The sequence below is a fragment of the Emys orbicularis genome, chromosome 4 (assembly GCF_028017835.1).
Source record: "Emys orbicularis isolate rEmyOrb1 chromosome 4, rEmyOrb1.hap1, whole genome shotgun sequence".
Classification (NCBI taxonomy): domain Eukaryota; kingdom Metazoa; phylum Chordata; order Testudines; family Emydidae; genus Emys; species Emys orbicularis.
In genome coordinates, this window is record NC_088686.1 from 109,882,125 (window position 1) to 110,026,303 (window position 144,179).

Genomic DNA, 144,179 nt, shown 5'->3' on the forward strand with positions numbered 1-144,179 from the left:
CCATAGAACTTCCTCAAAATAATTCAACGTATCTTTTGGAATACATCTAATCTTGATTTAAAAATGGTCAGTGATGAAGAATCCACCATGAGCCTTGGAAAATTGTTCCAATGGTTAATAATGATCACCGTTAAAAATGTAAAAAACAATCACCTTACTTCCGGTCTGAATTTGTTTAGCTTTAACTTCCAACCATTGGCTTGTGTTATATCTTTCTCTGCTAGATTGAAGAGCCCATTATTAAACATTTGTTCCCCATGTGGATACTTTAATCAAGTCACTCCTTAACCTTCTGTATGTTAAATTAAATACCGTGAGCTCTTTGAGTCTATCAATATAAGGCATGTTTTATAATCCTTTAATCATTCCCTCCAACTCAAATGCCTTGGAGAAATCCTTGTCAACACAGTGCCTTTGTAATCTGAGTAGGGGGCGGGAAGCATAGGCACCGACTTCCTGAGTTCCCAGGGGGTGCTTAACCCCCCTGCTTTGCCCGAGGCCCTGCCCCTTCCCCCAGGCTCCCACCCCCCACCCTGCCTCTTCCTGCCCCCACTCTTCCCCCTCCTCCCCAGTGCCTCCTGCATGCTGCTGAACAGCTGATTGGGGAGGCACTGGGAGGGAGGGGAGGAGCTGATCGGCGAGGCCTGCCAGTGGGTGGGAGGCACTGGGGGGAAGGGGGAGGAGCTGATCCACAGGGCTACCAGTAGGTGCTGAGCACCCACTTTTTTTCCCCATGGGTGCTCCAGGACTGGAGCACCCACAGATTCGACGCCTATGGCGGGAAGCAACCTTCCATGAAACTATGCTGACTGGCCTTAATTAGAGGCTAAAAATATAATTCTTTGTTGATACAGTCCCGAATTAACCATTCCATTATTTTACTCAGGGTTGACATAAGTCTACAGTTCCCGGATCATCTCATTTACCTACTTAAATATTGGAACTATGCTGGCAGTCCTTTGGAATTTCCTCAGTTTTCTTATTAATAAATATACACTATAGATTGTGTTTTATGTTTTTTATTTTACCTGTAACCTTATGTTTCCAAACCCTTATACTTGCTTTTATTTGAATTTCTATCTCAAGTTCTGTTAAATAAACATCAGTTTGATTTTATTATAGACTGAGATGAAACCTGTGAACCGGGGTGCACTGCTTCCTCAGAGTCAGTGGATTGGTGTACATGGTGGGTCTCTAGCATATAAGTACTAAGCACTTGAGTGTAACAAACTGGGGTGTGTAAATTGCTAGCCTGTATTGGGAAAGAGTGGGGCTTGTAGACCCTCGAGCAGAACTTGTGTTGCCAAGTAGCTGGTAGTTGGCAAGGGTTTCCCCTGGCTAGCACAGACAAAATTCCCTCCTGCTGGGAGCAGGTGGTAGCGATTCACCCCAGACAGCTCGGCTAACCCCGAAAAATGTCAAGCCCACGAACTCTCTTTGTACGGATCCCTGGACTACTAGAGAATCCTCCACTGGGTCTGGTGAGATGGGTGAGCTCCCTTTCTGTGCAAAAGGGGGCAGGCTGACATGCAGAAGATCCTTCCTGCAGAATGCTCTGTGTAGCAGGATCGGACTCCAAATGAATATATATTTGTCATTATTACAGCTACAGTAGATTAGTTACCTGGTAAGCAAGCTTTTCCTTGAAAATTTTAATAGTGATATCAAGAGCAAGTTTTAACCATATTTTATATTCCAAAGATGGGCATTCTGAAAACGCATCAAAAGCTTCGTACAAGTCGTCCATAGAAATAAAACACGTCTGAAATAAAACCACAATAAAATTAATTTCTACAACAGCACATCTCTTTTAAATGATTTAACAAATAAATTATATTTTTAATTAATCAAACTAATTATTCAAACAAACTATGCACTTTTTAAGGCAGGTTCCTGGTGATCTGTACCTGTCTTTAGAGCACTAGTATACTAGTAGTGCTATAAAACTAATGAATAATAATAATTTACATAATTATAAGTTAATACAATCATGTATAATATGTTAATGCAATCCATTTGAACAAAAATTATGCTTTTCATTATTATATAGGGCATTACAGCAATGGACGCCTTACAAATGCATAATAATAACAAAGAGAGGAACCTTTTCAGATAAGAACTCTAAGCCAGTTCCTGGTTTACTTTGATGATAATGAGAAAATTCAACAAAAAAGTGACACCACACCATTTTTATTGCTGTTAGCTATAGATGAGGTCATAAATGTTTTCAATCACTGTATCCGATGAAGTGGGCTGTAGACCACAAAAGCTTATGCTCAAATAAATTTGTTAGTCTCTAAGGTGCCACAAGTACTCCTGTTCTTTTTTCAATCACTTAGGTTCCAAAGATCTTTTAATGTTAAGCTTAAACTAAATGTCTTTGCAAAATTTAAAGTATTAGCTACCAGTTTGTGTTTGTATAGTGCCTAGAACAATTGTACTTTAGTGGCTGGAAGGGCTGGCTAAGGAATTCTACAAGATTCATCAGATGAGACCTGGACTCCCTTTTCATGGCTGATAATTTGCCAAGACTATAGCCATCCTGATAGAGGAAGACTTATTGCTAAATGACCAACATAGAGGAAGGCATACGCCTTGCTTTATCAAGAACAATGAGGCTACCTCAGAGGCTTTACAGGCTTCAGCAGCTGTTATCTTTTTCACTTGAGCAATGACAACCAAAATTGCCTCTTTATCTGAAATAACCCTTCCGATCAGAAAATGGTACAGTCTGGGGGCACTGCTAGTATATATCACTATGCTGACTTATTTCACTCATTCAGTAGACAATATAGGAATTGGGAAATCATAACAATGATGCTAGTTTACCCTAGCAGTTATCTCAAAAGTGGACTTCATATCATCAATCCACCTCAAGAAGGCATACTTTGAGTATACCACTAGTATCTGCACATAGGAAATGGGTTCATTTTGCCTACAATGGATACCACTTCCAGTACAAGTCAATACTCTTTGACCTGGTGTCCATTTGGGGGTATTCACAAACTGTGTTAGCTACTGTAGATTACCTCAGACAGGAAGGAACACAAAATCAGCAACTCCAAAAGACCCCAGATAAAGCCTTAGATGTTTGTCAGAGTTCCCTCCCCACTCTGAACTCTGGGGTACAGATGTGGGGACCCGCATGAAAGATCCCCTAAGCTTATTTCTACCAGCTTAGGTTAAAACTTCCCCAAGGCACAAATCCTTTCCTTGTCTTTGGACGGTATTGCTGCCACCACCAAGTGATTTAGACAAAAAATCCAGGAAAAAGGGCCATTTGGAGTCCCTGTTTCCCAAAAATATGCCCCCAAGCTCCTTCACCCCCTTTCCTGCAGTGGCTTGAGAATAATATACTAATCAATTGATTACAAAGTGAGCAAAGACCAAACCCCTGGGCTTTTAGGACACTGAAAATCAATCAGGTTCTTAAAAGAAGAATTTTATTAAAAAAAAAAAAAGTAAAAGAACCACACCTGCAAAATCAGGATGGAAGGTAAATTTACAGGATAAATAAAAAGATTTAAAACACAGAGGATTCCCCTCTAGGCTTAGTTTCAAAGTTCCAAAAAACAGGAAGAAAACTCCCTCTTAGCAGAGGGAAAATTCACAAGTTAAAACAAAAGCTAATCTAATGCATTTCCTTGCCTTTACTTACAATTTCTGTAATGTTAGATGTATCCTTTCAGGTATCTTTTCAAGAGATCGTTTACATGCTTCGTCTCTCTCTCTCTCTATCCAGGGAGGGAACAAACAAAGAGAGCACAAACAAAACCTCTCCTCCTCCCCAATTTGAAAGTATCTTCTTTCCTTATTGGTCCTTTTGGTCACGTGCCAACCAGGTTATTTGAGCTTCTTAACCCCTTACAGGTAAAGGGATTCTATACCTCTGGACAGAAAGGATTTTATGTTACTGCATACATAAAGGTTTTACCCTTCCCTTTATATTTATGACAATGTCCATGATGGAAATTATGGTATCCTCCATAGAAACCATTCTGTGGACACGATTTCACAGGGCCCTTTCTGAAACTTTCCCCTAACTTTGACCTATCCATGCCAGCAATTTTCACTATCACTGCATGTTGTATACTTAATCTGTACAGTGATTTAAGAATGGTTTAATAATTATATACATAACTTAAATGATCATATAAATTACTCTGTCTACCATAGGCAGCTTGGTTCACAGTACTGCAAGATGCTACATTTATGTATCTAAAGTTATAAAAAGTAGTATTATTTGAGAAATAAAGCAGAGTTAAGGTTGTATGTACAAAATGCTGAATGCTTAATTGTTTAATTTTGATCTTCTCTTAATATATTAAATTTAATTTCCTAGGTTGTTTTGTAAGAAAAGAGGTAGAAAAAAAGAAATTCCATTATGTGGAATTACTTGGCTAGACACTATGAGATTGTCTAATTCTACACACCCCACAAGGTCCATCGGAGGAGAGACCACCTCTCCTGTGTACGTTAACAAGTCTGCAAGAGATCTCTTTTCAACACCACTGGCTCAGCGCTTCTGAAAATTGGGCCAGTTTTGTTTAAGAGACTAATTTTAAGTAACCAGGTTAGAACATTTTGGCCTTTAATTCTTAAAGTTAGGGCCAAAATTTTCCAACTTGGAAGTCAATGGGAGCTATGGGCTATTTTGGTCTAAATCGTTTTATTATAAATAGCAATGTAAAAATTTCTGATTTATTAGATAGAAGAACATTCTGATACAGATAAAGCTTAAAGTCCTATTCACTGACCTGAACAGCAGTTTCACAGGTAACTGTATATTCCATTTCTTGCTTAGTTAGGCAGTTCAACTCTCCTATTATTGCTCCACTGACCAGGTAGTCAGTATATGGCACCGGTGTAGGATCTCTCTGTTCATATATATCTTTATCAACTCCATAGTAGGGACTGGAACCATAAAGCTGTTACATAAAAAAAAAAAAAAAAGACAAATAAAAATACATAGCTCAAAATGAAAAAAGTAATACAATGAAACAAAAGGAAGAAAGATCAACCAGAAATTAAATATTAATTATAGCTTTTCACCAATAGTGAAATCCAAACATAAGTGAATATGACCAACACCTACATTGGTCCATAAATCCAGAAAAATATGACCTGGAAGGTCTGCTTAAAGGGATGTCTTGGTTGAGTGCCACCCTCTTGAAAAGTTCCTGGAACTGTTTCAGGTCGTCCACATTCTGTGAAGGCGGAGGCATGAGGGCTCCATCTGGAGCTGATGGAGAGTTGGGGTTCGGCGAATCAGGGTATGGTCCCTGGCCCACGTCTTCAGAGGGAGGTTCAGGCGCTCTAGAAGTAGATGGAGCTGGAGGCGCAGAAGGAGCTTGTGGTCTGGTGGAAGAAGCATGAAGGCAAGTGGCAGTAGGAGCTGACCAAGTGTACCAATAAGGCCAAGGCATTGGATAAGAGAAATTAGGTGCAGCCCACGGGGGGGCAAAGTAGGGAAACTGAGGCTAGTGGTTGTTCGCCGTGGTCTGAGGTGTAAAAGTTTCCGGTGCAGGAGGAGAGGCAGGTGGGGAGAACGCCTGCTGTTGTTGCATATCAGGCTCACTGTCAGTAAAGGTGGTCAGGTCAGGTGGGGAGAGCGGCTGGTCAAAGAGCGAGTACTGTGTGTCCAGGAGCGGAGAGTTAGGCTCAGGTGCCAGTGAAAGGTTGTCTTGACTCAGGAACTGTTGTTGCTGTTCCCTAGGGTTGAGGGCGCTGCGTGTGGTCTGTGCTCAGAGGCACGCACAGATTTTGTTTAGTTTTCCCCGGTGCCGCGGGTCTTTTGTGTGCGCCCTGCGGGAGGTCCGCTGCTGCTGCATGAACGGTGGGGAAACTCGGTGCCAACGTTCTTGTTGGCACCGGGGTAGAGCGCACTGTCGGCACTGGGTCTATTTTTGGTGCTGAAGGGACCGGTGCCGAGGAGATCTTCCCTGCACGGGAAGTTGGGTCCCTGCATCTGCGCTCCGCGAAAGCCGCTGAAGTGCTGGGACGGTCGGAGGCTCCTGCCTTCGGCGCTAACAGCACTGAGGGTAAGGATCTCGCAGGAGACCCTTTACCCTTGTGAAAGTCTCCACTTGAAGACTGTTGGGCTTCTTGCCTCTCTGCCTGAGAGGGTGAAGCTGTGCTCCCAATAGGTTCGGACCTGGCCAGGGAGCATGAGGGAGGGCTGGTCTACACTGGGGGGGGATCGATGTAAGATATGCAAACTTCAGCTATGCAAATAGCGTAGCTGAAGTCGAAGTATCTTATTCGACTTACCCCGCTGTGAGGACGGCGGCAAATCGACCGCCGCGGCTCCCCCGTCGACGCCGCTTACTCCTCCTGATGAGGTGGAGTACGCGCGTCGATTCGGGGATTGATTTATCGCGTCTAGACGAGACACGATAAATCGATCCCCGATAGATCGATTTCTACCCACCGATCCGGGCGGGTAGTGTAGACGTACCCGGAGAGGGTTTAACAGTGCCCTTCTCCGGAGGTGGCTGCAGGGATTTCTGCATAAGAATCATTTTCAGCTGCAGGTCCCTGTCACAATGAGCCCTGGTTTTGAGGCTTGTGCAATGGAGGCACTTAGCAGGGATGTGTGTCTCGCCTAGGCACTTCACGCAGCGTGAATGTCTATTGGACTTTGGCATAGAGTCCTGACAGGAGACACATTTCTTAAATCCTGAAGCCCCTGGCATTATTGAACTTGGAGTCCCGGGGGAGAGTGTCTCCACAGGAGACGAGCTTGAGGGAAATTTTTTTTTTTTAAACTAAGTAACTATTCTAAAGGAAGGGAAACAACTGGGATGTTACTAACTAACTATTTCTATATTTTTGTGATTGTTTCCTTCAGAGACCAGGGAAGAGTGTTAGCACTGCCCTGAGTCCCGTCTTCAGCCGAGGACGGTTGAGAAGGAACTGAGGGTGGCGCGGGATGCGTGTGCTCAGGCAGACTCTAACGAGACCAAGACAGCAGCTGAGCGCGTGTGTCCCGACCAGGCACTGCTACCAAAGATCTCCAATCAACGGCACCGAGACGCACCGTCACCTGGAGTGGAGCACCCACAGGGACAGCACTCGACAAAGAACCATATTTGTGTACTTTAAGAGAGACCTATCACCACTCAAGGCTCTGCTCACTAAATCAGGAGAAAATTAGAACATGGAAAGGGATTTCTTACTTTCACCCCTATAATCTCATGGTGGTGCAGCTGTGTGGTGAATGGAGTTCTTATGTGCCTCTGTTCTGGACACAGACTGCCTGAAGTATTCCTTACTTTCTAATGTGGAGCCAGGATATGGAGTGGGGGGAGGAGCGGAAAGAAACTCTTCCAACTTTCAGATGCTGAGTCTGTTTCAGATGCTGAGTCTGTTTCAGATGCTGGCAAAGTGAGAGGGTCCAGGAACAGAAACCAGACAGGCAGAATTCCCATTACACTGCTGCTGGAGTCTGGCTTCACAGGAATAAGAGACTCCTCTGCACGTCCAGACATACTGCAAGGTGGAGGAAGGGCAGTGAACCTGATACAGAGCACTGTGATATAATCCCTGTATAGGAGAAAAGACCCAGCAAATACTCTCTGAGGATGCAATGGGGAAAAGGTTTAAATGCTGAGATTTACAATGCTTGCTCATTAATTATATAAGTTACTTTCTTCTGAAGGAGAAACTTACTTTTGATTGTTTTTTGTTGTTATTTTTGGATCCTGAGCTTCTGGAGTCTTCAAGACTCTCCCCAGGCGGGCTGCAAGAGGTTCTCATCTCCTTGGAAACATCTATGTTCCGGATTTATCCTTCCCATGGCAGAATTAGGTCATTGGGCGGGGGCAAGGCCCTGCTATGCCAGTCAGACTGAAAGCCCCGTGCCCTGGTTGAGTGAGGGATGATGGCTTGTGGCAGCAGGATTTAGTTGGCCCTTTCAGACTCCGAAAAAAACTACCTATAACATCTCTTGCATTTGGCTTTATGTTTGCAGGACTTCTCTGATGCTGTTGCCGGGGGCAGAAGGAGCCAGCTAGAGCAATGCTGCGTGGGAGGAGCCAGTGGATTAACAAATGTTGTGACAATTGGGCCTATAAATTTACTCTACATGTGAGTTTAACTGTAAAAAGGGAGTCTCACAATAACGTATAACAAAAAATTTGGATGAGAGCAGGTGCAAGAAAACCAGACAGATAAACTGGATTAATCTAAACCAAAAGGCCACATTGATATAATCTAAGGACTGTTGTAATTATGCTTGTTAAAAACAGAAGATGTGGAACCAGAAATTAATGAACCAAAATCGGTGTGTCGGAGATTAGGCCAAGTTGGTGGACAAAATAATGAGAGGATAGGCTACTCCCTTTTTGCGTCCTTTTCTACGACAAGTTTTCAAAAGAATAAAAAGAACAAAGGGGAAGAACAGATGGAGGATACTGAAGCAAGCTTCAACATCATTGCTGCCACCTGTAACATTTCCTGGGACCCCCAGCCTTCATTATTCTGATCCTGAGAAATATCCTGACCCGATTGGGCCAGAGAGAGGGAGCCAGATGACACTGCCAACCCTATCAGCTCCAGCTGAATCCCAAACACCACCTAGAATTAAAGGACTTTAACAACTGCAGCAAGAAAGCAGCTCCAGCTCATCTCAACTAACTTCTTTTCCCAAAATGACAATTATTACCATCTTTAATACCATCTAAGAGACTGTCAAACAAAGGGGTTTTTCCTTCTAAAACCTTCTCCAGCTAAAGGGAAAGGGAACCTAGGATGTTGATAAAATGAAAGCCTTATTTAATACTTTACATTTCAAATGTTTTGACTGCTTTTCCTCCTTTTCTGTACCTTTAATAAAAGGTTAAAAAGATTTTTAATGTTGCATTTGCCATGGTACTAAGCATGCTGTCTCCGTATACAAAATCCTGGACTTTGTTTGACACTGTTTAATGTTGGACAATGACTGGATTATAACAACACCTTTGGCTATATTTTCCATCTAAATTAATAGAACATGCCTCAGTATTCTGGTAATTCCACAGCAAGAGAGGGAGAGTGGAGCTAGAAGTTTAAATGGAGTTACTACTGCACAAAAATGAATAAAAATTAAAGTTATAATACAATAATACCTAGGTCTTACAAAGTGCTCTTCAGCCATAGATCCTTTACAAAGGAGTTAAGTATCATTATCCCCATTTTACAGAAGGGAACACTGAGACACAGAGTGGAAATGACTTACCAATGGTGACCCTCTTGGTCGGTGGCAGAGCCACTTTATAAAATAAAAGTGATTGGGAGAAAATAAACTGCCAACTTGTTCTGTCATCGGAAGCACAATTTCTGGTAACCCGAGGTGAAGGTTTAGTCCTGAAGCCTCCAGCAACACTAGACTGACTGCCTCTGAATTCCACGTGACAATATTACCCATTTGTTATCACTTAGTAGAGAAGCTGTGCAGATGAATGGGTTTCAGTACTTAATTAAAAACATTTTGAACCTACTACTTAAAATGTTAAGGCAAATATATGTCACCACGTATTTTTTTGCACTGAATTAAATTTATAACAGTTAAATAAGACATGAACATAATACACACATATGGCCAGGCTTCTGTGAACAGCTGCATTCCTTGAACTCCCACTGAAGTCAATGGAAATTAAGGGTACTCAACTTCTTATGAGATGAGGCTCATAAAGATAATTGCAAATAAACAAACATTTTTCATAAAAACAATAGCAAAGTATATTCCCGCTTTGGTTCCATAAAACAACCCTTCTGCAAAAAATCAGAGAAAATCCAAATATAATACTGTATTTTATACTGTAGATAGATAGATATTTTATGACTTGGTTCAAAAGAGTACCATGATGCTTAATATGGTGGAATAACATAAAGGAGTTCAACTGAGAAAAAAAATATTTCTGAAACCCAGGCTTTTATATTCTGAACATTCAAAAGTAAAATACTTTCTTGTTTCTGTATATTTTGAAACTATCTAAACATGATCTTTTTTTCAGTTTACAGTGTACTTAAAACTGTATGCATGACCAATCTATAGTTAAAATCATATATTATAATAAAAATTTGAGAGATCAGTTTGTTAACTTAAGGTACAGCTACACTACAATTGGAGATGTGATTGCAGCTTGTGTAGGCATACCCACATTACCTTTAATCTAACGCGGCTAGAAATAGCATTGAAGATGCAGCGGCATGAATCCGGGCACAAGCTGTACAAACCTGCCCAGACCCTTGAGTATATATTCACATAGTAGCCTGTGCAGGGATGCAGCTTGTGTATTCCTTCACAAGCTGCAATCTTATCTTTGCTTGCAGTGTAGACATGTCCTAGTAGCTGGCTGCATTAGAGCCTGTGTGGAAGCTCAAGTACTGACAATGCCAAAGAGTCTGTGCTCTCCATCTCCAAACGTGGGTGAGAAATATTTAAAACAAAGAAAGTATGATTTAGGGCTGTCAATTAATCGCAGTTAACACACGCGATTAGCTTAAAAAAATGAATCGTGATTTATCGAAGTTTTAATCGCACTGTAAAACAATAAATACCAATTGAAATTTATTAAATATTTTCGATGTTTTTCTAGATTTTCATATATATTGTATTCTGTGTTGTAACTGAAATCAAAGTGTATATTATTTTTTATTACAAATATTAGCATTGTAAAAATGATAAACAAAAGAAATAGTATTTTTAAGTTCACCTCATACAAGTACTGTAGTGCAATCTCTTTGTCGTAAAAGTGCAACTTACACATGTAGATTTTTTTTGTTACATAACTGCACTCAAAAACAAAACAATGTAAAACTTCAGAGCCTAAAGGTCCACTCAGTCCTACTTCTTGTTCAGCCAATTGCTACGACAAACAAGTTTGCTTACATTTACAGGAGATAATGCTGCCCTCTTCTAATTTACAGTGTCACCTGAATGTGAGAACAAGTATTTGCATGGTACTTTTGTAGCCAGCACTGCAGAGTAGTTATGTGCCAGATACGCTAAACATTCGTATGCCCCTTCATGCTTCGGCCACCATTCCAGAGGACATGCTTCCATGCTGATGATGCTCATTAAAAAAATAATATGTTAATTAAATTTGTGACTGAACTCCTTGGGGGAGAACTGTAAGTCCCCTGCTCGGTTTTACATGCATTCTGCCATATATTTCATGTTATAGCAGTCTCGGATGTGCAGTGAGGAATGAATTTTGTTATGTGCACCAATATGGAGGTGATATGTGACACATCACCTTCATATTGATGAACATAACAAAATTCATGTGGTAGGGGTGGGGCTGAGGGGTTTGGAGTGTGGGAGGGGCTTCAGGGCTAGGGCAGAGGGCTGGAGTGCAGACTCCAGCTGGGGGTGCGGGCTCTGGGATGGGGCCGAGGAGGTGGGGTTCAGGGCTGGGGCAGAGATTTGGTGTGCGGGGGGCTGCGGGCTCTGGCTGGGGTTGCGGACTCTGGGGTGGGGCTGGGGATGAGGGTTTGAGGTGCAGGCTGCCCTGGGGCTACAGAGGGGAGAGAGGACTCCCCCCAGCTCTCTTTCCCTGCAGCAGCACCTGGGCTGGGGGGGAGAGGCGCCTGTCCCTGCCGTGGCAGCTCCGGGGCAAAAGTGCTGCGGGATAGGCACCTCTCCCCCGTCCATGGCAGGTCTGGGCTGGGACTGGGTTGGGGCCGGGGGAGGGGCGCATCTCCTCTGGCCATGGGCGGTCCGGGGATGGGCTGGGTTAGGGCCATGGGACAGGCGCCTCTCCCAGAGCCGCAGCAGGTCCAGACAGGGGTTGGGTTGGGGGCAGGGCGCCTCTCCTGCGGCCGTGGCAGGTCTGGGCTGGGGCCGCGGGATAGGCGCCTCTCCCCCAGCTGCAGCAGGTCCAGGCAGGGGCTGGGTTAGGGCCAGGGGAGGGGCACTTCTCCTTCGGCTGCAGAAGGTCCAGGCTGGGGCTGGGTTGGGGCCGGGGGTGGGGGGCCTCTCCTCTGGCCACGGCAGGTCCGGGGATGGGCTGAGTTGGGGCTGCGGGATGGGCGCCTCTCCCCCTGGGCGCTGCAGGTCCAGGTAAGGGCTAGGTTGGGGCTGGAGGAGGGGCGCCTCTCTCCTGGACATGGCGGGTCCAGGCCCAGGCCGGGACCTGGGGAGGGACGCCTCTCCCCCCAGCCGTGGCAGGTGCGGGGCTGGGCTGGGGCCAGCGGGGAGAGTCGCCTCTCCCCGCCTCAGCAGGTCCAGGGCTGGGGGAGAGGCATCTCTCTCCGCTGCAGCCCTGAGCGCCTGTGGAGTGTTTAATAGGCTGCTGTGCCACTTGCTACCTAGCAATTCTGTGTTCTTGGGGAACCAGGGCGCAGTGTCCAGCTTGTCTGACTCACGACTTTCCCCTCCAAACATTCGTATGCCCCTTTGGTTTTTGAACCAAAACCGATCAGGAGAAAGATTTACAAAACGCAATGAAAAGGCAGTGGGAGACACACCTAAACCCCTGGGGTAAAGGTGACAGGATTAAGGAAACTGCCCTAGCCCCATTTGCATTGAAGATGAGACAAGGAGGCATCTCCATTAGCATACAGAATGGAGAACAGAGATTTCAAGGCAAGAACTGCATGTAACTCTGGGGCCAGAAAAGCAGGGAAGCACTGCATGATGGGGGATCTCTGCTCCAGATGTTAATGAACCCACGCCTGCACACACCCAGCTCAGCAGTTATCAGACTAATTCTAGTAATCCTTTATTGGTATCCAAAATAGTGAAGCTCCCTAACTGCATTGTGAGCTCCCTCCAAGGAACATCGCCCACAGCCAGAAATGATCAGCTCCCATTGTCTAGCCTGAACAAAACAACTTTGGTATATTCCCTTGAGCCATTGGTTTACACTAAACAAATCTAGTGTTCTCCCTTGAACCATTGTTGTTTCTATACAAAAACCCCTACCCATGCTCAAGTAAGTGTTCTGATGCCTGGATCCAAAATCTGCATCAGTTCCATTGGGACTTCATCTTCTCCTGACTGATCGTGCTGGGGGCTCTGCCTGTTTCCAGCACTCCGGACCCTCAGCTACCACCACCACCTGGTACCCCTGATCGATTCAAGCTTCACGGAGTGGTGAGAATCCATCTCTCTTTCTCAGTATAGCCTTCTGACCCTGACTTGTGTGATCGGTTATCTGACTTTTATAATCAAATTTCCGTTAGCTTTGATATTATAACTATTTTGTTTGTTTGGCTCCCCTATGGTTATTACCTTGCAATAAATAACTTTCATGATTAAGCTGGTTGCTTCCCTCTCTCTCCCCCTCATGGGTGTTTTTGGTTTCCTCGTTCGCTCTGCAGCAATGCTCCTCATACCTAAGCTAAAAGATCCCTGCTGTGCCCAAAAATCCTGTGAGGTTTGCTCATCAAGTGGGTTGCTACCAGAACAATTGTAATGTGAAAGTGGGGGTAGGGACGTGCTGAACCTGGGACATATGAGGGTGACAGCTGGGAGGTGCTGTTCAACCCAGCCTGCTGAGTCCAAGGACATATAAGGGGTCAGGTTGGGAGTGCTGATTAACCCGGTCCTCTCAGATGCACTCTGTTAATGTGTATGTGTGTGTGTTCGTCTGATTCTGGGGCTGGAAGAACCCAGCCCTGGGGAACCTAGGTCCTGCAGGATAGCTCGATTAGGAGGGAACTTGCAGCAGGGAGAAGTAGAGCTCCGTATGAGAACACAAGTGACACAAGCAGTACATTGATAGAAGTACAGAACCCCCCCACCCCCACCCCAGAAGAGTAACCCTAATAAATGAGCATACCGCAAAGTAACGGGCAAAGCTGGTAACCCGCCGCCCGGCCACGCAGCTTAGCGGGAACTTAGATGATGATCCAGCACATGTTGTTCATTTTAAGAACACTTTTACTGCAGATTTCACAAAACGCAAAGAAGGTACCAATGTGAGATTTCTAAAGATAGCTAGAGCACTCGACCCAAGGTTTAAGAATCTGAAGTGCCTTCCAAAATCTGAGAGGGACGAGGAGTGGAGCATGCTTTCAGAAGTCTTAAAAGAACAACACTCCGATGCGGAAACTACGGAAACTGAACCACCAAAAAAGAAAATCAACCTTCTGCTGGTGGCATTTGACTCAGATAATGAAAATGAACATGCATCGGTCTGCACTGCTTTGGATTGTTATCGAGCAGAACCCGTCATCAGCATGGACGCATGTCCCCTGGAATGGTGGTTGAAGCATGAAGAGACATATGAATCTTTAGCGCATCTGGCATGTAAATATCTTGTATTCTGTGTTGTAATTGAAATCAATATATTTGAAAATGTGGAAAACATCCAAAATATTTAAATAAATGGTATTCTATTATTGTATAACAGTGTGATTAATCGCAATTAATTTTTTTAATTGCACGATTAATCGTGATTAATTTTTTAATCGCTTGACAGCCCTAGTATGCAAGGATAATTAATCATTTATTTATCAATCTGATAACCTAGAATGGTGTGTAGGAAAAAGTAAATTCAGTACAATACAACAAAACCTACTTTAGGTCACAATGCCCTTCTGAATTTTTGACTGAGACTAGAGATTTATCATAAAAGCCATTGACTACAATACGAAGGATAATAATCAATGCAAAGTGAAGGATGAAGATGTCTAAGTAAGATTACAGTTTGCTACCAGTCAATTTGGGGAACTATCTATTTTTTACTGGCTTTATGCAATTTAGATATTATCATGATCCAATTTCTGGAGAAAGCTTTGACAAGTGCATTTTTCTTTTTCTAAAGTTGATGCTTTTTTTTTTTTTTTTTTGCATTTGAAAGGAATTTTAAACAATACACATTTATTTTCCCCCCAGTTATCCTGAAGTATGACAGTGATCTTATAATGCACATACAGTCTGACTTTACCTTACTGTTGAGTATTCCCATTTTTTACATCACTGCTATACAAGAGATATTTGGAAGAAAGAGTTATTTGGGACACTTGTTCTCAACAGATCAGATGTTATTCCCATTTGGAACACGATCTTATATAAAGAATGGGGAGACCTGCTCTTCGGTAAGGCCAATAATGTTATTTTCAGTCAAGAAAGTCCAAATTAGTAGCAACAAATAGGGTCCATGCCCTAAAAGAACTATGAAAAGAATTCTATGTGAACAACAATGGCTTGCAATGAGCACAACTTGTAGGATCTGAATCATGTAAACTGTTATAAACTTATCATTTTAAGAATTCTCCATCAAATCTTACCTCTCCTACCCCCCCCCCCCCCGCCTTTTACTTGTTTAGTATTGTCTGTTCCATTTCCTAACCCTACTCTTGGGAAAAAAATTACCTGGGTTTGCTCTATATTATTTTTATTTGTTGTCTCTCCTTTCCCCTTTTATACAGACTATCCTCAAACCACCTCTTTACCTAGCATCATAATAGCTTCTTTTATCAGAACAATATAAAACTATCGCTGCAGCTCCTTCAGATGATGTCCCCCCCACACACATGTGCTGTGCAGAGGATAGGGCTGGGACTCAGATACAATTCCACTGATCAGTTATGGGGCATATCTTTTCATACTACTGCTGTCAAGGGCTGTGAAAATGCTGTCAAGAGTCTACCCAATTACTTAACCCCCTTTTCCACATCACCAATACCTATTAGTTAATTTCCCAATTCCACAAAACAACTCATGTTGCCCATGACATCATTGTGGCTCCTGAGGTTATAGTAGCTAATTACCCTCAACACTGCTGCTGCAGTATCTTTGCTTACTAGAAGCTTAATAAAAATCTATTTAGACAGAAGAGCTTGGTAACTAGCCACTCTCATCTGAAGAGTGGCAGTGGAATAATCCTTTTGGTCATGCAAGTCTAGTCTCTAAAATTCCTTATCCTTTGGGGTGGGTTTAGGATAGGATTGATGAGACTGCTTGTTAGCGGGTGTGACCACCAAGGAATCTGGAACTGGGTAGGATAGCTGAGATCTTGATGAGGGACTTGATATTGTCTGTCCCCCTCACTTGGCTGTAGGAGGTAAAGGCCAGGATCTCCCTGAGGGTTTTCACTGGTTCTCGTAAACCTTCGTTGATAGGAAGGGCAATCCTTCCCGGGGCAGGAGTCTGTAAAATATCAAAGAAGGTGTGCAGGTTTTCTTGCATAATTTCCGCCTGTATTCCTAGGGAAGAAGCTACCCTCCTCATAGGGTCCTGAAAGAGCGTGAAGTCCTCTGAAAGTGGGGGAGGGGGAAGATGCTGATTCTGGAGTGATAGCTACATCTGAAGATGATGATAAAATATGAGATGGGGGAGACATCTATGGGTTCCTCCGTCAATTCTCTGTCCTCCAGAGGATCCAATACAATGGGTGCAGAGATGGCAGCAGGATCCTGGAAAGAGGTTTACTACACTGGGGGAGGAGGAGAATTTCTCCTAGAGTGTGACTATAATGGCGGTCTAGAGTCTCTCAGAACAACCCAATACCAGTAAGGCCATGGAGGATACTACATAGTCTGAACCATCCATGGTGGGGAACACCACACTGGAGCGTCCCTATAGGAAAACCAGTCCTGTTTTTTAGGTCCTGTAACCCTGGTACAAAACTGTAAGGTGGTCTAAAAGATCCTGAAGGTGCTACAGGTTCCTTTATTTCAGAGTCCGAAGAATAAATGTAGGTTTCTTCAGAATAGGGAGGAGCAGTCCCCATTGGGGTTCCAGGTGGTCTGGAAGATACACTGGGCTCCAATCAAACCGAGGGTCACGGTGGTCAGAACATCAATGATGTGATTGGTGCTGGTGGTGCTGACATAATGGATCAGAGAGATTGAGTTGTCTGTGAAGGAACCGATACACTGGAACAGGTACGTGTATTGGTGCCGACAGGGCCAAGGCAGCCTGGATCCAGGTAGGGTGACCAGATGTCCCGATTTTATAGGGACAGTCCCGATTTTTGGGTCTTTTTCTTATATAGGCTCCTATTACCCCCTACCCCCTGTCCTGATTTTTCACACTTGCTGTCTGGTCACCCTAGATCCAGGGCCGCCCAGAGGTGGGGGCAAGTGGGGCAATTTGCCCCAGGCCCCGCAGGGGCCCCCACGAGAATATAGTATTCTATAGTAATGCAACTTTTTTTTATGGAAGGGGCCCCCAAAATTGCTTTGCCCCAGGCCCCCTGAATCCTCTGGGCGGCCCTGCATCAGGTAGAAAATGGAAGGAGGACCTTGTAAGGGTGAAGACATCGGTTTCGACAGCCTCCAAGGAGCCTGAGTTAACTGTACTGCCTCAGATGGAAATGGTGAGTATTTCGATTTGTGATGTCTCAAACAAGTACCGGAGAACTTACTAGAAGACTTTCTAGGAGAAATCCGAGACTTTGTGTGCTTGTCAGCATTGGAATGCCTGGAGAACTTCAAAAAAGTTGATAGTGAAGAGTGACATTTCTCTCCATGTTTATGCCTTGAATCAGAAGCAACTGGAGGAGCTCTCCTCATTGATTCCAAGTCCTCTGCCTTGTGGTTGGGGCTTGAGTCCAATGAGGGACGCATTGCCTCTTTCATAAGGTGAACTTTGAGGCAGAAATCCCTTTGTTTTTTAGTCCTGGTAGGGAAGGAGTTACAAATATGGCATCTGTCCCCCACATGGCCCTTGTGACAGTGTACCCCATAAGGCTTTATGGGGGGGTGCTTATAAATGTATGTATGATATAACTGGAATAGGGTTTTGCTACATATGCCATGTAACATATCTTTGTAAAGGTTACGATCTACTGGTTATGTTCATCCTAGTTGTATGCAGGCACCATTTGTATGTTCAAAGTTATGTATACTTGCTTGATTTCTAAGTAAGCTTTGTGAGGCATTTGGTCAGCTTCTTTAGGAAGGTATTCGCAAAGTTAAGTACCCGATCAGGAAGAATGTGGGGAACAATGCATCTTGGAATGCTCCAATCCACATAAGACGTCTTCTTGGAGACATACAAGATACCATGTGGACAATGGCTTCTGCCTGTAAAGACTGTGAGTCATGCATGGACATGTGACTTGCCCAGGTGACTCCACAACTCCATCTTGGAGCTGGACTTTGCATAGGAGTGAGGAGTGGGGTCTCCACCCACAAGAGAAAGTCTATTTAAACCCGTGGGAGACCCCTCCATTTTGTCTTCAGCTGGCTAAAGAAGGAGCCTCTCCATCCCCTCAGGATACTTGAAGGAAACTGGAACAAAGGACAGTAACTACAGGGGGTGTGAGTGATTGCTGGACCCGGGCTAAAAGGAGATTAGCCTGTAAAAGGGAGAATTCTGGAACTGGTGAGGAACTTATCTGTATTTAGTTTGATTAGACATAGATTTGTGCATTTTATTTTATTTTGCTTGGTGACTTACTTTGTTCTGTCTGTTACTACTTGGAACCACTTAAATCCTACTTTCTGTATTTAATAAAATCACTTTTTACTTATTAATTAACTCAGAGTATGTATTAATACCTGGGGGAGCAAACAACTGTGCATATCTCTCTATCAGTGTTATAGAGGGCGAACAATTTATGAGTTTACCCTGCATAAGCTTTATACAGGGTAAAACGGATTTATTTGGGTTTAGACCCCATTGGGAGTTGGGCATCTGAGTGCTAAAAACAAGCACACTTCTGTGAGCTGTTTTCAGGTAAACCTGCAGCTTTGGGGCAAGTAATTCAGATCCTGGGCCTGTGCTGGAGCAGACGGGAGTGTCTGGCTCAGCAAGACAGGGTGCTGGAGTCCTGAGCTGGCAGGGAAAATAGGAACAGGGGTAGTCTTGGCACATCCATTGGCAGCTCCCAGGGGGGTTTCTGTGATCCAACCCGTCACAGCCCTCACCAAGACAAATCAAGTAGCTCTTGTGGCTATCTGTATCAGCATAACTGCCCTGTATATGGCACACTGCTTAAAACCTGGCTATTTTTTTATAATAAAATCGTCCAGGTAACTACTAAAAGTATAACTAACTAGCTTACTGACTACTACTAAATACAACTATAACTATATATACAATTTTTTTTAAAGATGCTGACTAACTGAAGCAAATGCTACGGGGTGCTCCAACTCAGGGCACAGACGGTGAGAAGGAATTAAAAGGGAGGCAACAAATGCACTCCTTTTATGCCCACACCTGAGAGCAGAAAGAAAGCAGAAGTGCATAAACTGCCTAATGGTACTGCTGGCAAAAGTCTCTGACTCGAGTGCATTGGGCACACATACGCCTACAATGGAATGTATACGTGCACAATCACTTGAAGGAAAATATCTCAATGTACAGTGTTCAAAACCCATTTGTCTGTGGTGACTGAAAAGGGCAGCAGAAAAGGGCTAAGCCAGGGGTTCTCAAACTGGGGGTTGGGACCCCTCAGGGGGTCGCGAGGTTATTACATGGGGGGTCGCGAGCTGTCAGCCTCCACCCCAAACCCCGCTTTGCCTCCAGCATTTAAAATGGTGTTAAATATAGAAAAAAGTGTTTTTAATGTATAAGGGGGGTCACACTCAGGGGCTTGGTATGTGAAAGGGGTCACCAGTACAAAAGTTTGAGAACCCCTGGGCTAAGCAATTCCCCAAAAGGGGGGAATGAGAGTCTGGGGTCAGTTTCAAGCTCTCAAAGGTCCTGTCAAAAGGGATGATTCTAAGGGTATGTCTACACTACGAGAGTAGTTCGATTTCACTTAAATCGAATATGTGGAATCGATATTACAAAGTCGAACGTGTGTGTCCACACTAAGGACAGTAATTCGACTTTGTGAGTCCACACTAACGGGGCAAGCGTCGACATTGGAAGCGGTGCACTGTGGGCAGCTATCCCATTGGAAGTTCCCGCAGTCCCCGCTGCCCATTGGAATTCTGGGTCGAGCCCCCAATGCCTTCTGGGTAAAAAAATGTGTCGAGGGTGCTTTTGGGTAACTGTCGTCATCCGTCCGTTACTACCAACCTCCCTCCCTCCCTGAAAGCGCCGGCGGGAAATCAGTTCGCGCACTTTTCTGATCAGTGACAGCGCGGAGGCCACAGCACTGCGAGCATGGATCCCGCTGCGACCATCGCTGCAGTTGTGGCCGTTCTCAACACCTCGCAGCTTATCATACACCTTTCCCTGAGGCAGATGCAGAGAAATCAGGAGAGGAGGCTACGGCACCGCCATGAGGGCCTGAAGTCGGAGAGTAGCACAGAGCTGTCAGAAACCACGAGACCCAGCGCCCAGGACATCACGGTGGCAATGGGTCTTGTGGATAGTGTGGAACGGCGATTCTGGGCCCTGGAAACAAGCACGGACTGGTGGGACCGCATAGTGCTTCAGGTCTGGGATGAATCCCAGTGGCTGCGAAACTTTCGCATGCGGAAGGGGACTTTCCTCGAACTTTGTGAGTTGCTGTCCCCTGCCCTGAAGCGCAATGACACCCGGATGCGAGCAGCCCTGACTGTCCAGAAGCGAGTGGCCATAGCCCTCTGGAAGCTTGCAACGCCGGACAGCTACCGGTCAGTCGCGAACCACTTTGGTGTGGGCAAATCTACCGTGGGGGTTGTTGTCATGCAAGTAGCCAAGGCAATCGTCAAGGTACTGCTCTCAAAGGTAGTGACCCTGGGAAACGTGGAGGTCATCATAGATGGCTTCGCCGCGATGGGATTCCCAAACTGCGGTGGGGCTATAGATGGGACTCACATCCCTATCCTGGGACCGGACCACCAGGCCAGCCAGTACATTAACAGAAAGGGCTACTTTTCAATGGTGCTGCAAGCACTGGTGGACCACTGGGGACGTTTTACAAACATCAACATCGGATGGCCGGGCAAGGTTCATGACGCTCGCGTGTTCAGGAACTCTGGTCTGTTTAGACGGCTGCAGGAAGGTATTTACTTCCCGGACCACAAAATAACTCTTGGGGATGTGGAGATGCCTACAGTGATCCTCGGGGACCCTGCATACCCGCTAATGCCCTGGCTCATGAAGCCCTATACTGGCGCCCTGGACTCAGAAAAAGAACTGTTCAACTACCGTCTGAGCAAGTGCAGAATGGTGGTGGAGTGTGCTTTTGGCCGTCTCAAGGGGAGATGGAGAAGCTTACTGACTCGCTGTGATCTCAGCGAAACCAATATCCCCATTGTTATAGCAGCTTGCTGTGTGCTCCACAATCTCTATGAGAGCAAGGGGGAGACCTTTATGGCGGGGTGGGAGGTTGAGGCAAATAGCCTGGCTGCTGATTACGCCCAGCCAGACAGCCGGGCGATTAGAAGATCCCAGCGGGACACGCTGTGCATCCGGGAGGCTTTGAAAGCTAGGTTCCAGACTGAGCAGGGTAACCAGTGACTGTTAAGTTTGTGGACACAGAAGCTGAACCTGCCCCCGTTTCTTTACCCAGTTAATGTTGACTATCCTTCCAAGTTACATACCCCCTTCACCACCTTCCCAAAAAATAAAATCTGTTCTGTTTTGTTAATGAACACCGTTGTCTTTATTACTGTTTTCGCGGGAATGTTTTAAACCGGGGACGCAGACTGTGGCGGGGGGCGGGTTTAGCGTACTGATGCAAATGATGCTTCTAAACTCCAGGAATGACAGGCTCCGCAGTGGTGGACTGGTTGTTTCAACGGAGCCTGCCAGCACTCCTGGGCGGGACTGCGTGTATGTGTCGGCTATGTGACTTTCTGGCAGGGGGAGGAGGGTTACAGATCCCCTGCTGCGTGGCTCTGTGATCCAGGATAAGGACCGCGGCATAAGATCTGTAACTGCCCTCCCCCGCCACAAAGTCACAGAGCAACCCCCCCCCCGAACATGAAAACCACCTCCCAGACTGACCAGGGTAACTGGTGACTGCACTGTGTATGTGTCCTGATGCTGGACCTGCCCCCGCCTCTGTACCCTGCTAAAGGTGACTGTCCTGTCCAATTACCAAGCACCTTCCCCCCCTTCAGACAGAGTCTCCTCCAAAAGAAAATCATGGAAACAGTAATTAACAGAAACGAATATTTTATTATGAACCACACATGAAACGGGGGGGGGGGGAGGTGAAACTTGGACGGGGGCTTGTGTGAGGTGGGTAGGAAAGGACTTTTCAAATTTTGGGGAATGAGAGCCTTCTAGTGCTAGAGCAGTCTGCAGGGGTTGACTGAAAGTTTTAACGGCCCTTGCTGCCCCTCCTTCTTTGGACTTTGGGTGAGGGGGGTGTGGGACTTGGTGGCGGGGGAGGGCAGTTAGAGATAGACTGCAGCGGGGCTCTGTCCTCCTGCCTCCGGTCTTGCAGAACATCCACAAGGCGCCGGAGCGTGTCCGTTTGCTCCCTCATTAGTCCAAGCAGCGTTTGAGTCGCCTGCTGGTCTTCCTGACGCCACCTCTCCTCCCATTCCATGATTGCTCGGTGCATTTGGGACAAGTTCTCCCTCCACTGTGTCTGCTGGGCTGCCTGGGCTCTGGAGCAGTCCATTAGTTCTGAGAACATGTCCTCACGCGTCTTCTTCTTCCTCCGCCTAATCTGCGCTAGCCTCTGGGAGTGTGATGCCAGGCTGGGTTGGGAGACAGTCGCAGATGTGTCTGTGGGAATGGGATAAAGGGAGTGAATTCCTGAGACAGATAAATGAAGTTGTGAACAAAGAACATAGTCTTTCTCTGTGAACAAGACCATGCACTGCACCTCTCACATGCGCACTCAGGACAAGGTCGAATTTTCGGCCCTCGCCTTCAGTGCCTGGGGTCTTGCAGTGGCGATCTGAGAAGCGGGGCAGGACACCTGAACTTGTGTAGCAGGCAAACATGGTAAGCCGTAGACTTGTGGCTGCTTAAAACTTTAATAGTAGCACTGGGCTCCTTTCGCATTGAAAGCAATGCCAGTCTCTGCTGGCAGCAATCAGGGAAGCATGAGCTCTGCCCCTGTCCCACCCCCTCGCGGCTGTCCCAGGGAAAGATCCCTGTATGCTGCCCCTCTCCCGCCTCCACCGCGTGGCTGTAAAGCAGTCCCAATACTAACATTCCCCTCCCTAATTCAAAGCAGGGCATCATGAGCGACATCACCCTGATGAGGATCTCGGAGAGCGACAGGGAACGGATGCTTAGGGAAAGCATGCAAAAACCAGGGCCGTATGCCGCCATGCTCTGCCGTGCAATGATCCCAGAGTACTTGATAGAGTCCTGGCGTGGAAACGTGTCGTACCATGGTGGACCTAATAAGATCGCCCTGCCAAGGAACCTGATGCACAGGCTTGAACATTACCTCCAGGAGAGCTACGTTGAGATCTCCCATGAGGATTTCGTGTCAATCCCCGGACATATAGACCGGATTTGGGTGTAGCTGTATTGGCAGGGACTACAGAGTGGAGCGTCTTGGGCAGCAGAATCATGAAAATCCGGACATTGTTAGATTTTTTTTAAATAGTTGGGACTAAATAGTTAAGCGCCTAAGGCAAAGAAATCATGAAAAACCCATTGTTAATATTATAAATATTCCGGTTCTGTTAAAAATAAAAGTTTATATGTTTAAATCACTTAATGAAAAACCCATTGTTAATATTATAAATATTCCAGTTCTGTTAAAAATAAATGTTTAGATGTTTAAAGCACTTACTGCTTGATCCTTCCCCTGATTCTGTGTCCGGGGTAACGGATGGGGAGGGTTGGTAGGGGATCTCGGTAAGGGTGATGAAGAGCTCCTGGCTGTCGGGGAAATCAGCGGTGCAAGCGCTGTCGACTGCCTCGTCCTCCTCATCTCCTTCCTCATCTTCCCCGTCCGCTAGCATTTCCGACGAGGAACCGGCCGCGGACAATATCCCATCCTCAGAGTCCACGGTCAGTGGTGGGGTAGTGGTGGCGGCCGCACCTAGGATGGAATGCAGTGCCTCGTAGAAACGGGATGTGTGGGGCTGGGATCCGGAGCGTCCGTTTGCCTGTTTGGTCTTCTGATAGCCTTGTCTCAGCTCCTTGATTTTCACGCGGCACTGCGTTGCATCCCGGCTGTATCCTCTCTCTGCCATGGCTTTAGAGATCTTCTCGTAGATCTTTGCATTCCTTCTTTTGGAGCGCAGCTCGGAAAGCACGGACTCATCGCCCCACACAGCGATGAGATCCAAGACTTCCCGATCAGTCCATGCTGGGGCCCTCTTTCTATTCTGGGATTGCACGGCCATCTCTGCTGGAGAGCTCTGCATCGTTGCCAGTGCTGCTGAGCTCGCCACGCTGTCCAAACAGGAAATGAGATTCAAACTGCCCATACAGGAAAAAGAATTCAAATTTTCCCGGGGCTTTTCCTGTGTGGCTGGTCAGAGCATCCGAGCTCGGACTGCTGTCCAGAGCGTCAACACAGTGGTGCACTGTGGGATAGCTCCCGGAGCTATTAGCGTCGATTTCCATCCACACCTACCCTAATTCGATATGGCCATGTCGAATTTAGCGCTACTCCCCTCGTTGGGGAGGAGTACAGAAGTCGAATTTAAGAGAGCTCTATGTCGAACTAAATAGCTTCGTGGTGTGGACGGGTGCAGGGTTAATTCGATGTAACGGCGCTAAATTCGACATAAAAGCCTAGTGTAGACCAGGCCTAAGAAGCAAACAGCTACGTGAAGTCAGATGGGGCTGCAGGTTATCTGCCACCTCTGGAACCATTGTCTCTTTCTGGGAGGCTCAAAAGGCCATTGGTGGAAGAAGGACTAATTGTTGTGGTACATATGGCTGTTTCATGTGCTTCCTTTTAGGGATCAGTGTGTAGATCCCAAGAGAATGCAGGGTAGCTCACTAATCTTTCAAAGTATGAAGGGTCTCCTCAGACTTTAAGCAGACCAGCTCTGCCCCTTCAAAAGGGAAGTCTTCCACTGGCACCAATATCTCATGGGGAAAGTCTGACCCCCTGAAACAACGATGAGTGCTTTATTAAGACTACTGTTGCCATCAATCTGGTGGTGGTGTCTGCTGCATTAGAACTGCCTGGAGGCTTGCTTTAGCCACCTTTAGAACAGAGACCCAAGCTCTTCTTTCAAGTCTGTCAGGAGCTTGTCCACAAAAGACTGGATTTTCTTGTAGCTCCTGAAAATCATTTTGGGCTGTCAAGGCTTGGTAAGTGGTGACCCTGAATCGTAGGCTTGCCGATGAGTAAACTTTTCAACCCAATAAAGCTAGTCTCTTTAAATCTTTGTACCATGATGCTTATGTATTCTGGCAGGATTTCTTATTGGCTGCCTGTTAAGGTGCAGGCAATCCCTCCATGCTCCCATGTGGCCCAATGTGGTGCTGCAGATGTGCCCCACCTTAATTTTCCCTGGATGGAGTGGAAATAGGTTAATTTAAACAGCCTGAGGAAGAAGGGGGAGAAGCCCACACATGCTAACAAAACAGCATGTCCTCTTTTAGTAAGACTTCAGGGGAGGAGTAATTCAAATGAGCAGTTCATAAAGTCCTCACCTCAGAACCCTGGTTCAGCTCCCAAACTTAAAGTTCACAAACAAAGCCTCTGGTTAGGCTGTTCTCTTTTAGCCTGAGGGAAAACAACAATCACCCACAGCAGCCTGCATGGCTTCTACTTCCTTCTCTCTTGCTCAGCTTCCTCTTCCTGTTTATATTGCCCAGCCCTAAAGTGAGACATGGTCTTCTTGTTTCAGAGTAGCAGCCGTGTTAGTCTGTATCAGCAAAAAGAACAGGAGTACTTGTGGCACCTTAGAGACTATATATATACCAATATATACCAATGTGATATATGCCATCATGTGCCAGCAATGCCCCTCTGCCATGTACATTGACCAAACCGGACAGTCTCTACGCAAAAGAATAAACGGACACAAATCTGACATCAAGAATCATAACATTAAAAAACCAGTAGGAGAACACTGCAACCTCTCTAATCACTCAGTGACAGACATTAAGGTGGCAATTTTGCAACAGAAAAGCTTCAAAAACAGACTCCAACGAGAAGCTGCTGAACTTGAATGAATATGCAAACTAGATACCATTAACTTAGGTTTGAACAGAGACTGGGAATGGCTCGGTCATTACACTAATCGAATCTATTTCCCCATGTTAAAGTATCCTCACACCTTCATGTCAACTGTCCGAAATGGGCCATCTTGATTATCATTTCAAAAGTTTTTCTCCCCTGCTGATAATAGCTTCTCTTAATTAATTAGCCTCTTACAGTTGGTATGGGTACTTCCACCTTTTCATGTTCTCTGTATGTATAAATATCTTCTTACTGTATGTTCCATTCTATGCATCCAATGAAGTGGGCTGTAGCCCAGGAAAGCTTATGCTCAAATAAATTTGTTAGTCTCTAAGGTACCACAAGTACTCATGGTCTTCTTGGTTACCTCCCATGCTATCCCAGCTGTAGGTTCCAGACTGTTCCTTAAAGAGGTAGTACACTCCTTCACACTACCATCACCGCCAATGAGAAGGGCACCAGATGGGTATAGAAGAATTCAGCCCTTTTAGGTGGGACTTGCTATTTTTGTCCACCTTATGGGACATTGGGGTCATTGTGGCTGGTGTTTACCACATCTCTTTTGCTGGATCCATAATCACTTCACTCACTGGTAAGGCAATCTTTCCCAGTGAGAAAGACTGGAGTATGTCCACTAAACCAAGGCACAACATGAGATTAAATTAGCTAGGGACATAAAGGGTAATGAAAACATTTTACAAATACATTAGGAGCAAGAGAAAGGCTATGGACAGAGTAGACCCATTACTCAATGAGAAGGGAAACACAGTAACAAAAAATGCAGCAATGGCTGAAGTGGTAAATGCCTTATTTGTTTCAGTTTTCACCAAAAAGGTTAGCAGTGATTGAACAACTAACATAGTGAACATCAGTGTAAATGGGGTAGGATCTGAGGCTAAAATAGGGAAAGAACAAGTTAAGAATTACTTAGGCCAGGTCTACAGACCTATATTGGTATAACTATGTCGCTCAGGGGGGTGAAAAATCAACATCTCTGAGCAACATAGTTATACAGACCTAACCCCCCCAGGTAGACTGTGCTATGTCGATGGGAGAGCTTCTCCTGTTGACTTAGCTACTGCCTCTCAGGGAAGTTGATTAATGATGCCAATGGGAGAAGCTCTCCCATCGGCGTAGTAGTTTCTTCACTAAAGCACTACAGTGGTGCAACTGCACCAGTGCAGCTACTCCACTATAGTTGTACTTGAAGACAAGGCCTTAGACAAGTTAGATGTCTTCAAATTGGCAGGGCCTGACAAAATACATCCTAAAATACTCAGAGAACTGGCTGAAAAGATTTCTGAGCCATTAGCAATTATCTTTGAGAACTCAAGGAGAATGGGAGAGATTTAGTTGGAGTTGGTACTGCTTTGAGCAGGGGGTTGGACTAGATGACCTCCTGAGATTTCTTCCAACTCTAATCTATGATTCTATCCCAGAGGACTGGAAAAGGGCAAATATAGTACCTATCTATCTATAAAATGAAGAATAAGGACAACCCAGGGAATTATAGACCCATCAGCTTAACTTCAATACCCGGAAAGATAATGGAGTAACTAATCAAATTGTAAGGACCTACAGTATAATAAGGTGAGAAGTAACAGTCAACATGGATTTGTCAAGAACAAATCATGTCAAACCAACATAATATTCTTCTTTGACAAGGTAACAAGCCTTGTGGATAGGGGAGAAGCAGTAGATGTGATATATCTAAAATTTAGTAAGGTTTTTGATACTATTTCACTGTGACAAAATGGGGATTTTCCCTTGTTATGTTGTATGTGAGTCTTAGGGTATGTCTACACTACGAGGGTATTTCGATTTCACTTAAATCGAATATGTGGAATCGATATTGCAAAGTCGAACTTGTGTGTCCACACTAAGGACAGTAATTCGACTTTGTGAGTCCACACTAACGGGGAAAGCGTCGACATTGGAAGCGGTGCACTGTGGGCAGCTATCCCACAGTTCCCGCAGTCCCCGCTGCCCATTGGAATTCTGGGTCGAGCCGCCAATGCCTTCTGGGTAAAAAAGAAGGGTTGAGGGTGCTTTTGGGTAATTGTCGTCATCCGTCTGTCAATACCGCCCTCCCTCCCTCCCTGAAAGCGCTGGCGGGAAATCAGTTTGCGCGCTTTTCGGGTCAGTGACAGCGCGGACGCCACAGCACTGCGAGCATGGATCCCGCTGCGACCATCACTGCAGTTGTGGCACTTGTGAACGCCTCGCAGGTTATCATCCACCTTTCCCAGAGGCAGATGCAGATGAACCAGGCGAGGAGGCTACGGCACCGCGGTGAGGGCCTGAACTCTGAGAGGGGCACAGACCTCTCACAAAGCAAGGGACCCAGCTCCGAGGACATCACGGTGACAATGGGTCATCTGGATGTTGTGGAACGGCGATTCTGGGCACGGGAAACAAGCACTGACTGGTGGGACCGCATAGTGCTGCAGGTCTGGGACGAATCCCAGTGGCTGCGAAACTTTCACATGCGGAAGGGGACTTTCCTGGAACTTTGTGAGTTGCTGTCCCCTGCCCTGAAGCGCAATGACACCCGGATGCGAGCAGCCCTGACTGTCCAGAAGCGAGTGGCCATAGCCCTCTGGAAGCTTGCAACGCTGGACAGCTACCGGTCTGTCGCGAACCAGTTTGGCGTGGGCAAATCTACCGTGGGGGTTGTTGTGATGCAAGTAGCCAACGCAATCGTCAAGGTACTGCTCTCCAAGGTAGTGACCCTGGGAAACGTGGAGGTCATCATAGATGGCTTCGCCGCGATGGGATTCCCAAACTGCGGTGGGGCTATAGATGGAACTCACATCCCTATCCTGGGACCGGACCACCAGGCCAGCCAGTACATCAACCGAAAGGGCTACTTTTCAATGGTGCTGCAAGCACTGGTGGACCACAGGGAACGTTTTACCAACATCAACGTTGGATGGCCGGGCAAGGTTCATGACGCTCGCGTCTTCAGGAACTCTGGTCTGTTTAGACGGCTGCAGGAAGGTATTTACTTCCCGGACCACAAAATAACTCTTGGGGATGTGGAGATGCCTACAGTGATCCTTGGGGACCCAACCTACCCGCTAATGCCCTGGCTCATGAAGCCCTACACTGGCGCCCTGGACAGTGAAAAAGAACTCTTCAACTACCGGCTGAGCAAGTGCAGAATGGTGGTGGAGTGTGCTTTTGGACGTCTCAAGGGGAGATGGAGAAGCTTACTCACTCGCTGTGATCTCAGCGAAACCAATATCCCCATTGTTATAGCTGCTTGCTGTGTGCTCCACAATCTGTGTGAGAGCAAGGGGGAGACCTTTATGGTGGGGTGGGAGGTTGAGGCAAATAGCCTGGCATCTGATTACGCCCAGCCAGACAGCCGGGCGATTAGAAGAGCACAGCGGGACGCGCTGTGCATCCGGGAGGCTTTGAAAGCCTGGCTCCACAGTGAGCAGGGTGACCAGTGACTTTTAAGTTTCTGTCCAGAGAAGCTGAACCTGCCCCCGTTTCTTTACCCAGTTAAGGATGACTATCCTCTCCAGTTACAGACCCCCTCCACTCCCTTCCAAAAAAATAAATTCAGTTTTATTTTGTTAACGAACACCGTGGTCTTTATTACTGTTTTCGTGGGAATGTTTTAAACCTGGGACGCAGACTGTGGTGGGGAGCGGGTGTAGTGTACTGATGCAAATGATCCTTCTAAACTCCAGGAATGACAGGATTCGCAGTGGCGGATTGGTTGTTTCCACGGAGCCTGCCAGCCCTCCTGAGCGGGATTGCGTGTATGTGGGGGCTATGTGACTTTATGGCAGAGCCCCTGCTGCGTGGCTCTGTGATCCAGGACAAGGACCGCTGCATAACATCTGTAACTGCCCTCCCCCGCCACAAAGTCACAGAGCAACCCCCCCCCCCCAACCACAGAACATGAAAACCACCTCCCAGACTGACCAGGGTAACTAGTCACTGCACTGTGTATGTGCCCTGCTGCTGGACCTGCCCCCGCCTCTGTAGCCTGCTAAAGGTGACTGTCCTGTCCAATTACCAAGCCCCTTCCCCCCCTGCAGACAGACTCTCCCTCAAAACAGCATGACTGAAACAGTAATGAACAGAAACGTATTTTTTATTAACAACCACACATGAAACTGGGGGGTGAAACTTGGACGGGGGCTTGCTTGAGGCGGCCAGGAAAGGACTTTTCAAATTTTGGGGAATGACAGCCTTCTGGTGCTTGAGCAGTCTGCAGGGGTGGAGTGAGAGTTTTCACGGACTCTCCCGCCCCTCCTTCTTTGGACTTTGGGCGAGGGGGCTATGGGACTTGGTGGCGGGGGAGTGCGGTTCCTGATAGACTGCAGCGGGGCTCTGTCCTCCTGCCTCCGTTCCTGCAGAACATCAACAAGGCGCCGGAGCGTGTTTGAGTCGCCTGCTGGTCTTCCTGCCGCCACCTCTCCTCACGGTCCATGTGTGTCCGGTGCATTTGGGACAAATTCTCCCTCCACTGGTTATGCTGTGCTGCCTGGGCTCGGGAGCAGCCCATAAGTTCAGAGAACATGTCCTCTCGCGTCTTCTTCTTCCTCCGCCTAATGTCCGCTAGCCTCTGGGAGTGTGATTCCAGGCTGGGTTGGGAGACAGTTGCAGATGTGGCTGTGGGAATGAGGAAAAGGCAGTGAATTCCTCCGAAAGATAAATGTAGTTGTGAATCAAGAACCTTGATTCACAAGAACATAGTCTTTCTCCGTGAACAAGACCATGAACCACACCTATCACATGCGCACTGAGGACAAGGTCGAATTTTCGAACCTCGCCTTCAGTGCCTGGGCTTTTGCACTGCCGATCTGGGAACCGGGGCAGGACACGGTACTCTCTGTAGCAGGCAAAGATGGTAAGCCGTAGACTTGTTGCAGATTAAAACTTTAGGAGTACCACTGGCCACCTTTCACATTGAAAGCAATGCCAGTCTGTGCTGCCAGCAATCGGCCAAGCAAGAACTGTAGCCCTGTCCCACCCCCTCACGGATGTGCCAGGGAAAGATCCCTGGATGCTGACCCTCTCCTGCCCCCACCGCGTGGCTGTAAACCAGCGGTCACAGTTCTGTAAAGGAACTTGTTGCAAGCAGTCCCAATACTAACAGTCCCCTACCTAATTCAAAGCAGGTTGTCATGAGCGACATTACCCTCATGAGGATCCCGGACACCGAGATCCAGAGGATGCTTTGAGAAAGCCTGCAGAGACCGGGGCCCTATGCCGCCATGATCTGCAAGGCACTGATTCCAGAGTACCTGCTTGTCTCCTGGCGCGGGAACATATCGTACTTTGGAGGACCAAGTAAAGCCGCTCTCCCCAGGAACCTGATGAACAGGCTATCCCTTTACCTGCAGGAGAGCTTTGTGGAGATGTCCGTGGAGGACTATTGCTCTATCCCCGGACATATAGACCGGCTTTTCATATAGCTGCAGTAGCAGGGACAAAAGAGTGGAGCAGCTTGGGCAGCACAATCATGCACAACCGGACACTGTTTGATTTTTTTATAAATACTTGTTACTGATTATTTAAGCGCCCAGGGGGAAGAAATCATGAATCACAGATTGTTATTAGTATTAATATTCAAGTTTTGTAAAAAATAAAGGTTTATATGTTTAAAGCACTTACCGCTTGATCCTTCCCCTGAATCTGTGTCCGGGTTACATGCTGGGGAGGGTTGGTAGGGGATCTCTGTAAGGGTGATGAAGAGCTCCTGGCTGTCGGGGAAATCAGCTTGGTAAGCGCTGCCGACTGCCTCGTCCTCCTCATCTCCTTCCTCATCTTCCCCGTCCGCTAACATGTCCGAGGAACCGGCCCTGGACAATATCCCATCCTCAGAGTCCACGGTCAGTGGTGGGGTAGTGGTGGCGGCCGCACCTAGGATGGAATGCAGTGCCTCGTAGAAACGGGATGTGTGGGGCTGGGATCCGGAGCGTCCGTTTGCCTGTTTGGTCTTCTGATAGCCTTGTCTCAGCTCCTTGATTTTCACGCGGCACTGCGTTGCATCCCGGCTGTATCCTTTCTCTGCCATGGCTTTAGAGATCTTCTCATAGATCTTTGCGTTCCGTCTTTTGGAGCGCAGCTCGGAAAGCACGGACTCATCGCCCCACACAGCGATGAAATCCAAGACTTCCCGATCAGCCCATGCTGGGGCCCTCTTTCTATTCTGGGATTGCACGGCCATCTCGGCTGGAGAGCTCTGCATCATTGCCACTGCTGCTGAGCTCGCCACGCTGTCCAAACAGGAAATGAGATTCAAACTGCCCAGACAGGAACAGGAATTCAAATTTTCCCGGGCCTTTTCCTGTGTGGCTGGTCAGAGCATCCGAGCTCGGACTGCTGTCCAGAGCGTCAACAGAGTGGTGCACTGTGGGATAGCTCCCGGAGCTATTACCGTCGATTTCCATCCACACCAAGCCTAATTCGATATGGCCATGTCGAATTTAGCGCTACTCCCCTCGTTGGGGAGGAGTACAGAAGTTGAATTTAAGAGCCCTCTATGTCGAACTAAATAGCCTCGTGGTGTGGACGGGTGCAGGGTTAATTCGATTTAACGGTGCTAAATTCGACATAAATGCCTAGTGTAGACCAGGCCTTACTGTTGAGCCTATGTGAGTTTTACTGTTTTGCATGAATACTGTGTATGTCTCCGTTTCCCTGTGTGCTGCACCAATACCTCGGTGGTGGGAATAGCGGTGTGTGACTTTGGCTGAGACCTCTGGGGCAGGTGAGGCTGCTCCATTTACCTGCACCTATGCTATGACCGGTGCCCTTCATAACCTGAGACCCAGAAGGGTGATGCAACCAAGTGACTCTTTGCCCAGGAAGTGAAACAAAGACAAGGAGGAGGAGCAACGGGGGTATCTGAGGTCGGGTTGCTGGAAGCTGGCAGTCTGCTTGGAGGGACTGGAAGAGGGGGAGTCCAGGGCTTCTGGCCCAGCACCCCCCAAGATGAACTTGGCTGAAAGTCACTTATTTCCGTGCTAACAAGCTCTGTTCTATGCTGTGTTCCTGTCTACTAATAAACTCTTCTGTTCTACATGCTGGCTGAGAGTCACTGCTGACTGCGGAGCTGGGGTGCAGAGCCCTCTGGCTTCCCCAGGAGCCCCGCCCGGGCGGACTCGCCGTGGGAAGCGCACGGTGTGGAAGGGGATGCTAAATGCTCTGAGGTCAGACCCAGGAAGGTTGAAGCTGTGTAAGCTTCTTGCCCTGGCGACAGTATGCTCAGAGAGAGGAGGCATGCTCCCCCAGAGTCCTGGCTGGCTTCATACGGAGTAGTTCCAGAGCATCGCCCTGGTGACTCCATGACAACCACATGACTTTCTCATAAGCAAACTAGGGAAATACAGTCTAGATGGACCTACTATAACACAACTGGTTGGAAAAGCATACTCAGAGAGCAGTTAACAATGGTTCATAGTCAAGCTGGAAGGGCATATTGAGTGGGGTCCCACAGGGATCTGTGTAGTGTCTGGCTCTATTTAGTATCTTCATCATTGATTTGGATAATGGCATAGAGGGTATACTTATAAAGTTTTAGGATGATACCAATCTGGGAGGGATTGCAAGCACTTTGGAGGACAGAGTTAGAATGATCTTGACAAACTAGAAAAATGGCTGGAAATAAATAGGATGAAATTCAATAAGGAAAAATACAAAGTACCACTCTTAGGAAGGAATAATCAACTGCACACATATGTAACCCTTCTGCCCATCTAAGTTGGCAGCAACAAGGGCCGGGTTCTGTATCTAGGGGTTCCGTTTCAATAACACAATGCAAAACCGGCTCGATCCCCCACCCAGGGACCTGGGACAATTACATACCACCCCCCTGGGTACCTCTAAGAGGCAATACTTCCCCTCTCGCAAGCACGGAGTCTGAGTGTAGCAGAAAATGTTTAATAACATGAGGTAAACGACATCAGCATAAAATTGGAAAAAACACCACAAACAGGATCCATAACACAAACCATGAGCAAAACCCACCCCAGCAAATTGGGCTGTGTCCTTTCCCTTTGGTTCTTGAATCCAGGAACCCAAAAATCACCCAGAGTCCCCAAAGTCCAACACCCCCAAAGTCTCTTGGGTCCAGCAACCACCCAAAGTCCCAAAAGTCCAACAACCCCCAAAGTCTCTGTCCCTGGTCAGTGCAGCCCCAGAGTAAAAGGGGGGGCAAGCAGGGTGTTAAGGGGCACCTTACGTGATCCGAGGCTGGCCAGCCGTCTGTTTCTCCATGGGGGTTCCGCCGCAGCCTTTACCACGAGCCAGTCCACTTTCCTGCCATCCCACGAACTGCTCCGCTCTACAAGCTGCTCCGCTCCGCTCACCGACCTGTGAGCCGTTCCAGCCGTCCCCGCAAACAGCTCCGCTCGCCGTTCCTTGGGCCACTCCAACCGGCCCCACAAGGCTCCGCGCCGCTCGTTGCTCCTCCAGTCGTCCCCACAAATTGCTCCGCTAGCTGCTGAGCAATATAGCTTCAGGCTCCCCCACCAGTTAACGCAGCACTCAGTGATCTCAGCTCTTAATAACTTTAGCTCTTTTGTGATTTCAGCTCTTAGTGATTTCAGCTCATAGTATAGTAGGGGAGCCCCAGTGCTGGTGCACCATTGGCCCAAAGTGAATTCAGCTCAGCAGCCTGTAACTAGACTCCTAAGGGAATCAAAGTTAGCTCTGACATTCAACAGTGGAGAGAGGAGGCGGTGCAATTGGTGTTTCAAACCCTCAGAGGGGGCCCATACCATCAGGCACAAATACCTGTCCCCATCCTCTCTCAATTCGCTGGGTTTTGTAACCCATGCCCCTTGTCAAGCAAGTGCTACTTAGGTAATGGTGAAGGACTCACTCAGTCCTTCTGTCATACAACAATTCCACTGGCCTTGATTCACAGAATCAGGGTAACAAAACTTTATTCTTCCTACCCCAATAATAGAGAAACTGGGGATCCCACACCAGCCAAAGTAACCACTTTCAGTTGCTGTGTTTCATGCCAGGCGAGTGGGTGTGCCTATGCAAACAAGATCAGCCCCTGGAGTTCTTTTCCACACTCGCCATAATTCACCACCAGATGTCAGGGTAGAGCTCATCCTGACTCTGCTTACACATACAAAATGGGAAAAGACCGCCTAGGAAGCGGTACTGCAGAAAAAGATCTGGAGGTTATAGTGGATCACCAACTAAATGAGAGTCAACAATGTAAAACAAAAAAGTGAACATCATTATGGGATATATTAGCAGAAGTGCTGCAAGCAAGACAAGAGAAGTAATTCTTCCACTCTACTCAGCATTGATAAGGCCGCAGCTAGAGCACTGTTCAGTGCTGGGCACCACATTTTGGGAAAGATGTGGACAAACTGCAGAAAGTCCAGAGGAGAGTAACAAAAATGATTAAAGGTCTAGAAAATGTGACCTATGAGAAAAGATTGAAAAAATTGGATTTGTTTAATCTAAAGAAGCAAAGACTGAAGGGGGACATGGCAAGAGTCTTCAAGTACTTAAAAAATTGTTATAAAGAGGATGATGATAAATTGTTCTCCTTAACTGCTGAAAAGAGGACAAGAAGTAATAGGCTTAAATTGCAGCAAGGGAGTTTTAGGTTAGACACTGTAAGGGTAGCTAAGTACTGGAACAAATTATCTAAAGATGTTGTGGATTCGCTGTCATTAGAGGTTTTTAAGAACAGGTCATACAAAAACCTGTCAGGGATGGTCTAGATAAAACTTAGTCCTGCCTTAGTGCAGGGGACTGGACTACACGATCTATCAAGGTCCCTTCAAGTCCTACATTTCTATGATTCTAAAACTAAAGAGCAACTGCACTGATCATTACACTAATAAAATCTAAAATATTTCCTGTGAGATTCCTTTATTAGGTTGAGAGGAAAGGTATCCTGAAAGTGAATCCCGAGGAAGCTTATAGGCTTGATACGAAGGGTCACCATATAGGAATAATTTTTATTTATTTATTTATTTTTTAAGGAACCTGCTGAGACTTCTTAGATCAGGGGTGGGCAAACTTTTTGGCGCGAGGGCCACATCTGGGTATAGAAATTGTATGGCGGGCCATGAATGCTCACAAAACTGGGGTTGGGGTGTGGGAGGGGGTGAGGGTGAGGGCTCTGGTTGAGGATGTGGGCTCTGGGGTGGGGCCAGAAATGAGTTCAGGGTGCAGGAGGGTGCTCCGGGCTGGGGGGTAGAGTGCGGGGTGGGGGGTGAGGGCTCCAGCTGGAGGTGCGGACTCTGGGGGTGGGACTGGTGATGAGGGATTTGGGGTGCAAGAAGGTGCTCTTGGCTGGGACTGAGGGGTTTAGAGGGTGGGAGGGGGAACAGGGTTGGGGCAGGGGCTTGGGGCGCAGGCGGTTGCTCAGGGGTGCAGGCTTGGGGCAGCGCTTACCCTCAAGCAGCTCCCGGAAGCAGCGGCATGTCCCCCCTCTGGCTCCTACGCGGAGGCACGGCCAGGTGGCTCTGCTGTGGGCTGTCCCATCCGCAGGCACCATCCCTGCAGCTCCCATTGGCTGCCAGTCCCAGCCAACGGGAGCTGCGGGGGCAGCACTTGGGGTGGGGGCAACGTGTGGACCGGAGCCCCCTGGCTGCCCCTATGCGTAGGAGCCAGTGGGGGAAGATGCAGCTGCTTCCAGGAGCTACGCAGAGCAGCCCCTGACCCTGCTCTCTGGCTGGAGTACCAGAGTGGGGCAAGTCCCAGACCCCACTCCCCAGCGGGAGCTTGAGGGCCAGATTAAAATGGCTGGTGGGCCGGATCCGGCCCGCGGGCCATAGTTTACCCACCCCTGTCTTAGATCAAGTATCTGCAAAAGTCCCCAACATTTCTTTGCATGAGAAAATACCTAAGACAAAACTCCCTGACCTTATGAGAGGATGGAACATGTTCTTTTATTTGCAAAACCTTGTGAAGGCAACTTCTGCCTCAGTAAATTCTCATGAGAAGATTTCCCTGAAAAAGGAAGTGGAGATGACAGGATATCATAATGACATACTAAAGGATATAGCCCTTCTCTATAATTTTAAGGACACAGTGTTATAAATTGATTAAAAAAAAAAACACATTATGATTTTTACATACAATGTTTAGAGGCTAAGGAAATTCTAGAGAGCATTTTAAGACTGCTCATTTGGTCAGATTTGAAGACCTCAGCAGTAGGGGAGCTCCTCAACCCTCAGGTGGAAAGGTGGCACAAGCTATATACCCCTTAGAAGAGTGCTCCTTACCCAAGAACAGTTAGTACTAACTTCTAAGTAAGCAGAAAAACCCTGACTTCTGAAAGGGAATAATAACAAGACAAGCAGTTGTAAGATTTGTTGGCAGATGGAAAAAATAGGAATTTAGCATTGCGTTTTTATAACCTTTCCGCATCATTGAGCATGTATTGAAATGCACAGCCTCAACAAGACAAACTGCTATTAATTATTCCAGAGTTCACGTGGCGGGCACACAATTCCAAGATCTAGGAAGACAATTTAATTAACTTTGAAAATTTTCAAATAGAGTTTAAAAGGATAACTCCAGCATTTTATTTCCCTTGAGACTACCGACTGGAAATTTCACAATACATTTTGAGCAGTAAACATAACTTACCTTTGTCATTCCAGAAATAATTAGGTGGATTCCTTGTGGCATTTCACGTTCCTCACATATAATGTCTTCATAGTCATAACAAAGGAGCCTTGCCTTTTTCTAAAAACCACGACAAGTAGATTCATTGTAAGTTTAAACAAAACAGTACAGAATGTATGGCACCTACCACACTTCTGAGCATTCAATGGCAAAACAACAAACATAATAGTAATGATGGATTTTTAGATTTTATTAGAATGTTTCAGAGTAGAGTTTTTTCCCCCAAAACAAACAATGCAGGCCAATACTGTACTAACATTTATTGTCATTAAATTGCAACTTCCCTTCAGGAAAGTAATGACAGAGGCCAAAACATGACAAATATTTATCGGGCAGCTAAAATGATTAGGGGTTTGGAATGGGTCCCATATGAGGAGAGATTAAAGAGGCTAGGACTCTTCAGCTTGGAAAAGAGGAGACTAAGGGGGGATATGATAGAGGTATATAAAATCATGAGTGATGTGGAGAAAGTGGATAAGGAAAAGTTATTTACTTATTCCCATAATACAAGAACTAGGGGTCACCAAATGAAATTAATAGGCAGCAGGTTTAAAACAAATACAAGGAAGTTCTTCTTCACGCAGCGCACAGTCAACTTGTGGAACTCCTTACCTGAGGAGGTTGTGAAGACTAGGACTATAACAGCGTTTAAAAGAGAACTGGATAAATTCATGGTGGTTAAGTCCATTAATGGCTATTAGCCAGGATGGGTAAGGAATGGTGTCCCTAGCCTCTGTTTGTCAGAGGATGGAGATGGATGGCAGGAGAGAGATCACTTGATCATTGCCTGTTGGTCCACTCCCTCTGGGGCACCTGGCATTGGCCACTGTCGGTAGACAGGATACTGGGCTAGATGGACCTTTGGTCTGACCCGGTACGGCCGTTCTTATGTTCTTATGATTATTTAAAGGAAGATGGTAGTTATATTCTAAAATAATTTTATCTTAAACATAGAAACCACCAAAAATCAACACGTATCTTTTTAATTATGTTTTTATGTTGCTAGGGGGTTATATAAGGCATAAGGAGAACACTTGAAGTGTAACAGATCTCTCATTAAGAGAACCTTATTTTCAAAGTCAAAAATAAAGTTACTTTTATACGGTTATTTTTTAGGGTCACAGGATACTCATACTAAAGAAAAAAGTACATTTTTGTTTAAAATACATGATGGTGTTGCTATTGCCAGTTTCCAAAGCAATAGCAACTTGTGCATATTTTTCAGAGTGGAGGATTTTTTCCAAGCAAATTAGAGTTCTGAATGAGTTTATTCTGAAACATTGAACAAATGTCACTGACAAAAAATAACTTTGATAGCATCTACATTCATTCAACTTTTCATTCCAAATCCTGTTCTTTATACTGAACAGACATTATTCCACTAAACTAAGTTCCTGGTAAACACAGAACAAATTTTATTTGGTATAACATTTGACCATTTTGAACTTAAAAATAAACAAACAAATGGTTTGCTTGATTAAATGAAAAACTGGAACACTTCACGTGCCCTGAAAGAAATTCTTGGGACACTGGGGCTTCATGACTGTCCTGGTTAACTCAGGTTGTATGATCACCCTATCTTTTACATTTTCATCAGAGTTTATAATTTTTAGACAATCCTTACGAATGCTGAATGGGTGTTGTTGGTATGCAGGGGGGGGGACATTTTGTTTGGCACTTTTCTGGCATACTCAGCTCAGAAGTAGTCGCTGTAATCTGCACTCTTTACAATAAAAATAAAAAAATAAAAATAAAAGAAACTTACTGTCATGTGAAAGTTTCCATTTTAACCATGAGAAGTGTCTTGTCCTGAGAGTTCTAAGTTGGGAACTGCCATATCCTTGAAAGGGTTCTAAATTCTGAGAACTCAAATATAACTAGCTTCCATCCCCTTCCTTTAATAGCAAGACCATTCCTTCCCTATCCTCTCTCTACTATGTCTCTTCCAACTTCCTCATCCTCTCCTGACCCTACAATGAGCACTGGAAAATCCTTCCCCCTTTCCAGTAAGCCAGCCACCCCATGCTGCTGACACATCTCCTTTGTTACCTTCCTGGATGCTCTCCGAGTACCATATCAGTTTCTCCAAATCCTATGTCTTTCCCCTGTATTGGTTCTCAACATGAGGAAGAGGTGAGGCATAGGCAGAAGTGGGAAACAGGGCACAATAGGAGGGTTGACCTTGGAGAATCACTCTAGGACAGGGGTTCCGAAAATTTTCAGTGTGGACACACCTTAATAGAGGGATTGTCTCATGGACACATTTCCCACTTATTCACAATCATATAAAACCCCTGTAGCAACTAAAGCATTTGTTTATATGGAAAAGTAAGTTAAAGTAAGACAGTATTTAGGTATTTTAGCTGTCTTTAATGCAGTATGTGGACATTTGTAGGAGTAGCTGGATATGAGGAGAAGCACCAACTTGTGACTTGCCAGCTTCCCACAGACTTCCAACAAATTTAAGAGCTGCTGAACTAGACAAGAACATAATGCCAGTGTTCTGTTTATTATTAGAGCTGTTTATTTTCAGTGCATGTGTTCAGCAAAAAATGGTTCTTTACCTTACAGTAACTGTGGTTCTTCAAGATGTGTTGCCCATGTGAATTCCATTCTTGGTGTACATGCACCCTATGTGTGCAAGATTGGAGTAGTATCGGGCTGGGGCCATGCCTGCTAGATGTCCTTTCACCCCATACTCAAGGGCATAATGGGCCCCACTCAGTTCCTTCAACAATACAGTATACCAGAAGAGAAGGACTCTCTCGTAGTGGGGGAGGAAGAGGATGGGTTGTGGAATCCATGTGTACAACACATTTCAAAGAGCCACATTTACTATAAGGTAGGTAACCATTATTTCTTCTTTGAGTGATTATCAAAAATTGAGACAGTTTATACCAATTCAGGTAGTTCTGTTTGGAGAGGAGGTTTTAGTAGTTAGCCATGTGCATTTGGAGGCTGGCAAATGAAAATAATTTCCACTGAATAGATAGGCATTGTTCAGGTCTTTCTCCATGGGTGTAGATTTGGGAGGTTCCTGCCACTTCAACTTCTCCTGGTCCATGGCTATGACCCTGATACTGGGTGAAGGGACTTGGTACCTTGTATCAGTTCTCTTGGAGGTGCTGGGTACTGAAGTCAGTGCTGAGAGAAAGTGGTCAGCAGACTTAGTGGGTACCACTGGTGCTCTCTTGATAGCTGGTACTGGGCAACAGAGGAAATCTTTCTAGGCCGTTGGCGCTTTGATAGTGGAGTCCAAGGTAAGTCGGATGTTTGATGATTTGTGTCTTGACTTGGCAGGTACCAGAGGAGGTATCCTACCCCTCTGCTCAAGGCTGGAGCAGTGCTCCTTTCTACCTCTATCAGAGGTAAGTGATGCCAAAATGAAGGCAGATGACTGGGGCCTCTTGGTGAGTATAGCTCAAGAGCTCAGGTGGAATGTCAGCTCACCAGGGTGCTCATGGAGAGCAGGGCCGGCTCCAGGCACCAGCCGACCAAGCACGTGCTTGGGGCAGCACCTTAGAAGGGGCGGCCAATGTTGGGGTGGCAGGTGGCGCTCGCGGTGGTTTTTTTTTTTTTTGTTCGGCGGGGCGGCGCTCGAGGTTTATTTTATTTTTTTTTGTTTCGGCCGGGCAGCGCGGGGAGTGTTGTGGCGTCAACGTGGCGTTGGGGGGGGGGGGGCGCTTTGGTGGCCCGGCCCGGTGCTGGGGGGGGAGGGCGGGGGTTTGGGCGGCCCGGCCCGGCGCTCCGGGGGTTTGGGCGGCCTGGCCCGGCGCAGTGCTCGGGGGGCGGGGGGGTGGAGGTTTGGCCAGCCCGGCCCAGCGCTCGGGGGGGGAGAGGGCGGGGGTTTCGGCGGCCCGGCCCGGCGCTGGGGGGAGGGTTCGGCGGTGCGGCGCTCCGGGGGGGGGGGGGCGGGGGTTTGACCAGCCCGGCGCTCCGGGGGTTTGGGCAGCCCAGCGCGGCGCTGGGGGGTCGGGTGGGGTGGGGGTTTCGGCAGGGTGGCGCTCTTCTTTTTTGCCTGGGGCGGCAAAAAAGTTAGAGCCGGCCCTGATGGAGAGGGACTGACCGGAAGCCTGAGGTTTAGCTGTATCCTTCCTTCCAGTGTCTGAGGAAGCTTGCATTGAGTGCTCCAGGAGGAATAATTTTAGGTGGGCTTCTCTAGCTTTCTGAGTTCACTTAGAGAAGGAGCAATATATGGAATATTGCTCAGGAATCTATTCCTCTCCTAGACAAAAAAGGGGGGCCAACAGGGTGTCTGTCATTAAGTGACATTTACTACAGCGTCACAAGAGAGCAGGCTTTGAATACAGGGGATTTCAGTTCTGCCATTTTGCTAAAGCCCCTGAATGGGGAAGGAAAGGTGTGGGGTCTAGTGTATATCTAAATATCTGACTATAACTTTTTTGGAGGGGGGAGCAGTCATGCCAATGGGTAAAAACACTAATATACACTACTATCTAACTAGTTACTAACTAGCTATTCTAAAGACTAACTATCACTAATTGTAGCACACGGTGCACAAAGATGCAGATGGACAATGCTGAGGTTCGGTTTTGCTGCCATGGGTGGTAAGAAGGAAATGAGGTACAACTGGGCTTGCTTTCCCCTTTATGTCCTTGTTTACAAATGCACTTAGGATGCAATCGCAGCCCCAATGGACACTACTGGCCAAAAGAATCTGATTTTGCACATGGGGGTGTATGAGTACCAAGAGTGGAGTCCATATGGCCAATCACTCCAAGAACAATAATTATTTCTCCTATGCACCGCTGAGGGCAGGCTATAATAGTTTCTTTTTCTATAGCATCAGTTTGAAAAGTTTGAAATCTTCATTACAATGTATTGAATATACCTGCCTACAAGATTGATTTGAGAGACCACATTTTCAAACATACATGCAGTAAGTATGCCTGGAAAAATGCAAGCACACCACAATTTCCTGCAATTTGGATAGACTGGATAATTGCCATAATAACAGGCAGTTGAACATACAACTACCTATTTTATAAGTTAGTTCTCATTTATATGTGCAAATACAATAGACTGGTGTTGCAAGTTCCAGGCATTCATGTTTGAAAATTTTTCCCAAGAAAAGGTGAAGCAAAGCAGGACAAAAGAGAGTTAGTATGGATGTAAAAGGGGCTTGATGCCTATTGTCGCCTCAGTTCCTTCCAACCACAGCAGCGAAAGAAAATGAACCTCTCCAGATCTCCTAGCAGTCTTCCTGCATTCTGATGCACATGTTCATTGTCTGAAGTGCTTAGGGAGGAATCAATCTCTGGTGTGTCGTTATTGACATAAACGGTGACTGTATAGATCATTGGTGCAACCAGGATCCTATGGTTGCACCAGTTCTTGTACAGAGAAGGCCAAGTGGGGTGACTATGGAAAGGTTGTAGTTTGCTGGTTAGGATTATGCTGTCTGTATGTGTGTATCATTTTTGTATTTGAAGTTGGCTTTGTACTTGTTTGATTCTAAGTAGCCTCAGTGAAGCATTTGGTCAGCTTCTTGAGAAAAGCCAATTCTCAGTAAGTGCCCAATCAAGAAACACTTAACTGACAATGGACTTTGGGAGACGCCAATCCACATCTGAGCTTTCCTGGGAATGTTCAAACTAACATGTAAACAATGGCATCGGCCTGCAAAAAGCTGAATCATCCATAGACATGTGACTTGCCCAGGTGGCTACAGACTCCATCTCGTTGTTGTGATTTTTCACAAGAGAACAAAGGGGTTTCCTCCCACAAGAGAGAGAATATAAAAGGCCCTGGAAACCCCTCCATTTTGTCTTCAGCTGGCTCAAAAGATGGCCTCTCCACCCCAAAGAGATGCCTGAAAGAAACTGGAACAAAGGATAGTAACTACGGGGGTGTGAGTGATTGCTGGACCCAGACTAGGAAGGAGTCTAATTTCTGAAAGAAGCTTATTGGAACATCTCTGAGGGTGAGATTTACCTGCATTTAGTTTCCTACTGTATTAGGTTTAGACTTGCATGTTTTAGTTTTATTTTGCTTGGTAATTTACTTTGTTCTGTCTGTTATTACTTGGAACCACTTAAATCCTACTTTTTATATTTAATAAAATCATGTTTTGCTTATTAATTAACCCAGAACAAGCAATTAATACCTGGGGGAGCAAACAGCTGTGCATATCTCTCTATCAGTGTTATAGAGGGCGAACAATTTATGAATTTACCCTGTATAAGCTTTATACAGAGTAAAACTGATTCGTTTGGGGTTTGGATCCCATTGGGAACTGGGTATCTGGGTGCTAGAGACAGGAGCACTTTCTAGGCCATCTTCAGTTAAGTCTGCAGCTTTTGGGGGATGTGGTTCAGACCTGGGTTTGTGTTTGTAGCAGGCTAGCGTGTCTGGCTCAACAAGACAGGGTACTGAAGTCCCAAGCTGCCAGGGAAAAAGGGCTCAGAGGTAGTCTCAGCACATCAGGTAGCAGTCCCAAAGGGGTTTCTGTGACCGAACCCGTCATACCCGGCACATTGTGCTACCTGTAGAATTCACACCTCGGGCCCACAAAGAGAGACAAAATGGACGTCAGGCCCTTCTATTACAAGAGGTCTTGTCAGTTATGCCTCTTTGATCTGATCGTTCTAAAGGATGCTGCTGCACTTGTCAGTGCAAGTTCCAAGAGTGGGAATATGCAGAGGACACTCAAAGAACATTTTTGTAATTTTTTTTTACACTTAAACTGAGGCAGGAGTGCAGGGTCACTCCTTACAAAGTAGAGATATTGGCTCTCCCTATGCCAACCTTCACCTAATATTATTATTACATAGCACCAGTTTCCCTAACATCCGCCTTCAACACCACCAGTACCAGAAAGGAGCACCATACGGAGGCAAAGGAAAGGGGAAGCAGACATGTCTTTGGAGAGACAGTGAGAAGGGATGTGAAGGGGCTGGGAAAGGTCAGCAGGGATGTGTGTCAAATTGGAGGAGTAAGTGGTGATGTGCTAGGCATGGGAGGAGCCATCCATATGCCCCATATGATGTCCCCATGTTCCACGGAAGGTGTTCAACTTTCCCAACAGAGGATAAAACAAAGGAACTAATATGTGACTATGGAACTTTTAAGAGCAGTGACAGCAGGAGACAATCTAGTTGCCATGTCATCTACTACTGAGATCTCCTGACATGAGTTCTTCTCATGCCACTGGCTCATTTCAACCAATAGAACTGCAGCATGCAAATTGGCCAAAGAGGGAGTGTTATGAGGCCTCAAAGGGATCTAGACAAATTAGAGGATTGGGCCAAAAGAAATCTGATGAGGTCTAACAAGGACAAGTGCAGAGTCCTGCACTTAGGACAGAAGAATCCCATGCACTGCTACAGATTACGGACCTAATGGCTAGGCAGAAGTTCTGCAGAAAAAGACCTAGGGGTTCCAGTGGATGAGAAGCTGGATATGAGTCAACAATGTGCCCTGGTTGCCAAGAAGGCTAACTGCATTTTGGGCGGTATAAGTAGGGGCATTGCCAGCAGATTGAGGGACGTGATCATTCCCCTCTATTCGACATTGGTGCGGCCTCATCTGGAGTACTGTGTCCAGTTTTGGGCCCCACACTACAAGAAGGATGTGGAAAAATTGGAAAGAGTCCAGCGGAGGGCAACAAAAATGATTAGGGGGCTGGAGCACATGACTTATGAGGAGAGGCTGAGGGAACTGGGATTGTTTAGACTGCAGAAGAGAAGAATGAGGGGGGATTTGATAGCTGCTTTCAACTACCTGAAATGGGGTTCCAAAGAGGATGGATCTAGACTGTTCTCAGTGGTACCAGATGACAGAACAAGGAGTAATGGTCTCAAGTTGCAGTGGGGGAGGTTTAGGTTGGATATTAGGAAAAACTTTTTCACTAGGAGAGTGGTGAAGCACTGGAATGGGTTACCTAGGGAGGTGGTGGAATCTCCTTCCTTAGAGGTTTTTTAGGTCAGGCGTGACAAAGCCCTGGCTGGGATGATTTAGCTGGGGATTGGTCCTGCTTTGAGCATGGGGTTGGACTAGATGACCTCCTGAGGTTCCTTCCAACCCTGATATTCTATGATTGGTTATCTCTGATGTCCCAATGTCTCCATTTAAGAATGAACTGAACTACTGAGCTGGCCCTGTCTATAATCATAACAATTCAATACACTGATTATTAATAATTTAGCTTAATTAGAACCTAATTTCTTCAGATATACATGACATTGCAATGGCATTAAATATAAGAAAAGTTCAAAGAGTCTGTTTTATTCCATTATTAACATCATTTGGGCCAAAAGAAAGGTCTGACAAATGCTAAATTTCTTAAAAGGGCCCATTTTAAAATTAAGTCAAACTAATTAAGAGACTTACTTGTAAATTATCAGAAAATTAATTTAATATTCAAAGAATAAGTGTGGTAAATTTGGGGAGGATATGCTGCATCCTTTGTACATAACAGAGGTTGAATCCCTTCTTTAAGTACCGTACTCAAGACAGCCATAACTATACAGTCAATATAAGCACCTCCATAATATTTGCCTTTTGAAGACAGAACATTATAAAGGATCTGGAACCATGTCAGCAAGCTAAACATTACCTGCATGAACTCAATTTGGTTCTTTTCATTTTCTAACCAACTGATACTGTGTAAAAGCTCCTCTGCAGTAGGTGATGCAATAGTAGATGGAAGAGTGCCAACGTTTTTCTTTTTTTGCAGAATCATCTAAACAAGGGGAAAAAGAACCCACATGTAATCTACATGCATTAATTTCTCTTTGTTCTGAAGATAAACTCTTTAAGCGTGGATTATTCCTTACTGAACCTCTTCATTCGGAAACATTCTCCCCCCCACCCCCCCATATAAGCCTCCATGTTACTCTGCCCTTTCTTAAATAGCTTTTATTATAGTACCCACACTTAGACCCCAAAACTAGAAAGATTTCCACACGTGCTTAACTTTCCACACTATGAGTAGTCCCATTGAATTAAGTCTTTTCAGGACTGGGGCCCTACTTTGGCCTGGGTGGTTAACAACTGATATTTTCCACCATTTCATCATTTAAGTGGACTGGCTGATGAAGTGGGAAAGGACTGGATAAGGTCAAAGGTTTAAGTCATCCAAGCATGTCATAATACAGCTCTGCCACCGTTCTGCTGAGTGACCCTGGACAAGTCATTTCACTGATCTATGCCTCTGTTTCCCCATTTATAAAATGGAGATATTGACAAGTTACTTACTGTGTACAGTAACGGGAGTTTTTTAAGATATGTTGCCCACATGCACATTCTACTATTAGTGTGCATGTGACTCTCTGGTTGGTATGCATGGGCCCTGCAGCAATTTGTGCTCCTCAGCAAGTGCATAAAAGAGCAGAGTGAGCCAACTGTCTTCAATTTCCTCTCAACCACAGAATCCCAGGTTTGTGTGTTTTTCCTCCCCAGAGAACTTTGAGGCAGAAAGGATGGAGGGCAGGTCGTGGAGTGTGCATTTGGACAACACATCTCAAAGAATTACAGCTACTGTGCAAGGTAAGTAATTTCTCATTCTCCTTTGAATGATTCTCCATATGAACATTCCATTGTTGGTGACTCCCAAGCAATTGACCAGTACATTGGAGGTGGGAGCTTGGAGTTGGCTATGGAGTCTACTTGAGCTCTCAATAGAATCAGCTTTAGATGGGTCCTTCTTTGTAGTTTCATAGCAAGTCTTCACACAGTCTGATCCAATTCAATAAATGTTGGGAGGATATGGCTTTGCTTTTCATCCTCTCTACAATAGCCACAAACTATATGTTACACTGTAACACCATCTTCAATGGTGCTCTGAACCTCTCGAGGAAAGAAAAAGGAGGAGAGCCATGAACCCCGTCGCATGACCACTGCTGTGGCGGTCGACCTTGCTGCAGTGTTAGCTACATCGAGGGCCGCTTGAAGAGCGGTACGTGATATGGTTTGTCCTTCGGAAACCAGAGTTGTGAATTGTTGTTTCTTCTGCTCTGGGATGTCATCAATAAAATCCATGAATTTATTATAGTTTTTGTGGTCATATTTTGCAAGGACTGCAGTATAATTAGCTATGCGAAATTGTAGCGTCGAGGATGCATATACTTTACGGCCAAAGAGGTCCAAGCGTTTACTGTCCTTGTTGGCTGGAGTGGAGCGGGCGTACTGTTGTTTGGCTCTCTGCATCCACTACCAATGAGTTTGGCGCCGGATGGGTAAAAAGGAATTCAGAGCCCTTTGAAGGGATGAAGTACTTCCTGTCCGCTTGTTTAAAGGTAGGTAGGCTTGTGGCTGGAGTCTGCCAGATGGATTTAGCGGATTCTAAAAGGGCTACGTTGATTGGTAATGCCACTCTAGAGGAAGAAGAGGGCTATAAGATGTCTGGATGGCAGGATCCTGAGAATAGGATGAGGTAGTTTTTTTGTAACCTCTGTTGACTGGGGTCTGGGAGTCTTGATATGGAGAAAAAACTGCCTGTAGATCAGTTTCCTCCTCACTGGAGGAAGCTTGTTCAGATCCTGACTCAGGCATTGGAGAAAAACAGGCATTTATCAGGGGAGACTGCAGAATAGGTGATACCAATAGATCTGCTGTCTGAGTAAATTGAAAAGGTGAGGCTCCTGCGTGAGGTGAAAACTGTGGAGGAGGAGATTGCCATGAGGGAACATTCCTCTGAGCAGGGGTTTTGCTTTTGATCTCCCTGTCAGTCTGTGCCGCGGTTGCCGGTGCCGTGGTCGGTGCCGGGGGGGCAACATCAGCCTGAAGAGGGTCAGGCAGGGCGGGAAATGTCGGCACCGCGTCCGTCGCAGTGCCGAACGGTGCCATAAACGAGGCAGGCAACTGAAAGCCTGTAGCCTCGGCACCGGAGCCTCACGCCGCCGCCGCCGCAGCCTGAGGCAGCTTTCGTCCGGTGCCTGAGGAGCCCGGCTCTTCAAAAGTGCTGAGGCGGGGAAGCACGGGCAGGGAAACTGTTGACCTGCCTGAAGAACTCTTGTGCCTCACCAACTTCTTTGTTGGAGAGGGCTGCCCCTTTTTTGTAGATTTCTTCAGTTTTTTTGAAGCAGGGGGGCTGTGGCGGGTAGCGGAGCCGGAGTCGGCGCCTGGGTCTGAAACTGACCCGATAGACTTTTGCAGGAGGAGCAGTTTCAGTTTAAGCTCCCTGTCCTTCCGTGCCCTGGAACTGAGTTTGCTACAGTGGGCACATTTTGGGGGAATGTGGGTTTCCCCCAAGCACTTTATACATTGAGAGTGGCCATCAGAGAGCGGGATAGCGTCCTTACACGTAGAGCAGCGCTTAAAGCCTGTGGAGCCAGGCATGGTAGAAGCGGCTGCGGCTGAGAGAATTTTTTTTTTTTTTTTTATAACAGATAAAAGAACTAATGAACTACACTAATAAGAACTGACAACAAACTAACTACTAGAATAGGTAATTGTAGCAAGAGTGAGGGATTTCCTAACGAGTCTGCTGAGCTCCGTCTCAGGCCGGGGACGGTAGAGAAGGAACTGAGGAGGTTGGCCACGCATGCGTACTATTATCCTAGACTCACAGCGGGGGCAGCTTCTGCGCAAGCGTGGCCAGTACGAGTACTGCTGCGAAAAATCTCCGAGCGAAGGCGCAGGGGCGCACCAACACCTGGAGTGGAGCACCCACAGGGACATCTCTCGAAGAAGAAAGCTGGATACCACTAAGGCTAGAAATGCTGCAGCAAAGCTGGAGCACAAGTTCCGACTACCTTCACTGGCGGCAAGAAGGAACTGAGGGTGGGGGGAGCACGCAGCCCCCTTTATAGCACGATATGTCGGCACCACTCCAGGGGTCGCAGTGGTGCTCCCCCACTACAGATGCTGCTAAGGGAAAAGCTTCCGGCACCGGTGCACGTGGCGAGCACACACACCTACTGTGGAATACACAGGAGCAATCACTCAAAGAAGAAACTTATGCTCAAATAAATTAGTTAGTCTCTAAGGTCCCACAAGTACTTCTGTTCTTTTTGCGGATACAGACTAACACGGCTGCTACTCTGAAATCTGGGAGAAGCACCTCTCTGCAGAACTCACATTCCACACTAATGCTGAGCAGTTAAGAGCTCCGCCTGGGAGCCCACCTCCTGTATGAAACTCAGGGGGGCTGTAGTCCCCCTGCTCTACCTAATTGGCACCCTTGGGAGGCAGGTTAGCTAGCAAGAAGAGCTGCAGGGATGGAAGGTGGAGTGGGATGAGATAGGGCCACAGCAGGGGGCACTGGGCCTCCAGGGATGAAGCCCTTACTACAGATATCAAAGGGGGAGCTAGCTTGATTTCGGTTCCCCTTTACTCCCCTTCACCTGGCTTGGCCTGGGCTTAGATGCCCAGCTGTTATCAGAAATGAAACCCTGGAAACGGGGGGGAAGGGGTCCGGCTAGTGGATTTTTGTTTTTAAATCTACTTTCTTGGTTCCCTGCAGCGCTGAGCTCAAGTCAGGGGAATGCCCTCTTCCCCCGATTCTGGGCTTTCCCTTTCAGTCACCTGTCGGCTCAAACCCAGGCAGGCAAGAAAGGGAGGCTCAGCTGAAGTTAACCAACCCCAGCCAACCTGAGCTGCAGTGTACAGGACACCCTTCCCAATGAGCAGCTTGCGCCCTCCTGATGATGACAGTTGTGATAGGGTCAGGCCAGATGACTATAGGAGAGTGATTGAAGGTAGATATATTAACCCCAGATTAAGCAGGTCCCTTTTCCTGAGTAAGATAATGGGCTGTTCCAGAACAATCAAGAAGTTGCTGGAACCAATTATGGCAGGCAGGCTAATTGGGACACCTGGAGCCAATTAAGAAGCTGCTAGCATCAGTTAGGACAGGCAGGCTAATCAGGGCACCTAGTTTAAAAAGGACCTCACTTCAGTTTGCGGTGTGCGTGCGAGGAGCTGGGAACAAGAGGTGCGCAAGGAGCTGAGAGTGAGAAGGCATACTGCTGGAGGATTGAGGAGTACAAGCGTCATCAGACTTCAGGAGGATGGTCCTGTGGTGAGGATAAAGAAGGTGTTGGGAGGAGGCCATGGGGAAGTAGCCCAGGGAGTTGTAGCTGTCACGCAGCTGTTACAGGAGACGCTGTAGACAGCTGCAATCCACAGGGCCCTGGGCTGGAACCCGGAGTAGAGGGTGGGCCCAGGTTCCCCCGATTCCCCCAACTCCCTATTGAATATAAGAGGAGTTGACCTGGACTGAGGGTCCTACCAGAGGGGAAGGTCTCTGGGCTGTCCTCCGACCCACTAGGTGGGTCAGCAGAGACTGCGGGGATTGTTCTCTTCCTTTTACCCATGCTGGCTGGTGCTGAGGTTAGCTGAATGAACGGCAGGTTTGAGCCACTGGCAAAAGTGGCCAACTGAGGGCTGCCGTGAATCTCTGAGGCAAGCAACAGGGCCATCCCTAGCTATTCTGGGGCCCTACGCAGCCCCTCCACGGGGAAGGGGGGACAGGCCTCTGCGGGGGGCTGGCCCCAGGCCTCCGTGGGGGGGGGGGCAGGGCTGGCTTTGGGGACGGGGAGGAACCACCCCCCAGCACTCACCGGTGGCGCAGCTGGGGCCGGGCCGCTGCGTGCAGGCCCGAACCTGCTGCACTCCTCAGGGGAGTGGGGGTGGGGCTGAGGCAGAGCAGGGGCGGGAAGAGGCGGGGAAGCGGTGGGGTGGGGGCTTTGGGGAAGGGGTGGAATGGGGCGGGGCTGGGGGGCAGCATGGGGAAGAGGCGCGGTATGGGCTGGAGCAGCACGCAGCTGCGCAGGGCACCAGGAAATGTGGGGCACCAAATTTCCTGGTGCCTTACGCAGCTGCGTACTTTGCGTATGGATAAGGATGGCCTGGCGAGCAAATCTGCCAATAAGCACAGGACCTACCAAGGCAGAGGAGGAACTTTGTCACACATTGTACTGTTGTAGTTGCTTCTGGTGTGCAACAGAATGTAGCAAGAGGAGCATGGAATGGATTTTATTAACACTACTGAGCTGCTTGTGAATGATTTTGTGACTATACTCATAGACTTTAAGGTCAGAAAGGACCATTATGATCTTCTAGTCTGACCTCTTGCACAATGCAGGCCACAGAATCTCACCCACCCACTCCTGTAACAAACCCCTGACCTATGTCTGAGCTATTGAAGTCCTCAACTTGTGGTTTAAAGACTTCAAGGTGCAGAGAATCCTCCAGCAAGTGACCCGTGCCCCACGCTGCAGAGGAAGGCGAAAAACCCCCACGGCTTCTGCCAATCTGCCCTGGAGGAAAATTCCTTCCTGACCCCAAATATGGCGATCAGCTAAACCCTGAGCATGTGGGCAAGACTCACCAGCCAGACACCCAGGAAAGAATAGGTCTTTTGCCTCCACTGCTCCCCTTGGAAGGCTATTCCAGAACTTCACTCCTGTGATGGTTACAAACCTTCATCTAATTTCAAGTCTAAACTTCCTGATGGCCAGTTTATATCCATTTGTTCTTGTGTCCACGTTGGTACTGAGCTTAAATAATTCCTCTCCCTCCTTGGTATTTTTCTCCCTCCATGGTATTTATCCCTCTGATATATTTATAGAGAGCAATCATATCTCCCCTCAGCCTTCTTTTAGTTAGGCTAAACAAGCCAAGCTCTTTGAGTCTCCTTTCATAAGACAGGTTTTCCATTGCTCGGATAATCCTAGTAGCCCTTCTCTGTACCTGTTCCAGTTTGAATTTATCCTTCTTAAACATGGGAGACCAGAACTGCATACAATATTCCAGATGAGGTCTCACCAGTGCCTTGTATAATGGTACTAATACCTCCTTATCTCTATTGGAAATACCTCGCCTGATGCATCCCAAGACCGCATTAGCTTTTTTCACAGCCATATCACATTGGCGACTCATAGTCATCCTGTGATCAACCAATACTCCGAGGTCCTTCTCCTCCTCTGTTACTTCCAAGTGATGCGTCCCCAGTTTATAACAAAAAATCTTGTTATTAATCCCTAAGCTCCTCATTAGACTCATTAAAGACTGAGGCAAAGTATTTGTTTAGATATTGGGCCATGCCTAAATTATCCTTAACCTCCACTCCATCCTCAGTGTTTAGCGGTCCCATTTCTTTCTTTGTTTTCTTCTTATTTATATGGCTATAGAACCTTTTACTATTGGTTTTAATTCCCTTTGCAAGGTCCAACTCTACATGGCTTTTGGCCTTTCTCACTTTATTCCTACATGTTCTGACCTCAATAAGGTAGCTTTCCTTGCTGATCCCTCCCATCTTCCACTCCTTGTAGGCTTTCTGTTTTTTCTTAATCTCCTCTCTGAGATGCTTGCTCATCCAGCTTGGTCTACAACTCCTGCCTGTGAGTTTTTTCCCCTACTCGCCTCTGGGTATGTGTGTGTGTATATATCTATATAAAATTCTCTGAATTCCCAGGAAATTTTGTTCAGTGACATTTTTGACTCCTTTTGCGTGCTTAAACAGCTACATCTAGTGACTTTTTCAGGGTTTGTCTGGTGACCTCCTGCTATGTGGAGTTGGCACACTGACTATAAGATTATCTCCATTTTACATACCTAGCTCTTTCACAGCATCTTGTTTATTCTTTTCCATAATTTTATTTATTTCCTGTAAGATAAAGGAAAATGCAATTTCTATTAGGAAAGATACATACACCTTTGTGAGTTCATATTTTAAATACATTTTAGTACAAATATTGCTGAAGTCCATTAAATATAGGGGGTTAGCAGTGAGTGAGTGAGTTATGGTTAGAATGACATTAAGCCATAACCCATGTTGTAGAAGGGCCAGGCTGCTGTGGGAATACTTAAGAGGAGGTCTGGTTGACTAAGAATACTGGAGGTCTGCCAGATGGAGCAGCAGCTCCATCACCCTTTGAAAAGGTGCAGTATGCACGTCATGTATCAGCTCTGCTAGAATTTGTTTTTAATCATTCTGACATCTTTATTTTATCTATTTTAACTTCCTGTTATCAATTTAAATCTATAACTTTTTAAAGAATATAAATTAAAATCTTCAAAGCACACATTTTAAACCATTTCCTATACTTTCTATTATTTTCCCTCACCTTAGAAATTGTCTCATGACCAGAAATTTGTTCAATTAAATATTTTGTATCTTCTTCACCTTGCACATATCCCTTAACAATATCATATCTAAAGGGTAGCTGTTTGTTTATTTGTTTTTCCAATAGGTTTATCAGTCTTGATATCACAAGCTGAAATAAATAATAATGAAATAAGTCACATCTGCAAACAAAATACATTATTTAATAAAAATGTCAACTTTTCTAATAGGAATTCTTATACAGATAAATACACTTCACTTGTATGTTTATATTTCATTTAACTTTGATTTATGTAAATACTACAACAGAGTGTCTGTCCAGATCAGAGGTGGGCAAACTACGGCCCACGGGTCTCTCCCCTGCTGTCCCCCCTCCCCTGAAGCCTCAGCTCGCCATGCCGCCAGCGCTCTGGGTGGCGGGGCTGCGAGCTTCTGCTGCTCTGAGCGGCATGGTAAGGGAGCGGGGGGGTTGGATAAGGGTCAAGAGGTCCTGGGGGCAGTCAGGGGACAGGGAGCAGGGGACGGTAGAATGGGGCAGAGGTTCTGGGGGGGGGGGGGCGGTCAGTGGACAGGGAACAGGGGGGGTTGGATAGGCGTGGGAGTCCCGGGGGGCCTGTCAGGGGGCGGGGGTGTGGATAGGCGTCTGGGCAGTCAGGGGACAGGGAACAGGGGGAGTTGGATAGGGGGTGGGGTCCCGGAAGGGCGATTAGGGGTGGGGGGGGTCCTCGGAGGGTGCGGTCAGGGGAGAAGGAGCAGGGGGGGTTAGATGAGTCAGGGGTTCTGAGGGGGGCAGGAAGTGGAAGGGGGTGGATAGGGGGCAGGGGCCAGGCTGTTTGGAGAGGCACAGACTTCCCTACCTGGCCCTCCATACAGTTTCGGAACCCCGATGTGGTCCTCAGGCCAAAAAGTTTGCCTACCCCGCTCCAGATGCTCGATGTGCTCTTAACATAACTTAGAAGTTCAGCAGTACAATTTAATATAACCTATGTTAGTCCTGCAGAAAAACAAGGTTGCCATTGTTTAGTGAAACATCCTCTTTATAAAATGTCTTGTAAATCTTATACTTATTTTTTATGCTGGGGTGGAGTAGGAGTAGAGAAAGGAAATAGTTTAGCCACTATAGTTACAGTGAATTCCAAGGAGGAAAACACCAACTAAATCAACTAAAGACTATCATTGCTGTGAGTACAAGTTCTTTGATTGTTGCCTGCCAACTAAATAAACAGCTTCCTTCTTGAGCTTCCTGTTTTAGAATCAATAAGTGATTATTTGCTATGTTAGCAGCAATATTGGGGTAAAACCATCAAGTTAATTTAACTGTCATTATTTTCAACCTTAGAATTTGTAATAGTTTTTTTATTTTACTCTTGAATGTTTACTTTTAATAAAATTCATAAAGCACAGAATCATTTTTCCTTTAATTAGCAATTTGGGTCAGAACCCTCCAGAACCTAGGTGAATCAGTCAATCCACCTATGAGCCTAGATAGCTTTCCTTAAATTAAACCCTTTGGTTTTGACAATAGCTCACTGCACTAAGTGGAGGAAAAAACCGTTACCCACCTTTCATAACTGTTGTTCTTTGAGATGTGTTGTTCATGTCCATTCCATTCTAGTTCATGTGCACAGAGGTCGGAGACTTTTGCCTTAGCGGTTTCCATAGGTCCGGTGTGGCGCCCTCTGGGGTGACTCGCTCACGCCGCGGTATATCAGGTGCTGCCGGCCCTACGCCCTTTCTGTTCCTTATTGCTGACAACTCCGACAGAGGGGTAGGAGGGCAGGTAATGGCCGAACTAGTGTTGATGAGGCCACGCTGGGACTAAGAGGATGATCGTTGCTTTGTCTTGCTTCACCTTGAGCAGGACTCTGTGGATTAATGGCACTGGCAGGAAGGCGTACATCAGAGCTCCTGAACATAGAATCAGGAAGGCGTCCGAAAGGGAGCCCTTGTCCCTGCCCTGCAGAGAATAGAACACGTGGCACTTTCTGTTCTGCCTGGATGCAAACAGGTCCACCTGGGGAATCCCCCACCTATGGCAGATTAGGCTGACCACCTCCGGATGGAGCAACCATTTATGGTGAGACGAGTAGGTCCTGCTGAGGTGATCTGCCAGGACGTTCTTGGCTCCGGGCAGGTGGATAGCTACCAGATGAATGGCATATCGCACACAAAAATCCCAGAAGCTGAGCACTTCGGGACAAAGGACTGAAGACCTGGCGCCGCCCTGCCTGTTGATGTAATATATCGCAGCAGTATTTTCTGTGAGGACCTGCACCACCTTGCCTTTCAGGTGGGACAAGAAGGCCTGGCAGGCTAGGCGAACTGCTTTGAGTTCCCTGACATTGATATGAAGGGAGAGATCGTTGTGGAGCCAGTGGCCCTGGGTGCTGAGCTAACGCCCCGATGGGCTCCCCAACCCAGATCCGACACATCCGAGACCAGGATGATCGACGGAGACCGGATCGCAAAGGGGACTCCCTGCAGCACTGACCTGGTATTCCGACACCAATCCAGAGACAGGAGGACATGGTTCAACACTGTGACCACATGGTCCAGGGTGTGCCTGCTGGGGGTGTAGACCGAGGCTAGCTACACTTGCAGAGGCCGCAGATGAAGACGGGCATAGCTAACCACATATGTGCACATGGTCATGTGGCCCATCATTCGCAGGCACACGTGGGCCATAGTGAGTGGGTGGCTCTTTATGTGGGGGATTAAGCTTGACATGGCCTGAAAACGTGCTTCCAGAAGGAAGGCCCTGGCCCACGTGGAGTCGAGGACCGCTCCGATAAACTCTATCCTTTGGACTGGCGTTAACATGGACTTTTCTGTATTTATTAATAGACCCGGGTTGCTGCAGGTGGACCGCACCAGATCAAGGCTCTTGCGCACCTTCCCCGTAGACCTGCCCTTGACGAGCCACTCGTTGAGATACGGGAAGATCGGAACCCCTCGACGTCTCAGCGCCATGCATTTCGTGAACACTCTGGGGGCCGAAGACAGGCCACAGGATAGCAATGTGAAATGGAAGTGGCACTCGACCACTATGAAATGCAGGAAATGCCTGTGCCACAGGAATATGGAGACATGAAAGCCAGCGTCCTTTAAGTCGAGAGCGGCGTACCAGTTCCCCGGATCCAGGGATGGGATGATGGAGACCATGCAGAACTTGAACTTCTTGAGAAACTTGTTGAGGCCAACCAGGTCCAGAATGGGTGTGAGACCCCCCCCTTTGCCTTCGAGATTAGGAAGTAGCGGAAGTAGAATCCTCTTCCTTACATATCTCGAGGAACTTCCTCCACAGCCCCCAAGACCAGGAGATTTTCGACCTCCTGAATGAGGAGTTGCTCATGAGAAGGGTCCCTGAAGAGGGATGGGGAAGGTGTGTGGGGGGGAGGTAGAGGGAGGGGTGGCCAAAAATTGCAGGGTATAGCCCTGAGCTACTATGTCCAGGAACCAATGGTCTGATGTAATCCATGACCAGGCCGAGAGGTAGGGAAAAAGGCAGCTGAGGAAAAGGTGGGAAGGATCCGGGCAGTTGGCTGGTGCGTCGCTCCCGAGCACACCCTCAAAATGAGCACTTCTGGCCCCCTTGGTGCTTCACCAGGCCAGGCTGCGCAGCAGATCGGGATGACAAATGGTGACGGCGACTAAACCCTACATCCCTTTTCCTTGCAGGTGCCTGCCGAGGCTGCCACTGTCGAGGTGGCGAAGGAGGCCGGAACGGCTGTCTCAACGCCTGAGGAATATGCATCCCCAGAGAGTCGCCCGCGTGTTTTTCAGGCCGTGCAGACGAGCATCCATTTGGTTGGAAAAAAGGCCGACACCGTCAAACAGGAGATCCTGAATAGAGGCCTGCACCTCCTGAGACTGGTCTGTGGTCTGGAGCCAGGAACTTTGCTGCATGACCACCGCCAAGGCGACCACTAGGGCAGCTGAATCGGCTGTGTCCCAGGCCATTTGGAGGGAGCACCGAGCTGCCGCAGTACCTTCCTCCACCAGAGTTGTGAACTCCTGGGCCATCTCCTGGGTCATGGAGTCCTTGAACTTGAGGAGAGAGTCCCACAAGTTAAAGTTATAGCGACCCAAGACAAAGACCGATGCCAGGGAGATCGTCTATGGCTGGGTAAGTCCAGGCGCGAGGATGGGGATATGGAGCACGGAGCCGATGACTCGTAGCAGCAAGCCGGAGCCATGGGCCGACGCGGAGACCAAGAATGTGGCGACCGAGGGCTCTGTCTTGGCTCCGGAGACTGGTGGTGCTCGCTTGATTTGTGCAAGGCATTGCCAGCAGGCTTGCCCTCTCGGGGAGCCATAGCCAGATCCATATCTCCACATGGTGCCATCTGCAGTGGGGGCGCTCTCTGCTCTCCCTGTGCCAGGAGCTGGGAGAGTGTCGACTGCGCCATTGGCTTGGGCCCTTTACTGTTCCCTGGAGTCGATGATGGGTCCTTTCAGAGGGAGGAACTCCCTGGGGCTGAGCCCTTTTGTGAGTCTGGAGTGGGCGTAAGGCCCGAACAAGGTCCTTTGCCTGGAGCCCCCAGGTCGGGCTTGCTCGGTGCCATCTTCTTAGGTTTCTTCTTTGGCACTAGCAATGGGGATTGGTGCCGGGAGGAACCTGGTGCCGGGTGTGCGCTCCACACCGAAGTAAAAGCGCTAGGTGCCACATCGGACCGCTCTGGCTTCAAAGCTGGGTACAGGGCAGCCTGCATCAGGAGGGCCCTGAGATGTATGTTGTGCTCCCTCTGGGTCTGAGGATCAACATTTTTACAGATGTGACAGCGCTTCTTTATGTGGGATTCCCTGAGACAGCTTAGACAACTATCGTGCGGGTCACTAACAGGCATAGGCCTGTTACACATGGAGCACGGCTTAAAACCGGGGGCACTATCTAACACTTAACAGCTACTTAACAACTAACTAACAATGGTTAAACTATTTACAGCTAGAAGCACAAGGCTGAGATAGAAAAAAAAACAGCTGGCCACTTGCGAAGCAAGGGACAAAGGCGTTCTGACTGACCACCACGGGTGATAAGAAGGAACTAAGGCCTGGTCTACACTAGGAGCTTATATCGAATTTAGCGCCGTTACATCGAATTAACCCTGCACCCGTCCACACCAGGAAGCTACTTAGTTCGAAATAGAGCTCTTTTAAATTCGACTTCTGTAATCCTCGAAAACGAGAGGAGTAGCGCTAAATTCGAAATGGCCATATCGAATTAGGCTAGGTGTGGATGGAAATCGACGGTAATAGCTCCGGGAGCTATCCCACAGTGCACCACTCTGTTGATGCTCTGGACAGCACTTCGAGCTCGGATGCTCTGACCAGCCACACAGGAAAAGCCCCGGGAAAATTTGAATTCCTTTTCCTGTCTGGCCAGTTTGAATCTCATTTTCTGTTTGGACAGCGTGGAGAGCTCAGCAGCACTGGCAACGATGCAGAGCTCTCCAGCAGAGATGGCCGTGCAATCTAATAGAAAGAGGGCCCCAGCATGGACTGATCGGGAAGTCTTGGATCTCATCGCTGTGTGGGGCGATGAGTCCGTGCTTTCAGAGCTGCGCTCCAAAAGAAGGAATGCAAAGATCTACGAGAAGATCTCTAAAGCCATGGCAGAGAGAGGATACAGCCGGGATGCAACGCAGTGCCGCGTGAAAATCAAGGAGCTGAGACAAGGCTACCAAAAAACCAAAGAGGCAAACCGACGCTCCGGATCCCAGCCCCACACATCACGTTTCTACGAGGCACTGCATTCCATCCTAGGTGCGGCCGCCACCACTACCCCACCAGTGACCGTGGACTCCGAGGATGGGATATTGTCCACGGCCGGTTCCTCCTCGGAAATGTTAGGTGACGGGGAAGATGAGGAAGGAGATGAGGAGGACGAGGCAGTCGACAGCGCTTGCACCGCTGATTTCAACGACAGCCAGGAGCTCTTCATCACCCTTACCGAGATCCCCTACCAACCGTCCACAGCCCTTACCCCGGACACCGAATCAGGGGAAGGATCAAGCAGTGAGTGCTTTAAACATCTAAACATTTCATTTTAACATAAGTGGAATATTTATATTGTTAAGAATGGGCTTTTCAGTCACTCATTTAAACATAGAAACTTTTATTTATAACAAAACAGGAATATTAACTATATTAGTAATTTGTTGTTCATGATTTAGTTGGCTTATAGTGAACTATTTACTCCTAACTATGTATAGAAAATCAAGTACTGTCCGGATATTCATGATTAGTCCACCACAGGACGCTCCACTCTGTAGTCCGTAATGCTGAACTTAAATGAAAAGGCGGTCAATGTGCCCGGGAATGGACAGACAGTCCTCCTGGGATAGCTCGGCATAGCTCTCCTGCAGGTACCGCTCCAGCATGCGCACGAGGTTCAACGGCAGGGCGATCTTGTTTGGTCCCCCGTGGTAACACACGTTCCCACGCCATGAGTCCATCAGGTAGTCGGGGATCAGTGCGCGGCACAGCATGGCGGCATACGGCCCAGGCCTCTGCATGCTTTCACGCAGCATCCTTCCCCTCTCGGTCTCCGAGATCCTCATGAGTGTTATGTCACACATGACGCCCTGCTTTAAATTAGGGAGGGGAATGTTAGTATTGGGACTGCTTTACAGCCACGCTGTGGAGGCGGCATAGGGGCAGCATACAGGGATCTTTCCCGGGGACAGCCGCGAGGTGGTGGGACAGGGGTAGAGCTCATGCTTCCCTGATTGCTGCCAGCAGAGAGTGGCCTTGCATTCAGTGCGAAAGGAGCCCGGTGCTACTATTACATGTTTAAGCTGCCACAAGTCTACGGCTTACCATGTTTTCCTGCAGCAGAAGTAGAGGTGTCCTGCAACGCTTCTCTGATCGCAACTGCAGGACCCCAGACACATAAGGCGAGGGCCGAAAATTCGACCTTGTCTTGAGTGCGCATGTGAAAGGTGCAGTGCATGGTGTTGTTCACAGAGAAAGACTATGCTCTTTGTTAGCAACTTCATTTATCTGTCTCAGGAATTTACTCCCTTTTTCCCATTCCCACAGACACATCTGCGACTGTCTCCCAACCCAGCCTGGCATCACACTCCCAGAGGCTAGCGCAGATTAGAAGAAGGAAGAGAAAAACTCGTGAAGACATGTTTTATGAACTTATGGAGTGCTCACGAGAGCAGGCAGCCCAGACGACACAGTGGAGGGAGAACTTGTCACAAATGCACAGAGCAGTCATGGAACGGGAGGAGAGGTGGCGCCAGGAGGACCAGCAGGCTACTCAAACCCTGCTTGGACTAATGAGGGAGCAAACGGAGACGCTCCGGCGCCTTGTGGATGTTCTGCAAGACCGGAGGCAGGAGGACAGATCACTGCTGCTGTCTATCTCTAACCGCCCTCCCCCGCCACCAAGTCCCACACCCCCCTCACCAAAAGTACAAAGAAGGAGGGGCGGCAAGGTCCGTTAAAACTGTCAGTCGGCCACTGCACACTGCTGCAGCAATGGAAGGCTCTCGTTCCAAAGTTTGAAAAGTCCTTCCCTACCCATCTCACACTAGCCCATGTCCAAGTTTCCTCACCCCCCCCCTTTTCATGTGCGGTTCATAATAAAACATCTGTTTCTGTTAAGTACTGTTTCCGAGAGTGTCTTTTGGAGGGGATTCTGTCTGAAGGGGGGGAAGGGGTTTGTTACTTGGACAGGACAGTCATCTGTAGCAGGCTACAGAGGCGGGGGCAGGTCCAGCATCTGGACACATACACAGCACAGTCACCAGTTACCCTGGTCAGTCTGGGAGGCGGTTTTCTTGTTCTGGGGTGCGAGGGGGTTGATCTGTGACTTTGTGTCGGGGGACGGCAGTTAGAGATCCTATGCCGCGGTCCTTATCCTGGATCACAGAGCCACGCAGCAGGGGATCTGTTACCCTCCGCCCCCTGCCAGAAAGTCACTTGGCCGACACATACATCCAGTCCCGCCCAGGACTGCTGGCAGGCTGCGTTGAAACAACCAATCCAGCACTGCGGAGCCTGTCATTCCCGGAGTTTTGAAGCATCATTTGCATCAGAACACTAAACCCGCCCCCCGCCATAGTCTGCGTCCCCGGTTTAAAACATTCCCGCGAAAACAGTAAAAAAGAGAACCTTGTTCATGAACAGAACAGATTTTATTTGTTGGGAAGGTGGGGAAGGGGGTATGTAACTTGGAAGGATAGTCAACAGTAACTGGGTAAAGAAACGGGGGCAGGTTCAGCATCTGTGTCCACAAAGTAAAAAGTCACTGGAGACCCTGTTCAGTCAGGAACCTGGCTTTCAAAGCCTCCCTGATGCACAGCGCGTCCCGCTGTGATCTTCTAATCGCCCTGCTGTCTGGCTGGACGTAATCAGAAGCCAGGCTATTTGCCTCAAGCTCCCACCCCGCCATAAAGGTCTCCCCCTTGCTCTCACACAAATTGTGGAGCACACAGCAAGCAGCTATCACAATCGGGATATTGGTCTCGCTGAGATCACAGCAAGTGAGTAGGCTTCTCCATCTCCCCTTGAGACGGCCAAAAGCACACTCCACCACCATTCTGCACTTGCTGAGCCGGTAGTTGAATAATTCTTTCCCTGAGTCCAGTGCGCCAGTGTAGGGCTTCATGAGCCAGGGCAATAGCGGGTATGCAGGGTCCCCGAGGATGACTGTTGGCATCTCCACATCCCCAACAGTTACTTTGTGGTCCGGGAAGTAAAGACCTTCCTGCAGCCGTCTACACAGACCAGAGTTCCTGAACACCCTAGCATCATGAACCTTGCCAGGCCATCCAACGTAGATATTGGTAAAACGTCCCCGATGGTCCACCAGTGCTTGCAGCACCATGGAAAAGTAGCCCTTCCGGTTGATGTACTGGCTAGCCTGGTGGTCCGGTGCCAGGATAGGGATGTGAGTCCCATCTATAGCCCCACCGCAGTTTGGGAATCCCATCTCGGCAAAGCCATCTCTGATGAGCTCCACGTTTCCCAGGGTCACTACCTTAGATAGCAGTAGCTTGACGATTGCCCTGGCTACTTGCATAACAGCAACCCCCACGGTAGACTTGCCCACGCCAAACTGGTTAGCGACGGACCGGTAGCTGTCTGGCGTTGCGAGCTTCCAGAGGGCTATGGCCACTCGCTTCTGGACAGTCAGGGCTGCCCGCATCCGGGTGTCCTTTCGCTTCAGGGAAGGGGACAGCAACTCACACAGTTCGAGGAAAGTCCCCTTCCGCATGCGAAAGTTGCGCAGCCACTGGGATTCATCCCAGACCTGCAGCACTATGCGGTCCCACCATTCCGTGCTGGTTTCACGGGCCCAGAATCGCCGTTCAACAGTATCAACAAGACCCAGTGACAGCGAGATGTCCTGGGCGCTGGGTCTCATGTTCTCAGAGAGGTCGGAGCTAGTGTCCGACTTCATGCCGTCATGGTAGTGCCGTAGCCTCCTCTCATGATTGATCTGCAGCTGCCTCTGGTACAGGTGGAGGAGAAGCTGCGAGGCGTTGAGAACTGCCACAACTGCAGCGATGGTCGCAGCGGGATCCATGCTCGCACTGCTGTGGCGTCCGCGCTGTCAGTAATCAGAAAAGCGCGCGAACTGATTTCCCGCCGGCGCTTTCAGGGAGGGAGGGAGGGAGGGCTTGAGTGACGGACGGATGACGACAGGCGCCCAAAAGCACCCTCGACACATTTTTTTACCCAGAAGGCATTTGGGGCTCGACCCAGAATTCCAATGGGCAGGGGGGACTGCGGGAACTGTGGGATAGCTGCCCACAGTGCACCGCTTCCAATGTCGACGCTTGCCCCGTTAGTGTGGACTCACAAAGTCTCACAAAGTCGAATTACTGTCCTTAGTGTGGACACACACGTTCGACTTAGTAATATCGATTCCACATAGTCGAATTAACTAAAATCGAAGTACTCTCGTAGTGTAGACAAGGCCTTAGAGGGCATAGGGCCCGCTGTGCCTGAAATACCATGGCTTGAGCGCGGCACCCCAGAGGGCGCCACAGCTGGCCCTATGGATACTGCTAAGGCAAAAGTCTCTGACGTCCGCATATGTGGGCACACACACACCTAGAATGAACTAAAATGGAATCGACATGAGCAAGCACTCGAAGAAGAATTTTTGTGGACATCTGTGTTGAAACCAGAAATAATTCACTGATTAGTCATGTCTCCCAGGTAATAACACCTTCACTGATGCAAATAGCACTCCCACAGCACCAAGAGCACCAATTTGCTGCATCAGGGCAGCACGGCCTCACACTGGAGATGATACACAAGTCTCCAAAGAACAGGCAAAACGTGCTTAAAAGACTGACATGTATAAGGCAACATGCACTGCTGCCACCTGGACGATCACTTTATACAAAGAAAAAGCAGAAACTTATATTGTCTTAGTAGAAAGGATGTTGAGACTATCAGATACACAAACTCCTGTCTCCAAATAATACAAAGGATGATCCATTAAGAGAGTGTCTGCTCTGAAAGATTCCCATTCGGCCCCTTCTCCAAATGCAACAAAACAATCCAGATGACTTGAAAAACCATGGCCCCATCCTGGTTGCAAATAAGTCTGCTCACTTTAGATCCAACTTGTGGAGCAAAGTTACCCAAGTGAATCATGCGATCAGGAAAATTTGTTCAGGTGAGAAAACCAGAAATCTCTTGCAGCTATAACTTTTAGCATGATAGTAGTTCAGGGAATACATTGCAGCTGACATATCTATGAGCACTTGCACTATATGACTTCTGATGATAAGGCTAGCTAAATATGTTGGACTTATAACAAATTTACATGTTATCTAGCTTCAAGGGGATTTCACAGATTGAGGGTCTGGTCACCTCCTCAAATGATGTAGGCAAAATAATTCCCTATAATGATGGTGCACAGGGGCTGAATAAAGTGAACCCCTGTCAAGGCTGATTCCCCACTCTGGCACTTCGAGTGCAGAAGGTGGGGGCCCGCAAGGATTCTAAAAATTAATACTGCCACTCCAGGCTTGTATTAAACTCCCAAGGTTACAGCTTTTCTTTGACCTTGGATGGGTAGATGCTGCACCACCCAAGTGCAAAAAAACCCTTTTAGAACCCAGGAAGGCGCACTTGGGAATTCCTTCCTGTGGGTACCCTCAAGCCCTTTCACCCCCCCGCCGTGGAAGAGTTGAGAAAGAAAACAAAGGAAATCAGCTGTTGCCACCAGCTAATTAAACAACATATGCACAAATCTCTTAGGGACACAAAAATTTAATCCTGTTCTTAAAAAAGGTAAATTTTATTAAAAACAAAAAGAAAGAAAATACATCTGGAACTTAAGCTTTTTGCTAGGTTTTAAAAAACCCAATTACAAGGATTAAGCATCAAGATAGCTTCTTGAGGTCCAGCTTAAAGGTTATAAGCAAAACAAAAGCATTTGGGGTTAGCACAGAGGAGTCTGCAAGCCAGGGCCGCCCGGGGGGGGAAAGTGGGGCAATTTGCCCCAGGCTCTGGGAGCCCTGGCCCGGCGGCGGTCTGGGTCTTCGGCGGCATTTCGGCGGCGGGGGGCCCTTCAGTGCTGCTGAAGACGCAGAGCAACTGAAGGGCCCCCGCCGCTGAAATCTGCAGAAGACCCGGACCGCCGCCGGGTGAGTACAAGCGCCGCAGCTCCCCCGCTTTGCCCCAGGCCCCCTGAATCCTCTGGGCGGCCCTGCCGCAAGCCATAAAGAAATAAAAGAGATAAACCTAAGCGTGTCTTCCTAGACATTTCCTGATCTATTTACATATCTGGGGTTTCAAATGAGTAGTTTCTAGGTATGATTTGATCATTTTTCATACCTGGCGCAAGCTCTTACAGCATAGTTCCAGCCCTGTCCCTGCTCTCTGGGAGAACAACACAGAAGACAAAGGGGAATTTCCCCCCCCCCATTTTAAAAAGTTCTAGCCTTCCCATTGGCTCTTTTGGTCAGATGCCCACTCCCTTCCTTTTACCTATGGACTTTTTAACCCTTTACATGTAAAGCAAGTAGAGAACAGCTACTAACAGGGATTTTATAGCTAACTGGCTGGCTGGGTATCCATAAAAGGTAGCAAACCCCACCCCCCTTCATTTATCACAACCCCTCTTAGGATTTTAGATGGGAAAGTACACCACAAAGTTGTTGTTTTATCATCCCAGTTCCAGCAGTCACAATAAGAGTCCTGAACAAAGCCTGAGCTTGTGAGCATATGAAGCATATGTATTGATGCTACACTTTCTGACACTTTTAACCATGGTGGCTGAAAGCAACAGAGATTAGAAAAGTACTTTAATACTATGCATTAATATAAGGACTTTGTAGTGGGGGGAAAGGATGAAGAAAACTTTCTTCATAAATTAGAATTTAAAAAACAAAACACAAGAAGAACAATGTCTGGTCAGCAACCCTCAGATTGGCTGATTTTTCTTAAATAGCAGAATAAACAGGATTTGAGAGGAAAGGGTAGGTTGTGCACCCCTAACCCTCAATGCTGACATATGGACTGTTATGCCCCTCTCCTAAAGTACAGTGCATTCAATTGTTCCACAGATCATGTGATATACCATACAAAATGTAAGAGTAGATGTGGGGAGGCAGTTTTATGAGGAAGAAACATGGTTTTATCTTAGCTCTATAAGCCTTCCACATACTCCTATGCTTTCAGTGCAGCATGCTGTGAGATATCACCAGCAAAGCACATAAGGGGATGTCACATCAAGGAGAAGCCACACAGATTTAAAACAATAACATTTAAGAATTTGGTTTACATTTTATTTTACTGAACCTAAAAATAAAATACAAAGCTGCATGCTTTTATAGTTCCTTGTTAAAAGTTAAAAAAATCTTTATCTTTACCTTCAAAAGACGCAGAACTCTAATAAGGCGAATGACTCGGAATACCCTGATAGTCTTAATCATATGGTATGTTGGGTGAAGTGGCTTAAAGATATTAATAATCATGATATCTATGAGTCCAACTGTTATGATTACTAGTTCAAACTGATTCCAACGATGAAAGATGTAAGCCCTCCCCATGGCTAAAGCCTGTTATTAAAAAGAAACATACAATATTTATTTAGATTCATTACATCATTTACATTATAAAACAAGAGAATATATTAAGCTTTTACTCAAATCTGAAAACAATTATAATGCATCTTTCAACACTACCCAGGCTTGATAAATCCACTATTAACAGCGCATAAAATTCCCCATTGGTCTTACCAACCAATTTATGCAGAATTAAAACCTTTAACTAAAAAACAAACATCATATTTCTAGCCCTTCTGATCGCAAAGGTAACCTTTGAAAGGTAAGTATTACCTTTCTGCAACTGCAGGGAGGCAGATTGAAACAGATATGTAAACTGTTTAAGACTTAAATTCTGGCTCCAGAACACAGCAGGAGCAGCTGAGTTATCCATGGGTCAGTTAGTTCAGAGGTGAATATTGGGGGGAAGAAATCCTTCCCCCTACCTAGGACACTCTCTCTTTCTGGCCCGATGAATATTTATATAAATAATTAAAGTGGAACAGCTCCAACAGGAAAGAGTGACAGACTGACTGTATCCCACAGGATAAGGCATTCACTCAGGATGTGGGAGATCTGCGTTCACATCCCTCCTCCAAATCAGGCAGAACAAGGACTTGAACTTGGTTCTGCCATGTCTCCTGCACCCTAGAGTGGCACCATAGCCAATGGACTATTGGTTATTCTGGGGTGTCTTTCTCTGATTTTTTTGTGAAAAATATCAAAAGGTCTCAGGATCATCCTGATGTGGAAGGGGAAATTTTTCAAAATCTCAATTGTTTTCATGGAAATAGGAAAGTGGTTTCCCACTTAGCTCTACTTTCAAGACATGATTAGAAGGTCAGAAAAAAATCTTAAGACTTTCCAATTTACCATGTTCCACTCCATTTTTTTCAACGGATAATTATTTTATTGAAAATATGAAGTTTACTGGTAAGGAAATGTCTTGACCAGTGTGGAACTGGGAGATGACCTTGGGCACAAAAGCCGGGTATGGACGCAGATGGACCTTGTCCTTATAGAAGACCGTATAAGGCTACTCGGACATGAGCGTCCTGATCTCGGACACCCTACAGGCCAAAGTTATAGCAACCAAGAAGGGGAACTTCCAGGAGAGAAGCAGGAGGGGGCAGGAAGCCAAGGGTTCGAAGGGGGGACCCATGAGCCTCGACAGCACAAGATTCAGGTCACAAAGAAGGACTGGGTCCTGGAGATGTGGGTTAAGGCACTCCAAACTTTTCAGGAACTGCGCTGTCATGAGATGTGCGAAGACCAACCGGCCTTGAAATGGAGGGTGGAATGCCGAAATGGCCGCCTGGTGTACCTTGATCAAAGATAGCGACAGGCCCTGGAGCTTAAGGCGCAGTAAATAGTCCAGGATGTCCTGCAGCGAGGCCTCTTCCACACAAATATATCAGTCTGAGGCCCAACACATGAACCGCTTCCACTTTGCCACTTAGATAGCCCTGGTGGAAGGTTTCCTGTTGCCCAGCAGGACCTGTTGGACACCAGCGGAGCACTCCCGTTCATCCATATTTAGCCACAGAGCAGCCAAGCTGTCAAGTGCAGTGACGCCAGGTTCTGGTGCAGCAGATTACTGTGGTTCTGGGACAGCAGATCCGGCCAGAGAGGTAGCTGCAATGGAGTGACTGCCGAAAGACTCAACAGCATGCCAAACCAGTGTTGACGAGGCCACGCTGGGCAGTGTTCCCTCTAATTTTTCCTATACATGTGCGGAATGAATTTTGTTATGTGCACCAATATGGAGTGATGTGTGACACATCACCTTCATATTGGTGCACATAACCAAATAATGTGGTGAGGGTGGGGCCAAGGGGTTCGGAGTGTGGGAGGGGGCTCAGGGCTGGGGCAGAGGGTGCAGGGGTGTGATGGCTCCGGCTGGGGGTGCGTGCTTTTGGGTGGGGCCGGGGATGAGGGGTTCAGGGCTGGGGCAGAGGGTTGGGGTGCATAGGGTGAAGGCTCCGTCCGGGGGGGTGTGCTCTGGGGCGGAGGCTGGGGATGAGGGGTTTGGTGTGCAGAAGGGTGCTCTGGGGCTACAGCGGGGAGAGAGGACTCCCCCCAGCTGCAGCAAGACTTAGGCTGGTGGGGAGAGGTGCCTCTCCGCCGCACCAGCACCGGGGCTGGAGCCGCGGGATAGGCACCCCAACTGTGGCAGGTCCAGGCCGGGGCTAGGTTCGGGCCGCCCCTCCCCTGGCCACAGCAGGTCCAGGGCTGAGTTGGGGCTGGGGGAGGGGCACCCTATAGGCACCAATTCCATGGGTGCTCCAGTGCTGGAGCACTCACAGAGAAATATTAGCGGGTGCTGCTCAGTAGCACGCACCAGCAGCCAAGCTCCTCCTGCCCTCCAGCGCCTCAACTGCTGGTGGCCCCGCTGACCAGCTCCTCCCCCGCCCTCCCAGCGCCTCCTACCCGCCGCGAATAGCTGTTTCGTGGCATGTAGGAAGCTACAGGAGGGAGGGGGAGGAGCAGGACGGGGTGCGCTCGGGAAAGGAGGGGGGAAGAGGCAGGAGCGGGGACGTGGGGGAAGGGGTTCAGTGGGGCAGGGCCTGGGGCGGAAGGGGGGGTTGAGCACCCCCCGACTATGGGGGAAGTTGGTGCCTATGGCGCACCCCTCCCCCGGCAGGATGGCTGGGCAGGTTCCACAAGCGCCTGTGTGGCGCTAAATAGGCTGCTGTGCAGCCGCATGGCTTACAGGGAGTTTAGATGCTGGGGCTCTGAGGATAACCGACGCATTGTCTTGCTTCACCTTTAGCAGGACCTTGTGGATCAACAGAATCAGCAGGAAGGCGTACATCAGCGCTCCCAACCATGGAACCAGGAAGGCATCTGACAGGGAGCCCTTGTCCCTGCCCTGCAGAGAACAGAACACCTGAAACTTTCTGTTCTGCCTGGAAGCAAACAGGTGCACCTGGGGAGTCCCCCACCTGCAGAAGATTAGGCTGACCACCTCCGGATGAAGCGACCATTTGTGGCGAGACAAAAAGTTCCTGCTGAGGTGATCTGCCAGGACATTCCTGGTTCCCGGCAGGTGGGTGGCTACCAGATGAATGTCATGCCACATACAAAAGTCCCAGAGGCTGAGCGTCTCCCAACAAAGGGCCAAAGACCTGGTGCTGTTCTACCTGTTGATGTAAAACATTGCGGCTGTATTGTCCGTCAGGACCCGCACCACCCTGCCCTTCAGGTGGGGCAAGAACGCCAGGCAGGCCAGGTGAACTGCTCTGAGCTCCTTGACATTGATATGAAGGGCCAGATGGTTGTGGAGCCAGCGGCCCTGGGTGCTGAGCTTGCCCAGATGAACTGGAAGTGGCGCCCAGCTACTATGAAACGCAGGAAACGCCTGTGCCCTGGGAATATGGAGACATGAAAGTAAGCGTCCTTTAAGTCGAGATCAGCGTACCAGTCCCCTGGATCCAGGGAAGGAATGATAGAGACCAAGGAGACCATGTGGAACTTCAATTTCTTGAGAGACTTGTTGAGGCCACGCAAGTCCAGGATGGGTCTGAGGCCCCCTTTTGCCTTTAGGATTAGGAAGTAGCAGGAGTAGAATCCTCTTCCTTCCATGTCCCGAGGAATCTCCTCCACAGCCCCCAAGCCCAGGAGCGTCTCGACCTCCTGAACAAAGAGTTTCTCCTGAAGAGGGACGGGAAAGTGGGGTGGGGGCAGGATGGAGGGGCAGCCTAGTATTGCAGGGTATAGCCCCAAGCTACTATTTCCAGAACCCAGTGGTCTGCCGTAACCCGCGACCAGGCTGAGTGGTAGAGAGAGGGGCGGTTGAGGAAAAGGTGGGTAGGATCCGGTTGACTGACAGGGGCATTGTTCTCGGGCGCACCTTCAAAATGATCACTTCAGGCCCCCTAGGTGTTTGGCAGGTCCGGACTAGGCTGGCGAGTGGGAGGAAGAAGGGTGACGATGACTAAAACCAGCGTCCCTTCTCCTTGTAGATCACTGATGGGATCTTGACTGTGACGGGTTGGATCACAGAAACCCCCTTGGGAGCTGCCACCCAATGTACCAAGACTACTTCTGCTCCTGTTTTCTCTGCCAGCTCAGGACTCCAGCACCCTGTCTTGCTGAGCCAGACACTCCAGTCTGCTCTAACACAGACCCAGGGTCTGAATCACTTGTCCCAAAGCTGCAAGTTTACCTGAAAACAGCTCACAGTAGTGTGCTTGTCTTTAGCACTCAGATGCCCAACTCCCAATGGGATCTAAACCCAGACAAATCCGTTTTACCCTGCATAAAGCTTATGCAGGGCAAACTTATAAATTGTTCGCCCTCTATAACACTGATAGAGAGATATGCACAGTTGTTTGCTCCCTCAGGTATTAATACACACTCTGAGTAAATTACTAAATAAAAAGTGATTTTATTAAATACAGACAGTACGATTTAAGTGGTTCCAAGTAGTAACAGACAGAACAAAGTAAGTCACCAAGCAAAATAAAATAAAATGCGCAAATCTATGCCTAATCAAACTGAATACAGATAATCTCACCCTCAGAGATGCTTCAGTAAGTTTTTCTCAGACTGGACACCTTCCAGGCCTGGGCACAATTCTTTCCCCTGGTACAGCTCTTGTTGCAGCTCAGATGATAGCTAGGGGATTCTTCATGATGGCTCCTCTCTCCCCTTTGTTCTGTTCCACCCCTTTATATATCTTTTGCATAAGGCGGGAACCCATTGTCCCTCTGGGTTTCCGCCCCCCCTCACTGGAAAAGCACCAGGTTAAAGATGGATTCCAGTTCAGGTGACATGATCACATGTCACTGCAAGACTTCATTGCCCACTTGCCAGCACACACATATACAGGAAGACTAACAGGTAAACACAACCATCTGCAGACAATGGTCCTGGTCAATGGGAGTCATCAAGACTCCAAACCATCATTAATGGCCCACACTTTACATAATTACAATAGGCCCTCAGAGTTACATTTTATATTTCTAGTTTTAGATACAAGAGTGGTACATTTATACAAATCAGATGATCATACTCAGTAGATTATAAGCTTTGTGATGATACCTTACAAGAGACCTTTTGCATGAAGCATATCCCAGTTACGTTATATTCACTTATTACCGTATTTTCTCTAAAACTATCCCAGTTACATTATATTGACTTATTATCAAGTTTTTATAAAACCATATAGACTGCACAACGTCACAGGATCTTGCCAGGGTCTTGGCGGCGGTGGTGGCTGAAAGGGCTCCCTGGCTGATTGCGGCATGTGCATGCCCAACGAGTGAAGGGTAGCCCCAGTGTCCTTCAACTCATGCAGCCTAGCATCTGTTTGATTGGAGAACAGACCAACTCTGTCAAAAGGGAAGTTCTGGAACGGGGCCTGCATCTCCTGGGAGACGTCCGCCGTTTGGAGCCAGGAGCTGCATCACATGACCACCACCGATGCGACCACCCTTCCTGCCGAGTCTGCCATGTCTCATGCCATCTGCAGGGAACATCTGGCCGCCACAGTACCCTCCTCCATTAGGGTGCCCAACTCTTGGGCCAGACCCTGAGGGAGGGATTCCTGGAACTTCTTAAGACTGTCCCAGAGATTAAAATTCTACTGGCCCAGCAGGGCCTGATGGTTCGCCACCTGGAATTGCAGGTTGGCGATCAAATAAATTTTTTCTCCCAAACAAATTGAGTTTTTCGGCCTCTTTGTTTTTGGGAGTTGAGGCAGTGGAAACCTGCTTGTCCTCGTTGGCTGCAGACACAACCAGCGAGCCCAGGGTGGGTGGGTATAAAGGTATTCGAAACCTTTGGCTGGCACAAAGTACTTTTTCTCAGCCCATTTCGAGGTGGGAGGGATGGAGGAGGGGGTCTGCCACAGGGTCTTGGCTATCTTGAGGACCCCGTCATGTACAGGCAGGGTGACCTGGGTGGGCATAGAGACCAAGAGGACATTGAAGAGGGTGTCCTCCCTGCTCTGCCTTCTCCTGAAGCCCAAAGTTGTCGGCCACGCGCTGGAAAAGGGCTTGAGACTCCCTAAAGTCATCTGTCAAGCTAGCTCTGGAAGGTTCCGCGACTGCCTCCGCGACTGTTCCAGGAATGACGAGGAAGACTGGACCACTGGTAGAGGTACCGGAGTCTTGATCACTGGCGGAGAAGGAAGCTTAGGGGTGGGCACAGGTTCCTCTGCGCCGATCTCAGAATAGGCTTTTGATACCGGGCCCGGCACCAGTTGAACCAGCAACCGATGCTCCGCTGCGGCCACCGAGGAGTACTGTGAAGGAGGCATCGTCACCACTGGTATGCCCCACGCACTCCAATAGGGCCACTGCGTTGGCCACTGGCTGTGCTGCCACTGTGGTGCCGTAGATGAGGAAGCGGGCTCCGGGGCCTAATGACGCTGATGGGACCTGGGCGTGGCCCTCTGTACAGGAGGAACCACCTGCTGGTGACCAGGGAGGAGCTGTCGATGCCTACGTTTGCTTACTGGTCGTGGTTACCGGCAACCATGGACCAGGAGTTATTGACCGGTGACTGTACCGGGGAGAGCGGCACCAGGGAGATCGGAGCCGGGGAGACCGTAGCTGGGGAACGTTCTCACTGCACTGGCAATCGGGACCGATGCCTAGAGGACGACTGACAAGAGAGTGAGCGGAGAAACTGCTAGCTCTTGCTAAGCAAGAAAGCCGCTCCGACTGACCACCATGGGCGGTAAGAAGGAACTGAGAGGGCGTAAGGCCGGCGGTGCCTGATATACCACAGCATGAGTGTGGAACTCCAGAGGGTGCCACAGGCGGCCCTATGGGTACCGCTAAGGCAAAAATTTCCGACGGCCACGCACATGGGCGCGCGCGCACCTAGAATGGAATCGACATGAGCAAGCACTCGCAGAAGAACATAGCTACAGGCACTGATATGAAATGTTCCATTATCAGAACTACATCACCAGCTCATCCCAAAAGTGAGAACTTGCAGAGGCCACTTGAAGATTCTGCTGATACTGAAGCTCAATGTTCGGAAACTAGCATATATAAGTTGGGATAAAAATTACTCCCCCTTTCTTTATCACTAGGTCTCTTACAAAAATGACTGTTGTCTCATAGGAAGCAACTCAATACTTTCACGACTAAGAGATACAGAGTATATCTAAGCCATCATACACAAAGCACAAGACATAATAGTGCAGCTTTATGCAAAAAGCAAGAATCATCCATTAACAAGCTCAGAAAAAAGTTAATGATTTTATGCTGCGGAGTGGAAAAATTCAAATTATTCTAAAGAAAACTTCATTAATATAATAGAAGAACATTTAAGAATTAATGTAACAGAAGAAACCATTGACTTTTATAATAGAGAATCCCTTTTGTAAAATATTTGTAAGCATCTATAATTAAATAGAATTTTGCATTTCTAAGAAAAAACAACAAGAAGCATTACCATTCATGGGGAAAAATATAATTCATAAGTACCTTTAATGATGCCTCCAGTATATACAAACCGAGGAAATAGTAGTTACAGATTTTTAGTTCTCTAATATATGTTTCATCTAGATGTGTCATAAAATCCATTAGAATGGGAAATAAATTCAATAATATTATAATGTAACTTGTGTACTCAAATTCATCCATAAATACAATATGGTGACACAGCTTCAGAATCTTGTTCCTGGAAAAAAAAGTTGAGAAAAACATTTAAAAATTTTTTTTATTATGACATTAATTTTGTTTTCTCTAAAAAAGGTGAATATGGATTTTCTATATATTTAAGCAAGAAACTGATTGAAACAATAGTACACCAATTAGTTGATATTCTAGTAATAAGTATGTAATTTAACAATAACTATTAATAATAGTTAATTGTAATTAATAATTACAAATTTTCTAAGTAACAGTTTATGTAAATTAAGCTATTATATACTAATGAAATATATAAGGCATTGTTCACCCCAAAAAATGGTTATTTACCATTGCAGTAATGTTTTTCAAGATGCATAGTGCACATGTACATTCCATTTCAGATATATGTGCTTCCAAAGCACTCGAGTCAGAAACTTTTGCCACCAGAACCGTTCAGACTGTGCATGTGCCCTTAATGTCCTTGTGCAAAGGGCATAAAGGGCTGAGCCGCCCCAACTCCTCAGTTCCTTCACATTGCAAAATTACCATACTTCTGAAGTAGGGGGGAAGTAGAGAGGGTCGGGAAATGCATATATGCACAATACATCTTGAGGAACAACAGTTACTGTACAGGTGAGTAATGGTTTTTTCCTCCTTCAAGAGATTATGCATATATACATTCTACTCCAGGTGACTCATCAGCAGTTAACTTGTAAGTGGTGGGATTTCTGAATTGAACAACAAAGTACCAACATGCCAAAGTCTGCATCAGCACAAGAAGCCTGAGTGATGGCATAATGCTTACAGAAAGTGTGTACAGATGACCACATCACAGAGTTGCAGATGTCTATAATGGGTATGTTCCTTAAATGGCTGATGAAATAGATTAAGCTCTTGTTCAATGAGCAGTTATGTAAGATCATAACAGTAGTCTATGCATGAAAATATTCTGTGGGACAATCTCTGAGCTGAGATTGATTGCCCTTTACCCTTTCAATGTATGCTACAAAGAGCCTTGGAGACACTCTGAAAAGTTTAGTTTGAAGAATATAAAATTATGAGGTCCTATGTACATCAAAGATATGCAGTTTTTCTTCCCCCTTGTTAGTGTGTGGCTTAGGAAAAACGGCAGGCAACTGAATGGTTAGGTTTAAATGAAAGGCTGACTCACTTTTGGACAGGGTCTCAACAAGACACTGTCCTTGTGAAAATGGTGAATGGAAGTCAGCTAAGAATGCTTGTAACTCAGATACCCTCTTAGCCAATATAATTGCTACTACAAATGCTATTTTCATAGAAAGGACCAATAAAAAGAAAGTTACCATTTGCTCAAAAGGAGACCCCCATTGCCCCTGATAGTACCAGGTTTAGCTCCCAAGGGCAAACTGGATCACTGATGGGGGGATACACCCAAATGAGAACTTTAAGGATCACCACCACCATCAGATGCGAGAAAACTGAGGAACCTTCAGTAGGCTGTGGTGATGTGAAAGGCTGAAACATAGCCAAATTAACTATGATCAAGCTAATGGAGAGTCCTGTAGATTTCAGTTTAGCGACTATTCCTAAATGCACCAAATTTTGGTGTAAGCAGCAGAGAGATGAGGAGACACAGTTGAAAACCTCTTCCTCTTTGCTAAATATGTATCTTTTGTGGAATCTTTTCTACCACTAATCAGGAAGGCTTGGACAGCCTGTGAACAGTCTCTCTGTAGATTTTAACACTTGACCAGCCAGGCTGTAAGACGCAAGCTTTGTATGTCTGGATGCAGAGCTCAGCCTTGATCTTGAGACAGTGGACCTTCAACCAGATGCAGAGTGATTGGTATTTGGACAATGCAGATAGGTGTACCAGTACTGCCTTGGCCAAGCTGGTGCTATCAGAAGTAACATTTTGTGATTTTGTTTCTTTTTCCTCATCACCATTGGAATCAAGGGAACTGGAGAGAAGGCATAAAGAAGCTGTTTCAGCCAGGAGATGAGATATGCATTAGTTATGGAATCTGGACTGTGACCTGCTCTGGAGCAGAATCTCCAGTTCTTCTTGAGATTTGTTGCAAAGATGTACCCCACTTGATAAATATGAATTGTTGTATCTCTGTCTTTAAGCACCACTTGTGATGATAAACAAAGTTCCTACTGAAAGAATCCACTATGGTGTTTCTGATCCCAGGCAGATAAAAGGCCTTCAGCAAAATGTTGTTTTGTATGGAAAAATTCTCTAGATTAATTGCTTCCTGGAACAATCAAATCGACCTGGCTCCACCTTGCCTGTTCAAGTAAAACATAGAGGTGGTTTTATCCATGAGTATCTGATAGCATGACCATTGACTGTGGCTGGAAATGCTTTGCAGGCAACAGGGACAGCATGCAGCTCCAAAAGGTTGATATGGAGTGACATCTCTTGATTCATCCAGAGAGCCAGAAGTGCTCTCAGATATACCTATGTCATAGAACTGGAAGGGACCCCAAAAGGTCATCAAGCCCAGCCCCTTGCCTGGGTTTAGCAGGCCAATGCTCAAACCACTGAGCTATCCCTTCCCCCAGATGGCCCAAGTGCTTGGTTAAGGAATCTGACTAGAGTCACTGCTGGTTCGGAAGGAGAGAAGGGAGGTCCTCTGGAGACACTGAGGATCAATCCACCAATCCAGAGAGGCAAGTGCTTTTGCAGATATGCAAATCATGCCCAGTGACTGCCTGATTAGTTGATAAACAGAGTGGAGTCCAGCTTGCATACAGCTGAAGTGGTCTGGCATGCTGAGCCATGTGTGCACAATGCCATGTGCCCGAGAAGTTGAAGGCAGGACAAAGCCATTGCCCTGTGCTCAGCCTTGAGGTTCCTGCACAAGGTGACAATGGTCTCTAGAGCAGTGGTTCTCAAGAGGAGGTTACTCACCCTGTGCAGTAACTGACGTTCTTCGAGATGAGTGTCCCTGTGGGTGCTCCACTCCAGGTGTTGGTGCGTCCCTGCGCCTTTGCTCGGAGATTTTTGTAGCAGTACTCGTACCGGCCACGCATACGCAGAGGCTGCCCCCCGCTGTGAGTCTAGCTTAATAGTACGCATGCGTGGCCGGTCTCCTCAGTTCCTTCTCTACAACGGAGGCTACCCCAACTCCGAAGTAGAGGGGAGGAGGGTGGGTAGTGGAGCACTCACAGGGACACTCATTTCGAAGAATGTCAGTTACTGCACAGGGTGAGTAACCTCCTCTTCTTCTTCGAGAGATGTCCCTGTGGGTGCTCCACTCCAGGTGACTTAAAAGCAGTGTGTCTCAAGGAGGTAGGGACTTCGGATCTGATAGGAATGCCGTAGATAGTACAGCCCTGCCCAAACGTATATCAGAGAGAGGGCCTTGAGTAAGGGCATAGTGTTTAACAAATGTGTGTTCAGAGGACCAAGTAGTTGCTTTACAGATATCAGACAGGGGAACTTTGGTAAGAATGCTACAGAGGCAGCCAGAGATCTAGTGGAGTGCGTTCTGATGCCGTCTGGAGGTGTCGCCTTCTTAATCTGATAGCACAACCGGATGCACTGAGAAATCCAGTTTGAAAGTCTCTGGGTAGAAATAGGAGTACCTTTGGAATGCTCCGCGATGGAAACAAAAAGTCTAGAAGAGTTTCTAAAAGGTTTGGTTCTATCCAAATAGAAGGACAAGGCCCTGCGTACATCTAATGTATGCATTGTGGCTTCGAACGAGTTCACATGTGGTTTCGGAAAAAAGGTTGGTAGGTGTATCGGCTCATTAATGTGGAATGACGAATGCACCTTTGGAAGAAATTTGGGGTGTAATCTGAGGGTAACCTTGTCTTTGAAAAATAGCGAATATGGTGGGTCTGCCATAAGAGCTGCTATTTCTCCTGCCCGTCTGGCGGAGGTAATTGCCACTAAAAATGCTGTTTTCATCGAAAGGTGTAAAAGGGAGCACGTGGCTAGGGGTTCAAATGGTTGTTGAGTTAGGCAAGATAGTACTAAATGAAGGTCCCACGGGGTGGTAGGTGCTTTAATGTCTGAGTATAGGGCTTGGAGTCCCTTGAGGAAACGCTTGGTGATAGGATGAGCAAAACAGAAGTATCATCAATTTTGTCATGAAAAGTTGTAATAGCAGCTAAATGGACTCTGATGGAGCTGAAAGAAAGGCCGGATTGCTTAAGGTCCAATAGATAGTCAAGTATGAGTGAGAGAGATACCGACGTGGGACAAAGTTGTTTAGCTGAACACCAATGTGTGAATCGTTTCCACTTTCGTAGATAGGTGGTGCGAGTAGATTGTGTTCTGCTATGTAGGAGCACTCTTTGAACTTGTTCAGAGCAATCTAGTTCGCTTTGGGAGAACCATGTAGGAACCAGGCTTTGAGGTGAAGCATGGACAGGTTGGGGTGGAGAAATCGGCCGTGTTGTTGTGATAGGAGGTTCGGGATGAGAGGCAACGAGATTGGTGGTCGAATCGACATTCTGGTGAGGAACGGAGACCACGGTTGTCTGGGCCACGACGGGGCAATTAGGATCACCTTGGCACAGTCTGTTCGTATTTTTATCAGGACCCTGTTGAGAACCGGTATCGGGGGAAACGCATAGAGTAAGTTTCGGTGCCATGGGATCATGAATGCGTCTCCCAGGGAATGTTTGCCCAGTCCCGCTCTGGAGCAAAAGTCGGAACATTTCTTGTTTTTTGCAGTTGCAAAAAGGTCTATGGTTGGGTGACCCCAAATGCGGAATATGTTGTGAATGGTTTTCTCGTCTAGCTCCCATTCGTGGTCCCAGGGAAAGCGTCTGCTTAGTTCGTCCGCTGTGGTGTTCATCACTCCGGGAAGATAGGCAGCTGATACCCGGATGTTGTTCGCAATGCACCAATTCCAGAGCTTCATAGCCTCTGTGCAAAGCGAGTGGGATTGAGCTTCTCCCTGCCTGTTTACATAGAACATGCATGCAATGTTGTCTGTCATTATGTGTACATGGTGATTTCTGATTAGTGGAAGAAAGTGACGGCACGCATTGCGAATCTAGGACATTTATGTGCAGAGAGGTCTCGGTTGAAGACCATAGCCCCTGGACTGTGTGGTGAGACATGTGTGCACCCCAGCCTGTCAGAGATGCATCGGTAGTCAGTATGAGGGATGGAGCCTCCTGAAGAAAGGGGACTCCAGAGCAGAGGTTGGAGTGAACTGTCCACCACAGTAGAGAACCTTTGACTCGGAAAGGTATGAAGAGAGTCTTGTTTAGAGAGTGCACATTCGGTCTGTAAACTGTGGCCAACCACGCTTGGAAGCACCTCATGTAGAGGTGTGCATTTTGGACGACGAAAGTGCAGGAGGCCATGTGACCTAGTACTTGTAGACAGTCTCGGACAGTCACCTGGGGACTGTTGCGAATTTTTGTGGCCAGTCGGCTTATGGAGTTGAAGCGGTCAGGTGGAAGAGATGCCAATCCCGTCTGGGAGTCGAGGTATGCCCCTATGAACTCCAGATGTTGGGTGGGGCATAATGTGGATTTGTTTTTGTTTATTTGCAGGCCTAGAGATAGGAAACAATCGACGGTAAGCCGCGTGGATCGGAGAGCTTCGTCGAACATTGAAGCTTTGAGGAGGCAATCGTCGAGGTAAGGAAATATTACGACCCCTTGTTTTCTGAGGTAGGCAGTAACTATGGCTAGGATCTTGGAAAAAACACGGGGGGCCGTGGACAGTCCGAAGGGGAGAACCCTGTATTGAAAATGTGTTGAGCCAAGAGTAAAACGTAGAAAGCATCTGTGGGCCGGGTGTATAGTCACATGAAAATAGGCGTCCTGTAGGTCAAGGGCTGAAAACCAATCGCCCTGCTCCAGCGCTGGGATTATGGTGGTGAGAGTAACCATCTTGAACTTTTGCTTTTGACAAATTTGTTGAGCCGCCTGAGGTCGAGGATTGGTTGCCATCCCCCAGTTTTCTTTTCTGTTAAGAAATAATGGGAGTAAAAACCCTTCCCTTTGTATTGTTCTGGCACAATTTCTAACTGCTCCCAGTTGAAGGAGATGTTGCACTTCTTGGAGGAGTAGTCGCTCGTGAGAGGGGTCCCTGAAGAGGGACGGGGAGGGTGGGTGGGTGGGAGGCAAGGAGAGGAAGGGGATGGCATATCCAATTGTAACTACCTCTATAACCCACTTGTCGGAGGTAATATTCTGCCATTAGTGGGAGAATGGTCGTAGGCGGTGTCCAAAGATAGGTATGCTGGCTGAAGTGGGAACGCTGTTTTCTAAACCCTCGACCAAGGCTTCAAATCTGCCTATTAGTTGGAGGGGGTTGAGGCGCCCCCGCAGAATTGGGACGCCGCCGCTGGAATCTTGGTCTCTGGCGTTGTTGTTGTTGTTGCTCCTGTGGTCTATGGGAGTGTTGTGTATATGCGGGGTAGCGTGGATGTTGGTAAGGTTGGTATCTATATTGCCGTCTTCTGGTCGTAGGTGTCTGGAGACCTAAGGACCGGAGGGTTGCCCTTGACTCCTTCATTGAGTGAAGCACGTCGTTCGTGGCGGAAGCAAAAAGTTTTTCACCGTCAAAGGGAAGATCTTCAATGGTGCTATGGACCTCTCGAGGAAAGAAAGAGGAGGAGAGCCATGAACCTCGGCGCATGACCACTGCTGTGGCGGTCGATCTTGCTGCAGTGTTGGCTACATTGAGGGCCGCTTGAAGAGCGGTACGTGATATGATTTGTCCCTCGGAAACCAGAGTTGTGAATTGTTGTTTTTTTTGTTCTGGGATGTCGTCAATAAAATCCATGAATTTATTATAGTTTCTGTGGTCATATTTTGCAAGAACTGCAGTATAATTAGCTATACGGAATTGTAACGTCGAGGATGCATATACTTTACGACCAAAGAGGTCCAAGCGTCTCTTGGTCCACTGAGTCAATATCCAGTACTTCATTAGCAATCTCCTAGTCTGCATCCTGTTTGACATCAGTGGAGGTGTACTCAGTGGTGTCTATACAATTCAGTGATTGTTTGGTGGGATCTCTCACAAATACATGGTTCACTCATTGCAGCAGCTACAAGCTCTCCCAGTGGTCCTATTATTGTCCTTCACAGTCTTATAACAAGTGCTGGAGTCCTAAAAAAGGAAGGGCTGGAATCCACTTCCAGTGCTATCAGTCATAAGTAACAGAATTGGAAGACATTTCTGGCATGCTGGAATGGTGTTCTGGGGCATTCTGGCATGACTTGAGGCCTGCTTATAATCCAGTTGGAGTACCTTCCCTTAATGCAGCACTTGCTTGGGTCCTGGTGGTGACCTACTCCATGTGTTTGAATAGCTGCTTGTATATTTGTGCATTGCAGTGGCTAGAATTCAGAGTGGTCTGTACATGCTCCTCTCCCCAGAGGGCAATTAAGTCCTGGCCCTCAGCACAGGACTATACTGACACATGAGGCATGACTGCTTAATAATCAGGAGTATGACACAAGTATGTGAATTCCATGAACTGGAAATGCAAAGGACAGCACCTGGATGTCAGATGCAAAGGACAGCACTTAAAAAGAGAGGTGACATCCAGTCAGGATGACCCTGGAACAATAGAGGGCACACAAGTAAGCAGAAAGGCTGATCCAGGTAGCTGGAATACCTCTGTGGGATACCAGTAGGAGGACTTATAAGATCACAACAGTTGCTTGGGATGGGGATGCATTCACACACACTTCTTTGCAGATAAACTCATCCCACAACTCAGCAAACCTGCTTCCAAAGTGGGTTTAATTACGTGAAATAACTCAAGTTAACCTGCAACAAATTTTAAGTGTAGAAAAGCTCAAATCCAGACTTCTCCCTATTGTACCTCGATGCTTTCTTCAATGCAACTGTTGGAATGATCTCCCTCTTCTTGTGCATGAAACTAACTCACTAAAATACTTCTGCAAAGTCTTTCAAAAATAATCATTACACAATTTATCGACATGAAGCTTCTACCACCAACTGCTATATTATTTATGTTTTAACTGTTTAGCCACTACATGATCTAGACTCAAATCAGGGCTTGGAAGTGATCTTAAGAGGTCATTTAATCAACCTCATTGCCCTGACACACTGAGGCAAGATTAAGTATATGGTGACAATGCCTGACAAATGTTTATCTAACCTATTATTTAAAACCTTCAATGATGGGGAGTCTACAACCTCCCTAGATAACCTGTTCCAGTACTTAGCTATCCTTATAGTTAGAATGTTTTTCCTAACATCCAACCTGAATTTCCCTTGCTTCAGATTAATCTGATTACTACTTGTCCTACCCTTGGTGGACGTGGAGAACAAGTAATCTCTATCCTCTTGTAGGTACTGCTGCCCTGTCAGTTATTCCCCATTTTGTATTCGTGTACTTAATTTTCCTTGCTAAGTGTAGTCCTCTGTACTTATCTTTACTGAATTTCATTTTATTGATTTCACATCAATTTTCCAGTATATCATTATCATTTTGAATTCTAATCCTGTCTTCCAAAGTGCTTGCAACCCCTCCCAGCTTGGTGTCCTCCACAAATTTTTAAAAAGTGTACTCTCCTCCATCATCCAAGTTGTTAATGAAAATATTGAACAGTACCGGATTCAGGACAGAACCCTGTGGGAACCTACCAGATACATCCTTCTAATTTGACAGCAAACCATTGATAACTCTACTCGAGTACTGTTTTTCAACCAATTGTGCACCCATCTTACAGTAATTTCAGCATACCATATTCCCCTAGTTTACTTATAAGAATGTCATGTGAGACTGGGTCAAAAGCCTTACTAAAGTCAGGATATATCACGCATATATTTCAGATGTTTATACAACATTAATACTTAGTCCTGCCATGAGTGCAGGGGACTGAACTAGATGACCCCTCGAGGTCTCTTCCAGTCCTATGATTCTATGATTCAGCACATTGTCAGTACTCAGTACAAAGTGGTTGCTTTGTCATAATTTTTGCTGTTATATAAAACTGTAAAAATACATTTTTAATTAACTCTTCCCGTGTAAGCAATAGCTTCCCTCAGTGGTTATCAAAAAAGAGAAGGCTAACTTTACACTTCACAGATCAATAAGCGCTGTGGCTCTTAAGTTGGTCACACTGTTTTTCATGACCGTCCATCATCTTCACTAGCCACTAAAAGCAGGGACTTGACTGCGTTTTCAAAAGCAGACTGTACAAGAGTTTGCCGGGGCTCGACCATCTCCAGGGCGGCGGGGAGCCACACCGGCTCACTACACAGCCTTTAAACACAAATTGCTATAGCCTCCTTTGTAAAGTAAGTCTTCCTTCTCAAATGTGTATTACTCAATACATCTGATCTCTTTTCAAAATTCTGCTGTAGAATGGTGAAGAGGAGATATACAAGAGAAAATTACTTCCTGGACAATGTGTGTCCTGGACAATTACTTCCTGGACAAAACTGTAGTTTTCCTTATCTCCCCATCCAACTTCCAATCCTGCTGCCCGTTTAGGATGGAGGACTACAGATTTTTAACTGTGGAAGTTTCTGGGCTAAACTAGAAGTTGCTGTACTGGTGATTTTATAATCTGATAGGTTGTTTTGTTTGTTTATTTTGTTTGTAGTCTTCTTCCTCTTTAGTAAGTGGACACAACATTATCTGCCAGGAATTCTGTTATGTGACAGGGAAATCTTTGACAAACAATTTATCATTAAATAATTTTGGGTATTTTCACTACTGGACAAAACAAGGAATGCAGATATGTGGAAAATTTTGTTAAAGAGAGTTCATGAAATATATCAAACCTTAAAAACATTGATTTAAATCAATTAGCTCTCAGATAAATCAATTAGCTCTCAGGTAACTGAATTTTAAATGTCTGTACAAAGGGGTACTGCTGCAAAAATGGTACTGAGTTATAGTGAACTCAATTTTGATAACTCTTATATCATGCCTTGTTTTGTGATTTTTTATATATTTTACTATTTTGTGTTAATTGTCCAATTGATATATCCATGCAGAATGCACTCTAAAAAGTAATAAAATTACACTAGTGCACTCAATCTAATATCCACCAAATAGGCCAGAACTGAACAAAGCAGATTTTATAAATTAACTGAATATCAAAGATGTTATTTTTAATATTTTCCTTCCCTCCCCAATATCAATAGATGTGTTTTACCCAATGTTGTAACCAGCTTTTTCACCGTGGTAGAATTAATCATCAAAGTCATTAATGATGCTGTTCCTGCATGCAGTAATATCTAAAACAGAAAAACAAAGAGACCATGTCATCACTTCAAATCAGTGTTATCATCAGTAGTATAAAGTAAAATGCAAATTATTTTGAACAGTGAGGTACTCTACATATTTTCCATAATCAATGCCTTTGCTGACATCATCTTCAACAGTGCAACACAACTGTGTATCTTCAAATAGTGGATGTTTTTATTTATTTATAATTTTGCTTAATTTAACCATATGCTCTTCATGGTTGTCAGAATGTCCAAATAAGGAAAATTAAGTTAAAAGTAATTCCTTTTTATAATAATATTTTTAAGTATTTAATAATGCTTTTCATTAGTATATCTCAAAGCACTTCACTTCTCAATGTATTTATCCTCACAACACCTCATGAATTAAGGAAGTATTATCATCCCTGTTGCACTGAGGGACTTGTCCAAAGTTACAGAGGAAGTCTGTGGTGGAGCAGGGAATCAAATCCAGATCTCCCAAGCCCCAGGGTAGTGCCCTAACCACTGGACCATACTACCTTTCTTTTGTACTGTTTTTTTTCCCCCATTCTACCAAGAGGAAGAAAGTATGAAGAGATAACATTATAACCCCACTAGCAGGAAACAAGATTGTAAGATTGGTATATAAAAACACCAGTGCATCCATTTCTTTCTAGTAAGACTATTCAAGAGCAAAAGACAAGGAACAACCAGGTAGGTCAAAAAAAAAGAAAAAAGAAAAAAAAAAAAAGAACTCCCTCATCCCCACCCCTCAAAGAAAAACAACAACAAAAAAACCCCACCCACACTCTCAAGTAGCAGCCAGGACCAAGGAGGTGTAGGAGGGGACAAGACTACAACAAAAGGAATTACAAACAAGTAATTTGCCTTTGTTACACATCCCTCTTCTCCCATCTTACTAATAGAGAGAAACAGAATGAACATATGATAGATGTAGTGAGCAGACCATCAGAGATTACCTTAAAATGTTACTTGTAGCTTACTTTACATGGTACATGGTACATGCAAGCACATTCTGATCAACAGAAATGTTCTCTGAGGAGGAGAAATCTAGCTGGTAGTGACATATTGCAATCTGTAGATAGCCAAATAACAAGTATGCAGATGCCTTTAACCCTCCAAGGTATAGAAGAGTGGCACTACATTAACTCGAGGATCAAGGGCTTAGCATGTCCTAACCAGTATCTTGGTAGCTGCTTTTTCTCATTGTCACCCTTAAAACAACAAAAAAACGTTTACCTCATTAAAACTGTGAATACAGGAGAGAGAAAACTTCAAAGCCCTTTTCACACACAAGGAATATTTTTTTGCTGAGAGAAGTCAAAGTCCAGGTACAAAGTGAAGCGAATAATTGTTTGATTCATGTGGAACTCAGGATTCACTCCAGACATAAACTTGTCAGGATCCGAAAAGTGACCATGACCCATTGAAATCCTGACCCACTAAGTCCACATGTCTCCATGGTGGTCATCCCTATCTTGAAAGAACTCAAGAGATGGACAGATAACTAGGAAACGGTGTTCCTTAACCCTCAGAATGGAAATGAATGTCTCTACAAATGCCACCTTTAGAGAAAGCAATTCAATTTTTTATTTTCCCAATGTATCAGAAGAGAGCCCATTAAACTTGTAAAACAAAGGACAAATCCCATTGAAGGTGCATTGGTCAGTGCAAGTGCCCTTTTAAATTTGAAGAGTAGAACAAATATTTCAAATACATCTGAGACCATATTTCTTTCCTGGTGATAGGTCCACGGATATCAGATACGTCTGAAGCATGGATTTGTAGGGTGTTAACTTTCCTGGAAAACTTCTAGCAAGAAATTCAAAATGATCTGAAGCAACATTTCATGTAAGCTGCACATAGGAGTGGATGCAGCACACAATCACAAAACCAGTAAAACAAAACTCCATAACCATTATTAGAAATGGAGTCAGGAAATTGGATTGATAGCTGTCCAACCCCAGTTTGCACAGTTTGTTAGGCAAATCAATCAACCCTAGTGCCACAGTGAGAGGATACAATATAGATACTGTCCCCTATGGCACCAAGACTGGTCTGAGTCATGATCAGTGGGATGTGGTGTGTTGATTTCAGTCTGCGAGTGTCTGATGGTTCTGCCTCGATTTACATATTGGCAAGATGGCAGATATGCGGGATACAGCACTGAGGTGGGAACTTCTTTGGCTCCCTTTAACTCTGGTGATTCTCAGCCTCCCCAATCCTGGAAGGATAGTCCCTGCAAACTGGCCCGGTGTGTTTCAGTCATGGCTTTAATTTCAGAGATATCCTCTCACATTTTCCTAAGCAGAATCTGCTCTTCAAATATCTGCTTTAGCATTTTATAGACTTGATCAAGGGCCCAGGCAGAGGGACCTCCTGTGCAAGTGGTGTCATGCTGCCCTGCATAGGGCTGTCAGAGAGCCTCTGCTTCCTTGTAGTTTGGGGTGGAGGGTGGTGAGAGAGTAAGGGGAGGAAAGGGTGTTCCAAAAACAGATCTATCTGCTACTAAGATGTTAAAGAGCAGGATGAACCACTTTGAGACAAAAACTGTGGCCTTAGAATAATAGCAGACGTCAGTGAATTTTAGTGGAGCTGAGCAGGAGCGCCAGATCTAGACAGCCATTTTCCCTGCTGGCTCCTAAATGTCCTCATCTCTGGGCTCTTAAGAAAGCATCTCAGACATATGTAAACCATTGTCCCATTGCCTAAAATCATATTTAGCCAACAAGGCATGATAATTGGCCTACAAAACTGCAAGAAAGCAGATAAATAAACGTTCCTCCCCAAAAGCCTCATCTTCTTAGGTCTTTTATCTCTTGGGGAACATCTAGAAAGCCCAGGCAACTTCAATTTTTCATGAGCCATTTTTAAAAAAAAGCAATCCAGGTACCAGATGTATAAAAAAGTACTCAAACGCCTTCGGAGGAACTTGGTACCCAAGATCTCCCCTCTAAGATACGGCCAAGACAAGGCAGTAAGAGTCCACCACAAGTTTTTAGCAAGTTCAAGGATGTCTTCATTAATAGGCATGGCTAATTGATCCTAGGATATCAGGTGCAAAAAAATCAAACAATTAATGATCTCTCTACTAGACAATTCCAAAGGAATATCTAGTATGTCCACCATCCTTTTAAGGAGGTCCTGAAGTAATCTACAGTTAACATATTTGATGGTGTCACAGCCTCATCAGGTGATACTGAGGATATGGATAAAGGGGTAGGTTGGTCCTCATATTCCTCCACAAGGTCTTGCTGCTCATTCTGAGATTCCTGGTGATGCAGGTTCTTAAGAGTTCCTGACAGGATAACTGAGTGTCTCCAGCAGGATTCTTAGAAAGCAACTATTTCCCCCTGCAACTTGATTCAGCTGACTAAGGAGCTGATGGGAAAAGGTGAGGGTCAAATGGCCACATTTGTGCCCCATAAGATAAAGCATATGGTGTCATAAAAGGATGGGATCCATGGAACAAGACCTCTGTAAAGCATGAAATCTGAAGTGAGAAGAATTTCCATCGAGATTGCCTAGATGAAGGCAAAAACATCCTTGGAGAAGGACTCCTACTACCATACAGAGCTGAGGATACAGGTGAATAAAATTCCTCTAAAGGAAGAGCAGATCCCTGAGGTACAGAAACAGAGAGAGTTTCAGATCTTACATGAGAGTAAGCAATGATACCATCAATGCTGGAGGCAGAGATTTTCATTTTTGATATCTTAAATTCTGGTACCACCACAGTTCTAAATACAAGACAATAGAGAGACATCTAACAATGGAGGCTCCAGTTCCAGAATCATCAAAAGTTTCACAGGAGGGAATATAGGGAATATACCTAAAGTCAGGCTCTTAACTCCAGAGATAACTAAATAACTGGCCTGATTTTCAGAGTGCCTAAATATGGATTTAGGACCCAACTTCAAGCATGCTTTTTTTTTTTAAATCTTAGCCATAAGCACTTGTAACAAACACAGTTCCAGATAACAGTATCCCTAGCAGAAAATGGATTAGTTCACAAAGGCTCACATGATGCACCTGAGTCCATATAAAGTTCTAAGAGGGACAGCTAACTGTAGTAAAAATATTTCTGTGCTAATTACATAGGTATAGTGAAAGTATTGATGAAACAATATTGACCCATTGTATAGTATGTGAAAATTCAGATTATATATAAACATTTAAACAAACTAAACTGCAATGCATTTTTAAATACAAAAAGTAGCATCTACATGCATATTTCTATTATGAATCAAAATTAGTCAGACCAGATTTTCAAAGTTAGCCATATAATGGTATGAATAGATTTGAATGTGCTAATTTTATGTACCTAAATAATCTGTGTGTACTTGTGCTGGTTATTTTATGCAAGGGTTACTCATATGCAAATATATTTGGCTGACTTGCTTTGAAAAATCTGGTCCTGATTGTCCTTATAGTTCTTTTATCACTTATTCCAACAAAATGTATCTAGTACAAGTTATGAACAAGTTTTGGGGAAAAAATGTAGATAACCCTTTAAAAATTTTTTTTTACCATGTTCTTCATTGCTGCTGTACCCGGATCTTTTGACTGGCTAATCCCAAGAGCCATAGTCAAAGTAAAAATACCCCTCATTCCACTCCAGACAATGACAGCTCCCCAGCGCCAGTTAAATCCATAACCAAGGCGGCTCAGAAGAGGGCTCAAGAACAAAACAACTAGACCTCTGTGTAAATAAAAGAATAAGATAATGAGCAAAAATATCAATGCTCAGAGATAGAGACATAGCGCTGGGTGTCATCAGCATATTGAAAGCATTGCAGTCTAAACCTTTATACAAACCCTCCAACAATCCCATGCACATATTGAAAAGGAGGGAAGATAAAATGGAACACTAGAGAACTTCAAATAGTGCTTAGTGGGAGGAGCTACGATCCCACACCATCCAATGGGAACATTAAGCCAGGAAAGAAGAGCCACCCAAAAGCAACAGCATCCACTTTTGATGCAGTGTGCAAGTGAATCAATATTACCTCACGAACTATGGTATTGAAGGTAGCTGATGTAAGCAGAGTCAGAATGAGCTCTACCCTGACATCTGGTGGTGAGCTGTGGAAAAGGACTTCAGGGGCTGATCTCGTTTGCATGGGCACACCCACCCTGCCTAGCATGAAGGGACTGTTTGCCCAAATGGTCACTTTGGCTGCTGTGGGATCCCCAGTCTCTTTGTTATTGGGGCAGGAGTAATAAAGGGTTATTATCCTGGTTATGTGAATCAAGGACAGTAGAACTGTACTTGGCATTTTATACCGGAGGGACTCGCCCTCAACTAAGTAGCACTCGCTAGGCAAGGGACATGGGTTCCAAAACCCAGTGAATTGAGAGAGGTGGGGAGCAGGTATTTGTACCTGGTAGTATGGGCCCCAAACACCACTTTGACCCCTCGTCTCTCCCCTGTGTAATAACAGAGCTAATTTTGACTCCATTAGGAGTCTTGTTACATGCTGCAGAGCTGAGATCACTAATACCTAGGTCTAAGCATTAGACCTACTTTGGGCTAGTGGTGCACCAGCACTGATGCTCCCCTACTACCAGCTAAAATCGCTGAGAGCTGAAGTCACTAAAGAGCTGAAGTTACTAAGAGCTGAGATCACTGAGAGCTGTGTTAAGTAGGGGGGAGGGCCTGAAGACAAGTTGGTGAGCGGCTAGAAGGACGGTTAGCGGAGAGGAGCAGATAGTGCAGCGGCGCGGCTAGCGGAGAGGCGCAGCTGGCGGTGAAGACTGCAGCAGAACCCCATGGAGAGGCCAGGCAAGAGCAGCGGAGCATGTAAGATTCCCTCCATACCTCCCCCCACTTCCACCCAGGCTGGGAGGTAAACTCTGCAGATGAACTTCTGAACTCTGGGGGCTGCACTGACCAAGTACAGAAACTGTGGGGGGGAGGGGGGTGACTTTTGGGTTGCTGGACTTAAGACCCTGAGGGGAAAAGGATGCTGCCAAAACTTACTTGGGGGTGGGTCTTTTGCTCATGATTTGAGTTATGAATCCTGTTTGTGGTGTTTCCCCAACATAATGCCGCATTATTTCCCTCCTTTATTAAAAGGCTTTTGCTACACTCAGACTCTGTGCTTGAGAGAGGGGAGTGGTATGTAATTGTCCCAGGTCACTGGGTGGGGGCTTGAGCCGATTTTGCATGGTGTTATTGAAACGGAACCCCTAGATATTGAACCCGGCCCTTGTTGCTGCCAACTCTGACGGGCAGAGGGGTTACACTGATAGATCTAACAATATTAGCATAGATACTTGATCTTCATTCACCACCAGGAGATCAAAATCAACCAGTGACACTAGTGCATTTTCTGTCCCATATCTAGGTCTGTACCTAGACTGCCAAGAGTCAAGTAGATCCAAGGCATTTAAGTACTATGAGAGTGGTCTTACTGCAAACTTCTCTATAAATTTGATTGAGAATCGAATTTGGATACTGGCTGATAGTCAGCCAGATTGTCAGTGGTTTTTGTTGTACTATTGGTGGGGTTTTTTGTTTTTTTGTTTGACCAAAAAGTCCCACAGCAGCTACCTTCAGAGAAGCTGGCATTGTGTCCTTGTTCTAAGGGAAATGCTGCCTTTCTCTGCTAGCAGTGGACCCAGTACTTCCTCACTGGCCTTCACCGGCCAAGAACTACTCCGAGCAAAAGACATGATTTTGGAACAAAGTGCTCCCAAAATTGCTAGTTCCTCACAAGTCACAGACTAAACACAGAGAAGATATAGCATTTGTCCCCTTCAGATTCCTTTCTGCAGCCATAGAAGCAGACAGTTCATTCCCAATCCATATGATTTTATCCACAAAATCTGATATTTTGTCCCAACAGACTCAACCACAGAACGATGGCTGCTTGAATTACTTAAGCTGTCTACCACACAATTTTACCATTCAAAATTTTGTAGAACTTCCTCTTTGACTGTTATACAACCAGGCCATGAGAGTTCAAATATTCTCTGTAAGGCAACTGATCAGACTCAGCCCATGATATAGCAAAGGAATCCGGGTAACAAGGTTACCCTGCAAGCCCACAAAATGCTAAGCATTAATGTAAGTCCAGCAATTACTGTTAGAAGCTGAACTCATTGCTGTTAGTGTTAAATAAAATCTAAAATAAACATAAAATTGTATTTCTGAAAGCACCCCAACATGCCAGTGCCTGCATAAACAAAGAAAATGCAATGCAGTTTAAAACATCATAAAACAGATAACTCAATATTTTTAAAGCAATATGTGCAATCATGATTTTAAAAAGGCAGGGGGATGGGGCAGAGGGTTGTCCTACATAGGGGCAAACAGTAGTCCTTACCTTATAAGATTCAATGCAAGATAGAATGTTAAGATATAAAACAAATCATGAATAGTCACATGTGGAAAGGCTTTTACAACTATCACAATTCCAGTTATAATGAATATCATAACATGAGCCAAAAATGTCAGCATTGACCAGAACCTATGTTAAAGAAAAGCACAGAGATAGATTATAAAAAACACAGCACTAGTCTTCATTTCAGAATAAACATTAATGTAATCCTCATATTGGTTGATTATTCCCAGACTACTGTAGTTGGAAGCTATTATCTGCTATTGCCTGCTATTATCTGGAACATATTGTTACAGTATATCACCAAGGGTCAAGAATTTAACAAGATTCAAAGAGGGATTGGCAGCCACACCCCTATGTTCACCCCTTTCACAGGACTATGATAAATTTTGTACAAAGTATGCCTTGTGAAGTATCATATGAAAAGTTACAATCTGCTGAACATTATTGTCTGAGTAAAACATGTATATCAGCATTGTATATTAATTTATAAATTCTACTATATGATTGTTACTGTAATATGCTATAATTCTGGATAATACCCATAAAACCAGTTTTTCAGAAACAAAGACACACTGGCCCCAGCCAGGTGTTAAAGCAGCCATTCACCAGCAGGCGGGAAGGTGTAAACAAGAAATGTACATTTCATCACAGGGATGGTTCATACCTCACGTCGGCAACAGACTGCATGCCGCCTGCATCGCAGCTTGGGGTAATCCTCAAAGAGGGGAGAGTGGTATAAAAATGTGAGACAATGCCCTCCACTTCACCTTTTCTCCTCCCATCCCTTTGCTGATAACATAAATGAATACCTGGAGGACATTGAACTAAGGGGGAGGCGTCCAAGGCTGCAAAGAGACCCAGCCTATGAAATTTACTACAGCTTATGGTCAGAAAAACCTTTTGCTTTTAAGCTTTTAAGTTCAATTAACCTGTTAAGTTGGGTATTAGTTTGTTTTTTTTTTTTTTCTTTTCTTTTCTTTTCTATCCTGACTTTTATGCACAATAAATTTATCTTCTTGTTTTATCTAAACCTGTGTGTTTGGATTTAAGTGTTTGAGAACCATCACTTGGGATATCAAGATTTGTCCATATCATTTTCCTTAGATGAAATGACGAACTTTCTATGAGCTTGTATTGTTCAGGAGAGTACTGCGAAGTACAAGATGCACACTTCTGGGGGAAAGTCTGGGAGTGGGAATCTGCTGGTGTTCTTCTGCAGTGCAGTTCACGAGTGACTAGCTAGTAGCACTCAATGCTGTGTAGCTGGGAGCAAGTTACACTCTGAAGGCTGTGTGTTAATGGGCCAAGAGTAGCTGTTCACTAGTAAAGCAGTGTAAAAAGCACCTCAGATTGGAGAACTGAGGAGACACAGCTATTCAGCAGTCCAGATTGTACCCTGGGGAATGTCAAAGTCATTTATATGGAATACAATAATATCCAGATTTTTTATAGTAAATCTTTCAAAACCTTTTTTCTTTAATAATATAAAACCTCATACTTCATTATTTAAGCCAACTTCTAACTATTGGAGGTTAAGAGAGGACTTCTTCATGAGAGCAGATTATCACACATCTGCCTATTCTGGAAAATTTTGTACTTTTCTTACAGGCATCTGGAGCTTGCCACTTTAAGAGAATATGTTTTTAAGTATGGAAAGTTTGAAGAGTGTGCAGCATTGTGTTATTAGGACCATTCTGGACAAAAAAAGATCTGACATTGAAAGCTAAATTTCTCAAAATATCAATTTTTAAATGAATTTTAAACACACAATTAATTTGTAAATTTTCAGAAAATTGCTAACTAGTGTAAGTCTTGAAAGGATACACGGTCTTCTTCATACATAATAAGGAGGCTGAATAGCTGCTTTAAACACAAAACACAACCTTAACTATGGAGTCAAATACAAATGGAAGTGATATGCATGAGACATATTATTCAGCCATGTGATAAACATACTCCTTTAACCATCTCACCTATGCTTTATCCACTAATACATCTCTTTGGGATTTAATGTTTCATTCCAAATCTGTGAGCGGCTTTAAACAGCCACCATATTTTATTCACACCATCCTACCACAAAAACGTTTCTCTCTCTTCCCCAAATGTGATCTCTTAGACTCAAAACTATCTTAAGGCCCAAGACTGACAAATTGATTCCTGAACCACTGAGAATTTTCAAGTCCTTTATATGGCATAATGCAGTGGTTCTCAACCTTTCCAGCCTACTGTACCCCTTTCAGAAGTCTGATATGTCTTGTGTACCCCACGTTTCACCTCACTGAAAAACTACTTGCTTACAAAATCAGACCTAAAAATACAAGTGTCACAGCACACTGTTACTGAAAAATTGCTTACTTTCTCATTTTGTCTGTATGAAATTTTAGTTTGTACTGACTTCACTAGTGCTTTTTTATGTAGCCTGTTGTAAAATTAAGCAAATATCTAGATGAGTTGATGTACCCCTTGGAAGATCTCTGAGTTGATTACCACTGGCCTAGTGGATAGGCGGAAGCTGTAGTTGTGGTTTTAGTAAGGCTTCTGACACACGCCCACATGACATTCTCTTAAGCAAATTACAGAAATGTGGTCTAGATGAAATTACTACAGGTGGGTGCATAACTGGTTGAAAGACCACATTCAAAGAGTAGTTATCAATGGTTTCCCGTCAAACCGGGAGGATGTATTTAGTGGGGTCCCACAGGGATCTGTCCTGGGTCCAGCACTATTCAATATTTTCATTAATGACTTGGATAATGGAAAGCATGCTTATAAAATTTGTCGATGACACAAAGCTCAGAGGGGCTGCAAACATTTTGGAAGACAGGATTAGAATTCAAACTTGACAAATTGGAGAACTGGTTTTAAATCAACAAGATGAAATTCAGAGATAAGAGCAAATTTCTACACTTAGGAAGGAGAAATCAAATGCACAACTACAAAATGAGATGGGAAGAGGCAGGGCGGGAGTGGGAGCTTGGGGGAAGGGGGTGGGGCTGGGGACAGAGCGAGGGTTGAGCACCCCCAGGGCCTGGAAGAAGCTGGCGCCCGTGAACACTGTGACATCAGAGACAAATCAGCCATATTCCTCACTCCCTCCCTCCAGTTAATTTATATATTTGGGGAGAGTCACTATTGCCCTGGATGTCATAGCAATTGATGCCTTTGATAACTCATTTAACTGAGACTGCCAGATAGCATGATTACAAAGAAGGATCACAGGAGGAAACGTAATGAAAGTATGATAAATATTGCAACTGCTTGCAATCTCATTGGGGACCATATTGTATTAAGTGCATGAATGTTGGGGCGGGGCGGGGGGGGGGGGGGGGAAGAGGGAAGAAAAGGGATGCCACAGTTCCGCCAGGAGCTGAGAACAGAGGGGGGTGATTCAGATTAATATTCAGGTTGTAAACCCCCACAAAGAGGTACCAGCCCCTGGGGAGGCTTGCATATATGGGATTTTTCCAGAGACCAACAGACAAAGAAAGGGCTTTTGGTCATAAAAAGGGTGCATTTAAGCCTGATCAGGGCCTTCTTTCTCATCGAGCAAACAGAGGGGACCTCCTGTCCAAGGTCCCACACACAGAAAGGTTGGAAAGACTTTGGCCTACAAGGCCCCCATAAGATTGATGGGTGACCTCTGGTAAGCTTTTGCATGCCTGTAGGTTCTTTCGTGGTTTTTATATTTTTTTCTCTGTAATGAACATAAGAACATAAGAGTGGCCATACTGGGTCAGACCAAAGGTCCATCTAGCCCAGCATCCTGTCTTCCAACAGTGGCCAATGCCAGGTGCCTCAGGGGGAATGAACACAACAGGTAATCATCAAGTGATCCATACTTCAGTGTGAATGTTGCTGAGGCCTTTGAGAAAACGCTTGGTGATTGGGTGCACAAAAATGGATAAGTCGTCCATCTTGTGGTGGAATGCTGTGATAGCTGAGAAGTACACCCTGACTGAGCTCATGGAGAGGCCCGATTTTTTAAGTTCCAGCAAGTAGTCCAGTATCAGAGGTAACAAGGAAGAGATTGCTGTGATCTGTTTATTTTGGCACCAGGTATTGTATCGTCTCCATTTGTATAGCTATATGTGACGGGTGGTTGTTCTGCGACTATTTAATAAAATGTTTTGTACTTCCTCTGAGCATGTCATTTCAGGTCCTCAGAGCTGTGGAGTAACCATGCCTTAAGATACAGTCTTTCTAAGTCTGGGTGAAGGATATGGCCTGCGTCCTGAGAAAGGAGATGAGGTAGAAGAGGAAGAGTGCGTGGTTGGCACACCACCATTCTGAGAAGGTAAGGGAACCACATTTGTTGAGGCCACATGGGGGCTATCAGGATGACTTTGGACTTGTCCAATCTGATCTTGTGATTCTGAAAGATGTGGGGGTCTCGGGCCCTCAACCAAAGTCTCAAAATTGCTGCCTTGAGGTTGGTTGTTGAGACGTAGCAGCTGAGGTGGAGGCTATCTCCTCCTCATGGATCTCTGTTTCCGCCCTCGTTGTTCATATTGTCTGTGTGGTTGCATGTAGTGAATGGACCAGAAACTCTGTGAGGTGGGATTGTTGCTGAGGTCTGCCAAATTGACTTATTCATAGATTCATAGATTCTAGGACTGGAAGGGACCTCGAGAGGACATCGAGTCCAGTCCCCTGCCCGCATGGCAGGACCAAATACTGTCTAGACCATCCCTGATAGACATTTATCTAACCTACTCTTAAATATCTCCAGAAATGGAGATTCCACAACCTCCCTAGGCAATTTATTCCAGTGTTTAACCACCCTGACAGTTAGGAACTTTTTCCTAATGTCCAACCTAGACCTCCCTTGCTGCAGTTTAAGCCCATTGCTTCTTGTTCTATCCTTAGAGGCTAAGGTGAACAAGTTTTCTCCCTCCTCCTTATAACATCCTTTTAGATACCTGAAAACTGCTATCATGTCCCCTCTCAGTCTTCTCTTTTCCAAACTAAACAAACCCAATTCTTTCAGCCTTCCTTCATAGGTCATGTTCTCAAGACCTTTAATCATTCTTGTTGCTCTTCTCTGGACCCTTTCCAATTTCTCCACATCTTTCTTGAAATGCGGTGCCCAGAACTGGACACAATACTCCAGCTGAGGCCTAACCAGAGCAGAGTAGAGCGGAAGAATGACTTCTCGTGTCTTGCTCACAACACACCTGTTAATACATCCCAGAATCATGTTTGCTATTTTTGCAACAGCATCACACTGTTGACTCATATTTAGCTTGTGGTCCACTATAACCCCTAGATCCCTTTCTGCCGTACTCCTTCCTAGACAGTCTCTTCCCATTCTGTATGTGTGAAACTGATTTTTTCTTCCTAAGTGGAGCACTTTGCATTTGTCTTTGTTAAACTTCATCCTGTTTAACTCAGACCATTTCTCCAATTTGTCCAGATCATTTTGAATTATGACCCTGTCCTCCAAAGCAGTTGCAATCCCTCCCAGTTTGGTATCATCCGCAAACTTAATAAGCGTACTTTCTATGCCAATATCTAAGTCGTTAATGAAGATATTGAACAGAGCCGGTCCCAAAACAGACCCCTGCGGAACCCCACTCGTTATGCCTTTCCAGCAGGATTGGGAACCATTAATAACAACTCTCTGAGTACGGTTATCCAGCCAGTTATGCACCCACCTTATAGTAGCCCCATCTAAATTGTATTTGCCTAGTTTGTCGATAAGAATATCATGCGAGACCGTATCAAATGCCTTACTAAAGTCTAGGTATACCACATCCACAGCTTCTCCCTTATCCACAAGACTCGTTATCCTATCGAAGAAAGCTATCAGATTGGTTTGACATGATTTGTTCTTTACAAATCCATGCTGGCTGTTCGCTATCACCTTACCACCTTCCAAGTGTTTGCAGATGATTTCCTTAATTACTTGCTCCATTATCTTCCCTGGCACAGAAGTTAAACTAACTGGTCTGTAGTTTCCTGGGTTGTTTTTATTTCCCTTTTTATAGATGGGCACTATATTTGCCCTTTTCCAGTCTTCTGGAATCTCTCCCGTCTCTCATGATTTTCCAAAGATAATAGCTAGAGGCTCAGATACCTCCTCTATTAGCTCCTTGAGTATTCTAGGATGCATTTCATCAGGCCCTGGTGACTTGCAGGCATCTAACTTTTCTAAGTGATTTTTAACTTGTTCTTTTTTTATTTTATCTGCTAAACCTACCCCCTTCCCATTAGCATTCACTATGTTAGGCATTCCTTCAGACTTCTCGGTGAAGACCGAAACAAAGAAGTCATTAAGCATGATTTCTCCATCAGGCGGACTTTAAAATTGTAGGTCTCTCGCTTTCCTGATCCAGGTTTTTAGGTTGTGGCACTGTGAGCATTTTTGAGGTCTGTGTGTCTCGCCGAGGCAGTGAACACACTGCGAGTGCCTGTCAGACACAGGTACTGAAAGTCTGCAGGTGAGGCAGCGTTTAAAACCCAGGGAACCGGGGATGCCCCTCAGAGGAGTGTTTCCCCCCATAAGGGGAAAAACTAATAGTCTACTCTAACAGTCAACAATGGAAACCTAAACTTCTGGTCTGAAGAAAAAACAATTTTTTTGAGAGAGAAAATAAATTTAATGGGGAAGAAGAGGAGAAAATAATTAACTATAAAGAGCAAGAATTAAATCTAACTAGTGAAAACTATGGTAATAAGACTAGGCACAGAGGTGCTGCTAGATGCTCCGACTCAAGCCAAAGGCAGTAGAAAAGGAACTGAGAGGGGGTTGGTCGCACAGCGCCAGATAACCACCTGAGGCGGCGCGAGACGGGGACCGTGCATGTGCGACCCAAACAGGCACTGCTACTATAAATCTCCGATTACACGCACAGGGGCACATGAACATCTAAAGTGAAGTACCCCTAGGGACACTCCTTGAAGAAGAACCTCGAGGTAAGCTCCTTCCACAAAGCCAGAAGGGATTAAGGCAACTTTTCTCTGTGTTTTAACCAGAACACTACTTTGTTTGTTTTTAAATTATGAATGAACCACCCCACTGGAAGAGCATCTAAATCAGGGACCATTTGTATGGTCCACTATTGATCAGGTTAGTCTGCCTATAAACACAGTTCCCTCTCCTGACACATAAGTAGCAACAAGGAATATCTTGAAGAACATAAAACAGTTAATTTAAAATGGAAGTAAATACTCACCTAAAGATAAATTCATCAACCCCTGGACTAAAGCTTACAGAATCTAAAAGAATTCCCAAAACAGTGAGAGAGATAACACCAGACATTCCAATCCATTCAGCTAAAGAGAAGAAAAACAAGTACATTAAATCCCATTTAATTTACTATAGGTAACAAACTATATTTTAATTCATGATTAGACATGCCTACTTAAAATAATTACTTAAAGTTTGCTTTTTGGGGAACTTTTTAAATGTGTTATTTGTACTATCGTTGGAGAAAAATATTAAAATAAGTTTTGGCAATATAATTAAAAAGAGAAACATAATTCCTTTAAATTCTTCCTTTTCTTGTTATTGGTTCCTACACTGGTAGGTTCCTAAATCAAGTATTTCTCTTGCGTTTTTTTAACTGTGCAAAAACTACCCAGGCTAGTTTGTTTGGTTTCTTGCTTCAACACCAGCCTTAAAAGTGATATCATCGTAGGTCTGGAAATAAATAATATTTATTTAGTTGAAACGACTGAGCTATTAAAGGACATATTACATTTTGATTTCCCACTAGTCTAACAAAATTTTCTCTCCCCCCCCACTCTAATTTTTCAGCAGCAGAGTACTGATTTGAAAAGAAGAAAATAAACTGTAACTCTATAACCAGTATTGTCAAAAAATGTATGTAATCTCTTTGGTTTAAATTTTTAGGCAACCCTAACACTCAAATCAGTCAAGCTATGCTCAAATCAAGACAGAGCACATCTGACCCTCTGGGAACTTTCCCTCTCTTATAGGAAGTTACATGGCTGCCCATCAGTGGCATTATCCACATACTTATTGAAATCCAGGAGGACAATAATTTCCAAGAACTTCAGCAGAAGTATTGACATCAGTTCAGAGAACTCAGAGGTAAAATCCCACAAATAACTCTTGTGGTCTATACACTAGAAGAAATAAAAATGTTGGTCCTGCTGCAGACTCACAAGAGACAGCTACATACTTGAATAAACAGAGATTGGCCACTTTTTGTATTATAATCAGGCTAAAAAAAGTAAACCTTTCACCAATCGCTCATGAGTAAAATTGTTTAACCGTTTACAGTTTTTCCATTTATTAGTTTTAATTCCTCTCTACCCTACAAAATTGGACTCATGGTAACTAAGGCACCTGGATTTACAGGCAAAAGATATAAGAAATTATATACAATTTTAAGATGCTTCTTTAATGTAATATTAAAGTTAAAATAAAAGCAGTCAAATGCAAAGTAACAATGCAGAATTTAAAGTTCTCAATACAACATTAACCTGGTCACATAACATTTATGTTTTTTATTATTTATTCCTAGGTTTAGATATTAAATATGTAATTTACCATATTTCTGTTTATGCTATTAAATATGTCACACATGGCTAAGTTAACATCACTGTAATGTAACATTTTTGTTAGTAAATAAATGTATATTTGAATACGCATAACAAAAAAAACTCTCAGAAAATCAGGTTCAGTTTTGTTTAGTTGAATTAGTAGGGGCATAGTTATTCCTTATCTTACCAATGAAGAAAATCAGGTATGTCATTGAGAAGCTTAGAATTACTTCAGTTAATCTATCATTGAAGACATGAGACCGCCAATATATAACTATTCTTGAACTCAAAAATCCAAATATGGTACTTGCAAAAAATTTTAATATTAGTTTAATAATAATTTCTTTAGCTGTAAAAGAAGAAAATAAGATTGAATTATAAATGCATTCAAGTGGAGTTAAAATTTCGGTTGCACAAGAGTTACTTCTTGTCCGTATATCTTCTGGAATGCAAGACTTCAACACAACAAATTCAAACATTCGATAACTAGGAAATGCTCAGCTAAGCTCTCTCCACATATCTTCAAAAAGAACATTAGTTTGACAAGAGAAAAAGCCCACGGACTTATGAAAACCAGGAAAGATATTTGAGGACAAGAAAGTATTGTAGTACAACAGCAATCTTAATGAATTTTTGTAAGCAAATTTCCACTGTATTTTTAAATATGTGAATTAGCCAAGCTAGCAGAGGGTTCTGACATCTCTATCAAAAAATGAGTTTACTCTTTCATAGTTGGGCTATCAAATCTTTGCACGCAATGTCAGATAATGATTTTAATCTTACAGAGTTTAACTCTGGGGTCATCCAGAACAACAGACCTCCAGAAAGAGTCACTGCTGGAAATGGGCTGCACAGGTAAGAGCCTACCCACGGTTGAATGTTTTCAAATTTTACGCCAAGCTCAACACTGGCCACAGTTCTACTTCTTCTCTAAAAACCCCTCCCAACAATCTGTCATAAGGTATAGGACTATGGTGACTACAGTGAACTATACATAAAGCATCAAAGCTCAGAAACAAGAGTGCCATGAATATTGGGGAAAATTGCAGCTCCAAAAAACACGTGAAGCGTAGTCAATATTGTCAATTAAAAAAGGTTACATAAAACTTACAATGGGACCAAACATTCCTTTTGAGGTCCTCCTGATGACCTCCAACAGGGAGGTGATTGGAAACACAAGATCCTTCAGAGTCTTTAAAAGATAAATACACTCCCTATAAGAAAAATGGTGAAAAATTAATTTGTTTGGTCCCCTCCTCTAAACAGCCACAATATAGTAAGACCTGTGGTGGCCAGGCTCTTATAAGCCTCCTAAAATTCAGAAGCGCTGGTGGGTCCCCTATGATGATTTGGGAGCTTTGTCTGTCCAAATTATGAATTCTGGTTGACATAATGAAATTTTATAATAAAATCACTGTATCATGAATGCCTCTCTCTCTCTGTGTATCCACCATGTCTTACCAGCCTGAAAAGCATGTCTTCCTCAGACTGAGGATAACAGGAAGGTACTTTGAACTCAACAACCCTATTCAGGCGCAAACACTCTGAAATAACATGTGACCTCAAGCTTAAGAAAACCAATTTTATCCTATCCCTCTGCAGGGATGGGACGGGTGGGGGGGAAGGTTGGAGCAGTGGAGAGTTACCAAAAGACACAACAAAGGAAGCAGATGTTGGAAGTGGGACACAAATGAGAGAAAGCAACACAGGAAAAGGAAGCACATGGCAGAAGAGAGCATAGTCACAGGAGCTGGGGGAAGAGAACTTCATGAAGGAGAAGCACCCCAGAGTGAAGAAGCCTGGGTGAAGTAGCGAACCCTGTCTGCTTTGCTGGACGCAGATGGTCACCTCTAAAGACTCCCATGGGAAGGGTGAGCTAGGAAGGCTGTATTGCAGTTAGAATGTTTATTCTTTTCTAAATGATTTGTTCTCTCTTGTGCTTTATATGATTAAGGAAATAAGCAAATGTGTTAGACTCTGTGGAAAGTTAATCCATGTGTGTTATATGTTTTGCAATTACTATGAGCCTCCAGAAAGAGTTAAACTGTAAATCAGAAGGCTTACAGATTGAGGTAGAGTTCTGGAAGAGGATATATTTAAGTATGAGGGAGTCTGAAGGATTAACCCTATGCTGGGGGAGGGGCGGGCAAGGCAGCTGGACAGTGGATTACCGTTCTCAGAAGGGAGAATTAGACATAGAGAATTTGCACCTTCAGGATGTGCCTAGGGAACCCAAGATTGGAGCAGTGACTGGACTCTATGCAAACTTTGGAGGCTTAAAACACTCAAGGATCCAGAGGCTTGGATCTCCTCACAGCAGTCTGGAGGATGGCCAGCAGAAGGCGCCCAACTGGATCTTTGAAACTCCCAATGAGCTTAAAGTTGGACATGTAAATGTGTATTCCAAATAAGCCCCCTCACAATCCACTGACAAAAATCTGATTCTTGCAACACACATGCTCAGCCCAATGGCCACACCCTCTGGTTCCCCAGCTGCTATAATCAGTTTATACAATGTCAATTCTAAAAGGTCACACATTTGAAATTTCTGAGGCAACAGGAAATATGAAAAACAAGGTGTTTATTTTAACCCAACTAGCTTTACTGAACTATTTAACATTATAAAAATGAGTATCATTCAGTACTGTTATGCAACTTTACTTCTGAATGTTTTAAATATATTTTATCCAGTCTCAAAAGTGTCAATTTGTCATAGAATTTAGTGTGTGTTTACCAGAGAAATCAGAGTTCTGTTGCATAACTAGGATCTCACAGGTCTCAGAATAACTGAGGATCAAAAGAGAATAAATATCATGGAAAATATTGCCTTACCAAATTCAGTATGTGGGTCAGATACAAGATCCCTGTAAAGTTCAAAAACAATTGCAGCGGTAGCATCATTGAACAAAGACTCTCCTTTAATTAGATTAATGACGATTTTTGAAAGACCTTAAAAAAAATAGAACAAACTATTATATGAAACTCTTCTACTACACTAATGAAAATTAGGGGATTAGCTACATGAAAATTGCACCAATTCAACCTAAGGTGTGATTTTAATCCACTTTAAGTAAACCTGTTGCACAAAAGGTTGTGTGGACACACTTTTTTCAACTTAAACCAAATTTATTTCAATTTAGTTTAAGTCGATTTGGAACAGGTTTAAATTAAACCAGAATAAGCCACTCTTACAATGAAATATGAGTGTCTATAAAGGGATTTTCAATAGTTTAACTAAATCAGTTTTAAACCAATTTAAGTTAAACTGGTGCAACTTCTGCATGTGGACAAGATCTAAGTTACTTATCCTAAGTGGCATTTCTCTGAATTTCCACAGATTCACGTTCTTAAAGTCAAATACCAAGCCATGAAAATAACTTGAGGTAATCTGAGTTTGTACAACCAACAGGCACATATGCTGATGCAGAAAATATATTTCCAGAGTATCTGCATAGAATCAATAACTTGGAAGATAAGTAGGGAGGTGGCTGCATAAATGGAGGTTACTTGCCTATAACCAGAGTTCTTCAAGATTAGCCTCTGCATATTCACGTTTGTGGGATCAAGTTGCTGGCATTACAAGCTTCCAGCACCTTTTGGAAAGCAGTGTCTGTTGGGGCTATTCACCCCTCTTCCCTCTTTTCCCTCTCCCATCCTGGAGGGTTCTGAAGGTATGAACAATGAGGATGGCCTCAACTGCCCTTCAATTCCTTCCAATAATGTGGGAATTCCTAACCTGAAACTCCAAGGAAGTGGGGCATAGAGCACAAAGTGTGAATATGCAGAGGCTCATCTCCAAGAACTCTTGTTACAGATAAGTACAGAATGATTACTGCCGGATAGTAACTGTGGTTCTTTCAAATGTTCTGCACATGTGAATCCCACTGATGGTGTCCATGTGCCCCAGCACAGAAGTTCAGAAAGTTTTCATTAGCAGCATTCAGTACATATCATGCATGTGACCAGTCCTACAAGAAGAGGGGTATAAGAAGTGTAGATAGCCAGAGTTTGGAGCCCCGGGAGAATAGAGGATGACTCTCAAAAGATTACAAGTGAGAAATGAAGACAAGAAGACTTACAGCCAGAAAGAACAGGAGGAAGGCCAGAGAATTGCACCAACACCAGGAAGAGGCAAATGTACATGACTGGGAACTCCCTCCTAAGAACAGACAGGCCTGTCACCGGAGTGGATCTGGAGAACAGAAGGGTATGTTAGCTACTGGGAACTAAAATATGGAATGCAGACATGAGGCTGAAGAGGCTCCTAATGGGAACAGGAAAGAATCTACTGATTGTCCCTCATGTGGGAACAAATTATACTGATAGATTCTCAGTGAAATGCATCAAGGAAGACTTCACCAGGCTGGGGAAAATGCTTAAAGATATGGATGCTCAGGTGATCTTCAGTGGAATCCTACCCATCCCTAGAAAAGGACAGTGAAAGCACGACAAGATTATAATTAGGGCCCTACAAAATTCACGGCCATGAAAAAAGTGTCACGGACTGTGAAATCTGGTCTTTTGTATGCTTTTACCCTATACTATACAGATTTCACAGGGGAGACCAGTGTTTCTCAAATTGGGAGTCCTGACTCAAAACGGCATTGCAGGGGGATCAAAAGGTTATTTTAGGGGAGGGTCACAGTATTGCCACCATTACTTCTGCGCTACCTTCAGAGCTGGGCGGCGAGAAAGCAGTGGCTGTTGGCCAGGTGCCCAGCTCTGAAGGTAGCGCCTAGCCAGCAGCAGCACAGAAGTTAAGGGTGGAAATACCATACCTTGCCACCCTTACTTCTGCGCTGCTGCTAGCGAAGGCTCTGCCTTCAGAGCTGGGCTCCCGGCCAGCAGCCGCCACTCTCCAACTGTCCAGCTCTGAAGGCAGCACCACCAGCAGCAGCTGCACAGAAGTAAGGGTAGCAGAAATGCAACCCCCCCTTACAATAACCTTGCGACTCCCACACAACTCCTTTTTGGGTCAGGACTCCTACAATTACAACAACATGAAATTTCAGATTTAAATAGCTGAAATCATGAAATTTACAAATTTTAAAATCCTATGACCATGAAATTGTCCAAAATGGACCATGAATTTGGTAGGGCCCTAATTATAATGATCAATAGAGACTCAGACAATGATGCTATAAAAAGGGCTTTGTGATGTTTGACCACTGGGAGGCATTCACGGACAGTCAACTGTTCTCATGGGATGGACTGCACCTGAATAGGGAGGAAAATAGATTTCTGGGATTGAGGTTGCCACAACTGATTAAAAGAGCTTTAAAGAGAACATTACTCACCTTGTGCAATAAAGGGAGGTTCTGGCACTGTGACACCAACCCCCCCTCAGTTCCTTCTCTATTGCACAGTCTAGTAATAAAACTCCAAAGCAGAGGGGAGGAGGGAAAGTAATGGAGCATTCACAGGGACACACATCTCGAAGAACCTCCATTACTGCACAAGGTGAGTAACGTTCTCTTCTTTGAGTGATGTCCCTGTGGGTGCTCCACTTTAGGTGACTTCAAAGCAGTGCCCTCTGGTGGAAAGAGCGGGCTTCGGAGTTGAAGTTGTAGCAGATGAAAGTACGGTGTGCCCGAAAATAGTATCAGAAGATGCATGTTGTTGCAAAGCGCAATGCTGGGTAAATGTGCATGGCGAAGCCCAGGTTCTGGCCCTAGATTTCTGTGATGGGAACATTATTAAGAAACACTATGGAGGCTGAGAGGCCTCTGACAGAATGCATGCGGATCCCCCATAGGGGGTTGTCGTTCATGCTGGAGGTAACTAGGGTGACCACATGTCCCGATTTTATAGGGACAGTCCCGATTTTGGGGGCTTTTTCTTATATAGGCACCTATTACCCCCCACCCCCTGGCCCAATTTTTCACACTTGCCCTCTGGTCACCCTAGAGGTAACACTTTTATGAAGTCTGATATCCATTTGTATAGACGTTGTTTGGAAATGGTGTTACCTTTTGATCATTCAGTGACTGAACAAACAGTTTTGGAGACTTGCGAAAAGATTTTGTTCTATCAATGAAGAAGGCTATAGCCCTGAGGATATCCAGGGAGTGTAATCTGGACTGTCGCTTGTCCACATGTGATTTAGGAAAAAAATGTCAGTAAGTGTATTGGTTGGTTGAGGTGAAAAGATGAGACAACTTTAGGTAGGAACTTGGGATGTGGTCTAAGGGATACTTTATCTTTGAAAAAGATTGTGTAAGGTGGGTTGGTCATGATTGCTGCCTCCTGGCGGATGGAATGGCCACTAGGAAAGCAACCTTCATGGAAAGGTGTAGCAGGGAGCTTATAGCCATGGGCTCAAAAGGGGGGCCGGTGAGGGCGTGGAGGACTAAGTTGAGGTCCCATGGTGGCATGAGGTTCTGAACTTCCAGGTAGCAATTGGAGAGGCCCTTAAAAAAGCGTTTAGGGAGCAGATGCGTAAATGTAGAGAATCCGTCTACTTTATGATGGAACGCAGTGATGGCTGACAGATGTACACGTATCAAAGTAATGGAGAGGCCCGTCTGTTTGAGTTCCAGCAAGTAGTCTAGAATGAGAGGTAAGGGGGCTGACAGAGGTGCAGTCTGTTTGCATTGGCACCATGAGTTGAATCGCCTCCATTTATGTATGTATGTGAGTCGGATAGTTGCCCTACGGCTGTTTAAGCCATGCAGTAGCCAAGCTTTGAGATGCAGTCTCCAGGGATCTGGATGGATAACGTGACCTGCGTCCTGCGATAGCAGCGAGGTAGAAGCGAGAGTGTGCGTGGTGGACAGATGGCCATGTGCAGAAGATAAGGGTACCATGTTTGTCACAACCATGTGGGGACTATTAGGATCACTCTGGATCAGTCTTGTTTGATCTTGTGAAGCATGCGGGCTAGAAGGGGGGTGGGAGGCAAGGGGTATAACTAGGGAAGCATTCCACTTGACGAAGAAGGCGTTGCCCAGAAAGTGTGGACCGAGTCCTGCTCTGGAGCAGAACTGGGGGCATTTGGTGTTTTGTGCAGTTGCAAAAAGATCTCTTGTTGGGAACCCCCAAATGTCTAGGATTACCCATGTGTTCAACTCCCACTCGTGATCATGATAAAACTTCCTGCTCAGGGTATTCTGACAGCCCGGTTGGTCTGATGCCGTAATATAGACATTGTGCTTGATGCACCATTGCCAAAGTCGCATGGCTTCCACACAGAAGGAGTGTGATCGTGCTCCCTCTTGTCTGTTTATGTAGAATCTACAAGCTACATTGTCCGTGAGAATCTGCACCGTCTTGTCTCTGATTAGCGATAAGAAGTGGGAGCAAGTGTTCCAAACCGCTCGCAGTTCTAGCAGGTTTATATGAAAATGGGACTCCACTATGGACCATCAGCCCTTTATAGAGTGTAGTTGCAGATGTGCTCCCCACCCCAGAAGATATGCATCTGTGGAGATAGTGAGCAACGGTGGATTCTGTAGGAAGGGCACCCCTCCCACCCCCGATATTGTTTGGATTGGTCCACCAGAAAAAGGAGTCTTTGACTGTATCCGCATGGTGAGGCGCTTGTTTATACTGTGCCTGTGTGGGACATAATTTGTCTGGAGTCTAGCTTGTAGACACCGCATAGTGGTCTTGCGTGTCGGACAACGAACATCATTGCAGCCATGTGGCCTAGAATTTGTAGGCAAGTTCTGGCAGACACTTGCAGGCTTTTCGCGCTGTGGAGATCAAGTTGGTTAGAGTCAAAAATCATTTTGTTGGTAGGGAGGCAGTTACCTCGAAGAAGTTGAGGTCTGCTCCAATAAATTCCAGGTGTTGAACTGGTGTTAGAGTACATTTTGTATGTTTATCTGAAGGCCTAACCTTGTAAACAGAGTTCTTGTGTGTTCGGTGGACTCTATGGCTGCCTGTAGTGTTGGTGCTTTAGGCAGACAGTCATCCAAGTAAGGAAATATCATGATTCCCTCCCTGCATAGATAGGCAGCTACTACGGCTAATACCTTTGAGAATTCCCAAGGCGCAGTGGAGAGGCCGAAGGGTAGAATTTTGTATTGGAAATGGTCCTGTACTATTGCAAATCGTAGAAATTTTCGATGTGAGGGATGGATGGATGGATATATGAAAATATGCATCCAGGAGGTTGAGGGCTGAGAACCAGTCCCCCCTTCCTAACGCTGGGTTTATGGTGCCTAGTGTGACCATTTTGAATCACTGTTTTTTCACATATTTGTTGAGTCGCCGTAGGTCGAGGATAGGTCTCCAACCTCCTGTTTTTTTCTGTGTGAGAAAATAGTGGGAATAGAACCCGTTCCCTCTATACTCGGATGGTACAGGTTCTACTGCTCCAAGATATATGAGGTGGGTTACCTCTTCTCACAGTAGATGTTTATGAGAGGGGTCCCTGAAGATGGATGGGAAAGGGGGGGTGTCAAACATACCGCTAAGGGTAGCATAAAATCCCTCCTTTACCTGTAAGGGGTTAAGAAGCTCAAATAACCTGGTTGGCACCTGACCAAAAGGACCAATAAGGGAAGAAGATGCTTTCAAATCTGTGGGGGGAGGTTTTTGTTTGTGCTCTCTTTGTTGTTCTCGGACAGAGAGGGACCAGGGCAGGAAAAAAACATCTCCTAAAACCCTACCTGAAATAAGCATCCAAGATTACAAAAATTGTAATAGCAAGGAAATGCGTTAGATTATCTTTTGTTTTAGCTTGTGAATTTTCCCTAAGCCAAGAGGGAATTTTATTCCTGTTTTGTAACTAGGAAGCAGAATCATAGGGGAATCCTCTGGGTTTTAAATCTTTTTATTTACCCTGTAAAGTTATCTTCCATCCTAATTTTGCAGCTGTGAGTCTTTTACCTTATTTTTTTAATAACATTCTTCTTTTAAGGACCTGATTGATTTTCAGTGTCCTAAAAACCAGGGATTTGGTCTGTGCTCAGTTTGTTAACCTATTGGTTGGTATATTATTCTCAAGCCCCCCCAGGAAAGGGGGTGAAGAGGCTTGGGGGGATATTTTAGGGGGGGATAGGGCTCCAAGTGGCCCCATCCCTGAATGTTTGTTTAAATCACTTGGTGGTAGCAGCAATACCATCCAAGGACAAGGAAAGGAATTTGTGCCTTGGGGAAGTTTTAACCTAAGCTGGTGGAATATAAGCTTAGGGGGTCTTTCATGCGGGTCCCCACATCTGTACCCCAGAGTTCAGAGTGGGGAGGGAACCCTGACAGGGGTGAGTAGGGGGTTTGGAAGTAAGGGGGATGGAGTAACCAGTTTTGATAATTTCTAATACCCATCTGTCTGTTGTAATACTATGCCAGATCAGGTAAAATGGAAATCAGGCTATCTCCAAATGTCTTGCAAGTTGTAGATGGTTCCAGCATTGAAAGAGAAGGGGTTATGGGGCCCTCAAACAGGGCTTCAAATTGGTTGTCTGGAAGTTAATGGCTAAGAGGTAGTATTCGAGGGAGCAGATTGCTGTCTCCTCAAGGTTTTCTGTTTCTGACCCTGATGGTCGTAGTATCTATTGTGTTGTGCATACGGAGGGGGTCAGAATCTTTGACAGGCTTGATAACAGCCCTGTCATCTTTTGATCTTAGGTGTGTCGATGCCCAGAGATCGCAATGTCACCCTCAAGTCCTTAAGAGTGTGTAAAAACTCATCTGTTTTGTCTGCGAAAAGTTTGGATCCCTCAAACGATAAGTCCTCTCTGGTCGACCGTACTGGCTTTGGGAATCCAGATAGATCAGTGGTTCCCAAAGTGGGGTTCGCAGAATGTTACAGAGGATTTGCCAGAAAAATTTCACTAATGGCGGCCAGAGGACCCCGGGCATTGGAGGCAGCAGGTGGGACCCGGTTGCAGGGCAAACAGCCCGAGTCCCAGGGCAGCTGGGGCTGGCAGCCCGAGCCCTGCCCCCGTCAGCAGGGGAGCCAGCAGCCCGAACCCCCGCGCTCCACGCGGGCTGGCAGCCCAAGCCCCAGGAAGAGCGATGCCTGGCAATTGGGGCTGGCAGCCCGAGCCCTGCCCCAGTCAGCGGGCGAGCCAGCAGCCCGAACCCCAGTGCTCCATGCGGGCTGGCAGCCCGAGCCCCAGGGAGAGCAGGGCTGGGCACTTGGGGCTGGCAGCCCGAGCCCTGCCCCAGTCAGCGGGGGAGCCGCCAGCCTGAACCCCAGCGCTGAACCAGATCTGAGACTCTATCTTTCTCCACTGGTTCCGGACTTCCAAGAGCTATGCAGAGCAAAGCAAATGCATCCATCACACTGAGGAAATTTAAACTTAAATCCCTGGAAATATTCATTTTTAGGAGGAGGTTCATGAGATTTCACAATTTAGTGAAAGGGGTTCGCTGGCTGTTAAAGTTTGGGAACCACTGAGACAGATGGAGCCAGGAGGCTCTTCTCATAACAATCGTGGTTGCTATGGATCTCGCTGATGAATGAAGGGCATCTTGTAATGCTGTTCTGGTTATCAGTTGACCCTCTGTGATGATCAATTTGTACTGTACTTTTTTGTTGTCTGGAATAAAGTCAGTAAATTCAGAGAGACTTGTGTAGTTATTTTGGTCATACTTTGCCAGTAAGGCTTTGTAGTCGTACAGTTGCAGCAGAATATGCTTAATTGTAAGGTCACAGCAGAATATGCTTTGTGGCCGAAAAGGTTGAGCCATTTCCAGTCTTTGTCTTATGGGGTGTTTCTGTAGTTATATTGTCTACCCCGTTCATTGACTGGGTCGATCACCAATGAATTCGGCGTTGGATGTGAAAAGAGGAATTCAGTGCCCTTTGCACGTAGTACTTTTTATCAGACATCTTACAGGTAGGTGGAATCGTTGCAGGGGTTTGCCAGAGCAACTTCACAGGGTCCATAATTGCATCATTCATGGGAAGGGCAATTTTAGATGAGGTCGATGTGTGTAATATATCTACTAACTTGTGTCGAGATTCCTGGACCTCTTCCCGAGATGTCCAGTGAAGTGACAACTCTCCTGTAGAGGACTTGAAATTGTTTGGAATTATCATTTGTGGAGGGAAGTGGGGGCGTAATTGTGTTGTCTGGTGAGGATGAGAAGTGGACTTCAGGTGGATCATCTTGGTCAGAGAATTCCTCCTCCTCTTCAGCCCCCTGTTCAGAGGTGCCGGGTGGTCCCTGTGGTGTTGGTAAAGGTGCTTGATGTGTGTCAGCTGTGGGAAGACTGACAGATACCCACAACAACAACAGGGTGTATGTAGCCCATGGGTTCCAAAATGCCCATTGTGGTTGGAAGGGCATAGCGGGCATCCAGGGTTGCCTGTACCACGGTTAGTTCGGAAGGTTTGTAGGATAGCCCTTGTACAGAGGGGCGTGCATGATGGGAGCAGCCACAGGGGAAGAATGTTGTGGAGAGCGCCCAGCAGCCTCATCTCCATCTTCACTCGAGAATTGTGGAGCAGAAAGAGGTGCTGCGGGTACCAAGGTACCATCGGTGCTGAGGATGGGAGACTCCAGTACTGTACCGTTGGTGTGATAGGAAATGGTACCGTATGCTGAAGACAGCTTGTTGCTAACGCTGTGTTACTGGACAGTGAGATGGTGGCAGCATTAGTAGCGGGGGCACTGAGATGCTCAGTACCGATTGTGTATTTGTGTCCAGCAGTACCGCAGCATGGGGTTTCATTTTCCCCTTGGTGCCTGTGATCGATCTTGGCTGCCTGGGAGCTTTCAGTTTCTTGGTACCGACGGTGCCGGAGGGACCCGCTGCTTCAGCCGCTGACATGTCCAGGAGCGTTTGCCTGTTAGCAGAGCGCCTTTTCTTGGCCAACTCCAAAGTTGGGGACGTGGTACCCCATTTTTTTGCTGCCTTCTTGGCAGGTTGATCAGGAGCCCGCGCTGTGGAGGAAAGGCCCTTGTCAGAGGCTGCGGTCGGCAATTTCTGGCCGGGTGGAATGCATACCTCAGGCTCAGACATTGGGTGGAGATACTTCTCCATGAGGAGAAGTTTTAGTTGGAGATCTCTTGCCTTTCTAGTGCAGGCTTTAAGTTTGTTACAGTGCGAGTACTTCAGTTGTGAGAGTGCCCTTCTGAGAGAGGTATAGAAAACCTGCAGGTAATGCAGTGTTTGAACCCTGGGGAACCAGGCACGCCCCTCAGGGATGTACTCTCCCCGTAATGGGGAGGGGAGGTATGAATACCCATGCTGCTGCAGTTGAAAAAAAAAAAAAAAAAAAAAGGAAACCTACAGCCCTATGAGGAGAAAATAAAATAACGGGGATAAAGTAGGAAGGCTAACTATTCTAACTGAAAACTAAAACTAAGGGAAAAGCTAAACTATTCCTAATCTGCAAGGCATTGCTAAGTGCTCTGACTTGAGCCAAAGGTGGTAGAGAAGGAACTGAGGGGGGTTGCACAGGTTGCACAGCACCAGTTAACCGCCTGAAGCAGAGAGAGACGGGTACCACTCATGTGCAACCCAACCGAGCACTACTTCCTTAAGTCTCTGGCTTATGAGTTTAGGGGCGCACCGACACCTAAAGTGGAGCACCCACAGGGACATCACTCAAAGAAGAACTAGGAATTCAGAGGAGACAGTTGGGTGAAGTGGATGTAATGTCCACACCTGATTCTAAGGCCTGGTCTACACTAGGCGTTTATGTCGAATTTAGCGCCGTTACATCGAATTAACCCTGCACCCGTCCACACCACGAAGCTATTTAGTTCGACATAGAGCTCTCTTAAATTCGACTTCTGTACTCCTCCCCAACGAGGGGAGTAGCGCTAAATTCGACATGGCCATATCGAATTAGGCTTGGTGTGGATGGAAATCGACACTAATAGCTCCGGGATCTATCCCACAGTGCACCACTCTGTTGACGCTCTGGACAGCAGTCCGAGCTCGGATGCTCTGACCAGCCACACAGGAAAAGCCCCGGGAAAATTTGAATTCCTTTTCCTGTCTGGGCAGTTGGAATCTCATTTCCTGTTTGGACATCGTGGCGAGCTCAGCAGCACTGGCAACGATGCAGAGCTCTCCAGCAGAGATGGCCGTGCAATCCCAGAATAGAAAGAGGGCCCCAGCATGGACTGATCGGGAAGTCTTGGATCTGATCTCTGTGTGGGGCGATGAGTCCGTGCTTTCCGAGCTGCGCTCCAAAAGACGGAACGCAAAGATCTATGAGAAGATCTCTAAAGCCATGGCAGAGAGAGGATACAGCCGGGATGCAACGCAGTGCCGCGTGAAAATCAAGGAGCTGAGACAGGGCTACCAGAAGACCAAAGAGGCAAACGGACGCTCCAGATCCCAGCCCCACACATCCCGTTTCTACGAGGCACTGCATTCCATCCTAGGTGCGGCCGCCACCACTACCCCACCACTGACCGTGGACTCTGAGGATGGGATATTGTCCACGGCCGGTTCCTCGGACATGTTAGCGGACGGGGAAGATGAGGAAGTAGATGAGGAGGACGAGGCAGTCGACAGCGCTTACCAAGCTGATTTCCCCGACAGCCAGGAGCTCTTCATCACCCTTACAGAGATCCCCTACCAACCCTCCCCAGCATAGGTGCGGTGCATGGGCTTGTTCACAGAGAAAGACTATGTTCTTGATTCACAACTACATTTATCTTTCGGAGGAATTCACTATCTTTTTCTCATTCCCACAGCCACATCTGCGACTGTCTCCCAACCCAGCCTGGCATCACACTCCCAGAGGCTAGCGCACATTAGGCGGAGGAAGAAGAAGACGCGAGAGGACATGTTCTCAGAACTAATGGGCTGCTCCCGAGCCCAGGCAGCACAGCAGAACCAGTGGAGGGAGAATTTGTCCCAAATGCACCAGACACACATGGAACGTGAGGAGAGGTGGCGGCAGGAAGACCAGCAGGCGACTCAAACGCTGCTTGGACTTCTGAGGGAGCAAACGGACACGCTCCGGCGCCTTGTTGATGTTCTGCAGGAACGGAGGCAGGAGGACAGAGCCCCGCTGCAGTCTATCAGTAACCGCACTCCCCCGCCACCAAGTCCTATACCCCCCTCGCCCAAAGTCCAAAGAAGGAGGGGCGTCAGAGTCCGTGAAAACTCTCACTCCACCCCTGCAGACTGCTCAAGCACCAGAAGGCTGTCATTCCCCAAAATTTGAAAAGTCCTTTCCTTCCCGCCTCACCCAAGCCCCCGTCCAAGTTTCACCCCCCAGTTTCATGTGTGGTTGTTAATAAAAAATACGTTTCTGTTCATTTCTGTTTCAATCATGTTCTTTTGTGGGAGAGTCTGTCTGAAGGGGGGGAAGGGGCTTGGTAATTGGACAGGACAGTCACCTTTAGCAGGGTACAGAGGCGGGGGCAGGTCCAGAAGCAGGGCACATACACAGTGCAGTGACTAGTTACCCTGCTGGTCAGTCTGGGAGGTGGTTTTCATGTTCTGTGCGTGGGGGGGGGGGGGTTGCTCTGTGACTTTGTGGCGGGGGAGGGCAGTTACAGATCTTATGCAGCGGTCCTTGTCCTGGATCACAGAGCCACGCAGCAGGGGATCTGTAACCCTCCTCCCCCTGCCATAAAGTCACATAGCCCCCACATACACGCAGTCCCGCTCAGGAGGGCTGGCAGGCTCCGTTGAAACAACCAGTCCGCCACTGCGAATCCTGTCATTCCTGGAGTTTTGAAGGATCATTTGCATCAGTACACTACACCCGCTCCCCACCACAGTCTGCGTCCCAGGTTAAAAACATTCCCGCGAAAACAGTAATCAAGACAACGGTGTTCATTAACAAAATAAAACTGATTTTATTTTTTTGGAAGGGGGTGGAGTGGATCTGTAACTGGAGAGGATAGTCAACATTAACTGGGTAAAGAAACGGGGGCAGGTTCAGCTTCTCTGTACAGAAACTTAAAAGTCACTGGTTACCCTGCTCACTGTGGAACCTAGCTTTCAAAGCCTCCTGGATGCACAGCGCGTCCCGCTGGGCTCTTCTAATCGCCCGGCTATCTGGCTGGGCGTAATCAGATGCCAGGCTATTTGCCTCAACCTCCCACCCCGCCATAAAGGTCTCCCCCTTGCTCTCACAGAGATTGTGGAGCACACAGCAAGCTGCTATAACAATGGGGATATTGGTTTCGCTGAGATCACAGCGAGTCAGTAAGCTTCTCCATCTCCCCTTGAGACGTCCAAAAGCACACTCCACCACCATTCTGCACTTGCTCAGCCGGTAGTTGAAGAGTTCTTTTTCACTGTCCAGGGCGCCAGTATAGGGCTTCATGAGCCAGGGCATTAGCGGGTGGCTGGGTCCCCAAGGATCACTGTAGGCATCTCCACATCCCCAAGAGTTATTTTGTGGTCCGGGAAGTAAATACCTTCCTGCAGCCGTCTAAACAGACCAGAGTTCCTGAAGACGCGAGCGTCATGAACCTTGCCCGGCCATCCGACGTTGATGTTTGTAAAACGTCCCCGATGGTCCACCAGTGCTTGCAGCACCATTGAAAAGTAGCCCTTTCTGTTAATGTACTGGCTGGCCTGGTGCTCCGGTCCCAGGATAGGGATGTGAGTTCCATCTATAGCCCCACCGCAGTTTGGGAATCCCATCGCGGCGAAGCCATCTATGATGACCTCCACGTTTCCCAGGGTCACTACCTTTGCGAGCAGTACCTTAACGATTGCGTTGGCTACTTGCATCACAACAACCCCCACGGTAGATTTGCCCACGCCAAAGTGGTTCGCGACAGACCGGTAGCTGTCCGGCGTTGCAAGCTTCCAGAGGGCTATGGCCACTCGCTTCTGGACAGTCAGGGCTGCTCGCATCCGGGTGTCATTGCGCTTCAGGGCAGGGGACAGCAACTCACAAAGTTCAAGGAAAGTCCCCTTCCGCATGCGAAAGTTTCGCAGCCACTGGGATTCGTCCCAGACCTGCAGCACTATGCGGTCCCACCAGTCCGTGCTTGTTTCCCGGGCCCAGAATCGCCGTTCCACAACATCCACATGACCCATTGTCACCGTGATGTCCTCGGTGCTGGGTCCCGTGCTTTCTGACAGGCCTGTGCTACTCTCAGACTTCAGGCCCTCACCGCGGTGCCGTAGCCTCCTCGACTGGTTTATCTGCATCTGCCTCTGGTAAAGGTGGATGATAACCTGTGAGGCGTTGACAATGGCCACAACTGCAGCGATGGTCGCAGCGAGATCCATGCTCGCAGTGCTGTGGCGTCCGCGCTGTCACTGACCCGAAAAGTGCGCGAACTGATTTCCCGCCGGCGCTTTCAGGGAGGGAGGGAGGGCGGTAGTGACGGACGGATGACGACAGTTACCCAAAAGCACCCTCGACACATTTTTTTACCCAGAAGACATTGGCGGCTCGACCCAGAATTCCAATGGGCAGCGGGGACTGCGGGAACTGTGGGATAGCTGCCCACAGTGCACCGCTTCCAATGTCGACGCTTTCCCCGTTAGTGTGGACTCACAAAGTCGAATTACTGTCCTTAGTGTGGACACACACGTTCGACTTTGCAATATCGATTCTACATTTTCGATTTAAGAGAAATCGAACTACCCTCGTAGTGTAGACATACTTAATTTTCCTCTCACTCAGTATTAGGGTAAGAGAGGATACAGCAATGGAGAAAGGAATAACAGTGAGGAGGAAACTGCACAACAACAACAAGATAGTGCCAATAGCAATGACACTAACAGCCAGGGAGGTGATATTGGCAGTGAAATCACTGCACCTAATCCGGCGAGGAATCTGGATGAAGCCAAGCAGAAACAACTACGATGTCTGTACACCAATACAAGGATCCTGGGTAACAAAATGGAGAAACTAGATTCTCCATTTATGGAGAAACTAGATTTATTGGTGCAGGAAGAGAAACCAGATACTATAGGGATAACAGAAACATGGTAAAATAGCAGTCATAACTGGAGTACAGGTATTGAAGGGTATGTGCTGTTCAGGAAAGACAGAAATAAAGTTACAGGTTGTGGAGTAACATTGTGTATTAATGACAAGGTAAACTGTAAAGAAATTGGGAGTGATGGAATCGATAGAACGGAATCTGTTTGGATCAAAATCACTTTGGGGAAGAAAGATAATAGAGGCTCCACTGGGATAGTTCTTGGGGCTAGCTACAGACCCCCAGGATGCAATTAGGGATATGGATAGAGACTGTTAATTATGAGGAAATAGGGAGAAGAGAACGCTTTTCCAAAATACTCCTGAGATGTTAACTCTATTGTTTCTAGTTTGATCAGTTTGTCTACCTCCTGACACCTGGCACTTTTATAAGAACGATCTCTGAAAAGGGACTGAGAAGAAGGGTGATAGAAGGCAGGAATTGAAATTGAATGACATAACTATCCCTAATTACTAGAAGGACCCATCAATCTGTGGTGACTGCCATCCAAGCCTCCATGAAATAAGACAAGAACCAAAGAGTCGAGTCAAAAGGTATTGATCCTTGTGGATTAGTCCAAGATCCTTGACCATCACATCAAATTTGATGCCTTTGTGTCTGACCCGACTGAGTAGTTAAGGAAGATAGTACTGAAACTTAATTCTTCTGATATCTAGAGCTCTTTCTAGATTGTTCGGAAGGCCTCTGGTGTTGGGAATATGAAAAAGAATAATGAGTGTTCCTATATCTGGAGAATGAAGATTAAGGATGAAACTGTTTAACATAAGAACATAAGAACATAAGAACATAATGAAAGAAGGTTTATACAGTCCTTCTTTCAGTTTCTTACTGAAAGAAGGACTGTATAAACCCAGTGATCTGAGCACGTATTTCAAGTCTTTTAATGAATGCAGAGATTCATCAGTCTTGGCACTGAATAGATTCTGACCATCAAATGGCAAATCTTCAATAGACGCTTGCACTTCTGTTGGTAAAACCTGAGGGAGATAACCATGCTAATCATCATACCTGTAGCCACTGAACAAGCACTGGAATCCGCAGCATCTAAAGCAGCTTAAAGAGAGGTTTTAGCAATAAGCTGTCCTTCACAAATAGCTTTAAACTCATCTCCACTCTTTGAGGGTAACTTGTCCTTAAACTCTGACAGCCTATCCCACTGCAGATAATCATATTTAGCTTGATAATTTGCTATCCTGACCTGTAAAGATGCTGAGAAGTACATTTGCTTTCCAACAAGATCCAGTCTCTTGGCTTTTCTCTCTTTAGGGGTAGATTTCCCAGACTGTTTTGATCGTTTAGCTTTATGTACAGCAACAACCAGTAACAATGGAGCAGGATGAGTATAATATATACCTCAAATCCTTTAGATGGCATCCAATATCTATAACCAGCACATTTTTCAGTTGCTGGAATGGAGGCTGGGTAGCCCAGAGATCTTTTGCTGGATCCAATATTCCTTCATTAATAGGTAGTGCAATGCTGCTTTGGGATGCTGGCTGCAGAATATCAAAAAGTTAATATGCTTTTTCCAAAGGAACTTCTAGTGTTTTTGCCATTGCTGAAAGGTTTTAAAATCATCAACTGAAAATAGTGTAGACTGTGAAATGGGTTCTACTTCCTTGCCTGATGAAACTAAGTATAGGATCAGAAGGATTTTCTGGCTGGACTGTTATTTCACCATCACTTAAATTTGTTGCTCCTCTGCATCCTGAACTTCTTGATGTGGAGAGCAATCAGAATGATAAGAGTTTGCTGCAGGAGACTCAAACAGATTCCATATATTGTGGGAGAACTTGTCCCTGAAATTGCAGAGACTGAAGCCATGAGGGCCAATATGGCCATGGTTGTTGTCCATATGGGAACGGGACGTTTGGCCAATTCAGAGTGAACAAAGGAGTATAGTGAGAATTAGCCTCCTAAGTTCTATTTGGAGGTTCTTTTTCATATGCCGCCCTAGACTTCTTTTCTCTCCATCTGTGTGATTTCCTTTTTGGTGGAGGACTCTTGTCAGAGTCTGCAGAGAAATCAGTGTCTTTGGATGAAGAAGCCTCTAACACAGAAGTCACGACAGGAGATTGAAAGATTTACGTGGGACTCAAAATTGTATTGACATGCTGGTTCAAGGTTTTCATTACAGATACCCGTGCTTCTTTTTGAGGAGAGGATCTGTCTGGTACCGAGACTGGGGAACCCTCCCGGATTGGTGACTCAGGTTCTGGAGAGTCCCTGAGGTCTGGTGAAGAAACCAAATAAGCTTTCAGAGATTCAAATTTAGTGGTCAAGTGTCCCTATAGTGAGGATGCCTCTGCTTTGAAGTTTCCTCTGCAGCTGAAACCACAGGTGCAGAGAGGGCTTTGATCAAAGCATCTGGTGCCAAAAAGGAAAATACTGCAGAAGAGTGTCCTGAACACTCTGGTGCAGATAGGGATGGTGCTGCTGAAGCCGATGCTGAAGGCGAGGAAGGTTTCTGTACCTGCTTTCTGATGTGGTGCAACATCACAGGTCCCAGTCCCACTCTTTCCCGCACCAGCAGTAACTGCTCCTTTTAAGAGCTCCTCTCTATGCTGGGCACCGGCAGTAATAGCTACACTGAAGAGCACCTCTGCACTGCCAGCAACACAGACAGGGCCCAGTGCCAGGAAACTGACTTAGTCAATACTCAGACCAACATAGCTCTAATGGACCTTTCCATAAGAAAAAGCTTCAGTCTAGACTGCCTCCACTTTTGTGTGTGCTTCTTGAAGGACTTGCAGATCACACACTTAGGGTATGTCTACACTACGAGGGTGTTTCGATTTCACTTAAATCGAATATGTGGAATCGATATTGCAAAGTCGAACTTGGAGAAAGCCAGGTTCCACAGTGAGCAGGGTAACCAGTGACTTTTAAGTTTCTGTACAGAGAAGCTGAACCTGCCCCCGTTTCTTTACCCAGTTAAGGATGACTATCCTCTCCAGTTACAGACCCCCTCCACCCCCTTCCAAAAAAATAAAATCAGTTTTACTTTTGTTATTGAACACCGTTGTCTTTAGTACTGTTTTCGCGGGAATCTTTGAAACCGGGGACGCAGACTGTGGTGGGGAGCGGGTGTAGTGTACTGATGCAAATGATCCTTCTAAACTCCAGGAATGACAGGATTCACAGTAGCGGACTGGTTGTTTCAACGGAGCCTGCCAGCCCTCCTGAGTGGGACTGTGTGTATGTGGGGGCTATGTGACTTTATGGCAGGGGGAGGAGGGTTACAGATCCCCTGCTGCGTGGCTCTGTGATCCAGGACAAGGACCGCTGCATACGATCTGTAACTGCCCTCCCCCCACACAAAGTCACAGAGCAACTAACCCCCCCCCGCCCCCCACAGAACATGAAAACCACCTCCCAGACTGACCAGGGTAACTAGTCACTGCACTGTGTATGTGCCCTGCTGCTGGACCTGCCCCCGCCTCTGTACCCTGCTAAAGGTGACTGTCCTGTCCAATTACCAAGCCCCTTCCCCCCCTTCAGACAGACTCTCCCTCAAAACAGCCAGACTGAAACAGTAATGAACAGAAACGTATTTTTTATTAACAACCACACATGAAACTGGGGGGTGAAACTTGGACGGGGGCTTGGGTGAGGCGGCCAGGAAAGGACTTTTCAAATTTTGGGGAATGACAGCCTTCTGGTGCTTGAGCAGTCTGCAGGGGTGGAGTGAGAGTTTTCACGGACTCTTCCGCCCCTCCTTCTTTGGACTTTGGGCGAGGGGGGTATGGGACTTGGTGGCGGGGGAGTGCGGTTCCTGATAGACTGCAGCGGGGCTCTGTCCTCCTGCCTCCGTTCCTGCAGAACATCAACAAGGCGCCAGAGCGTGTCCGTTTGCTCCCTCAGAAGTCCAAGCAGCGTTTGAGTCGCCTGCTGGTCTTCCTGCCGCCACCTCTCCTCACGTTCCATGTGTGTCCGGTGCATTTGGGACAAATTCTCCCTCCACTGGTTCTGCTGTGCTGCCTGGGCTCGGGAGCAGCCCATTAGTTCTGAGAACATGTCCTCTCGCGTCTTCTTCTTCCTCCGCCTAATGTGCGCTAGCCTCTGGGAGTGCAAGCCCCTTGGCAATAATTTTTAATAAATCTGTAAACTCGGGGGAGGTACCGATGGACTGGAAAATAGCTAATGTGGTTCCTATTTTCAAGAAGGGAATAAAAAGTGACCCGGGTAACTACAGGCCTGTTAGTTTAACTTCTGTAGTATGCAAGGTCTTGGAAAAAATTTTGAAGGAAAAAGTAGTTAAGGACCTTGAGGTGAATGGCAATTGGGACAAATTACAGCATGGGTTTACGAAAGGAAGATCGTGCCAAACCAACTTGATCTCCTTTTTTGAGAAAGTAACAGACCTTCTAGATAAAGGAAATGCGGTGGATCTAATTTACCTAGATTTTAGTAAAGCGTTTGATACTGTGCCGCACGAGGAATTACTGGTTAAATTAGAAAAGATGGGGATCGATATGAAAATCCAGAGGTGGATAAAGAACTGGTTAAAGGGGAGACTCCAGCGGGTAGTACTGAAAGGGGAACTGTCGGGTTGGAGGGAGGTCACCAGTGGGGTTCCTCAAGGTTCGGTTTTGGGTCCGATTTTATTTAATCTATTCGTTACTGACCTCGGAACCGAATGTAGGAGTGGGCTGATAAAGTTTGCGGATGACACAAAGTTGGGAGGTATTGCCAATTCGGAGAAGGATCGGGATATTTTGCAGGGAGACTTGGATGACCTTGTAAATTGGAGTAACAATAATAGGATGAGATTTAATAGTGGGAAGTGTAAGGTGATGCATTTAGGGATGACTAACAAGAATTTTAGTTATAAGTTAGGGACGCATAGGTTGGAAGTGACGGAGGAGGAGAAGGACCTGCACCCATGCACTGCTACAGACTAGGGACCGAATGGCTAGGTAGCAGTTCTGCAGAAAAGGACCTAGGGGTCACAGTGGACGAGAAGCTGGATATGAGTCAACAGTGTGCTCTTGTTGCCAAGAAGGCTAACGGCATTTTGGGCTGTATAAGTAGGGGCATTGCCAGCAGATCGAGGAACGTGATCGTTCCCCTTTATTCGACATTGGTGAGGCCTCATCTGGAATACTGTGTCCAATTTTGGGCCCCACACTACAAGAAGGATGTGGAAAAATTGGAAAGAGTCCAGCGGAGGGCAACAAAAATGATTAGGGGTCTGGAGCACATGACTTATGAGGAGAGGCTGAGGGAACTGGGATTGTTTAGTCTCCAGAAGAGAAGAATGAGGGGGGATTTGATAGCAGCCTTCAACTACCTGAAGGGGGGTTCCAAAGAGGATGGAGCTCGGCTGTTCTCAGTGGTGGCAGATGACAGAACAAGGAGCAATGGTCTCAAGTTGCAGTGGGGGAGGTCCAGGTTGGATATTAGGAAACACTATTTCACTAGGAGGGTGGTGAAGCACTGGAATGCGTTACCTAGGGAGGTGGTGGAGTCTCCTTCCTTGGAGGTTTTTAAGGCCCGGCTTGACAAAGCCCTGGCTGGGATGATTTAGTTGGGAATTGGTCCTGCTTTGAGCAGGGGGTTGGACTAGATGACCTCTTGAGGTCCCTTCCAACCCTGATATTCTATGATTCTATGATTCTATGATTCTATGACCTCGGAGTCCTGGTTGATCGCAGGATGACTATGAGTCGGCAATGTGACGTGGCTGTGAAAAAAGCTAATGCGATCTTGGGATGCGTTAGGCGAGGTATTTCTAGTAGGGACAGGGAGGTGCTGCTTCCGTTATACAAGGCGCTGGTGAGACCTCATTTGGAGTACTGTGTGCAGTTCTGGTCTCCTATGTTTAAAAAGGATGAACTCAAACTGGAACGGGTACAGAGAAGGGCCACTAGGATGATCCGAGGAATGGAAAACCTTTCCTATGAAAGGAGACTCGAGGAGCTCGGTTTGTTTAGCCTAACCAAGAGAAGGCTGAGGGGGGATATGATTGCTCTCTTTAAATATATCAGAGGGATTAATACCAAGGAGGGAGAGGAATTATTTCAGCTTAGTAGTAATGTGGATACGAGAACGAATGGATATAAACTGGCCGTGGGGAAGTTTAGGCTTGAAATTAGACGAAGGTTTCTAACCGTCAGAGGGGTAAAATTTTGGAACAGCCTTCCGAGGGAAACGGTGGGGGCGAAGGACCTCTCTGGCTTCAAGATTAGGCTTGATAAGTTTATGGAGGGAATGGTTTGATGGGATAATGTGATTTTAGTCAATTAGGCATTAACGGGCCATCGCGGGTAAAATGAGGGTCCGGCTGTAGAATCTTGCCTGTATGCTCGGGGTTCTGCTGATCGCCATATTTGGGGTCGGGAAGGAATTTTCCTCCAGGGTAGATTGGCAGAGGCCCTGGAGGTTTTTCGCCTTCCTCCGCAGCATAGGGCAGGGGTCGCAGGCTGGAAGATTCTGTTGTGGGTGAGTCAGCTTTTGTGGCCTGCATCATGCGGGAGGTCAGACTAGATGACCATATTGGTCCCTTCTGACCTTAAAGTCTATGAGTCTATGAGTCTATGAGTGTGATGCCAGGCTGGGTTGGGAGACAGTTGCAGATGTGGCTGTGGGAATGAGGAAAAGGCAGTGAATTCCTCCGAAAGATAAATGTAGTTGTGAATCAAGAACATAGTCTTTCTCTGTGAACAAGACCATGAACCACACCTATCACATGCGCACTGAGGACAAGGTCGAATTTTCGAACCTCGCCTTCAGTGCCTGGGCTTTTGCACTGCCGATCTGGGAACCGGGGCAGGACACGGTACTCTCTCTAGCAGGCAAACATGGTAAGCCGTAGACTTGTGGCAGATTAAAACTTTAGGAGTACCACTGGCCTCCTTTCACATTGAAAGCACTGCCAGTCTGTGCTGCCAGCAATCGGCCAAGCAGGAACTCTGGCCCTGTCCCACCCCCTCGCGGATGTGCCAGGGAAAGATCCCTGGATGCTGGCCCTCTCCCGCCCCCACCGCATGGCTGTAAACCAGCAGTCACAGTTCTGTAAAGGAACTTGTTGCAAGCAGTCCCAATACTAACAGTCCCCTACCTAATTCAAAGCAGGTTGTCATGAGCGACATTACCCTCATGAGGATCCCGGACACCGAGATCCAAAGGATGCTTCGAGAAAGCCTGCAGAGACCGGGTCCCTATGCCGCCATGCTATGCAAGGCACTGATCCCAGAGTACCTGCTTGTCTCCTGGCGCGGGAACGTCTCGTACTTCGGAGGACCAAGTAAAGCCGCTCTCCCCAGGAACCTGATGAACAGGCTATCCCATTACTTGCAGGAGAGCTTTGTGGAGATGTCCCTGGAGGACTACTGCTCTATCCCCGGACATATAGACAGGATTTTCATCTAGCTGCAGTAGCAGGGACTAAAGAGTGGAGCAGCTTGGGCAGCACAATCATGCACAACCGGACACTGTTTGATTTTTTTAAAATAGTTGTTACTGATTACTTAAGCGCCCAGGGGGAAGAAATCATGAATCACAGATTGTTATTAGTCTTAATATTCAAGTTTTATAAAAAATAAAGGTTTATATGTTTAAAGCACTTACCGCTTGATCTTTCCCCTGAATCTGTGTCCGGGTTACATGCTGGGGAGGGTTGGTAGGGCATCTCTGTAAGGGTGATGAAGAGCTCCTGGCTGTCGGGGAAATCAGCTTGGTAAGCGCTGTCGACTGCCTCGTCCTCCTCATCTCCTTCCTCATCTTCCCCGTCCGCTAACATGTCCGAGGAACCAGCCGTGGACAATATCCCATCCTCAGAGTCCACGGTCAGTGGTGGGGTAGTGGTGGCGGCCGCACCAAGGATGGAATGCAGTGCCTCGTAGAAACAGGATGTGTGGGGCTGGGATCCGGAGCGTCCGTTTGCCTGTTTGGTCTTCTGGTAGCCTTGTCTCAGCTCCTTGATTTTCACGCGGCACTGCGTTGCATCCCGGCTGTATCCTCTCTCTGCCATGGCTTTAGAGATCTTCTCATAGATCTTTGCGTTCCGTCTTTTGGAGCGCAGCTCGGAAAGCACGGACTCATCGCCCCACACAGCGATGAGATCCAAGACTTCCCAATCAGTCCATGCTGGGGCCCTCTTTCTATTCTGGGATTGCACGGCCATCTCTGCTGGAGAGCTCTGCATCGTTGCCACTGCTGCTGAGCTCGCCACGCTGTCCAAACAGGAAATGAGATTCCAACTGCCCAGACAGGAAAAGGAATTCAAATTTTCCCGGGGCTTTTCCTGTGTGGCTGGTCAGAGCATCCGAGCTCGGACTGCTGTCCAGAGCGTCAACAGAGTGGTGCACTGTGAGATAGCTCCCGGAGCTATTACCGTCGATTTCCATCCACACCAAGCCTAATTCCAGGGCCGGCTCTGGCTTTTTTGCCGCCCCAGGCAAAAAAGCCTCCGGCCGCCCCCCCCCCCCCCCCGCGGGGGGGGGGGGGGGCGGCTGCTCCGCTCTCCCGCCGGGGGGAGGGCGGCTGGAGCCCCGGGGCGAGGGTGGCTCCGCTCTCCACCCGGCGGCCGGAGCCCTGGGAGGAGGGCGGCGAGCCCCGGCGGGGGCTCGGCTCTCCCTCCCCCCCCCCCCGGCGGCCAGAGCGCCGGGGGCAGGGCGGCGAGCCCCGGCGGGGGCTCGGCTCTCCCCCCGGCGGCCAGAGCGCAGGGCGGCGAGCCCCTCCCGGGGGGAGGGCGCGGCAGCCGGGGGGAGGGCGCGGGGGGGAGGGCGGCCAGAGTGCCGGGGGGAGGGCGGCGAGCCCGGCTGTGGCCCCGCTCTCCCCAGCGGCCCGAGCGCCGCGCCGCCCCCCTCCAGGTGCCGCCCCAAGCACCAGCTTGGTTGCCTGGTGCCTGGAGCCGGCCCTGCCTAATTCGATATGGCCATGTCAAATTTAGCGCTACTCCCCTCGTTGGGGAGGAGTACAGAAGTCGAATTTAAGAGCCCTCTATGTCGAACTAAATAGCCTCGTGGTGTGGACGGGTGCAGGGTTAATTCGATTTAACGGTGCTAAATTCGACATAAACGCCTAGTGTAGACCAGGCCTTAGTGATATGTTCCTCTCTCTGACAGTAAAGGCATCTGTCCTAGGTCACAGTCACAGGAATAATCCCCCTACAAGAGGGGCATGGCTTGAAGCCTGAAGACCTGTGCACTGCCAGAAGTTATTTTTTATTTTAAGCCTACTAAGAAGCTAATTGAAACAGTAACACACTAACTAACAAGTATAAACAAAACAAATTAACTACCATCAGTCTAATTACTAAGTAACAAGATTACTACACAGGAACACTATGTTGTTCTGTCTCACAAGAAACAGAGTGGTGGAGGGGGTCGCTGTGCCCAGGTAGGCAGGGGGAGTGGAGTGAGGTCATGCTGGGAGCATGCATACTCTCTAATGGACATTGCTAGTGAAAACATTATTCACTCCTGTACAGAGGCACATGGACACCATAAGTAGTATACGCATGTGTAGTAATTTTAAAAACAACCTTAATTTCTTCTTTGAAGGGTCTCTGCATATTCCCACTGGTGGGAGTTCAGTCGGCAGTACCACCTCTCTGAAGGTGGGCTGAGAAGTTCCAGTAAACAAGCACAGCAGAACTGCCAAATAAGCATCATCTTTTGATGCCACATCAAGAGTGAACAGATGTGAACAAACTTCTCGTTCTCCCAGAACAAGTCTATATGAAGGAAAAATGGTTGGCAACCAGGGATGGTTTTAAAACTGGGATTTTATTAAACTTAATTTTAAAAAAGTGATTCCCCATATCAAAGGTATTGGCTCCTCAGGCTGGATTCATAGATATGCAGGGCTGGAAAGGACCTCAAGAGGTCATGTCTAAGGCTAAAATTTTGTCACCGATATTTTTAGTAAAAGTCAGGGCCAGGTCACGGGCAATAAAGAAAAATTCATGGAAGTCCGTGACCTGTCCCTGACTTTTACTAAAAATATCCATGGGGATATTTACACGGCGGCTGGGCAACTGCGGGCGGCCCCGCTAGCAGCTGTGGGACCCCCCACCGCCCTGGAATCAAAAATTTCATCTGTTCTTATATGGCTGCACAATAACAGTTGAAACAGATCACAAACTCCTAGAGAACATTCTTGACAAACCTCTAGCTTTTGCATCACCAAGACTTCAGTGCATGAACTTAAAGCTATAAAAGTATGACTTTAAAGTGAAATACTAGCACAGGAAAGAAATTCCTCTAGCAGATCTTCTCTCACACAATTTCAATAAAAGGACAGATGCAAAAGAGGAAGACGACTTGGAGGAACATGTACACAATACTACAACATTTACCAATGTCTACAAATAAGTCAGAAATAAGTGAGAAAAAAAGAAAGCAATGGTACAATGAATCTTTTAAAAGAAACAATCAGGATGGCCTTCCCAAAAACAGCAAGTTTCCTTGGCTTTGAGACTTTTGGAATTAAAAAAAAAAAAAAATCAGATGTCTCTGCAGAATGGACTAGAGCTGAAAGGGGAGAAAATAGAAATGTCAATGAAAACACGTCTGGAGTTTCCGAAAAAGATTCATGAAGGATACCTCAGTATAGTACCATGCAAAAGAGAGGCAAGAGACAGACTTTACTGGCCCAGTATGAATGCACAAACAGAAGAAATGGTAAGAGATTGTTGCATTTGTGCAAAGTACCAGAGACTGAACTGCAAGGAACCTGTGACCATTTGTAACACACTTAGCAGAGCTCGGCAGCAATTGGCAACTATTTGAACAGAAGAAAACCCTACCTGCTGATAGTTGACTATTAGTTGTTGTTTTTCCAACTAAACAACATGCTAGTCAGCACTATAGTGAATCACACCAAGGCGGTACTTGCTAGACATATTTCTGATAAGCTCATTTTGGATAATGGACCACAATACATATCTGAGGAATTTCAAATATTTGCGAAGGATTGGGGTTTCCTACCCATGGATAGAAGTCTGTATTACCCACAGTCCAATGGACTAGCTGAAAAATATGTACAAATAGTCAAGCAGATACTTACCAAGGCAAATGAACAGTCAAGACTGTAATGACAGTTTATTAAATTACTGTAACACACCTATGGAATCAGGGGCTTCACCAGCACAGATGTTAATAAGCAGATGGCTCAAATCAGTAATACTTATGAAGAAGACTCTTTTAATGCCTAGAGTTGCAGATCACAATAAAATAAAACAGAGCTGGATGGATGGATGGATGACAACTGAAATCATTCTATGATACAAATGCCAGAACACTGAAATCTCACAAAAAACTCCATCATAATTATGCAAAATTTAAGGGGTCAGTGACACCCTGGCATGGTAATTTAACTAGCAGATCAACTCAGGTAATATGTAATTCAGACAGAAAATGGACAATTAGTTAGGTGAACCTGCAGACGCCTAAGGCCTGTTCATATTGGTGCAACCACATCCGTTGACAAAAATATGATTTGTAATGCTAAAACAGCAAGTGAATCATAGAATCATAGAATATCAGGGTTGGAAGGGACCTCGGGAGGTCATCTAGTCCAACCCTTTACTCAAAGCAGGACCTAATCCCCAACTAAATCATCCCAGCCAGGGCTTTGTCAAGCCTGACCTTAAAAACCTCTAAGGAAGGAGATTCCACCACCTCTCTAGGTAACCCATTCCAGTGCTTCACCACCCTCCTAGTGAAAAAGTTTTTCCTAATATCCAACCTAAACCTCCCCCACTGCAACTTGAGACCATTACTCCTTGTTCTGTCATCTGCTACCACTGAGAACAGTCTAGATCCATTCTCTTTGGAACCCCCTTTCAGGTAGTTGAAAGCAGCTATCAAATCCCACCTCATTCTTCTCTTCTGCAGACTAAATAATCCCAGTTCCCTCAGCCTCTCCTCATAGGTCATGTGCTCCAGCCCCCTAATCATTTTTGTTGCCCTCCGCTGGACTCTTTCCAAGAGTGCAGAAGTGTCTACCAGGAGTCTACCTCAGTATGACTTGCTGAACAGAGCTCACAATATGAAGCAGGAGTGCTGAAGCCACAGAGATTCAGTCTAAGAAGGCAGTGAGGCTGAGTGGCCTACCCTGAAGGAAGAGTGAGACTACTTGGTGTCTGGCACATGGAAGGGGTTCCTCCAAAGCTGGGGGTGTAGCACCGATCCTGTGAATCCGTGACAGTTCCCCACCCTCTACAGTGAAAACTAAGCAGGCTTTCAGCATGTTCTTTAGTCTTACCTTACCTCAAAGGGACATTTGGATAAGCTCCAAGAATTATGCCTTATTTCGCATTGGATCCAGTGAGTGGTTCCACGAACTCAGAAAGAATTTTTTGAGATACATTGTGTGCAATTCTACCCAGGGGATACCAAGGCATAGCACAAGCAATTCTAGCCACTAGAGAGAATTGGCAATTGATGAATGTTGCTGGGAAATCATTCATGCAATAAATTTTTGGCTCACTGCAAATCTTAACCATTGCGGTAAAATTATGGCCAAAGCCATGCCTATTTTGACCCTTAGATGAGTGATTCTCTGTGCTGGGCTCTAAATAGTCATCTTGATTTTGAACAGCTATTGGGTTTGAATAATTTCTAGCATCTGAGGAGTTATGAATGGGGTCTCTTTCTCTAGACAAAGCACTGATGGACTGTCTTAAGAAAACACTATTAACAAACAAAGATGCAAAACATACACATTCGAAAGCTTAGAAATTCAAAGTTAAGAGCCCACTTTTAAAATAAACATTCTAAAATACAGAATTCCAGTTCTCCAGACCTTCTAGGAGACCTCAAGCAAAACATGGAAGACAAGACTTCTTCATATTTAAAAACAACAAAAAGTGGGGCGGGATTGTTCAATTTTCTCAGGCTTTTTTTAGACAGCATAAAGAAGCAAAAAAGAGAAAAATCCCTATTGGAACCAAGGTTTACCCTTGAACAGCTGACACAAAGTTAAACACATCTTGTTCCTGTCCATTTTGACTTTCAAATTCACATTTATCATCATGCCAGTTAACAGGATTCCTTAAGGCTGTATTCTAATAGCCTAATTTGCTAGTGAACACAAGCCCTACAAGGGTTAACATCATAATCCTCCTGAGTGTGAGTTTTTTCTCTATCTTAGGCTCCTCAACCATATTAGTTTGACTTTGTGGGTAGTAGACCAATTTAATCAAATTAATTTCTAAAATTAGCAAGATCCTCAAGATTGAAGATGCAGACTCTAAATCCCCAGAAACCCTCAAAAGAAATCCCCTTCAAATGAAAAATTTAAGGATCAATATTTTTCTATTCCTAAATATTTAAAAGATATTAATTCAGAGTGACTGCCTACAAGTTGGAAGAAAATTTGTAAGCTCTGCCTCCCCATTATACAAATCTCTTAAGGAAAAAAAGGTCAAAATTTTATTTCTAAGGTGGACTCAGAAATGTCTTCCCATACCAAAAAGATGGCAACCTTGTGGAAGGGGTAATTTTATCTAAGGATCCTATATAATATAAATATCTTTCAAAATAGACCATGACACCTTCTTTTTAGCTTTATGTGCTGCTGTGGCTTGGTCATCTCTACAACTTGACTCTCCTGAATGCAAACTATTAAGATGCTCTCAAATTAAAATCTAAGGATAATAGAATCACGTATGAGAAACTTCAAAACATGTATAAGACTCTTCCTTATTTATGTTGCTTTTTGTATTATCACAAGATTCACTTCTCATGCCCTTCTTCTCTCTTACACAGTGGCCAGAAGGAACATGTGGTTCCAGTCCTGAGATCAGAATGTCATCTCTAGAACCCATTCAAATCCAGGTCTCTTTTGTCAGAAGTTTTTGGGGGAAGCTTTAGCTACAGCTGCGGGGAAAAAATAAGTTTCAGATCTTAGCATGTTTCCTATGTTCAAAGAGATAAGGGACAGTCACTTTTACTTCAAGGTTAAACATTTTAAGGGCTTTGGCAAAAATCACAAACAACTCTTTAGCTCCTTTCATTCCCTCAGAATGAAATGGACAAAAGCTTCCCTTATAAAACATTTGGTCTCCATCTATGTTATATTAATTGAAATATTTGTTTTAGTTACATTGTCACTGTATCACTCACTATGGGTTCTAAAGACAAAGGTCAGTAAAGAATGGTTTTTTTTTTTTAAGTTTGCTCTTGCCCTAAATATACTTTGGCTTCAATGACATTCTGGCGGAGGCTTTTGTTTTAGCTCACATTAACTTGTCTGAATCCAAAGCAGAGCTCCATAACTAATAGCACCAGTTATATTTGGATATATATATATATGATGGAGTGTTTTGATAATTTTTTTGTTGCTGTCCACCACATTCAATTTGTAACTTCTGTTTTATTATTTTTGGGAGTCTTCCTCGATTGTTTACAAATGTTAGCACTTCATTTTTCCCAGTCCTCCTCCGCATTTTTGTTTTCAAGAATTTGATAAGCTCAAAAAATAGCAAGAGTGATGAAATACAGTATGTCTCAATTTCTATACTATGTGCAAGATTATTTAAATCTCAAAATATACATACTTTCAAAACTGTTGGAAAAATTGACATACCAATGTTTTTCACAGAAGCCATAGAGAGGATAGGATCTGTTGTGCTAAGAATGATTCCAAACAACATGCTAACGTGCCAGTTCCAGTTATACTCATTGATTTTATAAGTTAAGCATCCAATTAAAGAAAAATTCAGCAAGAACTGAAAGTAGCAATATCTGTGAAGACAATTCATAAATGTATTATTAGATTTTAAAATATTCATAGATCCTATTGTATCACAAGATTATTCATTTTACATTCCCAGACAAAAACTATGTTAAATTGGATTTAAGGTTGAGTGCATATAAGTAATTTAAGAGTACAAATATTATTGAGATATTATAATTATCTCATAAATAAGCATTACAAACCCTAGGAAATTCAGAGTTAAGGTTAAATTAATAGAAACCCAAACATGTTAAGAAATTAAAATAAACAGTTTTTAAGGCATGTGAACAACCTTAATTCCTCTTTGTGCAGACACCCTGCAATAACCATACAATCACAAGTGGATAATATCACTGCTTGTAGTGCTGGATTAAATTTAATTGATTTTTTTAAAACAGATTTTTTTTTTAAAATTCATGGCATCACTACAGGACAGAGTTACGGTTGGATGGGTGGCTGAATTGTGAATTGCTTTTTGTGTTATTCTGGCCACTTCAAATGGTATCACCGATCACCTGCTTATTCTTTTAACTGTTCAAAGAGGTTTCCCATCAAGTAAATTGTTAATGGGGGCTGTTTTAACTATCCTTTAGTCACCTACAGTAGTTTTAAAAAAATATTGTAAAGCTGGAAGTTTTAATTTCTTTACCAGATTTGCAAGCACAACTGCACTGGGATTTGAAATAATAATCTGCATGTCAATATGAAGAACCCCCAATGTCCTAGTGCTATGGCAGGAGTTTACCAAAACAGCTAGTCTCTCTAACAAATTACCAATATTCAGCCTACAATCTGATGTATTTAAGTGGCACTTCCTATACCCAGTCTGGTACCTTCCCCACAACATCCCTCAGACCCTGAACTGTGCACTAGAACCCAGGTGGTGTCTTCCCCTTCACCCTGCCATGTAGGTTTGAGAGAAAAGTGCAAAGGGGACAGCCAGAGACTCCAGCTAGTAGGGGCAGAATCAGTGACTGCACCCCTTTAGTTTTTTGAAGAACTTTCTACAGTTTTGACTGAACTTTTTTTTTTGCCCTGTGCTATTGTTCCAGCCCTCCTCCTCCTCCACCACAACCTCTTCACCTCAGCATCACTCCTCTAACCCTCTTCTCCCCTGTTCCCCTTACCCTCTTCCCTTCCTTGAGCTTATCCTTCCTTCTAACTAAACCCAGCAAAAGAAAAAAATAATAGAACTAACATGATGTTTGCTGCCATCACATTGTTCACTCTGCTTGTGTGTTATACCCTTTCCCCACCCTTCATCTGTCTTGTCTATTTAGATTGTAAGCTCTTCAGAGCAGGAACCATATCTTTGTTCTGTGTTAGTACAGCATCTAGCACAACATGGTCCAGGTCCAAGACTAAAGCAACTAAATGGTACAGTATTATAAACAAACTTTTAGGCTCTTTTAGAACTTGCAGACTTCCATTAGAAGATACATGTGCTTCTCAGGAGATGGCATATTGGGTTCTGTCGTGTACAATGCCAATTTGGTCTGTGCATGCTTTCAGCTACTGAAAATTGAAAGGGCATTAAAAAAATTTCCCAAACACCACCAAAGTGCAGGAATCAACGTTGTTGTTTTTTTTCCATCAGGGGCTGGATAACAGTTTCTTTGTTCAGATTTCATTTTGTTTTCTCTAATTTAAACATTTCTGTACAATTTCTTCAGCCAGTTTCTAACTGGCAGCTTTCACAGAAGAGTTTACATCTGAACTGAAAAAGCAAATATTGAAGTGCTGATATACATACTGATCACTTTGGGGAACATAGTCAATCTTTATCTATATAATCATTACATTAAAAAACCTTATGTTATAAGAATATTAAGATTGCACTCAAGAGTTAGGAAACGCCAGAATTAAAGTTACTCATGCAATCCTAATTCAGCTCCCTTGTGCATACATATTACAATACAGTCTTTATTTACCAGCTCTAGTGTCCACAATTCAAAAAACACCACCAAGCAGCCTCCAGGTACAGATTACAACCAGCTTAGTATTTACCATTCCAGGTGAGATATAAAGCAGGTGGCAATTGTCATATACTTAGGAAGCATCATTGACAGTGCTGGAGGATGCTTAAAAGATGTGGATACTTGCAAAGCAGCAGCTGTTGTCATATTTCAGGCCTTTCTGTGGACTCTGTGGGGAAGTCTGGAGCCCAAGCAGCAGATCTACAGAATCATGGCTATAAAAACTCTGTTGTGTGGCAGCGAAATGTGAGCACTAAGGAAGGCCATAGAGCACTAAATTGACATTTTTGATTCTTGTTGTCTTCATCAGCTATTTCATATTAAATGGCAGTTCAAGATCAGAAATGAGGATATTCAAAGCTGAACCCAGCAACCATATCCATCAGCACTGATTCAGTTTCGGCAGCTTTCTTGGCATAGACACATTATTAGGATGGAAGACCAAAGTGTTTACACCAAGGAAATGCAGCTACACCACCAGCAAGCAAGTGGCAGTGAAAAAGGTTCGATGTCATGCTAAGATTGCCAACAATGGACATAAACTGAATATCAAGCATGACCACCTTAAGGACCTAGCTAGAGATCCATGTGGGTAGTGTGCTATCTGCAAGAAGGCTAAGTCCCCGTAGGATCTGCCACGATGATTACAGTGTGTCAAGAAGCATGTTGATAAATTGTAAAGGGTTCTGAGAAGAGCCACAAAAATGATTAAAGGGTTGGAAAACATATCTTACAATGATAGACTCAAGGATCTCAATCTATTTAACTTGGCAAAGAGAAGGTCACAGGATGACTTGATTTCAGGGGGGAAAATATTTGATAACGGGGGGAGGGATAGCTCAGTGGTTTGAGCATTGGCCTGCTAAACCCAGCATTGTGAGTTCAATCCTTGTGGGGGCCACTTAGGGATCTGGGGCAAAATCAGTACTTGGTCCTGCTAGTGAAGGCAGGGGGCTGGACTCAATGACCTTTCAGGGTCCCTTCCAGTTCTAGGAGATAGGTATATCTCCATATATTATTATTATAAACTAGCAAACAAAGGCATAACATGATACAAAGGCTGGAAGTTGAAGCTAGACAAATTGAGACTGGAAATAAGGTGTAAACTTTTAACAGTGAGGGTAATTAAAGATTGGAACAATTTACCAAAGGTTGTGGTGGATTCTCTATCACTGGACATTTTTAACTCAAGAATGGATTTTTTTAAAGATGTGCTCTAGTTCAAACAGGAATTATTTAAGATAAGTTCTGTGGCCTGTATTATACAGGAGGACAGACTAGATGATCATAGTGGTCCCTTCTGGCCTTCAGATGTATGAATCTATACGATTACATCCAATATTTTCTGTAAGACTCTACCTCATACAATACACAGGATGGACAGTTGTTCACTGAATGGGGAGCTAGTCAATATTTCTTTTTTATCCTCATCATTCAGTGTGTAATGCCATACATTGTTTGCTGTACACCATCCAAACCCTGCATTGAATATAATTATTAATTTCCTCATTGGCTTTTCTACAGTGGTGTCATCATAGTATCTTAACATTTTACAAATGTTAATGAACCTATCTTCACAAAACCCATGAGATAAGGTGAATATTATCCCTATTTTACACCTGGGGAAACTCAGAGACAGAGATTAAAAACAAAACTGTCAAAAATGTCAGCTAATTTTGGGTGCCCAATGAGATGCCTAGAGCTTTATTTTTTTCAGTGTACTTAGCATTTTATAGCACTTATATCTTCAGAGCAGAGCTTCCATTGACCTCACTTGCGAGTTCTCAGCACTTCAGCAAATCAGAACCCTGTGTCTCATGCTGGGTACTCAGAAAATGATGAACACACCATGGACATCTATGAAAGTTTCGGTTTAAGTGATTTGCACTGCATCACAAAGAAGCTCTGGGGCATAGGCAGGGACAGAGTCCAGTTCTCCAGTGTGGCATTCAACTGTCTTAACCATGAGGCAATCCCTTCTCTTCCTGCAGTTCCCTTCCTCATTCATCACACACTTTCCAACCTCTGCAACAAATGAGGCAGGAATCCTACACACAAGATCTCCATTCACCTAACATCCCGAATGAGTTCCCAAAGCACAGTCCATCAGGTGCACTAAATGAGGTAGGGATCCTGCAGAAAATATACTGTGAGATCATGTAACTAAAGACTGTACTAATGCATAAACAAGAGGGCCAATTAAGGTTGCATGAGCACACTTAATTCTATCATTTCCTAACTTTGCATACTGGTCTTTGCAATCTTAATATTCTTTTAAAAATCTTGGATGCAATTTCCTTTTTAAAAACCCATAAAACTGAAAAGAACAAAAATTCCATTCTGTGGAACCATAATGATCCCCAATGCGGTCTTCAGCAGGATTGCGTTGATCTCTAGAGCCACAGCATAGTCCTCTGTCACTTGAGTTATTGTAGTAACTGGTAGTAGTATAAGACTTTTCCATGTAACCTGCCACTAGAGGGGATGGAGACACACTTGACCCAAAGGGTTTCACAACTATTTACTAGAAAGCAAAGGAATGTTGAGACTCAAGAATAATATGTTAAAATTTAAATTCTGTCGGGGAACGTAGTAACTAGTGGTTACAGACTCTTCTGCCCCTGTCCCCCACAAGCCTTTCCCTGGCCCCTTCTGACCTATCCCCCACCACCTCAGTTCCTGACCCTCTCTGGCATGGTCCATTTTCCCCCAGCTTAATTGCTACCTCTGTCCCCACTCATTGCGCCTATCACCCTTATCCTTTGCTCCTTCCCCTCTCCTCTACTCCTTCACCGCATCTCTTTCCCTTATCACTTGTTCATATCTCCCCACATCATCTGTCCCTTGCTGTCCTGCTCCTGCTGCTATTCCCCTCCCCCCATGCTCCTAAATCCACCCCTGAGCTCCTGTGTGTCTCTGCTCTGCATATCTCACCCCCTCCACCTACACTCCTGATCCTTTTGCATTCAAGTCTGTCTGTTTCCTCCTCCTCACTGACTAGGTGCCAGCACCAGGAGCACTGAGAGCACGGGAAAGACAGTCTGCCTGCTCTCTGTCCACATACCCAATGCCAAGCAGCATCCAGCAGCCAAGAGGAGCAGTTTCAGGGAAAATCCTGCTCATCCTTTCCAACCTTGAGATAGCGCATGCACAATCCGGTCAGCATATAGGTGTTGCAAGGGGACAGAGCATGCTCAGTGCAGACTGACTCTTTGGAGAATTTAGCTGTCAAACTCTAACTAGACTTCACTGAGCATGTGCCCAATTTGGGCAAATTTTCACAGACAAAGTAAAAGGCACAACTCTGACACCAGGGCAACCCTGCCCCAATGACAAATTTCAAGTATCTTGTTCCACAGCAGAGAGGTGCTAAGTTTTTCAATGAAAGAGTTGTAAGAATTATTCTTTTACATGGGCAAAACGTGTTTTTCCATAACCTTGTTCTTGGAAACAGCTTTATAATTTTAGCTGAAACTTGCCAGAAACGTTCCGTCTCATGCAGACCTCTAGCATGGAAATTTTCATCCCGAACAGTTTAAGTTTGTCAAAGTTATAAGCAACTGAAACACAATCTTATAATGGAAAATGCATGCAACCTTAACTACAGGTATCACTTTCTGAGCCATCTATGTTATGTTTATTATTTTTATATATTTAGGAGCAACCAACTAATCCTCATCCATTTATGTTTTTTCATCGGTAGAAGCCTTACTCCCTGTGCAGCTAGTTTTATTTATCAGCAGCAGGCAGTGCCAGCCACATCAGCATCTTTTAAACAACTGGTTTAATAGAGCAGCTGTCGAAGGAATACTGGACCTGCAGCATAGAAAGGAGCACCTGTGCCCCCTCTCAAGATTGAGGAGCCATTCTGGATGTTGAGGGATGGGGGCAGGCTAAAGAAGAAACTCTTCATGCTCAAAGATAGTAGAATTAGCTGGAGGTGCTGAAAGGAGCACTCACTCCACAAAAATGTGTGGCAGCCTGGGTAACCATGGGACAAATCTCCTCCCTGAAGAGATTGAATGGACATCTGACAGGGTGGTGAAGGAGAAAACAAGGTTTGGCAGAAGTCTCCTGAGGAGTATACTGGGTCTTTTACAGTGAAGTTGCCTCTAAGCTCTCTGTTGAGCAGATCTTTTCTAATACCTTCCCCCACAGACCTTAAGATCAGCACTGGAAAGACAGAGCAATTGAGGGCCGTGACCCACCCCAGTTCTCTCTCCCCAAGACCTCTCTTTTCTTCATTCCAGGTTGAGATAGGCACACTCCCAACTCACAGATGAGGTGGCACTACATTTAACAGGTTAAAAGGTTTCTAAATTCTTATTGCCCCAATGAAGCTTTTCCTTTTCTTTTTAAAATTTATAATGTATACCAAACCATTGCAACCACTTTACAGCCACAAAGAAAAACAAGGACACAATTACCTCCTATCTTTTCCATATAATGAACTCTAATAGGAAGTTTCTGAAATCACATCTTACCTGCCAAAATGATTTCCGAAATATATAAAAATCCATTTCAAAAGCAGCAGTAAATATTATAGCAGGTGTGAACATATGAAGAAACAGGATCGGATCAATCTCTGCAATGTATTCTGTCAAAATAGTAAACTGACAATACAAAAGAAGGTAAAGTACACTTATTAAGTGATTTCTGGAAAAAAATAATATATATTATGGAATTGGGGGGGAAATTAAAAGGTTTTTTCTATCTGTAAATCTGCAAGGATATTAAGTAATCATCATTCTGGACCAACTGGTTTCTCTTTGCTGTTCAAACTGTCAAGACAATATGATCAATCACCGACTTCTAAATATTTGTCATTCTCCTCTCACCAAACTGCACTGCCTCTTTTAACAATTTGGACCAATGGGCTCCAAGTAACAGTGCACACAGGTTCCTCAGCTGGGAAGGAAAAGGCAATTACAAAATGACAATGCTCAGCACCCACCTAAGGCAAAGCATCTGTGAAACGGACAGTAAAAGTCAGTAGTGCCTTGTAACAAATATATGTAGGCTGCCAGATGACGGCCTTGCACAACTCTTTCACAGAAGGCCTTTCCCTCTAAACCTAGGAACCTAGTATGAAAGATACCTGGGGAGAAAACATTGCAGTTTTATATACAGAAATAAATGACGGTTACTAGAGTTCTTTGAGATGGACTCTGCATATTCACATTCTTGGGATGCACCAACCAGTGCAGCTTGGATGGTGGAACCTGCTGATACAGTGTCCATTAGAGCACACATGCACCCCTCCTTCTCCTTCCCTCATCATTCAAGCACATTCTGAGGAGGAGGCTATAAAAGGGGGCATGGTGCCACCTGCTACCTCAGTTCCTGCCACTGCTAATATAGAGTACAAAATTGATTAAAACTCAGCAGAAAAGGGGAAGGCAGACTGGGAATATGAATATGCAGAGTCTACCTCAAACAACTCCACCTACATGCAAGTAACTTTCATTTCTCCTTCAAGTGTCCTCTGCATATTTTTATTCTTGGGATCGTTTGGCAAGCAGTAAATAAAAAGGTAGAGGGACACGGGGTCCTCCTAATTAAAGATTGACCCACTTGGTCCACAATCATTGACTTTGTACAAGGTGGCACACCATCCCTTCAGATTGTCATCTGTGGCAATTTATCTATTGCAGGTTGGTCAAGGGAATGCACATTCCTGAATAGGTTGTCAGAGTCCTCCTCCTACTGTAATAACTCTTTAATTGCTAGGGATAGATGGCTGGGATGTGAAAGAGGATGGAATGGTTGATCCCACCGAGTGACGAATAAGTGAAAAATTGGCCAATCACAAGAGAATTACCCAGTGTAGAGAGATCGTCTCATGGTGGAGAACTGATTTAGTGGCCCAACGCGCCCCCATCAGCACCTGCTTTTGGCATGATCCCTAGCCTCTGGCAGCCAGTAAACCTTACAGAAGCCTAAAGGCTGTTCTAAGTTATATTGGAGAACTAGAGTAGTACACCATAGGCCCAAGTTCAAGGAAGCACAAAGGGCATCTTTGCATCCCACATCCACCCCTGAGTTACACACCCCTCAGTTTTAGCAAAGCATCTATGCGAGTATCCGGATCCCTCCCTATTTCTGTGATTATCTGAGCCAAATACTTTGGGAACAGAAATGTCTTTTCCTGAATCTGCCCAAACAAGTACTCCCATCCTTCTGTCAATCCTTGTTCTAGTAGTCCCCTGCAGGGTCCAGGGAGCTCAGTAGGGGATTACTAAAGTCTTGTGGTTCTAGATATTTGCTTCATTAACGAATCCTTTATCAGAACTGAAATGTCTGATGAAGTATGCCTCCTCTGAGGAGAAAGAGGATATAAGAGGAGGAAGAGAAGATGGTTTAACCTTCCTCTCAGAGACCATGGACCTTTTAAAGCTTTTCCTCTCAATCTTAACCTACGTTAGAGTGTGTGGATGGAGAAACAGAGAAGTGAGAGGACAAAGAAAGGAGGTAAGCAGACCTGCATAGGGAAGTGAAGTAGCCTTAACACTGAATGGGACTTTGGATTGATAACCTGACCACTAAGGAGAGGATGTCTGGATAAATCACCTCCATAAAACATTTCTTACATGATTAATAAGCCCTTTGGCATCCTAAAGCCCATGTTTTATGGTAAGAGTCTGATAGGAACATCCCCTGGCACTCCTGTGGAAAGAAGGAAAACTACAGTACTGAGAAATGTGGCGTCCCCAGCCTCAGCAAATGAAACTCTCTGATGTGTGTCCCGAGTTTACTGGGACTTTCGAGGGGAAGAGGGGTTGAAATGCTGTGGTATTCCACAGTGTCAGGTTGGCCTCTGTGATGAGTGGAGGAGCTGGAGCATTCAGTCCAGTAAGGCGAACTTGCAGACAAGTAAGGGGCTCTCTTTAAAGTGCTGCCAGCTCTAGAGGAGCACAAACGCCAAAAGTGGGATCACTGGTGCACAGTGTGGAGGATTTTTCAAAATATGCCACCTATCCTGAGAAGTAAAGGGGGAGGTTGAATTCCTAATGTTGACAAAGGTGGTGGTCTCACCACTGGAAGCCTGAGATGAAGGGGAGACAGAACCTCCTGGTTTGTGACGGCTACCATGGGTCTTGCTGTTAGAAACTCTTCTGCCTGCCCTCTGAGAAAGAACTTCCAAGACTGCTCCAACTGTTTGCAAGGGAGAGCAAGAAGGGGATTCAGAATGATGACAATATGAGCCTGCTGCTAAAGAAATTTGTGTTTAGCGATGCCTGTCGCATTTTCTGCCTAACCAACTAGCTGATTGCTCAACAAAGAGCCACAGGAGTCAAGGCTCAAAAAGGATCTTCTGCCTGGAGTCAAGACAGAAAACAAAATGAGAAAAGCACAGGAGAGAGTCTGCAGAAACTGAAGCTGGGCAGGGAGAAAATACCTTGGAAGCTAGTGAGTGGCCACTCTGTTTAACTGCAGTGAGAAATCTATTAGAACAGAACGTTGTATAATTTTTCAAGATTTCTAATTATAAACATAAGTAATTACACTAAAATTATAATCATAAAAGAAGCATCATTATCTTTTAGGTCTAAAATTTGACTTAAAAGTGTTAAAGCACAGTAGGTAATGGCCTATTGACTCTAAATACCTAATTAAAAAAATCCACCATTCTATCACAACAAAATTTTAAAAATACTAACAAATCATTGCATTACTTATTCCGCATCATACAAGCTTTTTGTTCTGTTGATGCATATGCAGAGATGCAGCAACAGTTTAGTGTGTTACTGTGGACTAAACATAAATTTAAGACTGAGCGATGGTTGGGTAATAAAACCCATCTCTACCATTAATTTGCTGTGTGGCAGAGTGAAATTATTTAAATCATCAATTTTAATCACAATTTAAATCAGCAAGCAGGAAACCTTGAGTTAATCATTGATTTTAATCTTCTTCTGTATTTGTACTTTTTAGTTATTTTCCTAAAGAAAGGATAATTCTCATTAGTTGGTAACCATTAAAACATGTTGATGTGCAACTAAATATAGCCTTTAAACTACATTTGGTGTTTCTTTTTACTAAACAGAAGGACACACTATATCTATACACATTTAAGCAATTATATAGCTTATCTTACATTTATTCACATTTCTTACTTACTAGATGATGATTAATTTTTTTACTTGTGATTTGTGTCAAGCTCTATTTGGAAATTTGAATTCAATTAAAAATGCTCAAAAATGGCATTTTACAACATTTTTCGTAGTTAACTAAAACTACCCTACATGTGTGGGATACACAAGAAAAAATATTATCAAATCCTGTTTTAAATTTAAAACTAACTGATTTATTAAACAAGATATTATCTGTAGGTAGTTAAATGAACTGAATATTTCTGGTCAGCAATGTCCTTCAGGATTTTAGATATAGTAAATCTCATCCTTTTACATCTAGTTTTTATTCACAAGCTTTTCTACTTTTTTCTTCAGTTGGTTTCTTAACTTTAAATGAACTAGTCATTGAACTGAACTAGGTGAATAAACCCAAATGTTTTCTCTGCACCTACAGAAGAGGCTCAAAAACTGGTTCAGCACTTCAACAAACTCAGGTTACAAGCGCTTAGTTAGTAACTTCCACCAATTCAGGGGTTTGACTTTCTCTGAAACTTTAACAGCAAACATGTACTGCTTAATATTAATATTTTAATTTCATTTAAATGATTTAATTGATTTTTGTAAGTTTAGGCCTTAACATATGTTGTTATAATTTCAAAGAGATTTACTTTAAAAAATAAACCAGTATTTAATTTTTTAAAAATCCAATTATATATATAAAAAAAAAAAGTAAAACTTTTTTTTTTTTTAAATAAAATCATTTTTATCCACCCCACTGTGTGGCCTCAAACTTGTCATAGCCTCACTGTTTTTCAGTTCCTCTATCTGTAGTTACATATCTGCAGTACCTTGTAGAGCTGTTGGGAGGATTACTATATTTATGACATGAGGAAAAAGGCAAATCACTACACAAGTGCTTTATACGCAGCTTTCCAAATAGGGATTTCAATTTTTTTTTATTAGTAGGCTGATTTCTCTTTAGCACAAGTATGGAACACATGTTTTTAATAATATTAAAGTCAACAACCGTCATTCTACCACACACGTCAAGAGTAATTTCTAGTAATCCAATTGTATCACCCCCAGTTTTATTTACTTTTAAAAAAAAATTATGGACTTATTCCTGTTTTACGTCAGTTTTCAGGTTGTGAGATAAGAAAACAATTACACTCTTGTCACTTTATTCCACTGACATTTCTTCAGTAAACTATTCATGAATAGGCCCCCAAATGTGTAACAGTAAGCACATAATCTACTGTTTATGTGCAGTAATGAAAAGTGAGGTTTTACCAAAATGATTTTTTCCACAACAGGCAGTCCAGAAACTATACTTTGCAATTACAGTGCCTACCATCTGAGGATCTCAAAATGATTTATAAATATTCAGTATACTATAGAAGACCCTATGAATTAAGTAACTATTATCCTTATCCCACAAACGAGGAAATTGGGACAATTGTGGGCGAAAGCCAGATCTCGAAGCCTAGATTGGAACTTTAACCTCCAGACCAACAGTTCTCAAATATTTTGATAGCATGAACTACCTCTTAATAGAAAGAGCATTCTTGCAAACCCATCCCATTCCAAGTATAAGGTCTACCTCCCCTCTCATTGACAATCTCATAGCATCCCTGTGCCAACTACAGAAATATCTTGTATGGAAAACTAGTATTAAGTATGTATTTTTAGCTGCCTCTGAATGTTGTTTAGTATCTGGAAACAAGGATACCCATATAGGATAGTGTTCTATGGTCCACCGTTTGGGAACCCCTGCACTAAACTAAACTCCCTCTCTATTTATAACCCTGTGGGGTGAAAAAAACCAACAAACCAAACAAAAAACCCATGTGTTGCCTTATGGCCCACATTAATAACGGTTATAGTTACTAAATATACAGTACCTCCTTTACAAAGTAGCCCACCACTCCAAGGAGAACTCCAATCAAACAAAGAATTACATTAATAGGAAAGTTTGATTCCTTCAGAATGGTCCTCAACAGAGCTGGAAATAAAAAGAGAATATTATACATAAAAACAATATCATTGTATATAATTTCAAAACATGCATCTCTGCTCAGAAACAGCCCAGCAGATCTGACCTGAAATTCTCCTGTACCTGCTACTTGATTTTAGGTTTGCAAACAGGCTAATATAAGAGTTGTGGAAATTTACATTTAACATGCTTAAACTCAATGTTCAACCAGTACTTATTTTCATATCCAGTGCACAACTGCATGTATGTTCCTAGTTCAAGGTCTTGGTCTGACTGGTAAGCACTAATCAGAATCGGTATTTCCCTTCAGCTCAAATGTACAAAGTGAGACAAGCATAACAAAAAGCATTCACTATATCGGCCAATGATATTTTATATTTTCTTCCTTCCCCC